General features: G+C 45.7%; 2 protein-coding genes across 6 annotated transcripts; one reads left to right on the top strand and one right to left on the bottom strand.

Moving 5' to 3' along the window:
• Window positions 1-29,630: 29,630 nt before the first annotated feature.
• TICRR (TOPBP1 interacting checkpoint and replication regulator) lies at window positions 29,631-82,729 on the top strand. Of its 2 annotated transcripts, none has more exons than XM_012507137.2 (22): window positions 29,631-30,396; window positions 36,577-36,850; window positions 38,192-38,433; window positions 39,612-39,846; window positions 45,952-46,081; window positions 48,335-48,474; window positions 49,314-49,532; window positions 53,952-54,103; window positions 55,221-55,321; window positions 55,920-56,013; window positions 56,111-56,190; window positions 56,361-56,600; window positions 57,420-57,516; window positions 61,396-61,453; window positions 63,447-63,593; window positions 71,055-71,145; window positions 72,788-72,846; window positions 74,351-74,485; window positions 76,038-76,195; window positions 78,280-80,446; window positions 80,596-80,721; window positions 81,664-82,722. In XM_012507137.2, the coding sequence occupies exons 1-22, from the start codon at window positions 29,743-29,745 to the stop codon at window positions 81,792-81,794; spliced, it is 5,730 nt and encodes a 1,909-aa protein (XP_012362591.2). In that variant the 5' UTR covers window positions 29,631-29,742; the 3' UTR covers window positions 81,795-82,722. The 2 variants fall into 2 exon arrangements, with proteins under 2 accessions (XP_012362591.2, XP_012362592.2); XM_012507138.2 differs by having other exon boundaries at window positions 29,743-30,396; window positions 38,195-38,433; window positions 81,664-82,729.
• KIF7 (kinesin family member 7) lies at window positions 82,682-103,588 on the bottom strand. 4 transcript variants are annotated; one of them, XM_030815002.1, is made up of 19 exons: window positions 103,429-103,588; window positions 100,656-101,007; window positions 97,779-97,979; window positions 97,012-97,405; window positions 96,292-96,811; window positions 95,642-95,758; window positions 94,866-95,093; window positions 93,924-94,051; window positions 93,368-93,483; window positions 93,034-93,186; window positions 90,305-90,507; window positions 88,456-88,653; window positions 87,925-88,050; window positions 87,604-87,780; window positions 86,235-86,450; window positions 85,014-85,220; window positions 84,105-84,303; window positions 83,703-83,849; window positions 82,682-83,493 (listed from the first exon to the last, which is right to left on the bottom strand). In XM_030815002.1, exons 2-19 carry the CDS (start codon window positions 100,981-100,983, stop codon window positions 83,129-83,131), a joined length of 4,023 nt encoding a protein of 1,340 aa, XP_030670862.1. In that variant the 5' UTR covers window positions 100,984-101,007; window positions 103,429-103,588; the 3' UTR covers window positions 82,682-83,128. The 4 variants fall into 4 exon arrangements, with proteins under 4 accessions (XP_030670862.1, XP_030670863.1, XP_030670860.1 ...); XM_030815003.1 differs by having other exon boundaries at window positions 93,034-93,183; window positions 93,924-94,054; XM_030815000.1 differs by having other exon boundaries at window positions 93,924-94,054.
• Between the last annotated feature and the right edge of the window lie 674 nt (window positions 103,589-104,262).

Genomic DNA, 104,262 nt, shown 5'->3' on the forward strand with positions numbered 1-104,262 from the left:
TGATTAGCAAGACTAACTCTTCCTTGTCAAGAAACATGAATCGAATGCTTAATGTCAAGGTAGACAAGACAAGGCTTTTTTTTTTTTTTTTTTTTTTTTTTTTTCCATTTGAGACAGAATATCACTTTATCGCCCAGGCTGAAGTGCAGTGGTGCTATCTTGGCTCACTGCCACCTCCAGCTCCCGGGTTCAAGTGATTCTTGTGCCTCAGCCTCCCAAGTAGCTGAGACTACAGATATGCATCACCACGCCCGGCTAATTTTTGTATTTTTTTTAGTAGAGACGGGTTTCGCTATGTTGGCCAGGCTAGTCTTGAACTCCTGACCTCAAGTGATCCACCTGCCTCGGCCACCCAAAGTGCTGGGATTACAGGCATAAGCCACCGCCCCCGGCCAAGACAAGGCTCTTTTTGGAGATTTCACTAAGATGACAACAGCTTCCTCTCTCTGCACCTTCCTTGCTGATGCCTTCCCAGCACCCTGGGGCTCCACATCTCAGTGGGGGCTGACTCTCAAAATGACCAGGTCTGGGGGAAGTAGAGAGCTTGGCTCCCAGGCTATGTTATCTCCTTCATTCTTCACAGTAAGAGGCCTAGAGAGATTAAGTGGCAAATCACTCAGAGTTTTTGGCTGCAAATAACAGAACCCACTCTGGCAAGTTAAGCAGAAAAGGCTTTTTTGTGCCTCTCAAGGAATCTCTGTGAAGGCAGAGGTCAGGCTTGACAGCTGTGACAAGGCACAGCCACTATGAGGAAACACTCTGCTGCCCATAGGCCACGGTGCCCCTCATGTAGTGGATGCAGGGCTCCACATGCCACCATGCAACCCTGCCACAGCTGCCTTCGGAGTCTGAGTGCTTCTGCCACCACCCTGTCAAAACCACTCTCACTTCCCAACTCCTAGGCTGCAAGGTTGCATCTGATTGGTGGAGAGCAGGTCACATGTCTGTGCCCTAGCTGCAAAGGAAGCTGGGAAAGTAAGTTTCCAGTTCCTACTCCTGGGAGGCACAGACTCAAAACGTGAAGGACACCCTAAAAGAAGAAGAGTGTGCATGAGCAGCCAAGAATAATGATAAATGTTCACATATATCAGCGACCTAAAATCACGTTACTGAGACACACCACAGAGCCAACCACGCTACCCTGAGAAAGGCCTCTGGGTACTGACCCGCTGCCTGGGACAGAACCCACCTGCATCCCCTCAGGTTCTCATTCAGCTGCAGGAGTCATCAGCATAAAGCTGGTCCCTCCTTCTTACCAGGGGCCTTCCTTCTCCACGTATCCTGGAAGCAATGGCTTCATTGTTGCTTTTATGTTTTATTGGGCCTTTTTAGGCAAACTGAGTGAAGTGGGCAGAGGAGAACTGCTGGGGACCAGAGGGGACCTGAAGGAGCAGCCACTGCGCAGGGCCAGATGTTTCCATTTGAAAATATGGGCCCAACAGCCAGCTACTCTGATTTTTCCAGAGAAGCCAGGCATCTGGCCAGGCATTCTCTATATGACATCTCCAGATTTTTTAATGTTTGAGCAAATTTGCCATTGAGCAAATATTATTCTTTTTAAAAATGTTTTAATATGAAAAACTTCAAACATATAGAAAAATAGAGTGAATACTATAATGAACACCCATCATCCAAATATACTCATTACTCAAATTTAACAGTTTTAACATTTTGCAATATTTTTTCATCTTTTTTTCTTCTTAAGTTTTTAAAGTGACAACATCAAAGGAGCTATTAAAATGTTTTCATCCTTAAATACTTCAGTAGGCATCTTTTCAAAGCTACTATAACACTTAAAAAATTAACATATTTCTTATTATCATCTAATACCTTGTTCTTACACAAATTTCTTTTACCACCCTAAAAATGACTTCTTTAGATGATTTATTCAAAGCAGAATCCAACTGTGGACCAAGAATTGGATTCGGTTATCATGCAACTTATGTATCTTTAATCTCAAGGAATCCCCACTGGTTTTGTTTTGTGTTGTGTGTGTGTGTGTGTGTATGTTTGTGTGTGTGTGTGTGTTTTAACATTGATTTGAAGAACCCACCTCGGTGTCTAGTTGAATTGTTCTGTCTATATATCTGACTCTTCCCTTGTGGTGTCACTTAATATGGTCCATACCCCTTGCATTTCCTACAAACTGAAAGTTAGATTTAAAGTCTTGATTGATCTCAGGTTAATATTTTGGGAAGAATATATCTCAGGTGATGTGGACTGACTGCCTAATCCATCGCCTGGGAAAGCACAGGATGTCATCCTACTAGCAGTAATGCTAAGATGGTGGACACAGTTCCCTCCAGTGTATCTGTATTTTCTTCCTCAGACCAGTCATTTTCCCCCCAAGAAACTTTTTACCTAATGGTTTTAACATTCACTGATACTCTTTGCCTGAATCAATTATTTCATTAGGATTAGGGATTGCAAGATGGTGTTTTTCTTCCTTCTCCTTCTCCTTCTCCTTCTCCTTCTTCTCCTCCTCCTCCTCCTTCTTCTTTTTTTTGAGACAGGGTCTCACTCTCGTCCAGGCTGGAGCGTGGTGGTTCAATCACAGCTCAATGCAACCTCAAACTCTTGGGCTCAAGCAATCCTCCTGCCTCAGCCTCCCAAGTAGCTGGGATTACAGGCACATACCACCATGCCTGGCTAAATGTTTAAAATTTTAGTAGAGACAGTGTCTCACTATGTTGCCCAGGCTGGTCTCAAACTCCTGGGCTCAAGCAATCCTTCTGCTTAGGCCTCCCAGAGTGCTAGAATTACAGGTGTGAGTCCCCATACCCAGCCTATAATCTATTTTTTAAATTGATATAATCTATTTTTAAAATGTTATGTAGTTCCTGACAATGTTTATTTGTGGTATGTACCCACTAGGAAATAAACATTGTCAGGAACTACATAACAGGCTTCACAGAGGTTAACTCTGGGTGATGATTTTAATTTATTCAATTTGCTTATGCATATTTTCTAAATTTTCTGTGATAAGCAAGTATTAGCTTTTAGTAAAAAATATAGGTATATGTGTAAGGTTATATGTATGTGTATATGTGTGTGTGTTTATGAATGTAATCAGGATAAACACACAAGGACACTCAATGAATAAATATAACAGATATGGAAAAAAGAACTGGGCTGCCCCAGGACCACACCCATGAGGTCAGAGATGCTCAGATGAGAGGATGCTAGGCCTGTAGGTGCCTGTGGGGACGATGTCACCTACTCAGCAACTCTGACTTGTGCAGTGTTCCCTGTCATCTTCAAATGGAATGTGTCTATGCTAAGAACAATGCTGACCACACTTCCTACACTACTCAGTTCTCACACTAATTGCACTAATTGCCCATCCCAACTGGCCCTTAGCTGAATGAATCAAATTATCTTCATATTTGACTTGAAGTCTTTCCAAGCCAAACCTATCCCCACCTCAACCCCTGCCAGTATGGCAAGAGCAGCTCAGGCTGGACCCAGGCCACTCTCAGGTTAAATGCACAGTCACCCAACTTGGCAGTAAAAGTCAATGGGCCGGGGACAGGGTGGTACAGGCAATTACCTGGGAGGGTCCCCTTGGCCTGATGCTTGGTTCCCAGCCCTGGTCTATGGACACCATCCCAGCTCTGTTCCCCCTACTTCCCCAGGGACTTGGATAAAAGGCTTCCCTCTCCCACCCTCCATCAGCTCCAAACCAAAGTCAGCGTCTGCACAGGTGCCTGCTGGGGAGAATGTGGGGCTCCTAGGCTTGAGTCTTCTTCAGCTGCCAGCACTTGGGGAATGCTGACAAATTTGTCCTCCAAAGGCCACATCTTTGGGATCCATGCCTTTCCCTTTTTCTTCTCCTTTCACAATTTTTCCTCCCCAGTGAAAACCGAAATGCAAGTCTCTCAGTTCTCTCCTCATTCAAAATCTTCTCTGGTTTCGCAGCCTGCAGAGAATAAAGATAAAGCCCAGACTCCTGAGGTAGGCAGTTACAGAACCACAACCCACCCACAGCACAGCTTCCCACCCTTATCTCCCACTCTGCCCCACGCCAATGCCTCTGCTCAACTCAGCTTCCCACCTCCTGGCTTCTGTCCACACTGCTCTTTCTGCTTGGAACACCCTCCCACAATGTGACCTACAAAAATCCCAAGTCCTGTCTATCCCTCAAAGCTCTGCTCAAACCTCACCTGTCCTTGAGGCATTGCTGCACGTTCCTTGTCCCTTCATTAAAGTGCTCACCTCTGTCTGCTTTGTGTTATGATCAGTTGTGTCTTTGTCTGTTGCCCCTACTAGACAATAAACTCTCAGAGTCATGGTTCTCCACCAAAGTTATCTTCCCCACGGATGAGTTTGAGATAATTTTTTTTTTTTTTTTGAGATGGAGTCTTACTCTGTCACCCAGGCTGGAGTGCAGTGGCACGATCTCGGCTCACTGCAAGCTCTGCCTCCCGGGTTCAAGCAATTCTTCTGCCTCAGCCTCCCGAGTAGCTGAGACTACAGGTGCCTGCCACCACGCCCAGCTAATTTTTTGTATTTTTAGTAGGGACGGGGTTTCACCGTGTTAGCCAGGACAGTCTCGATCTCCTGACCTCATGATCCACCCGCCTCAGCCTCCCAAAGTGCTGGGATTACAGGCGTGAGCCCTGCGCCCAGCCATGTTTGAGATAATTTTAAGGTGTAGCATGAGTAATTTGTTACACAAAGTTGACTTAAAATCTACCACTTAGGCTGGGTGTGGTGGCTCACGCCTGTAATCCCAGCACTTTGGGAGGCCAAGGCAGGCAGATCACCTGAGGTCGGGAGTTCAAGACCAGCCTGACCAACATGGAGAAACCCCGTCTCTACTAAAAATACAAAATTAACCGGGCATGGTGGTGCATGCCTGTAATCCCAGCTATCTGGGAGGCTGAGGCAGGAGAATTGCTTGAACCTGGGAGGCAGAGGTTGCAGTGAGCCGAGATCGTGCCATTGCACACCAGCCTGGGCAACAAGAGTGAAACTCCGTCTCAAAAAACAAACAGGCCAGGCGCAGTGGCTCACGCCTGTAATCCCAGCACTTTGGGAGGCCGAGGCGGGAGGATCACAAGGTCAGGAGATCGAGACCATCCTGGCTAATGCGGTGAAACCCTGTCTCTACTAAAAATACAAAAAATTAGCCGGGCATAGTGGCAGGCACCTGTAGTCCCAGCTACTCGGGAGGCTGAGGCAGGAGAATGGCGTGAACCCAGGAGGTGGAGCTTGCAGTGAGCCAAGATCACGCCACTGCACTCCAGAGCAAGACTCCATCTCAAAACAAACAAACAAACAATCTACCACTTACTATCAAGTGACCTTGAACAAGTTACGTGACCTCTCTGAATTTCAGTTTCTCACCTCTGAAAGGTTGTGAAGATTAAATGAGACTGAGTGTGGTGGCTCACACCTGTAATCCCAGCACTTTGGGAGGCCAAGGTGGGAGGATTGCTTCAGGCCAGGAGTTTGAGACCAGCCTGGGCAACATAGCATCTCTACAAAAAAAATACAAAAAATTAGTCAGACGTGGTGATGCACACCTGTTGTCCTGGCTACTTGGGAGCTTGGGAGGCTAAGGCAGGAGGGTCACTTGAGCCCGGGAGTTTGAGGTTGAAGTGAGCTATGATTATGCCGCTGCACTTTAGCCCAGGCAACAGAATGAGACACTGTCTCTAAACAAAAAAAATATATATATCCATTCTCTCTTGTTTCCTTACTAACAGAAGCCTGATTTTTTTTTTAAGATGACAATGTATCCAGACAAAATACTCAGTTTTCTAGACTCCTTTGCAGCTACGGGTGGCCATGTGACACAGTTCTGCTAAGTAGAAATGTTCTAGAAATTTCTGGGACGGCTTTTGCTTTCTTTTCTTTTTCTATTTATTTATTTATTTTTGAGACAGGGTCTCTCTCTCTCTCACCTAGGCTGGAGTGCCGTGGCACAAACACAGCTCACTGTAGCCTTGACCTCTTGGGCTCAAGGGATTCTCTTGCCACAGGCTCCCGGGTAGCTGAGACCACAGGTGCATGCCATAACGCCTGGCTATTTTTTTATTGTTTGTAGAGAGGGGATATCACTTTGTGCCCAGGCTGGTCTCAAACTCCTGGGCTCAAGTGATCCTTCTGCCTCAGCCTCCCAAAGGCTGGGGTTACAGGCATGAGCTACTGCACCCGGTCAGCTTTTTGGTTTCTTAATACAGGTGTCACCACTTCCTCCTTCTTCTCTCTCCTGCTTACTTTTGCCTTCTTCCTGTCTGGAGCACAGACATGAAGCTGGAGGTGAAGTAGTTACTTAGTGACCACACAGAGGGTAAAGCCAAATGGCAAGGACCCTGGAATGGAAAGACAGTGGCCTGAAACGTTCAGGGCATCGTGGAAATGCTGCTCCCGCCCTGGATCACCTTCCTTCAAACCTCTTGCTAAGCGAAAAAAAATAAACTCGGAGTTGGTAAAGCCACTGTTGATGTTTATTTACATAAAGTTGGGTGTTTTCATAAGTGTATAGAAAGTCTAGGTGAGATTCTTGGCTGATGTTGGAGTGACTGCAGAGGGGCACTAAGGCTGGTCAGGTGGGTAAGGGAGGATGAAAGGGACCAAGATGAGGCCAGAGGCAGAGGTGGAGGCAGCCCTGAGATATTGCCACCAGGTCCTGCTGCCTGGACAGGAGGATTGGGATTTTTTTTTTTGTTTTTGAGATGGAGTTTCACCCTTGTTTCCTAGGCTGGAGTGCAATGGTGCGATCTCGGCTCACTGCAACCTCCGCTCACAAGCAATTCTCCTGCCTCAGCCTCCCAAGTAGCTGGGACTACAGGCCCACACCACCACGCCCAGCTAATTTTTGTATTTTTAGTAGAGGCGGGCTTTCACCATGTTGGCCAGGATGCTCTCGAACTCCTGGCCTCAAGTGATCCACCCACCTCAGCATCCCAAAGTGCTGGGATTACAGGCGTGAGCCACCGCGCCTGGCCGAGGTTTGGGTTTTATACCTGGAGGAGTTTTTCTCCAAGCAATTCATCTTGTTGTTTAAATAGGATAATGTGGAGTTGCTCATTGGCATGTAAAGTTACTAATAATATAATTTCAAGTTTAAAAAGTCAAATTATGAAATAATAAACATACTATGCTCCCATTTTAAAAGAATAGCTACATACACAGATATATACATTGAAATGTTAATAGCAGTAGAATTCTGGGTGATATTTGTAACTGTGTCATCTGAAATTTTTAAATGATAGCATTTATTTGATTTCTTATTTTCTGACTTAAAAAAATTTCTATTTTGAAAATAATCAAGTAGACTATAAAATGCCTTTTTCCCCCACTTGAACAATTAATTCAGGCATATGGTATTCCACTGGGCAATATTAGAAACAACCTAGATTTCTGGTCTCGAGTTCCTGAGCCCAAGTGATCCTCCTGCCTCAGCCTCCCAGGGTGCTGGAATTACAGGCGTGAGCCACTGTGTCAGGCTCAACCTGAATTTCTGAATGCAAATCAAAATATTGGAATATATTCATCTTGATGCTATTTCTGAATAAAGAGGGCCTCTAACAAAATGATGATCAGGGTGCCCTCATTTCTGTATAAAATTTATTATTTTATTTTTATGTCCATAGGCAGCCCTTCTCAAACGATCCTGTCTAAATATGGCTTACGTGTGCAAGCTAGAGATGAAGGAGCTTGGGGGCACAGCCAGGGACTTGAGGGAAAGCAATTTCTACCTTTACTGAAATGAGGGCACTGTCACTAAAGGAAAAGGATGAATGCTGCACATTATGACAATAAGTGTCCACTGTGGTGACAGTGACCAAGTCATCTAATGCCTTTCTCCACCTTAGTCTCCTCAGATGTTAAAAAACAACCACAATGCACCTCATAATATTATTCTAACAATTACACGAGATAATGAATGCAATGCTCCTCAAATCTTTCTTTTCCAAAGTGCCTGTTATGGTTGAATGGTGTCCCCTGAGAAGCTCAAGTCCTAACCCCCCAGTACTCATGAATGAGACCTTATTTGGAAATAGTCTCTACCTGTAGAGATGACCTCTATAGAAGTAATCAAATTAAAATGAGGTCATCAGGGTGGGTTCTACTCCAATATGACTGGTATCCTTACGAAGAGGAGAATTTGATAAAGACACACATGCATATGTTCATTGCAGTACTATTCACAAAAGCAAAGACATGGAATCAACCCAGATGCCCATCAATGATAGATTGGATAAAGAAAATGTGGTACCTATTTACCATGGGATACTATGCAGCCATGAAAAGGAATGAGATCATATCCTTTGCAGGGACACAGATGGAGCTAGGAGCTGTTATCCTCAGCAAACTAATGCAGGAACAGAAAGCCAAACACCACATATTCACAATTCTAAGTGAGAGCTGAATGATGAGAACACATGGACACATGGGTTGCGGGGAACAACACATTCAGGCCTGTTGGTAGGGGTAGGGGGAAGGAGAGCATCAAGAAGAATAGCTAATGGATGCTCATTTAATACCTAGGTGATGAGTTGGTCTGTGCAGCAAACCACCATGGCACACGTTTACCTATGTAACAAATCTGCACATCCTGCACATGTACCCCAGAACTTAAAATAAAAGTTGAAGAGAAAAAGGGTGGGAGGCTGGGCGCCGTGGCTCACGCCTGTAATCCCAGCACTTTGGGAGGCTGAGGCAGGCAGATCACCTGAGGTCAGGAGTTCGAGACCAGCCTGACCAATATGATGAAACCCCATCTCTACTAAAAATACAAAAATTAGCCAGGCGTGGTGGCATGCGCCGTAATCGCAGCTACTCAGGGGGCTGAGACAGGAGAATCACTTGAACCCGGGAGGCAGAGGTTGTAGTGAGCCGAGATCACGCCATTGCACTCCAGCCTGGGCAACAAGAGCGAAACTCTGTCTCAAAAAAAAAAAAAAAAAAAAAAAAGGTGGGAATTTGACACAAAGACAGAAGACATGCAGAGGGAAGAGGATGTGAAGACACACAGGGAGAAGCTGGCCATGGGGCTGGAGCAATGCATCTACAAGCCAAGAAACACTAGGAGGGCCAGCATCAGAATCTAGAAGAGGCAGGGAGAGAGTCCCTCCTGTACCATGGGAGGGGCATGGCCCTGCCAACACTGATTTCACGTCTAGCCTCTAGACTTGTGAGAGGATAAATTGCTGCTGTTTTAGGCCACTTAGACTTGGGGACTTTGTTAAGGCAGTTCAGGGAAACTAATACAGTGGATCTAGGAACGAGAGAGTGAGGATAACTCTCAGGGGTCGAAGGGCATGCCCCAAGCAGTCCACAAGGAACACCGTGTTTCTTTGAAGTTCATTGTCTGAAACCCTTGTTGCATTCAATTCAGGAAGGCAGTAGTTCCATTTTTTATGGTATGAAACGATGAGTCAGAAGAGTTAGTCCACCAAGGGGCAGACTCCAGTCACAGGGGTTTTCTTTCGTTCTCTTTATCCTCTGCCTAAGACAATACTCAAGATATTCACATATTAATCACCCTGGTTTTTCAGCTTCTACGGATACAATAGTGTCTTTCAAATGTCTGAATAGTCCAGCGGGGTGTGGTGGTGTGCACCTACTTCAGAGACTGAGGCAGGATGATTGCTTGAGCCCAGGAATTTGAGACTAGCCTGGGCAATATAGCAATACCCTGTTTCTAAAAAACAAAAACAAGACAAAACAAACAACAACAACAACAACAACAAAAACTCTGAAGAGTCTAGATCTCTATTTATTTCATCTCAATCTTAGGATGTGGACACAGAATTTTGTGTGCCAACCTTCAGCCATGTCGCTCACATTAAGGCAGCTGCTTTAAAGGGGAGAGGTGACCTGACCTATTTTATTATTTTTCCTTGGGCAGAAACTATGGGCCTTAGTGACATCCAAATAACCAACCATAACTTGGTTACATCTTTCAGACAAGTGCAGTGGGCAGCCCTCTTCAGTCTGTTAAAATAGCGAACAGGTAGAATTTCTGGCCACAGAGAGAGAGAGACAAACCACACATCAGGCACAGTTTGCTAGCTCATTTGTTTCCCAAGAGAAAGAAAGGAAAAAAAAATCAGTAATGGTAGGTAAGTGTGGGGAACAGCAGGTGCTTTAGGCCAAACTTATTCAAGGGTCTGCTGAAACACTCCTGTTCTAGCATGGAAGAGTCACATAAATTTTACGTGCTACTCCATGATATAGCAATATATCTTTTCTCAATATTTTTAAATAGAAAATTTTAAACATAATGATTTTACAGTCAAAATTCCTACACCCATCACCCAGATTGTACTATTAATTTTTACTGCATTTGCTACATCTCATCTCTATCCATCCATCAATCCACTGTATTTTTTATGGATCCCAAAGTCTATTGCAGACATCAGCACCCTTTCCCCTGATTACTTCAGCATGCCTTTCATTAACTAGAGTTCAGTATTTGTTTAATTTTTTTTTTTTTTTGATACAGAGTCTTGCTCTGTCGCCCAGCCTACAGCGCAATGGCGTGATCTCAGCTCACTGCACCCTCCGCCTCTCGGGTTCAAGTGGTTCTCCTGCCTCAGCCTCTTGAGCAGCTGGGATTACAGGTGCACGCCACCACACCTGGCTAATTTTTGTATTTTCAGTAGAGATGGGGTTTCACCGTTGGCCAGGCTGGTCTCGAACTCCTGACCTCATGATCTGCCCACCTCGGCCTCCCAAAGCGCTGGGATTATAGGCATGAGCCACCTCAGCCAGCCTTGTTTAATTTTTTGAGGTGAAATTCGTAAGCAAAAAAATGCAGCATCTTAAGTGAAACTTTTCCAAATTTTGACAAATGAATAAACCGGAGCAACCCAATCCCTACCAAGATATAGAGCAGTATCTAACCCCATTACCGTTACCTCCTGCCTCTTCCTAGTCAATCCCCTGCCCCACCTGCCAGACAAAGCCACTCTAGTAATTCTTTTCCACCGTAGGTTAGATTTGCCTGTTCTGAAACTTTATATAAATTGAATTATACCGAATATATTCTTTTGTGTAAGGCTTCCTTCACTAAACGTAATGATTTTGAGAGTCACCTCTGTCACCACATGTATCTGTAGTTTGATCTTTTTTATTCTGAGGAATATTTCATTGTGTGACTCTAGCACTGTTACCCATTTTCCTATTATTGATGCATATCTAGGCTGTTTCCAGTTTGGGGCTGTTATGAATAAGGTTGCTATAAACATTCCTGTATATGAAGCATACTCCCAATGTTGTGTGGTCATCACCACCGTCCATCCCATATCATAGTTTCATCTCACAAAACACTTTTCATTTGACCCTATACTTTTAATGAATTCAAAATGGATCCTCCAGCCCTTTACTCTCCCTTTTTTTTTTTTTTTTTGGAGACGGAGTCTCGCTCTGTCACCCAGGCTGGAGCGCAGTGGCGCGATCTCGGCTCACTGCAAGCTCCACCTCCCGGGTTCACGCCATTCTCCTGCCTCAGCCTCTCCGAGTAGCTGGGACTACAGGCGCCCACCATCAAGCCCGGCTAATTTTTTGTATTTTTAGTAGAGACGGGGTTTCACTGTGGTCTCGATCTCCTGACCTCGTGATCCGCCCGCCTCGGCCTCCCAAAGTGCTGGGATTACAAGCGTGAGCCACCGTGCCCGGCCCCTTTACTCTCAAACCACTTGGCAGCCCTAGAATTCACAGTGTGATAGAAATCTTTGCTCATGCTCCCATTAGCGGGTCCAGGTCTCACTGGTTTAGCCCAGCTCAGGGTTGTGAAACTGCAGGTCACAGTCCTGAAGGGGACGGTGAGGCTTCCTAGGAGGGTGGGGCCTCAGCTGCAGCCCTCCCCTCTGCTCTGGCCTAGGCTCTATTAGGAAGGTTGCAATCCTGCTCGCTCCCCGAAACTGAAACTGAAGTCTCCATTCCTTCTCATTCCTTCACCCGGGACCTCACAGCTCCCCTGAACCTCTACAAGCCCCTCTGAGTATTGTGTTTGTAGTGAGGGGAATTTGAGCTCCTTCCTCAAAAGTGAGGCTACCCCCATTGGGTGGAGCCAGAGGCTGATGGCCATCAGGGTTTGGCCTGCTCCCACCCTGGCTGCCACACTCTGGTTCTTTGTAGCATAACTAGGATTCAGAGAAGGTGTTCCAGTTTATACAGAGTTTCAGCCTGAGTCTGTGTTAGCCCCATCTCCTGATGGGCTCCCATGAGGAGAGTGGGCGGCCTCCCCAGGGGACCTGCCTTTTGTCCTTGGGTTCCCAGATCGGTGAATGGACCCAGTGTTCCAGATCATTCTCACAGGTGAGGGGTTTCTGGGCTCTCTGCAGTCCTGATAAGACAGGCCTGGGCCACACCTCACTGGCTGTAGCCACGGCTCAGCTCCCCTGGCTAGAAAAAGGAGGGCCAGTCCCACAAAGGTCTGGGATTACACTGGCCCATAGACACTGTTTGGCCAGGGAGTACTGCTGGGGTAGGAGGGGATGGAGCTTGAGGAAGAGCATAGGGTCCCAGGCCTCAGGCTAGCAGGGGTCAGATAGAGGACAGGGCACCTCTTTGACCACTTCTGTACCCCAGTCCACCCTCCACAGCATCTCTGAACCACAGCCCTGGCCCCTGCCCTGCAGTCAGTAGAGGGACCACCTCATCAGCTGTGTGATGCCTAGCAACGTATCCTTTCTGAGCTATAGAAACGGGGACCTAAAAAAATACTCATCCAGAAGAGTTTTTGGAGGATCAAATACAAATGCTCCTCAGCACAATGCCAGGGACTCAGAAAGTGTGTGGTCAACTTTATTTTCCTGTTGCTTTCTTCTCTATAACAGCTTTTCACAAATTGCTCTGGCTTTACGAAGGAAGCTAGGCAAGCTGGAAGATCCCAGAAGAAGAAGGAACACCGCTCCTGTCTCTTCATGCCCAGAAATACTGCCACAAATGGATGGCTTCCCCCAGAGACCACCAGGTACCACTGTAGTAGACCCTGGGCAGAGTGGATGCTGTAGAGAAAAATCAGTGTCCCCAGGAGACCCACCCCTTAGCTAGACCCACCAAGGACACATATTCTTCGTGTGACTGTCAGCAAAACTTCACAGACCTGAGACCTCAAGACTCCCTGCCCAACTGCAGCAAGAGTGGTCCAGATCCCTCAGCTGCTTTTTCAAAGGAGGGGAAGGATATTTTTTTTCATCATCACCCTCAAATAGAAACTAGAGTCTTAGAACAAGGGAGCTGTTTACTCACATGCCCAGACCCCTCCCCCGGTCCAGTTTAATTAGAATTTCTGGGGATGGGGCCAGCTTTGGGTATTTTCTTAATGTCCGTAGGTACTTCTAATGTGTAACTAGAGTTAAGAACAACTGGTCTAGTCCAACCTCCTCATTGTAGGGATAAAAACACACAGGGGGAAAAACAGCCCTAGAAAGGTTAAAAGAAATAAAATATTTAAAGTGACAGACTATAGCGCAAAGTACGTGCCTAAAAGATGGACACTGTTATCATGTCATTATTAGAAATAGTGCCCCAGACACGGCTGGTTTCATGGACATGTGACATGTATCATGGCACAGGCTCGCATGCTTCGCAGGCACCTGTGCTTTGTTTCCCGCTCTGATGTTGCCATCTTGAAATTCTTAATTTTTAAACAAGGGGTCCTGCATTTTCACTTTGCACTGGCCCCAGATCACACAACTCTTAAACACAGAGTAGATCATCACTGCATTAAAGAAAGGTGGCTCAGGACCAATCCTGTCTCTTCGTGCCCAGAAATACTGCCACAAAGGGATGGCTTCCCCCAGAGACCACCAGGTACCACTGGAGCCCTGAGACCCTGGGCAGAATGGACGCTGTAGAGGAAAATCAGTGTCCCCAGGAGACTCGCCCCAGGGCTCAGAGGCTGCAGGGTGTGGGGCAGGGAGGGCCGGGATACAGCTTCCTCTGCCCATGTCCCCTAGCCTGGCTCTCTACCACCACAATGCTGGGCCCTCCATTGCCGAAGGAGCTCCCTTCTCCTGTCTACTGTATCAGGGAGGAGGCTGTCCTTGCATCTCCTGGGGGAAGCAGTGTAGACTGGTGGAAAGAGACTGGGATCAGTCAGGCCTGGGTCATGCCTTCAGCACTCCCTCTTATTGGCTATGAGAGGTCCTCTGAGCCTCAGTTCCTCATGTGTAAAAGGGAGGAAATAGCCCAGGCATGGTGGCTCATGCCTGTAATCCCAGCACTTTGGGAGGCTGAGGCGGGCAGATCACTTGAGGTCGGGAGTTCAAGACCAGCCTGACCAACATGGAGAAACCCCCATCTCTACTAAAAATACAAAATTAGCCGGGCCTGGTGGCACATGCCTGTAATCCCAGCTACTCGGGAGGCTGAGGCAGGAGAATTGCTTGAACCCCGGAGGTGGAGGTTGTGGTGAGCCGAGATCATGCCATTGCACTCCAGTCTGGGCAACAGGAGTGAAACTCCATCTCAAAAAAAAAAAAAAAAAAGGAAGAAATAATGCCTGCCATGCAGAACCACTGTGAGGAGAACCCAGCACATCATGACTGTCCCACCAGATGCTGGAAATATGTGAATTCTCTTCCCTTTACGGGGAAGAGGGAGAAGCATCTTTCTCCAAAATAATGGGGCCCCAGTGTTCCAGGTGCAGCCTGTCAGTCACCCAGGGTCCTTTGTCTCCCTGGGAGGCTCATCTACAATCAGTTCCCAGGCTTCTGCTTTTCTTATGAAAACTAAGGATAGGCAGCTCTTGGGAAAGGTTTAATTCGGGATTGACATGTAGGCTTCAGAGCCCTTTATAAAGAGTTGTTGCTGCTGCCCTCTAGTGGTAACTTGTCTGTATCTGCATAAATTCCTTACTTCCTTTGCGTAAATAATAAATACTTAATAACATACTACAACTCAATCTAAAAAATAATTTATTGAGTCCCTACTCTGTTAAGAACTAGGGATATGAAGACAAATAAAACACAGTTCTTTCCTTCTAAGAATGTACAGTTTAGAAAATGCGGCAAAGAGATTGCTTGAATATAACCCAATATGATAAGGTTTTTTCTTTTTTTTGCCCAAAGGAGATAAGTTTTGTGTTTTTTAATTTTTTTTTAGTCTGTAAGACACACTCTTTATTTTTTTATTATTATATTTTAAGTTCTAGGGTACATGTGCACAACGTGCAGCTTTGTTACATATGTATACATGTGCCATGTTGGTTTGCTGCACCCACTAACTGGTCATTTACATTAGGTATATCTCCTAATGCTATCCCTCCCCCCTCCCCCCACCCCACAACAGGCCCTGGTGTGTAATGTTCCCCATCCTGTGTCCAAGTGTTCTTATTGTTCAATTCCCACCTATGAGTGAGAACACGCGGTGTTTGGTTTTCTGTCCTTGCGATAGTTTGCTCAGAATGATGGTTTCCGGCTTCATCTATGTCCCTACAAAGGACATGAACTCATCATTTTTTATGGCTGCATAATATTCCATGGTGTATATGTGCCACATTTTCTTAATCCAGTCTATCATTGATGGACATTTGGGTTGATTCCAGGTCTTTGCTATTGTGAATAGTGCCACAATAAACATACGTGTGCATGTGTCTTTATAGCAGCATGATTTATAGTCCTTTGGGTATATACCCAGTAATGGGATGGTTGGGTCAAATGGTATTTCTAGTTCTAGATCCCTGAGGAATCACCATACTGTCTTCCAAATTGGTTGAACTAGTTTACAGTCCCACCAACAGTGTAAAAGTGTTCCTATTTATCCATATCCTCTCCGGCACCTGTTGTTTCCTGACTTTTTAATGATTGCCATCCTAACTGGTGTGAGATGGTATCTCATTGTGGTTTTGATTTGCATTTCTCTGATGGCCAGCGATGATGAGCATTTTTTCATGTGTCTGTTGGCTGCATAAATGTCTTCTTTTGAGAAGTGTCTGTTCATATCCTTCGCCCACTTTTTGATGGGGTTGTTTGATTTTTTTCTTGTAAATTTGTTTAAGTTCTTTGTAGATTCTGGATATTAGCCCTTTGTCATATGGGTAGATTGTAAAAATTTTCTCCCATTCTGTAGGTTGCCTGTTCACTCTGATGGTAGTTTCTTTTGCTGTGCAGAAGTTCTTTAGTTTAATTAGATCCTATTTGTCAATTTTGGCTTTCATTGCCATGGCTTTTGGTGTTTTAGTCATGAAGTCCTTGCCCATGCCTGTGTCCTGAATGGTATTGCCTAGGTTTCCTTCTAGAGATTTTATGGTTTTAGGTCTAACATTTAAGTGTTTAATCCATCTTGAATTAATTTTTGTATAAGGTGTAAGGAAGGGATCCAGTTTCAGCTTTCTACATATGGCTAGCCAATTTTCCCAGCAACATTTATTAAATAGGGAATCCTTTCCCCATTTCTTGTTTTTGTCAGGTTTGTCAAAGATCAGATGGTTGTAGATGTGTGGTATTATTTCTGAGGGCTCTGTTCTTTCCATTGGTCTGTATCTCTGTTTTGGTACCAGTACCATGCTGTTTTGGTTACTGTAGCCTTGTAATATAGTTTGAAGTCAGGTAGCATGATGCCTCCAGCTTTGTTCTTTTGGCTTAGGATTGTCTTGGCAATGCGGGCTCTTTTTTGGTTCCATATGAACCTTAAAGTAGTTTTTTCCAATTCTGTGAAGAAAGTCATTGGTAGCTTGATGGGGGTGGCATTGAATCTATAAATTACCTTGGGCAGTATAGTAATTTTCACAATATTGATTCTTCCTATCCATGAGCATGGAATGTTCTTCCAGGAGATAAGTTTTAATAAAAACAATGATTCCCACAACTTCTGGTTCCACACAAAATGGAGTAGACACATTTATTCCTATTATTCCCATTATGTAAAGCTGAAAACTCTTGAATACCATATATAATAAAAGTAAGAAGACTCTGAAAGGTTGAGGGGAAAGGAGACTGGCTGGGGAACTTGGGACCCAGGGAAAGACACAGCAGCAAGTTCTCTGAGTTTTCTTTTTCTTTTCTTTTTTTGAGGCGGGGTCTCATTCTTTTGCCCAGTCTGGAGTGCAGTGGTGTAATCATGGCTCACTACAGCCTCAACTTTCTAGACTCAAGCAATTCTCCCACCTCAGCCTCCCCAGGAGCTGGAACCACAGGCATGTGCCACCACAACCAGCTAATATATTTTATTTTTTAATTTATTTATGTATTTATCTATTTTTTGAGATAGAGTTTAGCTCTTGTTGCCCAGGCTAGAGTGCAATGGCACACGATCTCGGCTCATTGCAACCTCTGCCTCTTGGGTTCAAGCAATTATCCTGCCTTAGCCTCCTGAGTGGCTGAGATTACAGGTGCCTGCCACCATGCCTGGCTAATTTTTTGTATATTTTTTTAGTAGATACAAGGTTTCACCATGTTGGCCAGGCTGGTCTCAAACTCTTGACCTCAGGTGATCCACCTGCCTCAGCCTCCCAAAGTGCTGGGACTACAGGTGTGAGCCACGGTGCCCATATTTTTTTGTAGTGATGAGGTCTCACTATGTTGCTTAGGCTGGTCTTGAACTTCTGGGCTCAAGTGTTCCTCCCACCTCAGCCTCCCAAAGTGCTGAGATTCAGGTGTGAGCCATGACACCCGGCCGCTGGGTTTTAATTTGGCCTTAATTATATCTTAACTGGATCCTGGAGAAGCCGACAACTTAATACAACAATGGGCACAGACAAGAGAAACCCCAAGAAGGGCTGCTCTCTAGTCAAGCAACCAGGAAAGGAGCAGCCTAGCAAGACAGAAACTTTTAGACAATAATCACTCTAGTGCAGCCAAACTCCACAGAGTAAACAAATGGTGGAAAAGCTGAGTGGGAGCCTGGACTACCACCCTCGCACAGCTGTAATGAGGCGGCCCCTTTTGCTGCCAAGGGTGGTGTCAGAGAAGGCTAAGTGGAAGGCTGGGACTTTTATCTCCATCCAGTGGCAATGAGGCCCAGCCCCTGCAAAGTCAGTGGAGGCCACTCGGGGAACCTGGACTTCCACATCCATCCGAAGGTTAAGATGCTCTCTCTCCCTCCCTGCTGGGGCGGTGGCAGAGGAGGCCTGGTGGAGAGCCAGGACTTTCACCACAACCAAGTGAGAATGAGGCACCCCTCTTCCTCCCTGCCTGGAGGTGGTCAGAGAAGGCCGAGTGGGAAGCTGGAACTCCCTCCATCTCTCTGTGGTAAGGAGGTTCCCCTACCCATGGTGTCAGTGGAGGCCCCATGGGGCCAGGCAGAAGTGGCACAATATTTTCAAATATTGTTTTGAGAACTGTTTTGTGTCTAGAAGTTTTATGTGGAAAATTCTACATCCAGTGAAAATATCCTTCAGGAATAAAGGAAAAATTAAGGCATTCTCAAGTGAAGGAAAACTAAGAGGGTTCATCACCCCCAGATACCTTCTTCCTAAAAGAATGGTTAAAAGGGCCGGGTGCGGTGCCTCACGCCTGTAATCCCAGCACTTTGGGAGGCAGAGGCGGGTGGATCACTTGAGGTTAGGAGTTCAAAAACAGCCTGACCAACATTGTGAAACCCCGTCTTTACTAAAAATACAAAAATAAGCTTGGCTTGGTGGCTCACGCCTGTAATCCCAGCTACTCGGGAGGCTGAGGCAGGAGAATCGCTTGAACGTGGGAAGCGGAGGTTATGGTGAGCCCAGATTGCGCCATTGCTCTCTAGCCTGGGCAACAAGAGCGAAACTCCATCTCAAAAGAAAAGAAAAGAAAAGAAACAGAAAAAGAATGGTTAAAAGAAGACTTTACAACAGAAAGGAAATAATGAAAGAAGGAATCTTAGAATATCAGGAAAGAAGAAAGAACAATGGGGAGAGTAAAAATATGGTCAATACAATAAGCTTTCATTCTCTTCTTGAGTATTCTAAATTATGTTTGATGGTTGAAGCAAAAATCGTAATATTGCCTAATGTGGTTATCAATATTTGTAAAGGAATTATTTAAGACAATTATAAGTGGGAGAGGATAAAGAGACTGTTTTTTTTTTTTTTTCGAGACGGAGTCTCGCTCTGTCACCCAGGCTGGAGTGCAGTGGCGCGATCTCGGCTCACTGCAAGCTCTGCCTCCCGGGTTCACGCCATTCTCCTGCCTCAGCCTCTCCGAGTAGCTGGGACTACAGGCGCCCGCCACCACGTCCTGCTAATTTTTTTTGTATTTTTAGTAGAGACGGGGTTTCACCGTGGTCTCGATCTCCTGATCTCGTGATCCGCCCGCCTCGGCCTCCCAAAGTGCTGGGGTTACAAGCGTTAGCCACCGCGCCCGGCCGGATAAAGAGACTTAAAAGGAGGCAAGCTTTTTTTTTTTTTTTTGAGGCATAGTCTTGCTCTGTCGCCCAGGCTGGAGTGCAATGGCGCTATCTTGGCTCACTGCAAGCTCTGCCTCCCGGGTTCACGCCATTCTTCTGCCTCAGCCTCCCGAGTAGCTGGGACTACAGGCACCCGCCACCACGCCCAGCTAATTTTTTTTGTATTTTTAGTAGAGACGGGGTTTCACCGTGTTAGCCAGGATGGTCTCGATCTCCTGACCTCGTGATCCGCCCGACTCAGCCTCCCAAAGTGCTGGGATTACAGGCGTGAGCCACCGCACCCAGCATTTTTTTTTTTCTTGAGACAAAGTCTTGTTCTGTTGCCCAGGCTGAAGTACAGTGGTGTGATCTCAGTTCACTGCAAGCTCCGCCTCCCGGGCTCAAGTGATTCTCCTGTCTCAGCCTACTGAGTAGCTGAGACTACAGGCATGCACCACCACATCCGGTTAATTTTTGTATTTTTAGTAAAGATGGGGGTTTCACCATGTTGGCCAAGCTGGTTTCCAACTCCTGACATCAAGTGCTCCACCTGCCTCAGCCTCCCAAAGTGCTAGGATTACAGACATGAGCCACCGCACCTGGCCAAAAGGAGGCGCGCTTTCTATACTTTGCTATACTTCACCAGGAGACCATGGTAAGTTATATGTACATAATGAATACTTAGATCAAATACTAAAAGAAAACTATACAAAAGAAATACGTTTAAAAACACAATCAATACATCAAAATGGATTTTTTTTTTTAAAGTTCAAGCACTCCCCAAGTGCTGGGATTACAGGCGTCAGCCACCACACCTAGTCTGATTTTTTTTTTTTTTTTTTTTGAGACGGAGTTTCGCTCTTGTTGCCCAGTTTGGAGTGCAATGGCACGATCTCGGGTCACTACAACCTCCACTTCCTGGGTTCAAGTGATTATCCTGCCTCAGCCTCCCTAGTAGCTGGGATTACAGGCATGTGCCACCACCCCTAGCTAATTATGTATTTTTAGTAGAGACAGGGTTTCTCCATGTTGGTCAGGCTGGTCTTGAACTCCCTACCTCAGGTGATCCGCCTGCCTTGGCCTCCCAAAGTGCTGGGATTACAGGCATGAGCCACTGCACCCGGTCTGATTTTTTAATAAAAGTACAGAAGCAATTCATGGAAGGAAGGATGGATAATCTTTGCATTTAGCTCCAAGCGTAATTAAACCTCTCCTCAACTCATTCTGGCTATTCTTTCTTTTTCTCATCTTAATTAAAATATCTTGAGTTTATTCGTTGGCTGGGACAAAACACACGCCACCTCGCCATACTTTCTCTTTTTTTTTTCCTGGAGCAGTTTAGCCAACTGAAAACAATTTCAATCCAATCACTGATGTAAACCAAAGGTATAAGAGCCATAACCCAGGTTCGATTTTTGCTTTTTTACAAATATGCTTTTCAGGGGTAGAAATTTCATGCTATTAGACTGTTCTTAAATTTTTCCATTAGAAAAATGCCATAGGAATGCAGAAAAGGGTGTGGTAATTCCGCCTGGGGAATTCAGGAAGAGCGAGAGGGAAGCTACAGCCAGGCCCCTCAACACAGCCAGGGCCTTTCTCATGGCTGCCTGGCCAACTCACCCTCCACTTTGGAGAAGCTGCTTTAACCTTCTCCTCTTCCCCTCAGCTCCCACTCCTCCAACTCCCCGCTCACTCAGTCTTGCCTCCTTCCTCAGAGAAAGTTAAAACTATCAGATGGGACACCCTCAAGCTCAGGTCATCCTCCTCATGTAGATTTTTAACCCCTTACAGCTCTGCATAGCCATAAGCTGACCCCATCTCCCACCCTTCCTCAGCCTCCCTAGGGTGTCTTCTGGAATTTGCAGTGCACCCCTACACAAACCCCTGTGCCCTGGGACTTCACTCTGAATATTCCCTTCACCTTCTTGCCCTGTAGGAAAACTGGCTGATGCCTGCAAGCAACACTTCCCCTATGGCCTCCTCAAATGAGGGCTATTTTCCCTCTCATGTTCCTCATTCCAGTTGGCCTGAGATAGGGGTAGCTGTCCTCCCTTCCAGTCCTCCATAAACCCCCAGCCTTTTTGAAACAACTGACATTAGGCCACACCCTGCCTCTTTGTCACAGTCCTCTTCAGGTCTCTTCCTCATTCACTGAGTATTCTGGTCACAGCTGTGTCTCTCGGCCACTGCCCCATCATCATTCTTCATGCCTTCCTAGCCCCTGGGATCTGTGCAAATCATCCATCCAACATCTCAACTCCCAGCATGACAATCTCCACCAATGCCCCAGCCTCCCTTGCAGCTAGGAGTAGCCATGTGACCCATTTCAGTCAAATGGGATGGAAGTCAAAATCTGAAAGGAGGGGTGGTTTCTGTAAAAGCATTGCCTTCCAGGGTGTATGCAGCCTCCGTGGGTTAATGAGCGTGTGTAAACGGGAGGAAGATGGCACAGTCATTGGCCCTGACATGACTGAACGAATGACCCTACACCAGCAGCCACCTATCTCCAATCTACTTCAGCCACTCTGGTCCAATTTCCTGCCTTCACAGCTGAAACAATTCCTAATAATTTCTCATCAATACTGCCTCTCCCTGGGTCCCATCCTCAAGCCACTCACCCTCCTCTTTCACCTACTGTTCTTGCCCAAATCCTAGTGTGTCTAAGGCTGCTAGTTATTCCTCAATATCCATTCTCCCCTTCTCTCTTTTGTAACAGAACCCTAAAATTGTCACAGAGCCCACCCCGGACCCAGCTACTGCACTGCCACAGTCCTCTTTCTCCCCAACGCTGTTTTTCTATCAGCAGCTTTTCCTTGAATCTCTGTCATTTCCAACCAAGTACAAACACACTGCAACATCTCCTGCAATATTCTGATGTTAACAAAACATCAAAAACCCTTTCCTAAACTCCTCATGTCCCCTAGCTACCACCTCATTTCTCAGCTCTCCTTTTTATATTAAAAAAAAAAAAAAAAAAAAAGCTCTGCTCAAGAGAGTGGCCTGTCCTCATTGCCTTCCTCTCCTCACACCCCCTCTGCCAGTGCCCTGATCCTTGGATGCCCGCCATTCCAGCAGAACTCCTCTTGTCAAAGCAATCTAGTGCCCATCACCTTGCCCAACCCAACAGTCCATTCTCAGCCTTCATTGTACCCCACCTCGCAGCAGCCTGTGGCAGAGGGAATCATGACCTATGTTCCTCCACTGCTGCCTCCTTTAATCATGGGGAATTTTGAACATGTACAGAAGGAGAGAGCATGAGGTTGGGCGCGGTGGCTCACGCCTGTAATCCCAGCACCTTGGGAGGCAGAGACGGGTGGATCATGAAGTCAGGAGGTCAAGACGAGCCTTGCTAACATGGTGAAACCCCTTCTCTACTAAAAATACAAAAAAATTCGCCAGGCATGGTGGCACGCACCTGTAATCCCAGCTACTCGGGAGGCTGAGGCAGGACAATCACTTGAATCTGGGAGGCAGAGGTTGCAGTGAGCCGAGATCGCACCAGTGCACTCCAGCCTGATACATGAGGAAGACTCTGTCTCAAAAAAAAAAAAAAAAAAAAAAAGGAAGAAGAGAGCATGAAACAATGAGACTCACATACACACCACTCAGCCCAACCACCTCCAACCCACGGCCAGGGAAGTCCTGCCCAGATTCACCTCTGCATCTTCCCCTCCCTATTATTTGGAAGCAAATCCTACACATTATATCATTTTGTCGGTAAAATATTTCAGCATCTCTAAAAGATAACTTTTAAAAATGTAAACAACTCTCTCATTCTTTTTTCCCAGCTTCATTTTTAATTTTTTCTATTATTTATTTATAATTTCAACTTTTATTTTAGATTCACAGGGTACATGTGCAGGTTTGTTACCTGACTATATTGTGTGATGCTGACGTTTGGGGTACAATTGATCCCATCACCCAGATCGCGAGCATAGTACCCAATAGTTTTTCAGCCCTTGCTCCCCTCATTCCTTCCCCCCCTTTAGTAGTTCCCACTGTCTGGTATTGCCATCTTTATGTCCATGAGTATCCAGTGTTTAGCTTCACTTATAAGCGAGAGCCTGCGGCATTTGAGTTTCTGTTCCTGCATTAATTGGCTTAAGATAATGGCCTCCAGCTGCACCCATGTTGCTGTAAAGGACGTGATTTCATGGTTTTTATGGCTGCATAGTATTCCACTCCCTCATTCTTGAAACCCATTTTTCACTGGATTTACATTCACCAAATTCTCCTGATTTTACTATTTTAGTCCTTTTGGGCTGTTATAACAAGATACCATAAACTGAGTGGCTTATCAACAACGTTTCTTTTTTCTCACAATCCGGAAGCTAGAAGTCCAGGATCAAGGCACCAGCAGACTTGTTGTTTGGGGAGGGCCCATTTTCCGGTTCATAGACAGAGGTTTCTAGCTGTGTCCTTACAGAGTGGGTAGAGCAAGCGAGCTCCCTTAGGTCTATTTTTTTTTTTTTTGAGGCAGGGTCTTGCTCTGTTGCCCAGGCTGGAATGAGGTGGTGCAATCATGACTTACTGCCACGACTTCCCATGCTCAAGTGATCCATTTACCTCAGCCTCCAAAGTAGCTGGGACCACAGGCATGTGCCACCACTCCCAGCTAGTTTTTTTTTTTTTAATTTTTGCATAAATAGGATCTTGCTCTGTTGTCTAGGCTGGCCTCCAAGTCCTAGGCTCAAGCAATCCTCCCACTTTGGCCTCCCAAAGTGCTAGGATTACAGGTGTGAGCCACCACACCTAGGGCCTATTGTAAGGGTACTAGTCCCATTCATGAGGGCTCTGCCCTTCAGACCTAATCACCTCCCACCTCCTAATACCATCACCTTGGTGATTAGGTTTCAACATATGAATCCTAGGGGACTACAAACATTCAGACCATAGCATCCTCCTATCCAAGTGGCCACTCCTCTTTCCAACCTCTCATCCAGGCTTTCAATGACAGCTAAGTACTCGTCCCTTTCAAATTACCTCTGTGCCTCAATTTCTCCATTTCTCCCCAGAGCTCCAGGTTCATTTTTTTTTTTTTTTTTTTTTTTTTTTTTTTTTTTTTTTTTTTTTTTTTTTAGATGGAGTCTTGCTCTGTCACCCAGGCTGGTGTACAGTGGTGCAATCTCGGCTCACTGCAACATCCACTGCCCAGGTTCAAGCGATTCTCATGCCTCAGCCACCCAAGCAGCTGGGATTACACGCATGAGCCACCATGTCTGGCTAATTTTTATACTTTTAGTAAAGACAGGGTTTCACCATGCTGGCCAGGCTGGTCTCAAACTCCTGGCCTCAAGTGATCCACTGGCCTCAGCCTCCCAAAGTGTTGGGATTACAGGCATGAGCCACTGTGCCTGGCCCAGTTCATATATCTAACTGCATACACACCTGGCATCTCCACTTGGAGGTCCATTAGGTATCTTCAAGCTAACACGGGTTAACTAGAACCTTTGATATTCTGCACCCTCCTTCCCATCACTTCCTCACTGAGTATTCTCCACCCTTCCTTCCATTTTCAGCCCCAAGCCTAGAATTCATTATTCTGTTCCGCAATCTGTTTGCAAGTTGTCACCTCCACATTCAAAATATTATATATCCAGAATTCAACCATGGTTCACCATATCCATCACTTTTACCAAAGCCACCATCATAAGCAGACCAGTGGTTTCCACATTTATTTGGTATTTTCCCTGATGAAGATAGAATTATACTTTATGTAATTTGAAATATATAGAAATAGAAGCTGACCCTGCACCCCTAATATATATTTACTAACTGGCAAATTATATGCAGATACCTACTAATATGTATTATAAAACATAAAATAGAAATTTATAAAGGATGACATAAAGAGAAAATAGGCAGTTTTTAAATGTCTTGCTAATTGTGATAGCTTCATATGACCATTTTACCTAACATCTCAAGGCACAATATACACTTAGGTAAGGTTTGTGATTAACTAATAAAAATACTCATTTCAAATAGCCTTTTTATTAATTCCACATTTCACTTGGACACAAGTGTAAGATTTGATCAAATTGTCTTTTTTAATCTCAAAGTGTGGCTAAAAAAGATCTCATACTAGGAAAACAAGAATGTCAGATCCACCATTTTCATGTGATTTTCTTGTGATTGTATTGTTAATATTAATAATATGACTTCCAACATACGACTTCTTAGCAGGAATCTTGTAAAGCCACTTGTTCTTCTTCTTCTTCTTCTTCTTCTTCTTCTTTTTTTTTTTTTTTTTTTTTTGAGATGGAGTTTTGCTCTTCTTGCCCAGGCTGGAGTGTAATGGTGCGATTTTGGCTCACCACAACCTCCGCTTCCTGGGTTCAAGCGATTCTCCTGCCTCAGTCTCCCGAGTAGCTGGGATTACAGGCATGCGCCACCATGCCCAGCTAATTTTGTATTTTTAGTAGAGATGGAGTTTCTCCATGTTGGTCAGGCTGGTCTCGAACTCCCGACCTCAGATGATCCGCCTGCCTCAGCCTCCTAAAGTAGTGGAATTACAGGCGTGAGCCACCGCGCCCGGCCACACTTATGCATTTTTTGAGACTCGTTTTAGTTAAAACTCGATTGGATAATCCTCCAATCCATTTAATCAGATTCATGAAAAATGCAGTAGTCACAAAACACTGGTATCCAATGAATGAGTGCATTATCAGATAAAAAATAAGAGAAACGGAAGTTCAGTATTTTCTTCCTGCACCCAGTGGGTTGATTGCCTTGGGCACTTCCTTGTGTGTTAGCTCCTCCCTTTGGAAAACAGTCCCCAACATGGTCTGCAGCATCTCCTCACAGGTTTCACTGCTTCATTCTTGCCCCTACATATTCAATTGTCCACCTAGTAGCCAGAGCGCTCTTCTCAAAACACAAATCGTATCAAGTCCCTCCCATCCTCAAAACCTTCCCCTGGCTTCCTATCATTCTCAGTAGAATATCCAAGCTACTTCTGTGGTCTCCAGAGCCTCTCACTGGCCCCACTGCCTCCCTGGCCCCTCTCTCATCCCACCCCCTGCTCACCACCACCCAGCCCCACTGCCCCACTGCTCTCCTTCCATTCCTCAAACTCTCTATGTTCCTTCCTATCTGGGTCTTTCAAAGATGCCCCAATCACTTTTCCTCCCTGCCCTTTCCTGTCCCTGTCTCACCCACCATTGTTAAACTCCTACTTACCCCTAAAATCTCAGTTTAAATCTCACTGCGTTAGGTTGTTTCTTATCCCTTAACACCTCAAGGCACAATATACACTTTGCTAAGGTTTGTGATGCAATATGTCACAAAATGCAATATGTGAATACGTTAAAGTTTAAACAAAAATCTTAACCAGCTCATCCATTGTAGTCCCTTATCCTATGCTTCACTTTGCCCTTAAAATTCTTTTCAGGCTGGGTGGTGGCTCATGCCTGTAATCCCAGCACTTTGGGAGGCTGAGGTGGTTGGATCACCTGAGGCCAGGAGTTCCAGACCAGCCTGGCCAACATGCCGAAACCCCATCTCTACCAGAAGTACAAAAAATTAGCGGGGTATGGTGGTGGGCACCTGTATTCCAGCCACCCGGGAGACTGAGGCAAGAGAATTGCTTGAACCTGGGAGGTGGAGGCTGCAGTGAGCCGAGATCACGCCGTTGCACTCTAGCCTGGGCAACAAGAGCAAAACTCCGTCTCAAAAAACAAAACGAAACAAAAAAAAAAACCTTTTTTCGAAAAAAAAATTTTTTTCATATTATGTTCATCTGTATTATTATCTGTCTAATGTCTGATCCCCTACCTATTAGACTGGAAATTCCATTAGGGCAGGAATGGTGCCTGGTATGTAGTAAGTATTGTTGGATGAGTGAAATGAATGACTGGCATAAGGATGAAAGGTGTTATGAGCTGAGCTGTGTCCTCCCGAAAAGATACGTTGAGGTCCTGGCTGGGTGCAGTGGCTCACTTCTGTAATCCCAGCACTTTGGGAGGCAGAGGCAGGCGGATCACGAGGTCAGGAGATCGAGACCATCCTGACTAACACGGTGAAACCCTGTCTCTACTAAAAATACAAAAAAAAAAAAAAAAAATAGCCAGGTGTGGTGGCTGGCGCCTGTAGTCGCAGCTACTTGGGAGGCTGAGGCAGGAGAATGGTGGGAACCCAGGAAGCGGAGCTTGCAGTGAGCCAAGATAGCGCCACCGCACTCCAGCCTGGGCGACAGAGGGAGACTCCATCTCAAAAAAAAAAAAAAAAAATATGTTAAGGTCCTATCCCCCAACATCCTCCAGAATGTGATCTTATTTGAAAATAGGGTCTTGTACAAGTAAGCAAGTTAAAATAAAGTCATTAGGGTGGGCCCTAATCCAACATGACTGGTGTCCTTATAAAAGGGAAGTTTGGGCACAGAGACAGCCATGCACAGAGGGAAGATGACAGGAAGAACACCAAGAATTGCCAGCAAACATCAGAAGCTAGAAGAGTCAAGGGATGATTCTCCCCTACAGCCATGGGGGCTGGAGGGGAGCAAGTGCATGCCAACACTTTGATTTTGGACATCAAGCCTTCAGAACTGTGAGACAATTTTTGGGTTTGATCCTTTGTTATGGCAGGCAGCCCTAGAAAACTCAACCAAAAGAGAAAATTGTTGTACATGAGGCAGTAATTGCTGAGGACTTTGAATGGAGAAGCCAAGGCACATAAAGGAAGTTGTAGCCAAAGCATATAAAGGAAGTTGTTCTGTTTCCAGTTGGAAATAGAATTACTTAGCAAGCAGAATTCAATGGTGTGGAGTATTGGATCAGTCTCCCTAAACACACATTCAGGTAACCGACCTTCATTCTTGGTCTCCTTCTTCTTTCCAAATACCATATTCCATTGATCCTAGAGGCACATCTCACATCTCTGAAATCAGCCTGTTCACTGTTGGCCAGCGAGAGGAAGTATAAAAAAGTTTCAAAAAAAATCACATGGAGAGACAATCACAGACAACTTCCGGTATACAATATTATATTAACAGTTTAAAAATATGCATATAAATGCATTTCTATCTATATATAACTTCTGTCTATGATTATCTATCTATATATAATTCCTTTTTTTTTGTATTTTTTTTTAGTAGAGACAGGGTTTCACCATGTTAGCCAGGGTGGTCTCGATCTCCTGACCTGGTGATTCGCCCGCCTCAGCCTCCCAAAGTGCTGGGATTACAGGCATGAGCCACCGTGCCCGGCCTATCTATATATAATTCTATGTATTCTATCTATATAGTGATATATAATTTCTATCTGTAATGCAAATCTACATGTGATTTCTATCTATATATACATGTAGATAGGAAATTTAGGGAATTCACTGCAAGTGCTGCTTGCAGTCCACTTTTTAAACCTAACATTACATAATAAAACACTATTTTAAGAAGCTGCACTAGGCCGGGCATGGTGGCTCACGCCTGTAATCCCAGCACTTTGGGAGGCCAAGTCGGGTGGATCACAAGGTCAGGAGTTTGAGACCAGCCTGGCCAACATGGTGAAACTCCGTCTTTACTAACAATACAAAAATTAGTCTGGGGTGGTGACGTGCGCCTGTAGTCCTAGCTATTCAGGAGGCTGAGGCAGGAGGATCGCTTGAACCCGGGAGGTGGAGGTTGCAGTGAGCCAAGATCGCGTCACTGCACTCCAGCCTGGGCGACAGAGCGAGACTCCGTCTCAAAAAAAAAAAAAAAAAAAAAAAAAAAAAAGCTGCACGATGCTCCCCTTGGGCGTGTACCATACTTTAACCATTCCCAAACTGTTTCCATTTTTTCTGATGTTAAATAAACTCTAAGATGTACAGACGTCTTTTATCTGGCTCTCCAATTACCTTCTGCAGATAAACTCCTAGAAGTTACTGGGGCAAAGGGAGTGAACCTTTAATTTTTAATAAAATTTTTTAAATTACAGAAAATTAAAACCGTAGTCGTCAGATTCTACTTCATAGACGGTCCACAGAGATTTCAACAAGTTCGATTCAAATCATCCCAAATTCCCTCCCAGCACTAAGTTTTCCTCGGTCTTGGAAACGTGGCCCCGCAGTCCGCACTCACGACTGCGCACAAACGCGGACCTCCTTCCAATGGCGAAACTTCTTGACACGCCCCCGAGGCACCACCTCTTTAAAATTTAAAACGAAGGCCCAGGCCAATGAATGCTAAGCTTGTTTCGGAACACAGAGACCCGCCCACCGTCACTCCCTCCACCAACAGACTGAAGTTTTCTCCACTGCCCCTCCAATCACCGCCAAAAATGGAAGTTGCTCTCGTAACTTACGTAAGGCAAGCAGCCAATAGGAGCTAACCTTGGAAACTACCTCCCCCAATAGCAGCAGCTCCTGGAGAGCGCGGGAGCCTTTCGACCAGGGTCCCTAAGGAAAGCAGTGAATGGCGCTGGTTCCCTGAAGGAAGGGACTAAGGGACGGTGGCGCGGGCCCGGACTGGGGCCCCGGGGCCGCGGCACGGCCGATATGGCATGCTGTCACAAAGTAATGCTGCTGCTGGACACCGCGGGCGGCGCCGCTCGCCACAGCCGGGTCCGGCGGGCCGCCCTGCGCCTCCTCACCTACCTGAGTTGCCGATTCGGCCTGGCCAGGGTCCACTGGGCCTTCAAGTTCTTTGACTCGCAGGGGGCGCGGAGCCGGCCGTCCCGCGTGTCTGACTTCCGCGAGCTGGGGTCCCGCTCGTGGGAGGACTTTGAGGAGGAGCTGGAGGCCAGGCTCGAGGATCGCGCCCACCTGCCCGGCCCGGCGCCCAGGGCCACCCACACGCACGGCGCCCTGATGGAGACGCTGCTAGACTACCAGTGGGACCGGCCCGAGATCACGTCGCCCGCGAAGCCGATCCTGCGGAGCAGCGGGAGGAGACTGCTGGACGTGGAGAGCGAGGCCAAGGAGGCCGAGGCCGCCCTCGGGGGCTTGGTGAACGCCGTCTTCCTCCTGGCCCCCTGTCCGCACTCGCAGAGGGAGCTGCTGCAGTTCGTGTCTGGGTGCGAGGCCCAGGCCCAGCGCCTGCCGCCCACCCCTAAGCAGGTGATGGAGAAGTTGTTGCCCAAGAGAGTCCAGGAAGTCATGGTCGCCCGAAAAATCACCTTCTACTGGGTGGATACCACCGAATGGTCTAAGGTAAGGAAGGTTTACAGTCGTCTCAGATAGCGTGCACGGTGCTTTCCTTGCTAACCAGAACTTGGCAGCGTCCTTAGAACAGCCACAGACCCCGAATGAGACTAACATGACTCTGCGTCCCTTCGGAAGGAAACAAATAAATAGGGACAGTTTTCACAACGAAATGGGTAGTTCCTCACTACCTACTGTTTAAGACCCCTCACAATTTGGGCCCTACCTGCCTTCCCAGACTTGGTTTTCCTACACACTACATCTACTCTAGCATATTGAAGTCCAGTCTAGAAAATCAACAGGTCTGGACTATTTGTTTTGTGTTATGTGTGTTGTTCAATCTGCCTGGAATGCCAGTTCTCACTCTTCCAGGCCAGTCCTAACTTCACTTACCCTTTAAGGCTCCCCCCAGTGACAACTGCTCAGTCCAGCGTCTAAATTGCCATACACATTTTGTGTGGCTCTTAACCCTTTCTCCATATGTTTTGATTGTGCACATCTCTCCCTCCATCTAGTCTAAAAATACCTCAGAGGCCGGCAGCAGGTTTTAACACAATAACCAGGGGTGTGTGTGTGTGTGTGTATATGTGTGTGTGTATATATATGTATGTATATATATATATATATATATATATATATAATTTTTTTTGAGACAGTGTATGTCGCCCAGGCTGGAATGCAGTGACACAATCTCTGCTCACTGCAACCTCCACCTCCCGGGTTCAAGCGATTCTCATGCCTCAGCCTCCCAAGTAGCTGAGGCTACAGGCCCACGCCACTACGCCTGGCTAATTTTTTTGTATTTTTAGTAGAGGCCAGGTTCCATGCTGCCCAAGCTGGTCTTGAACTCCTGGCCTCAGGCAATCCACCTGCCTTGGCCTCCCGAAGTGCCAGGATTATAGGTGTGAGCCACCACGCCCAGCCACCCAGATGTGTATTAAACATTGTAGGTGTTCAGTCAGTATTTGCTGACTAAATGAGTAAATTCTTGCAAACTTAAAGTCTTAAATGGCTAATTTGGATTTTTATTGAGGAGGTGAGGCCCCGTGCTCCTGTTAAGTGCTAGCATAAGTATATATTTTTGCCTTCATCCTTCTCATTGCACTTCATTTAGTCAACAAATGTTCATTGAGAAGCCAGTTACGTTGAGTGCCTACCACACTGTTTGAGCTGCTGGGGACATGGTAGCCAAAGCAGGGAACAGATTAAACAGATAAGCAAGTGACAATTTCAAATCATGCTCTGGAGAAAATAAAACGGGGTCATAGGATGGGAGTAGAAGGAGGTGGTTATTGTATATAGAGTGTTAGTCAGGGAAGGCCTTTTTTTTTTTTTTTTGAAACAGAGTCTCGCTTTGTCACCCAGGCTGGAGTGCAGTGGCGCGATCTCGGCTCACTGCAACCTCCACCTCCTGGGTTCAAGCAATTCTCCTGCCTCAGCCTCCCAAGTAGCTGGGATTACAAGCGGGCGCCACCAGGCCTGGCTAATTATTTTGTATTTTTAGTAGAGATGGGGTTTCACCATGCTGCCCACCCTGGTCTCAAACTCCTGAGCTCAGGCAAGGGGAGCAGTGTGAGAGAAAGTCGGGGAGCAGTGTGAGAGAAAGTCAGAAAGCAGGAGAGGCCGACCTGTAGGGCCAAGGTCGAAAATGTGGATTTTGTTCTAATTAATTAATGGGAAGGCTTTGGAATGTGGTTTAACCAGGTGAAAGATGCGATTCCACTTAATGGAAATACACGTCACTAACCCAGGAGTGAGTTAAATTGCAAGATTACAGATGGAAAATGAGCAAGCATTTAAATAATGATATGGTGTGTTAGAATTTTCAAAGTGCCTTCACGTACAAAGCCCAAAAAAGGCGTGGCAAATGCAAAATAAGGCAGCAATGGTTTGCCAAGAAAAGGAAAGGACAAAAAGTATTTAAGGGGATGGTAAACATTTGATGGGGAAAATGGAATCCTAGAAATATTAAAATTTAAGGCAGCCAGTCAAGCCTTAGACACAGTATACAACACATTTCTCAGTTTGAAACAATTGATATCACATCAAAGACTTTCTTCTGGAATTGTATTATGTTAAATACTGGCTAGAAATAAGTTAGATGGGGCCTGATGGGTCTTGGAGATTCTTTGTCTCTCTTTTCTTCTCTTTAATCTCTCTCTTTTTTTTTTTTTTTTTTTTTTTTTTTGAGTAGCATCGAAATAAGTGGGTTGACTGGATCTTTTTAAAGAACGATTTCAGGTCTGACGTACCGTCGACTGAGGGGATGGGTCTTCTCTGAGGCTTCCCTTCTTACATCTGCTGTTTCAGATGTAAGATACTCAAGCTTTTCTGGAATTTTCTTCTGCTGAAGATCTATCATCTCCTATTCAAAAACCTGCCCAGCCATGCTGGGCAAAAGGAAGGTTTAGGCTGTGTCCTTGGGGAGTGCTCTGTCCAGGAGTGGGGAGAAGGGAAGAAGAGAAAATCTAGGTCCTGCCTTGGGGAGCGCGCAGTCTGGGAAGTAGAACTGGGAGAAACAGAACCTGCACTTACATTGGAGGCAGAGGGATCCAGGCGCGTAAAACAGGATATCATATTTGCAAAGATATAGGATAGAATGGAGGATAAGAGACCTCTGACACATTTTCAACTTTATGCCTTAGATTTATTCAATACATATTTGTTCCATACCTGCCAGGTATGCTAAGGAATCAAATAGATGTGGTCCCTGCTCTCTTGGAGCTTATAGTCTAGTGGACATTTACAGATCCCCAAATTTGAAACTACTACTAGGACATGTCTGTCACTTATCCTATAATATGCATACGAATGAAAAATGTGACCATACTCTATAGTATACTGTTTGTATTTTTGTTTTTGTTTTGTTTGAGACAGAGTCTTGCTCTGCCGCCCAGGCTGGAGTGCAATGGTGCAATCTCGCTTACTGCAACCTCTGCCTCCCGGGTTCAAGTGATTCTCCTGCCTCAGCCTCCCGAATAGCTGGGATTACAGGCGTGTGCCACCACGCCCGGCTAATTTTTGTATTTTTAGTAGAGACGGTTTCACCATGTTTGCTAGGCTGGTCTCAAACTCCTGACCTCAGGTGATCCACCCGCCTCAGCCTCCCAAAGTGCTGGGATTACAGGCTGTTATTTTTTTTTAATCACATGTTTTGCTATGGTTTGAATATTTGTCCCCTCTAAAACTCATGGAGTAATGGGTGTCATGGGAGTGGGATTGGTGGCTTTATAAAAAGAGGACGAAAGCGTTGAGCTCACTTGCTCAGCCCCCTCACCATGCTTTGCCCTGTGCTGCCGTGGGATTCTGCAGAGTCCCCATCAGCAAGAAGGCCTTCTGGAAGTGCAGCCCCCTGGCCTTGGACTTCTCAGCATCCATAACTGTAAGAAATAGATTCCTTTTATTTACAAATTATCCAGTTTCAGCTATTCTGTTGTAAGCAACATTAAACAGACTAAGCCATGCACACATTACCTTTAATAGAAACTTAATGTCCCTTTCAACACTTATTAAAGTTACATCTTCCCCCCCTATCTCCCGAGACAGAGTTTCACTCTTGTGACTTACGCTGGAGTGCAGTGGTGCAATCTGGGCTCAATGCAACCTCCGCCTCCCAGGTTCAAGTGATTCTCCTGCATCAGCCTCCCCGGTAGCTGGGATTACAGGCACCCACCACCACACCCAGCTAATTTTTGTATTTTTAGTAGAGATGGGTTTTCACCATGTTGGCCAAGCTGGTCTTGAACTCCTGACCTCAGGCGATCCACCTGCCTTGTGGATCAAAGTGAGGGGTGTTGGGATTACAGGCGTGGGCCACCACAACTGGCCATAAAGTTACATCTTAACCTTTCATTTTATTAACAGGGTTTTTTGTTTGTTTTCCTGGCTGGTCTTCTGGCTGAAACAATTTCAACAAAATTTTTATGTCCACTTGGCAGAAAATCCTAATCAGGATCTATGGCCTCTGAACTAGGTTACCATTCTCTCCATAGCAGTGAACACAGATATAGATACATGGGTGGTAACAGCACATACTAATTAATTGGTTAATCTAATACAGCATTTTCCAGATCGATATGCATAACTGAAAAGTTTAGATAGATTAGAAGATAATGTGCTCCAATACATTGTTTATCTTCATTACATGGGATCTTTTGTTTTTTTGTTTTTAATGCTGATCATAAACCACTCAATTAATCCATCAGATAATCTATCAAAGTCCATCAGATGGTCATGATCCGAATTTTAAAAGCAGTCTAGGCCAGGCCTAGTGGTTCATACCTGTAACCCCAGCTTTGGAAGGCTGAGACAGGAGGATCTCTTGCACCCAGGAGTTTGAGACCAACCTGGGCAACATGGTGAGACCCCATCTCTACAAAAAATACAAAAGTTAGCCAGGTGTGGTGGCACATGCCTGTACTCCCAGCTACTTACTCAGGAGGCTGGGGCGAGAGGATTGCTTGAGTCCAGAAAGTTAAGGCTGCAGTGAGCCATGTTCATACCACTACACTCCAGCCTGAGCAACAGAGCAAGACCCTGTCTCAAAAAATAAAAATAAATGAAAGCAGTCTATTCAGAACAGTCCTGGGTTCTGTTCACAGCCTTGCTGTGACCATGGATGATTCCCTGCTTGTCTTTGAACATGACTATAATTGGAAGTTTGGGAATGACCTAGTTGACTTTTAAGACCCTTCTAGTTCTGATTCCTCACATTCACATAGCAATTTATAATTTATAATTGTTAACCAGCATGATGAGCATATTCTAAGGGGTGTGCTCCTCCTTCATATTCCCATAGTAGCTGAGTATTGTTGTTACACTGTGATGCCATGTTAAACATTTTATGTTGGTACTGTTTTATTCACACCACCCCCCCGCCCCCACTTCAAGATCCTAGACATGGCACGTAGAAGTTGCTCAATAAAAGTTTGTTGAAAGAAGGTTGACTGAAGAGTCAGCTGTGTGTGAAGGAGTGAAGCAAGGCTTTTACAAAGAAAGCAGGATTTGAGCCAGATACATAAGTGTAATAACCATTCAGTTGATGAAAAAGGAAGGGGAGGCACAGGAAATAGAAATCAGCAAAAACAGGGAAGCCTTAAAATATGGCATGTTCAGGAAATAGCAAATGGTTCAATATGCCTAGAAGGAGTGGGAATGGATGAGGGGTAGAAGACAATGTGTTCCAAAAGGTGGCTTAGGGTTGGGTTGTGAAGTGCTTTGTGATTATGCTGAAGAGTTACTTTATTCTGGAGGCAGTGGCAAGCCTTTCAGAATTTCAGAGAAGTAGCATGATCAGAGAAGTGATTTGGAAGAATACTTAGAGCACCATGGAGGAACGATTAGAGGCAGAGCACAGACTTTACAGGCTATGGCAAGCGTTAGGGCAAAAGATGCGACGAGGCCTCGGTTTGTCTGGTCTCTGCACAGGCCTGTGGGTGGGCAAGTCAGAGTGATGGTCACCATCTGGGGGAGGTGCTCCTGCCTCACTCCCATGACACCTGGCCATTATTGTGTTGTGCTGTATAGGACATAATTATTTTTATTAATAGGCCGGGCACAGTGGCTCACACCTGTAGTCCTAGGACTTTGGGAGGCTGAGGCAGGCAGATCACTTGAGGTCAGCAGTTTGAGACCAGCCTGGCCAACATGGTGAAACCCCGTCTCTACTAAAAATACAACAATTAGGTGGGCACGGTGGCGCATTTCTGTAATCCCAGCTACTTGGGAGGCTGAGGCAAGATAATCGCTTGAACCTGAGAGGTGGAGGTTCCAGTGAGCCGAGATCATGCCACTGCACTCCAGCCTGGGTGACAGATCAAGACTCTGACTCAAAAAAAAAAAAAAAGGTTATTTTTATTAATGTATAATGATTCTATGTTCCTTCTAACATTTTATGATCTATACCCAGTGATTTGTGTCACTTCTTTCTGTTCCTTGACAAAAATATAAATAAGGTACTATTTTTACTAAATGAATGCTTTCTCAAAGACATATTAGGTAGTAATTTGTTCTGGGGCTGCACAATAGCTTGATGCTGACCGTTATTTCTATTTAGTTCAGCAAATACATTGGTTGTGTAATTCGATCCTTTAATATTGGTATCAACTTTACTTTCTCCTGATTTCCTTTACTTTTATTTATGAATGCCTAATTTATAGTAACCTAAGGTTGTTTGTCATTCTATTTTAGTTGTGGGAATCCCCAGACCACCTTGGATACTGGACTGTTTGTGAACTGCTCCACCATGGAGGTGGCACTGTCTTGCCATCTTTCAGCTGGGATTTTGCTCAAGCTGGGGAAATGCTGCTCAGGAGTGAAATAAAGCTGTCAAGTGAACCTCATCTCTCTCCGTGGATTTCAATGCTGCCAACTGATGCCACTTTAAACCGTTTGCTCTGTAATTCTCCTGAGTATGAGGCCTCATTTCCACGAATGGAAGGAATGTTATTTCTCCCTGTTGAAGGTAAGCAAATAATATTTTAAGGTTTTTTTTTTGTAAATCTCAGTTACATTAATTTCTTCAAAGAAGGTTTTAACTTCTTTGGCATTTCTCAGAGCCCAGGCACTCAATGAATGCTTGTTATGAAAGAATTAAAAGACATCAAGGCAAAATCAGAGATATTGTAGGAAAGATTTGAACTCTAATTCAGTACAACTGCCAGCCTGTGTACAAAAAAACAAGTGAATGATTGATTTTAAAGTTTACCAGCTATTCCCAAAGAAGGGTAATATTATTCAGGTGCCCAAGCACATGGGTATACGATTTCATTGCCTCACAGAGGAGATTGATAAATTGAAGACCATAGAGAAACAATGGTCGACTGAAAGAAGAAGTAAATTAGTCTACAGAAACCCAGAATGATGCTTGTTACCAGGAAAAGCAAACATGTTGGAATCTTCATTACATTAGTTTCACCATATGATTTGCTATATGGTAAATCTCATTTCTGAGTACATTGTATATTCACAGAAATAATACCATATAGAGATACATAAATAAAACTGTGTTGTACATTATGTGCAGTTTAAGGAATTTTCAAGAGTAGTTTTGTTTATTTAATTTCATTACATAGTGTTTAGAATTTAACCTCCTCATAAGATATGATGCACTGTACTTTATGGATTTAAGAAGTGGTGTCTTCTTTCTTATAAGTAGTAAACATTGCTTGAATACTTATTTCTTTTTTTCTTTTTTTTTTTTTTTTTTTTTTTTTTTGAGACAAGGTCTCGCTTTGTCACCCAGGCTGGAGTGCAATGGTACGATCATAGCTCAGATCGCAGCTCACTGCAGCCTTGACCTCCTGGGCTCAAGGGATCCTCCCACCTCAGTCTCCCAAGTAGCTGGGACTACAGGCATGAGCCACCACACCTGGCTCATTTTTGTATTTTTTATAGAGATGGGGTTTTGCCGTGATGCCCAGGCTGGTCTTCAACTCATGGACCTCAAGTGATCCTCTGGCCTTAGCCTCCCAAAGTGCTGAGATTGCAGGCATGAGCCACCATGCCTGGCCTTCAATACTTATACTTATTTCTAAGTCATAATTTCTAAGAAGTTCTGCCATCACACATTGCCTTTGTAATTCCGTTTGTTTATAACTTTTTCTATAGAGCTAAATGAACTTGCTATGATGGCTTGGCAGTAGAATAAGAGTTGAAGTGTTCAACTAAGTGACAGTATCTCAATTGACAACTTGATTTTTTTCTTATTGTTATTAAATCTCTTTTTAGTATCTATTCCTTATATTGGAATTTTAATTTTTTCATTTTAATTTGGCATTCTGGTCTAATTAATCTTTATTTCTAGCAGGCAAAGAGATTCAAGAAACATGGACAGTCACCCTAGAGCCCTTGGCCATGCATCAGAGACATTTTCAGAAACCAGTCAGAATTTTTCTAAAAGGCTCAGTGACCCAGTGGTCTCTCCCAACGAGCAGCACTTTGGGCACTGACAGCTGGATGCTACAAAGTCCAGAGGAGAGCACAGCAACTCAAAGGCTGTTATTTCAGCAGTTGGTAAGCAGGCTGACTGCTGAAGAGTTACACCTGGTAGGTATCCTCCACACGGGAAGTTATTCTTGTCTAAGAACACACTGGTAAAGTGAAATAAGTGTGTTTATAAATGCCCTACACAATATAGTCTTAGTAAAACTGATTATGCTTTTGCAAATAATATTGTCGACATTATAGTATCATGACAGCAATGCTCATTAGAGAAGAAATCACTCATTAAATTGCATGTACCAAGAATCCAATTAAGTTAAATTATATTCACATAGGGAAGAAGGCAGTTGGCCAGATGGAGTGCTTATGTTAGGGTAGTAATGTGATGAGTGATTTCTCATTATTTTTAAAATATTCTGTTATATATTTACTACTTTTATATAAGTATTTAAGAAAAAGCTGCTACACAGTAAAATTAGATATAATAGTATAATAGTTGTGTAACTATATACAATGTAATATAATTGTCTGTGTAACTCAGCAGTTGGACAGTAGTTACACAAATGTAGAAATGTCTTCTGAAAAGGAACATATACATACCCAGATTTGATTTAACGGTGATAATTATTTTTAAACTACCAGCAAATTCCTTACCTTACTTTGTCTTTTGCCTTCATACTCTTAGGAGGGGTCTCTATTCTGGTTCCCATTGTAAAATATTATAGAGAAAAATAGGGTAGTCATTGGACAGATGCTGTTCTGAGAGTTGTGTGCTCTGAGGAAAAGAGCACTGGGTTTGGGAGTCAGTGATCTGGATTAGGTCTCAGCTCTGCTGCCTACTGTATGTTCTGGATAAATCTCTCAAATGGTATTTCTGCCTCATGGTTAAGTACATGGGTTTCAAAGTCACATATGCTTGGCATCTTCTCTTACTAAGTAGGTGGCTTTAACAGGTTACTTCTGCCTCAGCCTCAATCCCTCATTTATAAAATGGGGATAATAATTATTTTTACCTCAGGGTGATTGTGAGGATTCAGTGAGCACATAGTAAATACCTAGTAAATATTCCTGGTAATGTCAGGTTTTACTTATTTCTAAGTAGAAATATTAGGACTCTGATTAATAAATTCCCTTCTACCTCTAATAATTATCAAATCTATCTTTTTCATAGTTTTCACATTAATAATAATTGGGAAAATGGTTATTCTGTCTTTTAGTACACTACATTCTTCTTGAGGCATATTGACAATAATATTCCCAACTAATTAGAACTTCTCATGTAGGTTGCTGATGTGGACCCTGGTGAAGGCTGGCCCCCCGTCACTGGAGTTATTTCCCCACTCTCTGCCAATGCTACGATCCTCACTGTGTTCCGCACCAAGGAGGCTGAATTTCAACGACATGTTCTCCAAACAGTTGCGGGTGACAGCCCCCGGGACACAGCTTCCCTTTTCTCAGATGTTGTGGATAGTATATTGAATCAGACTCATGATTCACTTGCAGATACTGCTTCTGCTGGTAAGCTCCTAAACCAGTAACTAACAGAATCTAGGGTGGTTTGCAGTCTTTTCCAGCATCGGGACTTTTTCACTGTGCAGTTAGTAGAACTCCAATATGTTATAACACAGATAAAAGAAAGCTACAATACTTCAGGCAGTGTAAATCATTATTATTTATAGAATTCCTTAAGTACTTCTGAGGAGGCTGCAGTTTCCATGAAACCAGTCTGAAATCGAAGTCATGGTTTTTAATATATTTAATAAATACTGCATATAAAACTGTAGTGATTCTATCTACCCTGCATTGCATTGTTACTATTAGCATTTGCAACTAAATGCATTGTTACTACTAAATCTACCTAGCATAAATAAGGTTTGTATCACATTAGTATTACAAACCTTATTTATGCTAGGTAGATTTAAATATACATATATATGTGTATATATATATATATATATATATATATATATATATATAATCAACTTGATATCTCTTTAATTCGTTCATTTATTCAACAGATTTGAGTACCTGCTCTATGTCAGGCACTGTTCGAGGTACTGGGACTATATTAGAGAACAAAATGGACAAAGATGTCTTCCCATGGAGCTGACTATCTAGTCGGGGGAGACAAAACAATAAGTCAGGAAAATTACGGTTTAGTCTAAAGAGACAAAAGTTATAGTAGTAAAGCAGGAACAAAGGAATGGGGTGTGTTAGGGTAGGGAGGGTTGCAATTTTAAGTAGGGTGGTCAGGGAAGGCCTTGCTGAAAAAATGATATTTGAGCAAAGCCATGAAGGAAGTGATGGCAGGGAGTTGCTGGTAGAGGCAACAGCGAGTGCCAAGGCTCAGAAGGGTGTTAGAGGAATGGCAGGAAAGCCTGTGGCTGCGGTGAAAGGAGCAAGGAGAGAGTAGGAGGGGATGAGGTCAGAGAGCGAGCAGCAGACCAAACTGGGCAGGGCTTTACAGGCACTGAAAAGACTTTGGCTTTTACTATGAGTGAGAGAGGAAGCCTTTGGGGGATTTTCTGCAGTGACACGATCTGACTTAGTTTTAACAGCATTACTCTGGCTTCCATATTGAGAATCGACTATAGACAGGCAAGGATAGAACCAGTCAGAAATATTGCAACAATCAGGCAAGAGATGGTGGGAAATGCAGGGAGTTGGAAGTAGTTGGAGCTCTTGGATATATTTTAAAGGTAAAGCCAACTAAATTTGCTGTTAGATTAAATGTGTAGAGTGAGCTATAGGGAAATTGAAAATGACTGCAGAGACTTTTGGCCTAAGCTACTGGTAGAAAGCAGTTTCCTTCTGAGATAGGGAAGGCTGTGGGAGAACCAGGGACTGGGGTGGTGAGGACCGGAGGGTTTGTTTTGGGCATGGTAAGTCTGAGTTGTTCATCAGACATCCACACATGGTATTGAGTAGGCATCAACTATGCATGTTTGGGTTTTGGAGATTTGTCTGGACTAGAGATGATGGGAGTCATAAGTGATGTTTAAAGCCATGAGATGGGTTAAGATCACCATGAGGGTGGGTGTAGATGGGAGAGAGAAGGGGACTAAGGACTAACCCCTGCACCCCAATGTTAAGCGGTCTGGGGGATGAGGAGAGAGAAACCAGCAAAGGAGACAAAAGGGGGACAGTCACTGAGTTAAAGAAAACCCAGATTGTGGTACCCTGGAAGCCAAGTGAAGACAGGAAGTGCTTGGCTGGGTTATTTACTACTGACAGGCCAAGGAAGATGAAGGCTGCGAGCTGACATTGAACTGGGCAATGTGGATGCTCGTGATACCATCACAACATGATGGTTGTGATACCAGTTTTGGTGGAATTGTGAGGGTAGAAATGTGAGTGGGAATAGGTTCAGGAGAGACTGTGAAAAGAGGAAAACAGTAAGTGCAGACAATTTTTTGGAGTAGTTTTGATCTAAAAGATATTAGAGTAATGAAAACAATGGCTAAAGAGGGAAGAAGGGTCAGGGTTTTTGGTTTTGATTTTTAGAAATAATAATAGCCTGCTTGCATGCTGATGCGATAATATGGTAAAAATTAATGCAGGGGATGGAGAGAATTGTTGGTTAGAGAGCTGTGAGGAAGTGCAAGTGGAGGGGTTGGTCTTGGGAACAAGCACAGTTCATCTGTGACAACTGGGGGAAGGCAAAAATATAAAAGCTGGGATGCCAAGGTGAGTGATGTTGGTGTGAGTGTATGGGGTTCTCTTCCGATTGCTTCAGTTTTTTTAGTGACTTAGGAAGTGACGTCATCAGCTGAAAATGAAGACTTAAGGAGATGCTGGAGGCTGAGGACAGAGGGAAGGAGTAAGTGGCTCTTGAGAGTGTGAAGATAGCATGAAGGTGGAGGAAGGTTGCCGGGATAGTCGTGAAGGTAAAGTGAGATCCCTCTGTGGGCTTGCCTGCCTCCAGCCACATTCACCAGCTGGCACAGCTGCAGAGTAGGCAGGGAGCTGGATTAACCAGGGTTGGGATTTTCCCAAATGAGGGTGGTAAAGCTAGAGAGAGGGGTCAGGGATTCAAAAGTGTGAACAGGAAGAGATTACAGGATTTGTCCATGGAACGAGGCAGGGTAAGGAGGGAAGTGAGGACAACAGAAGGACAGGCAATCAGATCAATGGGTTATAGGGGTCTCAGGATTTCTGGAGCCAATGTGCTCAAAGGAGAGAGCTAAAAAATAGGTGGAGGTGGTCAGAGTGGGGTGCTTGAGATCATAGAGGGTGGTGACCAGGGGGAGAGAGTGACTGAAGGAGGGCAACGCACCAGGGCACCAGAGGTGAGGAATTCAAGGGAACAAAGGCCAGAGTGTTGGTGCATCAAATGTGTGTATGGAAATTATCCAGAGTTAAGACTGAGTAGTACTGGAGAGACTGACGGTGGTGAGTCGGGAGCTAACAGTCTTTGAGGAGTAAGGTGGAATGATCCAGGCTTGTTAGATGACTATGAGAGTGTAGGCTTTGATGTGAGACTCAAAGCTGGATTTTTGTCGTCATTTTCAGCAGGTAGAGGGAAAATGATCTGGAAGAGGCAAGGAGGATACCAGCTCACCTCAGGGCCAAGTGGAAAAAGAGCATGGCGGGGGAGCAGCCAGCTCTCTCCAGTGCTGCAGGGGAAGCAGTGTGTTCAGGGCAGGAGGAGATGGAATTGAGGACATAGGAGATTTTACAGATGAGGGTCAGTGAGTTCCAGAGGGCAGAGTGGGAGGATTTTACGTGTGGAAGGGCTGGGCCGTGGTGACAGGATGGGAGACGGAAGGAGCAGTGAGGAGATTCGAGTGGGCAGACTGGAGTGACCTGGGGGTCTAGGGCTTTGCCTGACGGGAAAAAGCAGCTATCAAGGGGAGCATGAGTTGATTCCTGGTGGTTTCAATGCAGCTAGTGGTGCTGAACCTGTGAGTCTGGGGGGTAAGAAGGGTGGGTGTTTGGCCCACCCCCACTCCTGCCCATGTAGGCGTGGAGACTAGAAGGAGGGCATCTAACTCCGAGGGCCTAGGGCTCCCTCCAAAGCCCTGCCCAGGAGGCCAGTGGAGGGTGGCCTTGTTTTTAGCATGGGGCTCCTGCTTGACATTTGCTGGAAGAGGTGCAGGTAAGTCTATGAGGGGCACTCTCTTTCCATGCAGAGGGAGGCCTGAGGCAGGTATTTCTGGCCTTTCTCCCCTAATCCAGCATACAACGACTTAAGAAGAAATCATGTCATGTTTATTCTCATAGACCTTTACTGCCCTTGTCTGAATTTTGTAATATAACAGCAAATGCAATTATAGGCATTTATGCTGTCATGTGATGTGAAGTTTCTTTTGCTTGTTTAAAAAATTCTACAAAATCTTACACTAAATAATAGCTTTGGGAAAACTACAGTTGGGGCAGACTTCTCAAAATCTTTGGTAGTGATAAAAACTAAGGCAATCCTGGGCGTGGGGACACATGCCTGTAATCCCAGCTCCTCAGGACGCTGAGGCAGGAAGATCGCTTGAGCCCAGGAGTCCAAGACCAACATAGCAAGACCCTGTCTCAATTAAAAACAACAAAAAAAGTGCAATCCTAATAAAAATTCTAGTTTGATGAAAAGACACATTAAACTCATAATAAGTAAACTCCATAATAAATATACCTTATCCTTTAAAAGAAAGGTGAAGATGGCATGATGACGAAGATGTTTGAGGCTGTGGTATTATGGAGACAGGGGCCAATGACAAAGATAGGGAACTACATCATAAGCACTTTCAAGAAAGTGCACGTGGCCAAACAGCCAAGGAGAAGAAAAGGAGAAAAATACGGGTTGAAAGGGCGTAGTATACAGCACTGTGCTCCTCTGGCTTGTTGTATTTAGTTATGTTTGTGCTGCACTTTGAATTCAGCTGCTGCTACTTGGTGGTATAAAATATTAGCACATTAGGAATGATCACATAACCAAAGCAACGTAATATTTTGTACTACTGTCACTACCTGACTTACCAATTGTGTGTAGGCTATTTGTAGAAAAGTTTGTATTGTAGAACAGACTGTATCTTAACTATCTATAGTCGTGGAAGCAGCTCAGAAAAATGTATTTTGGAATCTGGTAAAGGAAGAACTGCAGTATTTTACCAGTACTCTCTGCTGTAGCATGGCCCACAGTTTCTTCCAGGTTATAAATCAGTGTGCCGGCTTATTGTCCAGTCTCCCCACCGTGCTCCATCTGGATGAGGTCCTATTCATGCATTAGTACCTAGCCCAAATACTGCATTCTCCATGAGACCTTCCTTACCCATCTAGACAGAGTTAGCACGTGCTAACATTTATGCGTATCTCCATGACTTCACAAGAGTGGATCTACTCTTCCTATACTGGGAGCTCCTTTAGAAGTAGGCATTGTGTTTATCTCTGAATTCTCTCACTGATAGAAGGCCTAAAACTTGGTTGTCTCAATAAGTTTGAATACATTTTAAGTATTTGGGTTTTTTTCCCCAAGACTTCATTAATGTCTAACGTTTCATTTGTCTGGAGTCTTAGATGGATCTTTCAGAATTACAGAGTTCACTGAAATTTCTGTTACTGTTCCCCCAACCGCCTCCTCCATCAGGCTTATTTTAAGAGATCCTTCTACCCTTACATTCCCCAACACAGAGCCACATCTTCCTATTTCCAATTTACCTACTCAGTGCAGCAGAATTGTGATGTTCTGTAGTTTTGTTACTGTTTATTTATTCTTGTACAAAGCCTTTTTTTTTTGGAGACGGAGTCTCACCCTTGTCACCCAGGTTGGAGTGCAGTGGCGTGATCTCGGCTCACTGCAACCTCCACCTCCCGGGTTCAAGCTTCTCCTGTCTCAGCCTCCCAAATAGCTGGGAACACAGGCACCTGCCACCACGCCTGGCTAATTTTTGTACTTTTAGTAGAGATGGGGTTTTGCCACGTTGGCCAGGCTGGTCTCAAACTCCTGACCTCAGGTGATCCACCCACCTTGGCCTCCCAAAATGCTGGGATTACAGGCGTGAGCCACCGTGCCCAACCATACAAAGCCATTTTTAAGAACAGGACCAGGCGTAGTGGCTCACGCCTGTAATTCCAGCACTTCGGGAGGCCAAGGCAGGCGGATCACCTGAAGTCAGGAGTTCGAGACAGCCTGACCAACGTGGAGAAACCCCGTCTTTACTAAAAATACAAAATTAGCTGGGCGTGGTGGCACGTGTTTGTAATCCCAGCTACTCAGGAGACTGAGGCCGGAGAATTGCTTGAACCCGGGAGGCGGAGGTTGTGGCTCATGAGCCGAGATCGTGCCATTGCACTCCAGCCTGGGCAAGAAGAGTGAAACTCTGTTTCAAAAAAATAATAAAAAGAAGAACAATATATATTTTTAACCTGTTCAGGAACATTTCAGAAATGAGAGGATTTATAGCCAGTAATAAGAACAAAAGACTTTAAATTGTGCCTGTACATTTTTCAGTAGCATTTTTTATTTACCACATAGGCCTGTAGCAGTTTGTGGTGCTGGAGAACAAATGTTAACTATGCACTTTGTATGTCCTTTGGAGGGATGCAGTCAGTCCAGGGGAGGAGCAAGTGCTTAGAATTCTCTGCTTTGGTTCTCATGCCGTTTCCTCTCCTGCCTCTGTTCCTTTGCTCCAATAGCTTCTCCTGTTCCAGAGTGGGCCCAGCAGGAGCTTGGCCACACCACTCCCTGGAGTCCAGCTGTTGTGGAAAAGTGGTTTCCTTTCTGTAACATCAGTGGTGCCAGTTCCGATTTGATGGAGTCATTTGGGTAAAACTTTTTTATATTTCTGAGTACTGATTATTAAAATCAATGTTCAGTTATCTGCATTTTTTTCTTAATAGACCACATTCTCTGAGTATTGTCTAATATTATTAAAAACTAGTTACAAAAATAAGATACTCTCATCTTAGTATATATTGTGAGAGTATGTTAGCTAGATAATATGTTAACAATATATAAATATATACCTGCCAAAAAATTCTTTAAAATTTACCAAAGTAATTCGTCAAGTTAAATATAAATAAATACTTCCTTAAAGTGAGAAAATATTTATAACTAAGTATCAATGCAAATAGAAAACAGCAAACTTGATTAATGTGGCTGAATTTATACTTAAAGAAGTATTTGCAGACTATTTTTGTAAAGAAAAAAGTTAACAACCAATTACTAAGAATCCAACATGAGAAGTAAATAAGAGAGTAACCTCCACCCTACAAAAGAAGGAAAGCAATAAAGATAAGAACAGAAATAAATAGAAAACAAATAAATATAAGTGATCAAGGGAAACAAAAGATGGTTCTTTGAAAAGCCAAGTAAAATAATCTATAGCAAGATCAAGCAATTAAAAGACAATATTAGAAATGTAAACGATATGGCAGAAATTCAAACTATTATTAAGAGGTATAGTTGACGTTTATTTTCTCCACACATATATCCATTCAATTATTCCAACACCATTTGCTAAAAGACTATCTTTTCCCACTAATTACTGCGGCACCTTGTCAAAAATCAACTGGCCACCTTTGTGCAGATGATTTCTAGACAGAATACAGTCCAAAAACTATGTTAATACCACATTATCTTCAATATTGCATTATAGCAATACCGTATACTGTAGCTTTATAGCACCAGTCACTAAATCAGGTAGTGTAAGTCCTCTAAACTTTGGTTTTGTTTTTTTAGAATTTTTTTGGTTATTTTAGATACTTCGTATTTTCATATAAACTTCAGAACCGGCTTGTCAGTTTCCACACACACAAACGTTTGTTGAAACTCTAGGAGTGCATTGAATCATAGATAAATTTGGGAAGAACTGACATCTTAACAATGTTGAGTCATCCGATCCATGAACATGGTGCAGCCATCCATTTATTTAGGTCTCTCTTTAATCTCTCTCAGTGTTTTGTAGTTTTTAATGTACAAATGTGGCCCATGTTATTTTTTTAAATTATCTCTAAGTATTTTTATGAGGTGCAAATATTGAAGTGTTTGAAGACAGTATGATTGTCTTTATAGAAAATCCAGGCCCGGCATGGTGGCTCACACCTGTAACCCCAGTACTTTGGGAAGCAAAGGCCAGTGGATCACTTGAGGCCTGGGGTTCAAGACCAGCCTGACCAACATGGTGAAACCCCGTCTCTACTAAAAATACAAAAAAATTAGCCTGGCGTGGTGGCACATGTCTGCAATCCCAGCTACTTGGGAGGCTGAGGCACAAGATTCACTTGAATCCAGGACACGGAGATTGCAGCGAGCCAAGATCGCACCACTGCACTTCAGGATGGGCGACAGAGCACCAGCACACTTAGGGAGGATTAATCTGCTTCATATTGGCTATATGGATGAAGCCGATAGACCCAACACATATTCCACCCTGTGATATCTGTTCAACTAATGTCACCGTAACTTTCTTCCACTTTTTAATCAGTTATATCAGATAATGGAAAATATTAAAATACAAATAACACATTTTGAATGTTGTGCCATTTTCATAATTTCCTTAATGACAGATATTTAGCTTTAGGTGGAAAAGCATTTAATAACTAATCACCCCTCCTGCCTGCCCTACTTCCTCCTCTTCTCATCAATCCCAAATGAGTTTATTACAATGTGAAAGAATTATTCGAAGTCATTGCAATACTTACTACAATGTATTAACATCATTTTGTACTTTGATATATGGAAACTGAGTAAAAAATAACTATGGAAGCCTGAAGTGAAATATCTGCCATAATTAGACTTGTACCCTAATTCATGAAGAATCCTATTAATAAAAGTCAATATTATATGTAATGGTTAATGGTTTTGTGAACAAGACAGCTTTGGTTCCTGAATTCGTTCAAATCAAAAATGAGAGGAGGGACATTTTCTCTCCTAAGAAAATATATTTTTGAAGGCATCTTGTGGGGACATCTTTTGATTAGCTTTTTAGAGGATAGTGGGTATTTTGGTGTTGTTTATTTCTAAAGCATTTTGCAAAATTAGAATTTTGGTTTTATTCTAGACATCTTGACTTCACAGGTTACTACAGGCTGCCTCAGCTAATAAGGAAGAGTCTTCCAAAACTGAAGGCGAATTAATACATTGCCTTGCCGAGCTCTACCAGAGAAAATCTCGTGAAGAATCCACTATAGCTCATCAAGAAGACAGCAAAAAGAAACGTATGTACCTAGAAAGGCTGTTTCTTAAGGCATTCTTTTTTGAGACTGTACGTTTTAAAAGATGGGCATTTCCTGAAATGAGGTTGAAATGGTAACTAAATAAAGAAGGGCAAATTTTTATATTTAAATTTTAAAATAATTACATTAGTTCAATAGTGATTTTTAAAAAATCACCTAGTCTTATCTGTCTAATGAATAAGCCATTTTCATTTTTAATTATGATAGAAATTCAAATACAACTTTGTGTTCTGCTTATAAGTATTTTTTCTTTTGCTACCTTGCCTTTTTAGATATTATTCCACCTCACTGCTTAACTAAATTTACAAAATTCTCATGTTGTTGAACATTTAGATTGCTTTCAGTTTTCATCATTATAAATAATACTGTAGTATACATTATGCATATAATTTGTTTTTTAAGTAATTACCTTAGCAGAAGTTTCCAGGAACCAGTTACTGTGTCAGAGTATGAAAATTGGCTCTTTATGTAGATTGCTAAACTGTCATTCAGAAAAATTTCATCACCATTTTTGGTGGCCATTGGGTAACACCAAAATAAGTCTGTTTGGCATTTGCCTGATGGGAAAACCATCCATTGAGATGTTTAGTTCCAATCCAATCACATTGAGATGTTTAGTTCCTAAACTTCGGTTAAAAGAAAGGTTCTCTTTCTACCCTGTGTGTGGGCAGAAAGAGATGCAAGAACTTCCTAATTCAAATCATTCTGGAGGGATATGCTTCGTTTTGATATTCTTTCACAGTAATCTGAATTAAAGTATTTCTTGATCCCACAGAAGTGGAAGGCAATTTACTTTCCCTCCTCTGATGTTGTTTTGGTAGGAGGTGTCCCTCGTACTCCAGTGAGACAGAAGATGAATACCATGTGCCGTTCCTTAAAGATGTTGAATGTTGCAAGGCTGAATGTGAAGGCCCAGAAGTTACATCCAGATGGCAGTCCGGATGTGGCTGGGGAGAAAGGAATCCAAAAGATACCCTGTGGGAGAACAGTAGATAAATTGGAAGACAGAGGAAGAACACTAAGAAGTTCTAAACCTAAAGGTATTCCTCTTAGTCTGTAATTTACTCTTTTATACCCCTCTTTTTTAGAAATAAAATTTAATCATACTCTTAGTTTATTGACTATCTGCTACATGCCCAAAAAGGTGTTATGGTGAATAAGTAAATAAGATAATGTCCTATTCTTAGATTTATAATCTAGCTGCAAAGATAAAACAAATGAACTAATAAACAAATACATATACATATATATGTATGTATATATATAAAATGAAATACTAGGACTAGTAAGAGAGCCAAAAGTCTAAAACAGAAAATGCAAGCCCATTTAGGAAGTAAAGACTAGACTAGGAGTTCAGAAAGGGAAGATAAGGGCTGGATAAGCTGTGGAAGCTTCTAGGAACCGCTGGAGTCCAAGCCAGACTTCCAAGAATGGGCAGAGTTAGACAACAGAAAGATAAAGGAGCATTCCAGGTGGAGAATTAGCATAAGCAAAGTCACAAGGCCCATGGCTTGGGCGTAGAACAAATGGTTAAAGAAGTTTTACATTTGTGAATAAAGGGAGAAGAAAATGGGTTTATGAGTAATCTAGGGCTAGGTTATTGACATCTTTCAAAGGTGGGAATAATTTAATCCAGCAGCTTCTGTTTTCCTATTTTTTTCTTTTTTTAAAAAAAAAAAAATGAATTGTGCTGTGTTTTGATGTCATCTCTGAGTTCTGAAAATTCTGGAGTGGGCCGGGTGTGGTGGCTCACACCTGTAATCCCAGCACTTTGGGAGGCCGAGGTGGGCAGATCATGAGGTCAGGAGTTTGAGACCAGCCTGGCCAATATGGTGAAACCCTGTCTCTACTGAAAATACAAAAATTAGCTTGGCATGGTGGCGTGCACCTATAGTCCCAGCTACTCGGAAGGCTGAGGCAAGCAAATCGCTTGAACCTGGGAGGCGGAGGTTGTGGTGAGCCGAGATTGCGCCACTGCACTCCAGCCTGGGAGACAGAGCGAGACTCTGTCTCAAAAGAAAAAAAAAAAAGGAAAGAAAATTCTGAAGTGTGAATTTTATGCTCCTTTACAATTTTTTTTTTTTCCTGTGGAATGTGAGAGCCATATATGATAATCAGTTTGAATGGGACAGAACACCTTTAGTGGGCTAGTAAAGGTGTGTGAAATGTGCTTGATACACGCAAGGGAAGGCCAAAACAACAGTACTGAAGACAGTGTGGCAGGAACATAATTTCTGGACTAGATTCTGTCCAGAAATAGACCTGCACAATAGTGGGCAATTGATTTTTGACAAAGATGCCCCAATAATTCCGTGAGAGATAATCTTTTCAATAAATGATGCTGGAACAACTAGATACCTTTATGGAAACAAAATTAGACCTTACTTTTAATAGTATTTTGAATTCCTGCTATTTTTAATATTTATGCCTTCTCTCTCTCTCTTTAACTGCTCAATCTTGCTATAGAGTTTTCTGTTTTATTTCTCTTTTCTTTTTTTGTTGTTTTTTGTTTGTTTGTTTGTTTTTTGAGACTGAGTTTTGCTCTTTTTGCCCAGGCTGGAGTACAATGGCATGATCTTGGCTCACTGCAACCTCTGCCTCCCGGGTTCAAGCGATTCTTCTGTCTCAGCCTCCCAAGTAGCTGGGATTACAGGCGCATGCCACCACACCCAGCTAATTTTTGTATTTTTTAGTAGAGACGGGGTTTTATCATATTGGTCAGACTGATTTCGAACTCCTAACCTCAGGTGATCAGCCTGCCTCGGTCTCCTAAAGTGCTAGGATTACAAGTGTGAGCCACTGCGCCCAGCCTTATTTGGCTTTTCAAAGAACTGTCTTTTGTTTCTGTTGATTGCTGTTGTTGCTTTGTTTTCTGTTCATTTCTGTTCTTTATGATTACCTTCCTACCTTTATTTTTGGGGTTTACTCTCTCATATTACTTCACATATTGGACCCTTAGCTAGTTAATTGTTTTTAATTTATCTGCTTTACAAAAATAATCACTTAAGTCTAAAGTCTGTACATTTTCTCTTTAAGTATAACTAACTGCATTATATATTTACTGTTTTCTATTTTCATTGATATTTATAAATATTTTCTGACATCCATAATATAAGGGAGTGTTTTATAATTAGCTTTTAATATTTTTGGACTGTGCTCAATGTGGTCTGTAAGATTGATTCTTTAATATTTGCTGAAACTGACCTAATGTGTGGTCAAGTTTTGTTAATGTTCTATGTGCACTTGAAAATAATGTGTATTCTCTAATTGTTGAATATCTGATTTTATACACGTCTGTACATCAAGTTTATTAATGTTTGAATATTCAACATTTTTAGTAATTTTTTTCTGCTGCTTTTATCTATTACTAAGATGATTATATTAGTCTTCCACTATTATATCATCTTTGCTCCTTTGTCAAAGATCAGTTGAGGCCAAGTGCTGTGACTCATGCCTGTAATCCTAGCACTTTGGGAGGCTGAGGCGGGCAGATCACCTGAGGTCAGAAGTTTGAGATCAGCCTGGCCAACACGGTGAAACCCCGTCTCTACTAAAAATACAAAAATTAGCCAGGCGTGATGGCAGGCGCCTATAGTCCCAGCTACTTGGGGTTACTGAGGCATGATCCCAGGAGACAGAGGTTGCAGTGAGCCGAGATCGCACCCCTGCACTCCAGCCTGGGTGACGGAGCAAGACTCCGTCTCAAAAAAAAAAAAAAATATCTGTTTACTATATTTATGTAGGTCTATTTCCAGGCTCTTCTGTTACATTGATCTCTCTATTGCTAATACCACACAAACTGTCTTGATTACTGTAGCTTTACAGTAAGTCTTAAAGTTTGGTACTATCAGTCCTCAAACTTTGTTTTTCTCCTTCAATATTGAGTTAGTTATTCTGGGTCTTTTGCCTCTTCATATAAACTTTAGAATCAGTTTGTCAATATGCAGAAAATAACTTACTTGATAGGGATTGCCTAGAATCTATAGATCAAATTGGGAATCTGAAGTCTTGACAGTATTGAGTCTTTCTTGCTGTGAACATGGAATATCTCTCCGCTTACTTAGTTCTTTGATTTCGTTCACAGAATTTTGTAGCTTCCCCATATAGATCTTATACAAATTGTGTTAGATTTAATACCTGGGTATTTCATATTTAGGGGGGTGCTAATTTAAATGATAATGTGTTTTTAATTTTAAATTTTGCTTGTACATTGCTGGTATACGGGAAAGCAATGGACTTTTATGTATTAATCTTGTATCCTGCAAATTTGCTATAATCACTTGTTAGTTCCAGGAGTTTTTTTGTTTGTTTGTTTGTTTGTTTAGCCAAATGGTCTCCATCTCCTGACCTCATGATCCGCCCACCTCGGCCTCCCAAAGTGCTGGGATTACAGGCGTGAGCCACCACGCCCAGCCCAGTTCCAGGAGTTTTGTTGTTTGTTCTTTCAGATTTTCTAATCATGTCATATCACCAAAGACGGTTTTATTTCTTCCTACCTTTAAATTTTTTGTTTGTTTGTTTGTTTTGATACGGAGTTTCACTCTTGTTGCCCAGACTGGAGTGCAATGGTGCGATCTCGGCTCACTGCAACCTCTGCCTCGCGGGTTCAAGCAATTCTCCTGTCTCAGCCTCCTGAGTAGCTGGGATTACAGGCGCCCGCCACTACGCCCGGGTAATTTTTGTATTTTTAGTAGAGAAGGGGTTCACCATGTTGGCCAGGCTGGTCTTGAACTCCTGACCTCAGCCACCCACCTTGGCCTCCCAAACTGCTGGGATTACAGGCGTGAGCCACCACGCCTGGCCTCCTACCTTTAAATTTTTAACACTTACACTTGGTATATAGAGCCTTAAAATTAATCACTTGACTGGGCATGGTGGCTCATGCCAGTAATCCCAGCACTTTGGGAGGCCAAGGCAGATAGATGGCTTGAGTTCAGGAGTTCAAGACCAGCCTGGGCAACATGGTGAAACCCTGTCTCTACCAAAAATACAGAAAATTAGCTAGGTGTGGTGGCACATGCTTGTGGTCCCAGCTACTCCAGAGGCTGAGGTGGGAAGATCACTTGAGCCTGCCTGGGAGGTGGAGGTTGTGATGAGCCGAGATTGTGCCACTGCACTCCAGCCTGAATGTCAGAGTGAGACCTTGTCTCAAATAAAATAAAATTAAATTAATCACTTATCTCTGTACTTTCTCAATCTCTGGACTATTGACATTTTAGAACAGATAATTCTTTGTTGTAGGGCTGTCCTATGCATTGTAGGATGTTTAACAGCATCCCTGGCTTCTATATACTAGATGCCAGCAGCCACCCCCGCCCCCACCACCATCAGTCATGACAATCCAGACAGAGCCAAATGTTCCCTGCAAGGAAATATTTTCCGCAGTGGACAACAACTGGCCTAAATAATACAAGGACTTGAGCAAGATATGATTAATCCATTTTACTTTTTTTTCACAGATTTTAAAACTGAGGAAGAGCTGCTATCATATATACGTGAAAATTACCAAAAGACTGTGGCCACAGGAGAAATCATGTTGTATGCATGTGCTCGAAACATGATCTCAACTGTTAAAATGTTCCTAAAATCAAAAGGCACCAAGGAATTAGAAGTAAGAGGGTCCGGATATTGTTGTTTGTCATGGATGTAGTGGTTGGTTGGTTGGTGGTGGATTTGGTTAATGTCTTGGAAAATGTCTGTTATGCCATACGTGATTCAAAAATGGTAAAATGAGTAAGGGAGTAAGTACAATTCCAGATCTCAGAAGGTGCATATGGTGAACTGGTAAGGCAGAAATCAAAGAGATGGGGTGAGTGAGGATAATTATGTATAATTCTCTCCTAATGAAAAGCCTTTCCTCATGTGAGCTATATGTTAGCTGCGTGATTAAGCCAGTGGTTTTTAACCTTGGCTATACTTTAGAATCACCTACAACATTTAAAAAATATATATATGCCGACTGGCCGTGGTGGCTCACGCCTGTAATCCCAGCACTTTGGGAGGTCAGGGCAGGTGGATCACGAGGTCGAGAGTTTGAGACCAGCCTGGCCAACATGGTGAAACCCAGTCTCTACTAAAAATACAAAAATTAGCTGGATATGGTGGTAGGCGCCTGTAATCCCAGCTACTCGGGAGTCTGAGGCAGGAGAATCATTTTAACCTGGGAGGTGGAAGTTGCAATGAGGCAAAATCATGCCATTGCACTCCAGCCTGGGCAACAGGGCGAGACTCCATCTCAAAAGAATATATATAGATGCCTTGCTCTCTCCAGATGAACTGAAACAGATCTCTCAGGTTGGTGCTTTTAAAAAGCCCCCTGGATAATTCTTATGCACTGGGAGTGTTGCAAACCACTGTTTTAGACCATGTTGTTGTTTTATTCATGTTCAGTGGCCATCACGGAGCTCCTTCTCTAAAGCAAACAGGAGGATTTGTTTATAATACTTAGGTTTCTTAATCACTGCTTTGTGGAACATTTCTTTTAAGACACTTTATTTTGGGCAGGCTTGTTTTATCCATGCCCGCTTGCTCTCAAAGTAACTTTTTTACCATGTTCTTTTTGAAGATATAAAAGAAGAATATTCACGTCACTTTTTCATTCAAACGAAAGAATAGAGAAGTTTGTAAGGGAATATATTTCCCTTCTTAGGGCTTTAGTCAACTATGAAAGAAATTAGAAATAATGACAACTAACACTATTCTCCTATGTAATAATTTTGTATTTTTAGGTGAACTGCCTGAATCAAGTAAAAAGTAATCTCTTAAAAACGAGTAAAAGTCTTCGACAGAATCTAGGAGAAAAACTGGATAAGGAAGACAAAGTTAGAGAGTAAGTAACTACCATTTTTTAAAAATCATCACTCCAAAACAAAGCTGTGAGATTAGCTTGTATCAGTTTAAAATAGATTGTTTGTGACATGGTGGTTCATGCCTGTAATCCTAGTACCTTGGGAAGCCAAAGCAGGATTGCTTGAAGCCAGGAATTTGAGGCCATCCTGGGCAATATAGTGAGACCATGTCTCTACCAAAAAAATTTTTTTTAATTAGGTGAGCATGGTGGTGTACACCTGTAGCCCTAGCTACTTGGGATGCTGAAGCTGGAGGATTGTTTGAGCCCAGGAGCTCAAGACTACGGTGAGCTATGATCCCAGTACTGCACTCTAGCCTGGGCAACAGAGCAAGACCCTGTCTCAGAAAAAAAATAAAAAAAGATTACCAACTGCATGAAGATGCTTTTGTAGCCAATTCTTTTGAAATTGGCTTGAATCACCTATTTATCTAATAACTATATCAGTTTTTAGAAAAGGCACTGGCTCTTCTCCTTTTTGGTTGTTGTTTCTTATATAAATAGATCTATGCTTATAGAAGGAGCTTTTTGTTTAGTGACATCCAGAGTAGATATGACCAAGTATTTTTTTTCTCTCAAGGTGCCAGCTTCAGGTATTTCTTCGTTTGGAGATGTGTCTGCAATGTCCTTCAATAAATGAAAGTACAGATGATATGGAACAAGTAGTGGAGGAGGCAAGTATATAGTTTCGTGCCATTGAAATAAGGCCTAGATGCTTTCAGCTTCCCTGCAGAGGGCATCTCTCTAATAATGTTCTAAAATCTCCTTCAGGTGACAGATTTGCTGCGCATGGTGTGTTTAACTGAGGATTCAGCGTACCTAGCAGAGTTTCTGGAGGAAATTTTGAGATTGTAAGTTTCATGGTTACTAACTTAACTTTAAAATTGTTTTGTCAAAACCTACATATGGTGTTGTCTCTGACTTTTGGAGTTGTAAGAACTACTTCTTAGGCTGGGTGAGGGAGGGAATAGAGAGGGTAAGATGGTAACTCTGTTCCATATTTGATCAATCTATTCCACAGGTATATTGACTCTATCCCAAAGACACTTGGAAATCTTTACAACAGCCTAGGGTTTGTGATTCCTCAGAAGCTGGCTGGTGTCCTTCCTACGGATTTTTTCAGTGATGACTCCATGACACAAGAGAACAAATCACCACTTCTTTCTGTGCCTTTTTTGTCAAGCGCTCGTAGATCAGTGTCAGGCAGCCCTGAATCTGATGAACTGCAGGAACTTCGTACCAGATCAGCCAAGAAAAGAAGGTAAGAGCTCAAAGAATGAAAGGAATTATTTGCACTGTTATAGTTCTGATAAAAGATGTGTTTAAACCACAGTCCGGTCATCTTTGTCCATATAATTTGTTGAACTAATAGCTGCCCTTATGTCTGAATCAGAGAAGCCAACTATTAGAGCTCCTAATAGGAGCATCTGACAATCTTTATATTATCTAGGAAATATATAGTCATGTTTTGCTTAACAACAGGGATACATCCTGAGAAATGCATTGTTAGACAATTTTTGTTGTACTAACATCAGAGTGTGCCTACCAAAACCTAGATAGTGTGTATTTTTTCATTTATGTATATTTTTTCATATGGAAGAGCTAATGTTCCAGCATTGTTACTGAATAGCAGTCATTTCCCCTACTTGATCTGTAATGCCAATATCAAGTGTCATTTATTAGGTTTCTATATAGGCTCCATTATAACCTATGGGACCATTGTCATATATGCAGTTTGTCATTGAAGGAAACATTGCGTGACTGTATAGTGTTTATTTCCTATTTCACAAAGCCTTCTTTACTGTCCACATGAGGTCTCCAGGAACTAGGCCTTCTATGAAATAAGCTGAGAGTTTCAGCTTTTTAAATTTCCCTTGATGCTTTTCATTGTTCATAACTGGTTGAATTTGTTACTTTTGAAAATTCTGGGGTGACTTGTTTTATTATAAACCCAGAACAACCTTAAGGTAACTGGCTTTTATTTAAATCATATTTTATTTTACTTAGACTCTAGTTCCATTTGAATTTAACTATATATAACCTCTATCTAGTATGTATTAACTATTTCTATTTTTAAAAGGAAAAATGCATTAATAAGACATAAAAGCATTGCTGAAGTTTCACAGAATCTTCGACAAATTGAAATTCCTAAAGTGTCAAAGAGAGCTATGAAAAAAGTAAGTAAACCTTCCAGCTTGAGATGACACAGTAAATAAGAACAAAAAGGCAGTGTCCCTACTTTTAGGAAAATGAACTTTGGAGGATACAGAAATAATATTAAATATTTTTATGAATGTGTATAAAACTATAATCCAAGGAATAAAGAAATATAAACTTGTTAGATTAACAATTTTACTCAAGAGTGTGATAGAGGTAATGTGAAGAAAAACAGCGAGTAAAAGTTAGGAATGAATTAATTCAAAATCTTTAATGTAGATAAGAAAACTCATAAAACAATAACTAAAATAAGCAAAGCAGTCACTGGAAGAGAATATACAATTGTAATAGGACTTTGGTTGCATACCAGAAGGTGCTTTTCAATATATTTTACTTCAATAACAAATTTAGACCAGGCACAGGGGCTCACACCTATAATCCCAGCACTTTGGGAGTCAGAGGAGGGAGGATAGTTTGACACCAACAGTTTGAGACCAGCCTGGACAACATAGCGAGACCGTGTCTCTACAAAAAATAAAATTAAAAAAAAATTAGCCAGGCATAGTGGCACATGCCTGTAGGCCCAGCTATTCAGGAGTCTAAGGCAAGGAGATTGCTTGAGCCCAGTAGGTCAAAGCTGCAATGAGCTATGATCGTGCCACTGCACTCCAGCCTAGGTGACAAAGCAAGACTTCATCTCTTAAGTGAAGTAATGAATGAATAAATGAATGAATAACAAGTTTTTTTGAAAAAGAAGATGATGACCATCATGGAGCCAGGAGGTAGAGTAGTCCCCCCTTATCTGCAGAAGACATGTTCCAAGACCCCCAGTGGATGCCTGAAACCACAGATAGTACTGAACCCTATATATAGTACTGCTTTTTCCTATGCATGCATAAGTTCAATTTGTAAATTAGGCACAGTAAGAGATTAACAACAACAATAGTAAAATAGAACAATTACAGCAATATAATATAATAAAAGTTATGTGAATGTGGTCTCCCTCTCAAAATATCTTATTGTACTATATTCACCCATTTTGGGGCCATGGTTGACTATGGGAAACTGAAACCGTGGAAAGTGAAATCACAGATAATGGGGTACTATTGTCTTTTCATGGCAGTTGATATAAGGACTTGGGGTTTTTATTGGTTGAAAAAAAATAAACCTAACTGGAATCTGTTTACTAAATAGAATTAATATCTCGCTAAGGAAAAAAGGGAGACTAAAAACACAATGAAACTTTTCAACTGCATGAACTATCTGAGAAGAGTTAAAATTCAATGAGAACTATCTTTAGAAGCATTAATTATTATAATAGTGGTTTGTTCTGTTTCTAGATATTTGTAGCAATCCTTTGGAATTGGAGGTGGGATTTCTTTTAAAGGGTTAATGGTGTTCACTTTCTTATACTTTGTGAATAAAATGCAAATCTTACATATCTCACAATCCTGATTGAAGATTGGAAAATCCAAAAGTGAATGGCCAAAAGTTGCCAGGCCTTTATTCTCACTAGATTTTACAATGATTTGCAGATCTTTCTAGCACACTTTGAAACTTCTGTTTTAGATTGGACAAGACAGTTTTCTTCTCTAAGATCAGAATTACGACTGGGCGCAGTGGTTCATGCCTATAATGCCAGAACTTTGGGAGGCCAAGGCAGGAGGAATCACTTGAGCCCAGGAGTTGGAGACCAGCCTAAGCAACATAGTGAGACCTTGTCTCTACAAAAAATTTAAAAATTAGGTATGGTGGTGCACTTCTGTAGTCCCAGCTACTCGGGAGGCTGAGGTAGGAGGATTGCTTGAGCCTGGGAGTTTGAGGCTGCAGTGAACTATGATGAAGCCACTGTACTTCAGCCTGGGTTACAGAGACTCTGTCAAAAAAAAAAAAAAAAAATTGAGGTCAGGATTCGATTGTGGTTAGTAATGTTTTTTCATGTCAAAGTTGGTACCATAGATAAGTGACAGTTGTTTAACTGAAAGGACCAGATGTTACATTTTTAAAAGAATAAATCTCAGTTCTCTGAAGGATCAATATAGTATCAATATAGTTAACTCGGGAAGCAGTGAACTTGTAACTTAAGTGTAGACATATAGTATTAATTACATTAATGTATATTAATTTCTTTTACGTGTCTTAACTCCAGAAGAGCACAATGATTAAAAAAAAAAAAAAGGTTTGATCCTGCCTTAATACCTCCAGGACATACTCTCCTAGTTTTTCATTCAATTACATGGATTAACAAGGGTTGACAAACTTTTTCTGTAAAGGGCCAGATAGTAGATGTTTTTAGCCTTTGCAGGCCATACGTCTCTGCAACATCTATTCAGTTCTACTGCTATAGTGGGAAAGCAGCTACAGGCATTATGGAAAGAAACGAGCATGACTGTGTTTCAGTAAAAACTTTATTTTCAAAAACAAGAGGTGGCCCAGATTTGGTCTGTACACTGTAGTTTACTGACCCCTGGATAGGAAATTGGATGTATGACTTTTATTTTTATTTTTATTTTTATTTTTTGAGATGGAGTCTCCCTCTGTCGCCCAGGCTGGAGTGCAGTGGCACGATCTCGACTCACTGCAAGCTTCACCTCCCAGGTTCACGCCATTCTCCTGCCTCAGCCTCCCAAGTAGCTGGCGTGTGCCACCACGCCTGGCTACTTTTTGTATTTTTTAGTAGAGATGGAGTTTCACCATGTTAGCCAGAACGGTCTCGATCTCCTGACCTCGTGATCCGCCCACTCGACCTCCCAAAGTGCTAGGATTACAGGCGTGAGCCACTGCGCCCGGCCGGATGTATGACATATTTTTACAATTGTAGTTTATCTCTTTAAAAGAGTTATTAATCAATATAAATAAGAATGATCACATCTCATGTCTTATCAGCAAGACCTTGGTTATATCACTGAGACCATTTGTTAAGTTTCTGCCCATATGTGGTGGCTTCTTCAATTATTACGATGAATTGAAAAAACAAAAAATCTTTAAAAAACAATTTCCTTGTTTTGATGCATCTGGGGTTTAGACTCTTGAATCTTCTATTGTAATAGCAAGGAAATAGCAGTGTGATAAAGAAATGTTTCTGAGAGTATAGCCTCCCTCTAATTAATGTATATGGCTTTTCCCTAATTAGGTATAAAAGGTATGCATGATTATCATTAAAAAGTTAAAACATATAAAGTTAAAAGTTAGGGTGTTCCTTCTCCATCCATTCATCAGAAGTAATCACTGATGATAGTTTGTTGTGTGTATTTCCAGGCCCTTTTCTATATGCACCAATAACACCAAAGATTTGTGCAGATCCGTTATATACATATATATAAATGATATAACAGAATACTTAATATTTTCCTTTTTCCTCCCTATCACAGATCTCTATGTTAGTACAGGTTGAGTATCTCTTACCCAAAATGCTTAGGAGCAGAAGTGTTTCCAATCTCAGATGTTTTTGGATTTTGGAACATTTGTATTACATGTACTTACTGGTTAGCATCCCACATCCAGAAGTCCAAAATGCTCCAATGAGTGTTTCCTTTGAGTGTCGTGTTGGCACTCATGAAGTTTTGGATTTTGGAGCATATTGGATTTTCAGATTACGGATGCTCAACCATCTATAGAGAGGTCTTCCTTCCTTATTCTTGTAATGTCTGCATTGGATGGGTATGTAATTTATTTAACTGTTTCACTCTTTATGGGCATTTATAGTGTTTTTTATTTTGTATTATTACTATAGTGCAGCATTGAGTGTTTTTGGAACATTTCTGTTGTACATTTTATTATTGCTATTATGGATCCCTGTAAATGAATTGCAAGAGTCAAAGAGTTCATGTGAAATCTTTATTCTTTTGTTTCAATGAATGCCTATTTAAATTTTCTTTCTGGATTTTCTCATGTTTCAGGAGAACTCTCACCCTGCTCCTCAGCAGCCTTCCCAGCCAGTGAAAGATACAGTGCAAGGTATACTGTTTTCTCAGTGTATATATTTATTCACTAGAATGACAACTTTATTTTTATTGTATGTATTTAAGCAGCTGCTTATAGGTGTAAATTAAGGCTTTGTATGATTGTTGGCTAATATGTCCAAATACCATGGACATAGTCCCCTAGGAATAGTCTCAAAATATTGTATTTTACAAAATAACTGGTCTGAAATCTTTAAAAACAAAAAACAAACAAACAAAAAAACATTATCATGAAAGCTGGAAGAAAGGAAAAAGAAAAGAGGCAGTGGGACTGTTTCAGATGAATGGAGTTTAAGCATGACCGCTAAATGTATTCCATGATCCCTGCTTGGATCTTAAATTTAGGGGAAAAAAATACTAGAAAGGATATTATTGAGACAACTAGAGAAATTTGAAGAAGTGGCGTATGCTAGATAATATTGTATCAATGCTAAAGATATTTTGAGTGTAATAATGGCATTGGGGTTACGGAGGAGAATGTCCTTGTTTTCAGGAGATACATGCTGGCCTTTAGGAAGTGAACAGTTGTTTGCAATTTACTCTCCAGTGTTAGGGGAATAATGTACATACACAGAGAAGGAAGGAGAAAACAAATATCGTCAGTTGGTGAACTTTAGTGATGGGCATATGTTTAATTTTATTATTATTTGAAACTTTCTATAGATATTAAACTTTTCAAAACATTGGGAAAATAGAGAATAACAAACCAAATTTGGCTTTCAGGTCATAAATCAATTTCACCAACAGCCTAAGTTAGGTAACAGGAACTTTTATAATGGAGATAGGGAAAAAAATTTTTAAAACTTTGTTGTGTGTTATTGATGTCCTTAATAACCTTAATATGAACCTTTATGTCATTGATGGGTAAACACAAGGGTTGCTCCCAGTTTGTGGATCCTAGATTATTTGGTTTGGGTTTAAATGATTAATCTTTGAAGAATTCACCCTTGGTGAATTTTTGAATCACTTCCACCGGGCTATCTTAAGATTAAGGTATTGTCTTGCTGGCTTTGCCAAGTACTTCTTGACTTTTCAGCTATTTTTTTCTAACTTTGAGTCTAGATGATGAGAATTTTCATGCTTTGGAGTCAAGAATAAAATTTAAAATGTCCCAGCAGCTTAGTAAAGTAGTCAGAAGAAGAAGAAAGAGGTCTGTAGAATTGAAAAGAACAATTCTCTGCTCAATGCTGAGCTGAATAGACAGCAGCAAAAAGGTCCAAAATGAGAAAAATAATCATAATATGGGATATATTAAAAGGACCATGACCTATGTTAGCCATCCTCTTACTTAAGAATTACGTCCACCTTACAATGAGTAGCTTCTAACTCAGTAAGTGGTGGGGGCCTTCCTCGTGTTCCTGAAAAGTTAGATTTAAATTGAATTCGTAATGGAATACTACAAACCACTGTATACCAACAAATTGGATAACCTAGATGAAATGGACAAACTCCTAGAAAGATACAAACTACTAAAAACAGACTCAAGAAGAAACAGAAAATCAGAATAGATCTATAACAAGTAAAAAGTTTAAATTAGTTATCAAAAAACTACTCAAAAAGAAATGCCCAGAACTAGAAGTTTTCACTGCTGAATTCTATCTAGCCTTTAAAAAAGAAATTAGCACTAGCATTTATTATGGTCAACTGATATTCAGGGTACCAAGCCAATTTGATGGAGAATGAATAGTCTTTTGCACAAATGATGCTGAGACAACTGGATGTCCACATGCAAAAGGATGGCATTGGACCCCTACCTCATGCAAAATAACATATAAAATTTTTTTTAATTTGCAAAAGTAAATATTTTTAATGCATTATGGGAATATACTATTTAAGGAGACCTTATTAGCATATGTGATAATAGCAATCTGTAGAGTAGTTTCCTCAAGGAGCTTCTCAGTTTTGGTTATCTTTTCTCAGATACGGCATTTATTGATGATAATCTTTGGCTTTTTCTTTTTCTTTCTTTTATTTTTTGATGCTTTCAGAAGTGACCAAAGTTCGAAGAAATCTTTTCAACCAGGAATTGCTTTCCCCTTCAAAGAGATCACTAAAGCGGGGGTTGCCTAGAAGCCATTCTGTGTCAGCTGTGGAAGGTCTAGAGGATAAACTTGACAACTTCAAGAAGAACAAAGGTACCACATTTCAGAATAGCTAGGAAAAAGGAAAGGGAGATTCTGTAAGATTAGTAGTAATGTACCATCTTTCTTTCCTGTTTTAGTAATTTGAGTCTTCTTCCCTCTTTTTTCTTTCAGTCTAGCTAAAGGTTTGTCAATTTTGTTAATCTTTTTTTTTTTTTTTTGAGACAGGTTCTTGCTCTATCACCCAGGTTGGAGTGCAGTGGCACAATCTCAGCTCACTGCAGCCTCCACCTCCCAGGCTCAAGTGATTCTCCCACCTCAGCCTCCTGAGTAGCTGGGACTACAGGTATACACCACCACACCCAGCTAATTTTTTGTATTTTTTTGTAGACACAGGGTCTTATCATGTTGCCCAGGCTAGTCTCAAACTCCTGAGCTCAAGCGACCTGCCTTCCTCGGCCTCCCACAGTTGCTGGGATTATAGGCATGAGCCACCACACCCAGTCAACTTTGTTAATCTTTTCAAAGAATTTACTTTGGTTTATTGATTTTTCTCTATTGGTTTTCTTTGTCTTTTTTTTTTTTGAGACAGAGTCTCACTTTGTCTCCTGGGCTGGAGTGCAGTGGCGTGATCTTGGCTCACTGCAACCTCTGCCTCCCAGGTTCAAGCGCTTCTCCTGCCTCAGCCTCCCTAGTAGCTGGGATTATAGGTGTGCACCACCACACCCGGCTAATTTTTGTGTTTTTAGTAAAGACGGGGTTTCACCATGTTGGCCAGGCTGGTCTCCAACTCCTGACCTCAAGTGATCTGCCCACCTCAGCCTCCCAAAGGGCTGAGATAGGTGTGAGCTACCGCGTCTGGCCTCTATTGGTTTTCTAATCTCAGTTTCATTTTTTTTTCCCCTCTATTGGCTTTGGTTTTTGTTTGCTCGTTTTCTACTTTTTTAAGGTGAAGTTTAAGCTATTGATTTGAGATCTTTTTTAATAAAGCACTGCTTTAGGCATATCCTATAAATTTTGATATGGTTTGTTTTTGTTTTCATCATCTCAAAATATTTTCTGATTTCCCTTGTGATTTCTTCTTCGATCCATTGCTTATTTCAGAGCGCATTAATTTCCACATATGTGTATTTCCTAAATTCTCTTCTCTATTTATTCTAGTTTCATTCTATTGTTGTAAAACATACGTTGTATGATTTCAGTCTTTTGAAACTTGAGACTTATTTTATGGCTTAACATTTGGTCTACCCTGGAGAATGTTTAATGTGTGCTTGAGAAGAATGTGAAGGATTCTATAGACGTGTGTTGGGTCTAGTTGATTTATGGTATTATTCAAGTCTTCTGTTTCCTCGTTGAGCTTCTGTTTTATTGTTTATTCATTATTCAAAGTGGCATATTAACGTCTCCAGCTATTATTGTTGAATTATTTATTTCTCCCTTCAGTTCTGTCAATTTCTGCTTCATGTATTTTGAGACTCTGTACTTAAGTATATATGTCAATAATTGGCCGGGCGCGGTGGCTCACGCTTGTAATCCCAGCACTTTGGGAGGCCGAGGCGGGCGGATCACGAGGTCAGGAGATCGAAACCACGGTGAAACCCCGTCTCTACTAAAAATACAAAAAATTAGCCGGGCGTGGTGGTGGGCGCCTGTAGTCCCAGCTACTCGGAGAGGCTGAGGCAGGAGAATGGCGTGAACCCGGGAGGCAGAGCTTGCAGTGAGCCGAGATTGCGCCACTGCACTCCAGCCTGGGCGACAGAGCGAGACTCCGTCTCAAAAAAAAAAAAAAAAAAAAAGTATATATGTCAATAATTATTATGTCTTATTGATCAATTAAACTTCTTACCAATAGGTAATGTACTTTGTCTTTTGTAACCTTTCTTGGCTTACAGTCTGTTTTGTCTGACAATAATACAGCTCCCCACCCACCAGCTCTTTTGCATAGGATATCTTTCATTGTCCTTTTACTTTTAACCTTAGTGTCTTTGTGTCTAAATTAAATATCTTATAGACCTCATAGATTTGGATCACTTTCTTTAATTCGTTCTGCTTATCTCTGCTTTTCAATTGCAGTGCTTAATCCACTTCTATGAATGTAATTACTAATAAGGAACAGCTGTCATTTTCTATGTTTTATGCTTTTTTGTTTCTCAATTCCTCAATTCCTGTTTTTTGTATTTAGCTGATTTTTTGTAGTGTACTAGTTTAATTCCATTCTTTCTTTTTCTTTGTATTTTTAAGTTGTTTTCTCAGTGGTTACCTTGGTTAACCCAGCTACTGGTTACCTCAGTTAGCATCTTAAGCTTAAAAGAACCTGGCTTTATGAATAAAGCCAACCTGTTTTCAATAATATACACTCTGCTACTATATATTTCTGTCTCCTCTTCTCTATATTGTTGTAGACTGCATCTTTACACATTGTGTACCTGTTAATACAGACTTAAATTATATAGGATTAAAAAAAACAAAATTACCATAATGCTGGCTTTTATATTTATCTATATAGTTACCTTTACCATTGTTTTTTATTTCTTCTCGTGGCTTTGAGTTATTGTCTAGTACCTTTCATTTTAGCTTTTCTTATAGGGTAAGTCTACTGATTATGAACTCCCTCAGCTTTTATCTATTTGGAAATGTCTTACTTTCTACTTTATGAAGGACATAGAATTTTTTGGTTGACAGTTTTTTTTTTTCCCCTTCAGGACTTCAAATGTGACATCCACTGCCTTCTGGTCTCCCAAATTTCTGATGAGAAATCAACTATTAATCTTATTAAGCTGCTTCTCTATTGCTGCTTTCCAGATGCTCTCTTTGTCCTTGGGTTTCAACACTTTGACTACAACGTGTCTCAGTGTGAATCTCTGAGTTTATTCAGCTTGGAGTTCGTGGAACTTCTTGGATGTATATGTTCATGTCTTTCATTAGATTTTTGGAAGGTTTTCACCATTATTTCTTCAAAAAATTTTCGGCCGCTTTTGGTCTCATTTCCTCCTTAGACTCCCATGATATTTGTGTTGGTACACTTGATGGTGTCCTACATGTCCCTCAGACTTTGTTCATTTTTTTTTAAATTATTTTTTCTTTCTGCTCAGGCTGGATAATTTCAATTACCTTATCTTCAAGTTCACTGATTCTTCTGCCAGCTCAAATCTGTGGTTGACCCTTCTAGTTAATTTTTTCATTTCAGCTCCGGAATTTCTACTGGATTCTCTTTTATCATTTCTATTGCTTTATTGATATTCTCATTTTGTTCATACGTTATTTTCCTGATTTCCATTAGTTTCTTATATATGGTTTAAGTGAGCTCATTGTGCATATTTAGAGAAGTTGATTTAACATCTTTGACTAGTAATTCCGATGTCTTGGCTTCCTTAGTGATGGTTTTTGCCAAATTCTCTTTTCTGATAAATAGGCCATACTTTCCTGTTTCTTTGTATTTTTACAAAGAAAATTTTTTTGTTGAGTACTAGTTATTAGGGATATTATAATGTGGTAACTGCATGGAGGTCAGATTCTGTCACCCCTCAGGGATTCCTGTTCTTTGCTTATTAAGGACTTCAGCTATTCATTTGTGCCTTTTCTGAACTATTTGTGTAAAGTATGTATACCTTGTTATGTGTGGTCACTGAAGTTTCTATCTATTATCTCTGTGGTCAGCCAATGACCTAAGAAGGATTTCCTTAAATGTCTGATTCAAGAAACAAGGGGGAAGGTGAGTTTGTCCCTTAATCTTCTGATAACTGGGAGAAACCCACTGTAGCCTAAGAGAGCTGAAACCAAGGCAGTGTCTGCACTGCTCCTACAGGAATCTGCCTGATTGACCAACGCATGCAACCCCCAATTTTTGGAGGACAAGGTCTTCACTGTCTGCCCTAGCACCAGCCAGCTGCTCCTGGAATGTGGGCTGCTATCCCAATAGCTACAGCAGGGATGAGAAAAGGGAAATGGTAGCTAGTTCATGCACATCATTCCCTTCCTAAAGATCAGCAGCCTCTCCCATCATCAAACACCTCCCAGGTTATTACAGGTGTTCAGTCAAGTTCCCAGGTTCCAAAATAGTGAATTCTGATCTTTTTTTCTAGTTTACTAGTTATTTGGGTTGAGGGACTGACCCCTAAAGCTTTCTTCTCCATCATGTTGCATAACCTCACTCCCCCTGGAGATTATAATTAAGATATTGACTTATAACAGCCTAGTTCTCATTGATACCAATTTAACTTTGATAGTTTTATAAAAACTTTGCTATTGTATAGTTCTACTGACTATCCCTTCTTAGTTCTATATTGTCGTGCAAATTACATCTATACATTGTATGCCCATCAATACTGATTTATAATCATTACTTTGTATTTTAAATAACGGGGGAACAGTTACAAATAAAAAACTCTTTTATAATGTTTTTCTTATATAGTTACCTTTACCAATGCTGTTTAACTCTTTATGTGGATTTGAGTTACCCTAGTGCCCTTTCCTTTCAGCCCACAGGACTCCTTTTAGTATTATTTATAGTGTAGGTCTGCTAATGACAAATTCTGTTTTATTTTGTTTCAATCTGAGAATGTGCTGATTTCTCCTCATTTTTGAAGAATACTTTTATTGGGTATAGAATTCCTGGTTGACAGTCTTTTTTCTCTCAGCACTTCGAATATGTCATCACACTGCCTTTTGTCCTTTGTTTCTGACGAGAAAGCGGCTACTAATCTCATCGAGGATCTATACACGATGAATAGCTGCTCTCTGGCTTCTTTCAAGATCTTTTTTTCACTTTTGATAGTTTGATTATGATTTGTCTGGGTTTGGATCTCTTTCACTTTATTCTACTTGTATTGAGTTTCTTAGATGTGTAGTGTCTTTCATCAAATATGGGTCATTTTTAGCCAATAGTTATTCAAATATTCTTTTTGCCTCTTCCTCTGTATCCTTTCCTTCTGGACTTCCGGTATGTGTGTGTTGTTGTGCTTGATGGTGTCACAAGTATCTGAAGCTCTGTTCATTTTTCTTCATTCTTTTGTCTTTATCTTCCTTAGACTGGATCATCTCAATTAACCTGTCTTCAAATTTGTTGACTCTTTCTTCTGCCACCTCAAATTTACTTTTCATTTTTGTTATACTTTTTAACTCTAGAATTTCTATTCGCTTTTTTTTTTTTAATTTCCATCTGTTGATATTCTCTGGCAAGTCATTGGACTCATGTTTTAGATCTTTAGGTGTGATTTTCTTTAGTTCTTTGAACATATTTAAAACAGCTGATTTAAAGTCTTGTTCTAGTAAGTCCAATGTCTGGACTTTCTCAGGGACAGGTTCTATTGGCTGATTTTTTTTCCCCTGTGTATGGGCCATACTTTTTTGTTTTGTTTCTTTGCATGACTCATAATTTTGTTGACAACTGGATTTTTTTTTTTTTTTTTTTTTTTTTTTTTTTGAGATGGAGTCTTGCTCTGTCACTCGGGCTGGAGTGCAGTGGTATGATCTTGGCTCACTGTAGCCTCAAACTCCCTGACTTCCTGGCTTAAGCAATCCTCCCACCCACCTCGGCCTCCCAAGTAGCTAGCTGGACTACAGGCATGTACCACCACTCCTGGCTAATTTTTGTATATTTTGTAAAGATGTGGTTTTACTACATTGGCCAGGCTTGTCTTGAACTTCTGGACTCAAGCAATCCGCCTGCCTCAGCCTCCCAAAGTGCTGGGATTACAGGCATGAGCCACTGCACCCAGCATGGATATTTTAAACAATGTAATGAGGCAGCTGTGACAATCAGACCCACCCCACCCCTGCCAGGATTTGTTACTGTTTTGTTTAGTGACTTTTCTGAACTATTTGTTTAAATTTTGTATTCTTTGTCATGTGTGGCCACTAAAGCCTCTGCTTAGTGGTCTTAGTGGTCAGCTAATTATTGGACAGAGATTTCCTTAAATGCCTGGAACCCATAAGTTTCACAGCCCCTACTGAGGGGCTCTGTGTGTGTTGGGTCATACCTTCAACACTCAGCCAGACAGTTTAGAATTCCACTTCACTTTCTGTTTTGCCAGAGCCTCAAGGTTAGCTATAGGTGGCAGCTTACAGGCTTCTCAAGTCTATCCTTGGCACATGCACAGTGCTACACGTGTGTGGACTTTTGGATGCCTAAGAATGTTGTCAGAGATTTGCAAAGTCCCCTGTGATGTCTCATTCCCCAATTTTCCCAGTTAAACTTTTGGCCAGCTTGTTATTGCACCAAATGTTACCACCACCTCAGGTAGCTGTGTGACATTTAACAATTGCTGCTGATTGTTTTCAGTAAATGCTGTCAGGGAAAAAGGTGGTTTACACTGCATGAGTTCTGAGTCAGGTCAAATCAAGACAAGCCTTTATTTGAGTAGGATTCTCCAGGGAACTGCCAGACAGGTTAATGGATGACAGTTATCTGAGAATGGAGTTTTGGAGGAGCTCCAGCCCCATTCTGCCCTGTCCAGAGGCTGCTGGGCTGTTGGTTTTCACTGTGATTGTGGGAAATTGATTTTTAAAGCTACCGTAGGGCTAGGGGGAAGGGGCGGGGACTAAGGCAAGTTAAAGCTTCCTGAGATTCAACCATTTTTCTTGAACAAATACTCCCTAGATTGTTGCAAACCTTTAGTTAATGTTCAGAGTTCTGGAAAAGTTGAATTTTGACCATTTTTCCCAGTGATCTCAGTTCCTTTATGGAGGAGAGTGTTCAGAGGTCCTTACCTCACCATTCTTACTGGCATCACTCCTCTTTACTAGTCATTTTAAGCTCACTTTAAATCAGTCCTCTCATAAGTAGCTTGGCTGCCTACTCTACTGAGAAATTTTATGCCACCTAGGTTTATCTTAATTAACATTTATGTGGCATATCAGCATTTTCACATATTTCATTTAATCATAAACACTAGAACCACCAACTAGGTGTTAGTCTTCACAAGTGAGCAGTTTTCATTTTTTCAGGATTGCTTATTAGATAAAATTTTATATTTATGTTGTCTTTCTTTTCTTTTCTTTCTTTTTTTTTTTTTGAGATGGAGTCTCCCTCTGTTGCCCAGGCTGGAGTGCAGCAGCATGATCTTGGCACACTGCAACCTCTGCTTCCTGGTTTCAAGTGATTCTCCTGCCTCAGCCTCCCAAGTAGCTGGGCTTACAGGCACGCACCACCTCGCCAAGTTAATTTTTGTATATTTAGTAGAGATAGGCTTTCACCATGTTGGCCAGGCTGGTCTTGAACTCCTGACCTCAAGTGATCCGCCCTCATTAGCCTCCCAAAGTTCTGGGATTACAGGCATGAGCCATTGTGCTCAGCCTATATTTACATTGTCTTATGTCATTTTTTAATCTCTAATAGTGCTGACAAACTTCTATCATGTTGAGTCCTGTAACCACAGAACTTAGACCAAAGACCATTAAGATCCTCTCCAGCTAGGTAATAAGCCATACAGAAGTTCAAACTGCTCCCTTGGCCTTACTGCTGCTTCTTGATGAGGTTAAATGAAATTTATTATTTAAGCTGTGTTTACATTTTAGGTTATCACAAACTGCTGACTAAGAGTGTGGCCGAGACTCCAGTGCATAAGCAGATCTCCAAAAGGCTGCTGCACAGACAAATCAAGGGCAGGTGAGTGACATCCCCATCCAGGCTTCTTCATACACCCACACCATCTCAAAGCGGCCTTATGGGCCACTACTTGGCTTCTCTTGACCTTCATGACTTAAATCTTAACTATGTTGCTTAAAACCAAAGAGCATTCTATAAGCTCTCCATGGGAGGAGGAGAACCATATAAAATGTACACTTGTCTGGCCTCAATTATTTTGAGATTTATCCATGTTGTTGCATGCAAGAGTTCATCCTGTTTTATTGCTGAGAAGTATTCCGTGGAATAGATACTCCACGGTTTTTAAATCCATTCATCTGTGAACACAGGGAAGGTGGAAGTCTGGGATCCCAACTCGGCCTTTGCTGACAGAGGTGTGGGTGGGGCTGCAGTTTTTTCTGCAGCGATTGGTTGGAGTAGAGCTGTTATTGTCTGAAAGTTTTCTGTCTTGCTTGGCTGACTCTTTCCTAGTTCTTTGGCTTGAGAGCTCTCCTTCCTTGGGGCATCTGTAGTTTGCTCCTGGTATACTTGTGTTGTCAGCTTTTCTGGCACCCAATCTAGGGGTGTAGTCAGCAAACAGAAAACCCAGGGAGCTAGCTCACTGCCCTCCTCAGGTCCCAAAGTCCCCAGCCAGGCTGCCTTCTCTCTGCCTTTCAGAATTGTCTCCTGCTCATTGTATAGATAATGTCATGGGTTTTTAGCTTGATTTCAAGGGTAATAGAAGCACACCTACTTCATTTTGTCAGGAACCCATCTTGACATTATTTGTATATGGATTTTACACACTTGTGAAGTTTATAGGTTAAATTGCAAAAGGTGAAATTGGTGGGTCAGAGGCATATATATTTTTAATTAAATTTTTTATAAAGTCCTTGACACATTGGCAGAAATTAAGGCTCTTAAACAGAAACTTGAATGTTGCTGCTCATTACTGTGATAGTCTGATAGTTTGGTATAATTTTTTAATACATTAATGGGGTTTATAATTCTGATGTAAAATTGCTTTCCAAAAAAAAAAGCAAAACAAAACCACATTCTAACCATCTCACTCTTTTTTTGAGTCAGAATTTCACTCTGTCACTCTGGCTGGAGTGCAGTGGCACAATCCCAGCTCACTGCAACCTCTGCCTCCCGGGTTCAATTGATTCTCCTACCTCAGCCTCCAGAGTAGCTGGGACTACATGTGTGTGCCACTGCACCCAGCTATCTTTTTTTTTTTTTTGAGACAGAGTCTAGCTCTGCCGCCAGGCTGGAGTGCAGTGGCGTGATCCTAGCTCACTGCAACCTCTGCCTCCCAGATTCAAGCGATTCTCCTGCCTTAGCCTCCCAAGTAGCTGGGACTACAGATGCATGCCACCACGCCCAGCTAATTTTTGTATTTTTAGTAGAGACAGGGTTTCACCATGTTGGTCAGGCTGGTCTCGAACTCCTGACCTCAAGTGATCTGCCCGCCTCAGCCTCCTAAGGTGCTGGGATTACAGGCGTGAGACACTGTGGCCAGCCTAACCTCTCAACAATAATCACGTATGAGAGCCCTTTACCAGCACTGGTGTTATCAGACCCTGTGATCTTTGTGATCTTGTTAAGTGAGAAGCCGCCTGTCTCCTTAATAAGTGTTAATTACAAGTGGTATGGAATAATCCTTGTGCTGTGGTTCCTCGAGGTCCTCTGATCCTGGTCCTGATATTGGTGTTGTTGAAGAGTCCCCTGAAAAAGGAGATGGTGAGTGTTATCTCTTTTTGTTTTTAATGCAATCTACCCAGTTTCTATGAAAACCTTTCTGCATGTATTGCTACTTGGCATATCCTAAGATATTTTACAGAAATTGTGATGGCTCTGAGTCCACAATGCAGCTCAGTAAATATTTATAAGTGAATGTTCTTTTACACAGAAGGTACTGAGAGAATTCTGGAAAAGAAATATTTTTGCACAACAGATATGAAATTCAGGATGAGGGCTAAACTGTGTTATACAAAGTGCTATGACTTATTTTAAAAGTATAACTTTGTTGGAGCTTTTCAGTACATATTTTGCAAGAAGGCAGGGAAATTTTTTATTGGGAAGTGTCTTTTCTGAGACATTATCTTTGCTGCTGCACCTTATGTATCTGTGTATTCCATGCCCCCAACACACAGTGCCTGGCACACAGCAGGTGATCAGTAAGCACATGTTGAATGAGGGTGAGCAGCAGGTGTGGTGGTTCACACCTGTAATCCCAGCACTTTGGGAAGCCAAGTGGGGAGGATCACTGGCCAGGAGTTTGAGACCATCTTAGGCAACAAAGTGCGATGCTGTGTCTATAAAAAATTTTAAAAAATCAGCTGGTCATGCTGGCATACTCCTGTGATCCCAGCTACTCGGGAGGCTGAGGTGAGAGGATCTCTTGAGCCCTGGAGTTCAAGGCTGCAGTGAGCTATGATCGTGCCTCTGTACTCCAGCCTAGCGACAGAGCAAGACCATGTCTCTAAAAAATAAAATAATAAAAGTATACATGATGAAGGAGGGGTTTTAAAAAACCAACTTCTAAGTTGCTCAAGTAATTCACATTTATTGTGGAAAAAACAGGAAATATAAAGAAGCCAAAAATTTTAAAGCACTCGGTAATTCCACAACTCAGAAATACTCTAACATTTTAGCATATACTCTTACTGCTATTATTTCTATATAAATGCATGTAACATACATACGAAACCTAACATAAATACTTGTTTTCACCCTACACCATTCTTTTTTTTTTTTTTTTTTTTTTTTTTTTTTTTGGTGAGACAGACTCTTGCTCTGTCACCCAGGCTGGAGTGCGGTGGCATGATCTCCGCTCACTGCAACCTCCACCTCCCAGGTTCAAGCAATTCTCCTGCCACAGCCTCCCAAGTAGCTGGGGTTATAGGCACCCACCACCATACCTGGCTAATTTTTGTATTTTTAGTAGAGACAGGGTTTCACCATGTTGGTCAGGCTGCCTACACCATTCTTAAGGTGGCAGTAAATAAGACTTCTGAAGGTAATAGTCTAGTGGGTCAGTGTTTTTTTAATACCTTGTTGGGACCATGTATCAAACCCCTCTTAGTTTTTTAAGGGACACTTCAGAAGTCTCTTAAAGCTAATAGCTTGTTGAATTTCCATCTTATATGTGGTACTATGTAAATTTTGCCCGTTTTTGGACAACATGAGAAAATGTCAAGCTTGCAGTTGTCTTTGGTTACTTACTGTGGTTCTGATTTTACAGAAATAAGTTTGAGACGAAGTCCTCGAATCAAGCAGTTGTCATTTAGCAGGACACATTCTGCCTCCTTCTATTCTGTGTCTCAGCCGAAGTCTCGAAGTGTGCAAAGAGTCCACTCTTTCCAGCAAGATAAGTCAGGTAACATACAGGCGCCTCTGCCTTCACAAGTCCGTGCTGACTTGGTGAGAAGTGTTTTTGGGAAAAGAAGCAAGAAATTTGACATTTTCTTTCTTGACATTGGAGAAGTAGAATAGGTATGTCTAGTTGAGGTTCAGGGTGATGGCTAGATGAACAGTCCATGACTTTGTAATCAGTCATCCCTAGGACTCCTACAGCTGGTCATCCATGCTATCATTATAGGTAGCTCATTCATTCAAGAGGAAGCTACCCATAATTTCCCATATGGACAGATCCTACACATCAGTATCTTAGGTGGAAGGTGATATCTGTGTTTATGTTCTTCATTCTTCTATCCATGGTTAGCTTGCTAATAGATGTGTGTTTCTTATTTTATCTTTTTTTGAGACAAGGTCTCACTCTGTCACCCAGGCTGGAGTGCAGTGGCACGAACATAGCTCACTGTAGCCTCAACCTCCCAGGCTCAGGTAATCCTCCCACCTTAGCCTCCCAGGGAGCTGGGACTACAGGCATGCACCACCACGCCCAGCTAATTTTTTGTGTTTTTAGTAAAGACTGGGTTTCACCATGTTGCCCAGGCTGGTCTTGAACTGCTGGGCTCAAGTGATCCATCTGCCTCGGCCTCCCAAAGTGCTGGGATTACAAGTGTGAGCCACCACACCCAGCCAGATATGTGTTTTTATATTTACAAATTAAATTAGTTCAGTTGTCTACATTTTCTAACATAGGAACTGGGGTTAATATGCAGTCTTACTAAAATTCAAAAAGGCAGCAGTTATTGCAGTTGCTGACATAAATAGGTGGGATTTTCCCCTGAGTTGCTCTCAAAAATTGTTGCCTTCTTTCTTTTATGAACTGGCTGGGTTTTTCTTATGTTTTGTTTGTTTGTTTGTTTGTTTTTTGAGATGGAGTCTCACTCTGTTGCCCAGGCTGGAGTGCAGTGGCGCGATCTTGGCTCACTGCAAGCTCTGCCTCCCGGGTTCGTGCCATTCTCCTGCCTCAGCCTCTTGAGTAGCTGGGACTACAGGTGCCTGCCACCACACCCAGCTAAATTTTTTATATTTTTAGTAGAGACAGGGTTTCACTGTGTTAGCCAGGATGGTCTCGATCTCCTGACCTAATGATCTACCCGCCTCAGCCTCCCAAAGTGCTGGGATTACAGGCGTGAGCCACTGCGCCCGGCCTTGTTTGTTTTTGAGATGGAGTTTTGCTCTTGTTGCCCAGGCTGGAGTGCAATGGCACAATGTCGTCTCACTGCAACCTCCACCTCCTGGGTTCAAGCAATTCTCCTGCCTCAGCCTCCTGAGTAGCTGGGATTACAGGCCCCTGCCACCATGCCCAGCTAATTTTTTGTATTTTTAGTAGAGATGGGGTTTCGCTATGTTGGCCAGGCTGGTCTCGAACTCCTGACCTCAGGCCATCCACCTGCCTTGGCCTCCCAAAGTGCTGGGATTACAGGTGTGAGCCACCGCGCCTGGCTGGCTGTTTTTATAGTATTGGAAGAACAGGAATTGAGAAAGAATTAAATGTTGTTGCTGTTTTTGACTTGCAGACCAAAGAAAAAATTCTCCAGCCCAAAGTATTCGGTCTCCCAAGAGTCTTCTTTTTGGGGCAATGTCTGAGATGATCAGCCCCTCAGAAAAGGGTTCAGCTCGAATGAAAAAGCGTTCAAGAAACACTTTGGATTCGGAGGTACCTGCAGCTTACCAGGTATAATGTTTTTGTAACGTTTGAAATAATATAATCTCCTGGAACACAGAGACATGGCCAAGGAACTCAGAGTCCATTAGGGAAGAGAAAGCGGGTGATCTCTAGATAATACTAGAGATGGGAGGTGATTGGGTGGAGCCACATGAATGATTATTAGACATGTGGGAACTTCAAGCAGCAGGTTTGACTGAAGCCACGGTGGGGGTGGTGGAGGAGGAGATAGAGAGGATCTCATCTGTTCTCTTGGCTTTGTCTACCGTTTATATTATATACTGCACAGATATCTTTCTGGAGTGTGTGACACTCATCTTTTCCATTTGATTGCCCATGCCATCCAGTCACCAACATTAGAAATCTGGGAGTCATCCTTTTCCCTCTCCCCAGGCATAGCCAATCAGTCAAGTCCTGCCCATTTTATTTACAAACTGACTCTTTTTTGTTTGTTTGTTTTTTTGTTTTTGTTTTTTTGAGACAGAGTCTCACTCTTTTGCACAGGCTGGAGTGCAGTGGCACGATCTCAGCTCACTGCAACCTCTACCTCCCAGTTCAAGCGATTATCCTGCCTCAGCCTCCTAAGTAGCTGGGATTACAGGCGCCCACCACAACGCCCAACTAATTTTTGTGCTTTTAGTAGAGGTGGGGTTTCACCATGTTGGCCAGGCTGGTCTCAAACTCCTGACCTCAAGTGATCCACCTGCCTCGGCCTCCCAAAGTGCTGGGATTACAGGTGTGAGCCACTGCACCCGGCCTACAAACTGACTCTTGTACCCACCCCCTCTTCTCCCCTACTGCAATTCCTACCCTAGTTGGGTTCTACCTGGAACACTTCAACAGGCTTTTCCCTCTCAAAGGGAAATCCTCCACCCAGAGGTCAGAGTGATTTCTGAAACATTCCTCTCAGTTTGCTTAAAATGTTCACTTTGCTTAAAGCTCGATAGACTCCCCGTCCGCTAAAGCAAGGTTTTAAGTTTTCCTAAGTGGAACTCTTGGGTTGAAAAATAATCACCTTTGTTTGGAAACTCAATAAATTGCTTGGAGGTTGGGAAAGACATAGAGCTCTGGAGAAGGGTTTGAAAACTATAGATCTACACAACCAAGATCAGTCTCCTCCCCAGGCAGGCAGGGTCTTCTGTGGTCTGTTCCCTCTGGCCTCACCCCTCCCCGCTCCACCTTCCCAGCAACATCAGACTGGGTGCCATCCCGCACAGCCGCTGCTTTTCACTTCCAGGCCTTTGCTGGTATTGTTTTCTATGCCTACAGGTCTCCACCACCCCACCCACTTTTCCTGCATTTGCCTTCCCCTGCCGACACCCATGCTTGAAGACCTGATCCAGGCCGGGTTAGGCAGCCCTTCTTTGTGTTCTGTGATGCCCCTTGCATGTCCCTGTCACTGCGCCAGTCACATTGTATTTTCACCTGCGGATGCCCCACTGAACAGGAAATGCCAACTAGACTGAAAGCCCCCTGACAGGATGAAGGAAGGTTATAGGAAAGATAAGCATTGATTTCCTTACCTGTTGGAGCTTTTCACTACATATTTTTGCAAGAAGGCACGGAAATTTTTTATTGGGGAGTGTCTTTTCTGAGACATTATCTTTGCTGCTGCACCTTATATATCTGTGTATTCCATGCCCCCAACACACAGTGCCTGGCACATAGCAGGTGATCAGTAAGCACATGTTGAATGAGGGTGAGCAGCAGATGAGGTGGCTCCTGGAGGCTGCTTTAGGCAAAGATCAGAAATAGCTGCCTCATCTGAAAAGAAGGAAGAGCTAGAGAGTAGCTGCAGTGGTAGAATGATTCCATTAGAGGCAAAAAGCATGGTTTAGCAATATGTAGATTATTAAAATTATTTGTTCTTAGGACAAACTAAACTTGGATAGTGTTTGGTCCTAGAAAAAGTGGACAAGTAAAATCTGAGTCATGTTTTGGAGAGGGAAACGGGTCACTATTTGAGATTTCCATCTTTAGATCATTCCTTTGGCTGACTATAAATCTCCCATTTGGTCTTAGAGATTACTAAAACACTTCAGAGATTATGAGTTATAATATTCAAGGACTGAAATAAGCATTTCTCTTTTCAGACTCCCAAGAAGAGTCACCAGAAATCTCTGAGCTTTTCTAAAACTACACCAAGAAGGATCTCTCATACACCACAAACTCCGTCGTATACTCCAGAAAGGCTGCAGAAATCCCCTGCAAAAATGACCCCTACAAAGCAGGCAACTTTTAAGGAGTCCTTAAAAGACTCCTCCTCACCCGGCCATGACTCACCATTGGATTCAAAAATCACTCCTCAAAAACAATGTACCCAGGCAGGAGAAGGTACCTCTCTTGAAACGAAGACACCAAGAACTCCTAAGAGGCAGGGTACTCAGCCGCCTGGGTTTTTGCCAAATTGTACTTGGCCACATTCAGTGAATTCCAGTCCAGAAAGCCCCTCCTGTCCAGCCCCTCCAACTTCATCGACTGCCCAACCCAGGAGAGAGTGTCTCACTCCCATCAGAGACCCTCTCAGAACACCTCCGAGAGCAGCAGCCTTCATGGGCACGCCTCAGAATCAAACACACCAACAGCCCCATGTCCTCAGAGCTGCTCGGGCAGAGGAACCAGCCCAGAAACTAAAGGATAAAGCTATCAAAACCCCAAAAAGACCAGGGAATTCAACTGTGACTTCTTCCCCACCTGTTACGCCAAAGAAACTATTTACCTCTCCTTTATGTGATGTCTCCAAGAAGAGTCCATTTAGGAAACCTAAAATAGAGTCTCCTTCCCCAGGAGAACTGGATTGGAAAGAGCCCCAGATGTCACCCAGTGTAGCTGCATCTCTCTCCTGCCCTGTTCCCTCAACTCCCCCTAAACTCTCACAGAGAGCTACGTTGGACACTGTCCCTCCTCTGCCCCCTTCTAAAGTTGGGAAACGGTGTAGAAAGACCTCTGATCCCAGAAGGAGCATCCTGGAGTGTCAGCCTGATGCCTCCACTACTCCTGGGGTTGGTACAGCTGACAGCCCAGCTGCCCCCACAGACTCTAGAGATGACCAGAAGGGACTGAGCCTCTCTCCTCAGTCTCCTCCTGAAAGACGGGGCTACCCAGGCCCTGGTCTCAGGAGTGATTGGCATGCATCCTCTCCTTTGCTCATTACAAGTGACACAGAGCATCTCACTCTCCTTAGTGAAGCCGAACACCATGGCATTGGTAACTTGAAAAGTAACATCTTATTAGTGGAAGAGGGTGAGGGGCTAAGGACAGCAGATGCTGAGGAGAAGTCTTCTCTGTCTCACCCTGGGATTCCCCCATCTCCTCCTTCCTGTGGGCCTGGCTCTCCTCTGATGCCTTCCTGTGACGTGCACTGTACCACAGACGGGAGATGGTGCCAGGCTTCGGCACAACTAGACAACCTGCCAGCATCAGCTTGGCATTCCACAGACTCTGCCAGCCCACAGACCTATGAGGTTGAGCTGGAGATGCAAGCTTCTGGCCTTCCCAAACTTCGAATTAAAAAGATAGACCCCAGCTCTTCGTTAGAGGCTGAGCCCCTCAGCAAGGAGGAGAGCTCTCTGGGAGAGGAGAGCTTCCTCCCTGCTGTCAGCATGCCCAGGGCCAGCAGGTCCTTAAGCAAACCTGAACCCACCTATGTGTCACCCCCCTGCCCCTGCCTCTCCCACAGCACTCCTGGCAAGAGTGGGGGGCAAACCTACATCTGCCAGGCCTGTACCCCCACCCACGGCCCTTCTAGTACCCCCTCTCCATTTCAAACAGATGGGGTTCCTTGGACACCATCCCCCAAGCACAGTGGGAAGACAACTCCAGACATAATTAAAGACTGGCCCAGGAGGAAGAGGGCGGTGGGCTGCGGCGCCGGCTCCTCTTCTGGGAGGGGCGAGGTCGGTGCAGACTTTCCTGGGAGCCTGTCACTGCTTGAGTCAGAGGGCAAGGACCACGGCCTTGAACTCAGCATCCACAAGACACCCATCTTGGAGGATTTTGAGCTCGAGGGAGTGTGCCAGCTCCCAGACCAGTCGCCTCCCAGGAACGGCATGCCTAAGGCCGAGGAAGCCTCCTCCTGGGGACAGTTTGGGTTGAGTTCCAGGAAGAGGGTCCTGTTGGCCAAGGAAGAAGCTGACTGTGGAGCCAAAAGGATCTGTGACCTGAGAGAAGATTCAGAAGTTAGTAAGAGTAAAGAGGGGTCTCCAAGTTGGAGTGCATGGCAGCTCCCCTCCACAGGAGATGATGAGGTGTTTGTTTCCGGTGAGTTTGTTTTTGAAACCCACTTGCCTCATGGTTTCTTTTGGTCAGAGTGCTTACCAAGGAGGCACTTCGGAGTTGCTTCTTGGGAGGCCTGGGCTTCCCGGTTGGGGGTCTGGGGACGCTGCTCTTACCCTGTGGGATCTCTTTAGGCTCCACCCCACCTCCCAGCTGTGCCGTGCGGAGCTGCCTCTCTGCCAGTGCCCTCCAGGCTCTGACCCAGTCTCCGCTGCTGTTCCAGGGGAAAACACCTTCCTCTCAGAGCAAAGACCCCAGAGGTAATGTTTGTTGAAGGTCAAGGACCCTTTCCTGTGGGAGACTCTCTGAATTCACCAGGGTTGCCAGGCAGCTTGATTCTAGAGGAGCCCTGGGGAGTGCCAAGTGTGGGATAGGTGACTTGGTGCCTACAGCGTCATGTGTGCCCTTCCCAGAGAAACTCCACATTAGAACTTGTGTGCATGTGAACAGAAGCCCCCTCAAAATCCTACTAAAATTCCTCGGTCCTCCTGAAAATGTTGACAGTCGTGGGCTTGCCGCAACATGCTGCTTATCTGCAGTCTAAGAATCTGAACAGGAAGGTGTTCTGAGCAGCACGAGTGATAGGCCTGTTTAGAGCTAGTTCCCCACAGCGGGTTTATCCCCATGTTCTGTACATTCGGTGGGACACAGTACTGACTCTAGTTATAATCAGCCTTCAGGCTTTAGGATTCCCCTTCCCCTTCCAAATCCTATTCCCAAAAGACAAGGATTTGGCCTGTTAACTGCCCTGGTTAGCAATGTTGCTTTCTGCTGCTAGAATTAAAGGGGGAGTGTGGGAGGCGAGGGCCTTTGGTGGTTCAGTTCCCTCAAGACCATGATATAAATCATGCAAAACAGCATAACCCCAGAGATCTGAGACCTAGAAGGAATACAGGATATTAACCTGAGGGAATTCAAACCACAGGTACTTTGCATTTTCAGAGCTGCTTCTTGCTGCCAGCACAATGCATAGCTGTTAAGGGCAGGGTCCTTCTAAAAAGTGTAGGTACCATTTCTGCAGGATGAGCGAACCTCCAAGCAGTGCTGATTTTCTTAAAGTCTGTTTAAGAAAATCGACAGTCGTGGGCTTGCCGCAACTTAATTATCTGCAGTCTAAGTGTAACCCTCTGCAATTTAAGCCCATTTTTTTCAGTTCGGTCCTCTGTGACTCCTGCATGCTAAGCCTTTCTACCTTCTTCTAGATGAGGATGTGGATGTACTTCCCTCCACTGTAGAAGACTCTCCTTTCAGTCGCGCATTCTCCAGGAGGCGCCCCATCAGCAGAACTTATACACGGAAGAAGCTCATGGGAACCTGGCTGGAGGACTTATAGCCACAAACACTACTGAGCCCAAAAGATGGAGTCAGCCAGGACTATGGGTGACTATGACCCTATGGGCATAAAGAAGTTGGAGGCCTGGTCCCAAGCCTCTTTTGCCATGGTCAGTGTTCAGACTGCCATTAGAATGCCTTAGGGTTTTCTAATTCCCCTCATGGATCCAATCCATCTCCTGGCCCTGCCCCTTGTTGGGGAAGTTGCAGGAGGAGAGGTGGATGGCAATGTAGTTGGTGCTATAACTCAGGCAGCCTGGGAGTCAGGAAGCCAGACAAGGAATCCCATTCCAGCCTCACCCCAACCATGGCCTTGGCAAGTCAGGGGGCCACTCTGCCTCATTTATGCAAATGGAGAAAGGACCTCCCTGGGGTCCCTTCAGCTGCTGTAAGGCCGGGCTGCTGTGACACAGGCAGCGCTTTGTAAACTGTGAAGCCATATATGTGAAACTGAAGAGTGCATTGGGCAGCGGAAGCTATTTTTTGCCTTCCCTGTGTAACGATAAAATCATCTCTAGTGACTGAGCACTCAGTACGTTTTTGTTTAATGTTGGGCCTGAGGTTAACTGTGACCATGGTCCAGCTCGAGTGGCTTCTGGAGCAGCCACATTTCAAGGACTGTCCAAGAGTCAGCCAGTTCATGGCACAGGCCTCGCCCATTGCCCACTCGTGGGGAGACCATCACCTGGCTCATCGTTTCCACCAAGAGTGCCCCACAGACCCGCTGGACCAGCCTGCTGCGGGTCCTGGCCAGGGGTCTGGCTAACGGTGAGGGCTGACTCTGAACTGTCTCTCAGTCTCCAGACAGTGTTCAAGCCTGTTGTGTTCCCAAATCTGATTCCTCCTATTGTCTTGTAAATCAAACTCTAAGTGAAAACTTCCCATTTCTCCCTTCAAAGATTTTTTTTATTAAATGGTTTTTTAAGATCCTAAAAATGTGCTAAGTCTCCCCAGTTTCCCCTATATACATAAGACCATTTAAACCACAACCTGGTTGCCACCGACCCTTTCGTGATGATTCTTGGCCAAACCGCAGAACTACAAGTACATCCATTTATGCCTGAAACCAGAATTGTCCTGAGACTCGAGCAAGACACAAGGCGGCAATTTGGGTACCACAGCTTCAAGGAAGTAAGTGGTGGGAATCTGCATATTATTTTGTTAAATGAGGGTCCAGTTCTTTTGGGCTGTGGCCCAAATTTGTTGATCCCAATGAGTGTAGAGATGAGGGCCTGGATTTAGGGTGTGCGGTAAGGACTGCCCTTCACAGAAGCAAAACAGGCAGCTGCCCCTTTCAGCAGAGTCTCCCTCCAAGGCAGAGTCTGCCCTGAGGGCTTACAGGGGGTTTTTCCGGACATCAATCATCCCCGGGCTGGCTCGTCGCAGTTCCCGCCGGGGCTTGGACAAAGGCCCAAAGTTCCAGGGCAGGCCTGCCTCACCCACAGGAAGCACCCGCCCCACCAGGGGCTCGGCCGCCTCCCGCTGCCTCAGTTCCCCTGGGGACCCCTGCTCCTCGCCACACATGCTCGAGCGTTTCCAGGTCAAGGGTAACGGAGCGTGGACCAAGTCCCGCTCCTCCCGGGTGCGGGGGGCCCCCTCAGTGAGGGGGGACAGCCAGAGAAGCTCGGGTGCTGGCTGGAGCTCATCTTCATTTCCAGGAGCCTGTCTGCCCTCCGAGCACAGGCTCCTCTTCTCCCCGCCTGTCATGGAGAATAACGTGTCCTCATCAGAAACAGAGGTGGCAACACCTTCCCGAAGCCCTAGCTCCCCAGTGCCCCAGCACAATAAGCAACCTGTGAATTCAGCCAATAAAGGCTCGAGGGAGAGTGGTCTCTAAGCTTTCCCCAAAGAAAGGGAACAGGCCTGACTTTAGAGCGTGGCAGGCTCAGTGACGGCGACGAGGAGTTACCCCTGCTGTGGCCTACAGCATTCACACCGCCGAGCTTCTGTTTCAGTTCCTGGTTTATCCACATGTAGCGGCCCAGTTCCTTCTCCAGAGCTTGAATCCGGGCCTCATACTGCCTCCTGCTGTCTGCTAACCCTTCACCGAGGTGGTCTAGAGTGGAAGGGCCGAGGAGAGGGTGATGAGGGCCTGCAGGCAGGGCAGGCGGCCAGGGCTGTGGGCTGGGTGGGGGCCAGGGTTGTGAGCGGTGGGCCAGGCTGCCAGGGCTGTAGGGGCAGGGGCTGTGAGTGGCAGGGGCGGTGGGGGGAGGAGGGGGGTGCGGGGGGGATGAAGGGAGGTGGGGGGATGAAGGGGGGCGGGGGGGATGGAGGGGGCCGGGGTTGTGAGCCATGAGCCGGGGCTGCTCACCTCGACTCTGCTGCAGGAGCAGCTGCATGTTCTGCTCGTGCTCCTTCTGCTGCAGGGTCAGCTGGCGGTCCATCTCCAGGCGCTGCCGCTCCAGGGCCACCTCCAGCCAGTACACCAGCCTCTGCTGCTCCTCCAGCTGCATCTCCAGTTCCGAGAAGGCAATCTGCTGCTGGTGCTGCTCCTCTCGGAGCGTCACCACCTGTCCCAAGACCCAGCCAGGCTCAGCCCTCATCATGACCCCTCTTCATCCGGCTAATCCTCAACCACAGACACAGTATTGGCACACTTGCCACCAAGGCACTAAGAAATCACCAGGGTCTTCCCTGCTGAGCCAAGACTTAGCCTCAGACACCTCAGCAGCGCTCTAGTTATCTTCCAACGATCAGAACTGGCTCTCACCTTATCTGCTGTCTCTGCCACAAACCCTTTCCTAGCCACACACTATGGAGCTGGGCAGAGCCTCAAGTTGTGGGATTTCATCTAGACCAACCTCAGCACTATGGACATCTGGGACCAGATAATTCTTGGTTGTGGGGGCCTGTCCTGTGTGTTATAGGATGTTTAGTAACATCCCTGGCCTCCACCCCCACCACTGTGACAACCAAAAGTATCTCCAGCCATGGCCAAATGTCACAAAAGGGAAAAAACTTCCCCTACTGAGAGCTACTATTGTGGCCATGGACCACCCTGAGGTTAGCCAATCAGAGCAGAAGTTGGGGGCTAGGAAACTGGGTCTTAGTTTCACAAGTAAAATAGGCTTTAAGGTCAGGCGGCCCTGGAGATGAGTTGGTCCTGATTCTGTCCCCCAGTCTGGGAGGAAATGGGATATCAGCTGGAGCAGCTGCCATGAGACACCTCCCCGCACATACCACAGAGGAGGAGGTGGGGGGCCATGGGCTGGTGGCCCACCTTGTCAAAATACTTGCAGAGGAGGGCTCTGGTCTCTGAGGATGAGAGGTAGCTGAGCTTGGCCATGAGGTTCATCTCACACTGGGACAGCAACGAGGCTGAGGCCCGAAGCACCCGCTGGCGGCATGTGATGGCCTCATTCTTATACTCAATGGCGGCATCCAGGGCCTCGATGGCCTCATCCAACTGGAACAGTGTCCGTTCCTCCTGCAGGGACAGGGGCATATGTGGAGGAACAGCACCCACTGCCTGAACACCGAAGTCCTGGGCAGACACGCAACAGCCAACACGTGGCCACAACTGGGCATTAAGGGTCCCCTCATCCCAAGGGCAGAGTCAGCGCATCGAGAGAGGTGCCCCCTGCTCACTGTCACAGCCCCAACCCCGGGGTGAGCTGGGGACACTGCTCAGAGGTGGCCTGCTCAACTGCAAGCCCCTGTGAATGATGTACATTCAGGAAGCTCAGAGCACCCTAACCAAACAAAAGGCATGTTTGGGGCAGCCACGGAGGCACCACCGTGTCTGCGGGGTAAGCTACAGATGGGGATACGTTCTGAGAAATGCATCATTAGGCGTTTTCGACATCGTGCAAACATCAGAATGTATTCACACAAACCTAGATGGTATAGCCCACCACACACCTAGGCCACAAGCCTGGACAGCACGTGACTGTACTGAATACTGTAGGCAGTTAACCATGGTGAGTGTGTATCTAAACATAGAAAATGCACAGTAAAAATGCAGTATTATAATTTTCTGGGAGCACCATTGTATGAGCTGTTATTCACTGGAATGTCACACAGCACATGACTGTAGTCACATAGGCTTTCTCTCTGCTCAGGGAACACAGATGTGTGGGCATGAGGTGCACTGAGTATGCACCTGACACTCCATCCACACACGGAGCCGAGATGTGCGGGCAGGTACTCGAATGCAGCACAGAACAGGAGTCCAGGCTCCAGCCAGAAGGGAGCTGAGAGGTCAGCACGGCCTGGCCCCTGTGTCCCAGCCAATGAGGCCAAAGCAGGGGCAGAAGGGCCAGGCCAGCCCTCCCTAGCCCTCCCCAGCCCCCACCTCCACCTAACAGTACAAACTTGGGTCTGCTGACAGCAACGCCCAGCACCTGCAGAGAGCTGGAGCAAGGGCTGAGGAAAGCAGACAGGCAGACGATGGCAGCCAGGGGCGGAGGCTGAGGGGCTGAGCCAGGGGGCCGCAGGGTACCTCGGGGGACAGCAGGCTCCCCTGCCGCAGCTTGCTGTCGATCTCCAGGCGCTGCTTGAGCAGCGAGTCCTTCTCCTGGCGCAGGCTGTCGATCTCCCTGCGGATCTGCTGCTGGCTCTGGGCGCTGCCCTGCCGCAGCTGCCCGCTCTTCTCGGACAGCTCCTTCTCCAGGTGCTCCAGCCGGCTGGACACTCGCACGATGTCCTCGTTGAGGGCCTGGGGGCAGAATCGCCAGGGATTAGAGAAGGAACAGGCACTGTCCTCACAGGGGTGACAGAAAGGGCCGGATGCTAAGAAGGACTTGGGTCCTTCCCTCAAGAAACCAACACTCCAAATGTCCTGCTCAGCAGGGAGACCAGACTTAGTTCACAGAAACTCCAGGAGGTGGGTCTAACGAGACCAGAGCATTTGCAGAGGGGCACTCAGAGATGGCTGGAGAAGGATAAGGACCAGAGCGATGTGGCCCTCCTGGCAAGAACAGGCAATGGGTAGGGGTGGGAGGAATGATCTGTCACTGAGATGACCGGACTGGACAGTGATAGGAATTGGCCAAGCCCCAAAGGCCTTTCTGGGAGCCAGATGCAGGAGTAAGTGAGGGCTCTCCTGGACGAGGGAAGTTACGGATCATCCAGTAGCACCCTGGATCCTCCTGGACATCAGAGTGATGCATGCTGGCAGGAGCAAGGCTCCTGGCCTCTGCAGGCCTGGGACACTGGGTGTCTGGCCCAAGCCCCTGTACTGGAACAGGCCCTGCATCAGTGACTGCCATGCCCCTCCAGCCATCATGGTAACATTATGATCCCATCTGACAGAAGACGACGCTGTGGCTCAGAAGCTGACCTTGCTATTCTACATGGAATAATGATGCCAGGAGGAGAAGTCTCTTTCTATTTGGCTATACCACCTTCCTATACCTGCGCCTCCTCATTCTTCCTGCATAGGCCCTGAGTAGGGGGTTAATGAGTGAAATGAATTGGAGGATGGACACTTAAGAGAGGTTCTTCTATGCATACATCTGTAACCGTGTCATAAATATCCTGAAGCCCTACAGCTCATGGGGATGCACAGGATAGAACCCAGTAGGACAGAGCTTCCTCTGTCTGGAACTTACCTGGCAGAGATACCACCTAGAAGACCCTCTCCTGTCTAGACCTCGCCTGGCAGGGACATCACCTGGCAGGACTTCACCTGGCAGGTTTATCACTTGGAGGGACCTCACTTTGCTAGACCTCACCTGGCAGAAACTTACTTGGCAGGAACTCACCTGGCAAGATCTGTCCTGGCTGGACCTCACTTCACTGGACCTCACCTGGCAGGATCTCTCCTGGCTGGGTCTCTCCTGGCTGGGTCTCACCTGGCAGGGCCTCACCTGGCTGGACCTCAGGCGCTTGCTCTCCAGCCCCGTCTTCTCCTGCATCAGGGCCTCCTTCTTGGCCAGGATGGCCTCCCGCTTGTGGAGCTCCTCCCCCAGCTCCTCCAGCGCCCGCCGCTGCTGTAGCACCTTCTCCATCTCCTGGTCCAGCCACTTCTTCTGCTCCTCAATCTTCTAAGGAAAAGCAGGGAGGGAGGGAGGGAACTCAGGGCCCACCTCTGGCTGTGTCAGCCGCCACTCAAGGTTCACTGGGGAGAAAGGTGCACCCACCAGCCAGCCCCCGGGGGAGCCCTGGGTGCGGACACAGCCTGGCCCCACCTGCTGCTGTTCCAGGCTGACCACAGAGCCGTTGCTGCCACTGCGCCTCTTCCTCTGGAAGGCCGCGATCTCTTCCGTCTTAATCTTCAGGATCTTCTGCTGCTGCTCGTGCTTCAGCTCCAGCTCCTGGGTGAGGAGCTCAGTGGGCAGGGCTGTTTATGGTGCCAGCATCTTACCAGAGCCCGCCACCGATCCCAAAGCCCCCAGGAGTGCCTGCCCACTCCCAAGAGGGCCCTGCGAAGTGTCCCCCAGACCCATCCCACACAAATCTCCCTGGAGACCAGCAAATAGACGCAAACACTTAGAAATAAGCCCCACGAGATGCCAGTCACCTCATATACCTCATCTCACTGAAGTCTCACCCTGGCCTTGAGTTTCCTATAACATTCCACATTTTCAGATGAAAAAACAGACTCAGGCTAAGTGACCTGCTTTCTAAGGTCACGTGGCTGTGGGTGGCAAACCCTGCCTGGGCCGCCAGCTCAGCCTACTGGCCTGGACAGAGGGTCCCCACCCTGCCGTGAGCCTGACCTTGACACGGTGCTGCCGCTTGCTCATCTCTGCCTCCAGGCGCCGCTTCTGCTCCGTCTCCTCGCGAAGCCGCCTCTGCAGCTGTCCCTGCTGCTGCCGCATGAGCTGCACGTTCCGCTCAAGCTCCTGCAGTCGCTTCTCACTCTGGGCTGACAGTGACACCAGCCGCTCCGTGGCCTGCTTCTTCTCCTTCAGCACCTGAGACCCACACAGTCTTCACTGGGCCATGCATGGGGCTACTGCGAGCCTGCCATAGTGCTGGGCACTCAACAAGGGCAGGCAGGACCAAAGGACTCATAAATGGACAGTGACAGATAGAGGGCAAACAGGTAGATGGGTGATAGACCAATAATAATAACAGAGGCCGGGGGTGGTGGCTCATGTCTGTCATCCCAGCACTTTGGGAGGCCGAGGCAGGCGCATCAATTGTGGTCAGGAGTTTGAGACCAACCTGGCCAACATAGTGAAACCCCGTCTCTACTAAAAATACAAAAATTAGCTGGGCGTGGTGGCACGTGCCTCTAATCCCAGCTACTCAGGAGGCTGAGGCAGGAGAATCACTTGAACCTGGGAGGCAGAGGTTGCAGTGAGCTGAGATCGTGCCACTGTACTCCGGCCTGGGCAATAGAGTAAGACTCCCTCTCAAAAAATAAAAAATAAAAACAATAGGATGGCGACCATTATGGGCTGAATTGTGTTTCCTCAAAATTCCTATATGAAAGCCCTAACCCCCAGCACCTCAGAATATGACTGCGTTTGGTAAGAAGGTCTTTAGAGAGGCGATTAGTTTAAATGAGGACATTAGGGTGGGCCCTAATCCAATATGACCAAGGTCCTCATGGCAAGAGGAAGAGATACCAGGGCTGCAAGCAGACAGGGGAAAGGCCGTGTAAAGACACAGCCAGGAGGTGGCCGTCTGCACGCTAAGGAGTGAGGCCTCGGGGGAAACCAGACCTGTGGACACCTTGACCTGGGACTGACAGCCTCCAGAACTGGGAGAAACTAAACTTCTGTCGTTTAAATCCCCCTAGTCTATGGAAGTTTGCTATGGCAGCTGTAGCAAACTAAAACAGACAGAGAATGTTTGAATTAACAAAAGGGGATGGAAGGCGTGGATGCACCTGTGGATAAATGGACAGGTGGTCAATCCACTGATGAAAGGCTAAACCAGCTAGGCCTGGTGGCTCACACCTATAATCCCAGCACTTTGGGAGGCCCAGGTGGGTGGATCACCTGAGGTCAGGAGTTCAAGACCAGCATGGCTACCATGGTGAAACCCTGTCTCTACTAAAAATACAAAATCAGCTGGGCGTGCTGGCGCATGCCTGTAATCCCAGCTACTCAGGAGGCTGAGACAGGAGAATCACTTGAACCCAGGAGGCAGAGGTTGCAGTGAGCCAGGATGGTGGCACTGTACTCCAGCCTGGGCAACAGAGTGAGACTGTCTCAAAGAGTAAACTGATGCATGGGTTTGACGGACACATGGACCAACGGGTGACAGACAAGGGAAGATGGGATGGAGGGGTAAGCGAATGGAGAGCTGAAAGGGGGACCGGGGTACAGAGGACTGCACACTGCAGGGTAGGTTTCTTTAGACACCCACCCTTCACCCTCTCGTTGCTCTCCCAGGTGGTCTTCAAGCAGGACCTGCCCCCTGCCTCTACTGTGTGTAAAGCTGGGTGGTGCCCCGGCTTCTATACAACACCAGCCTCACCCTGGGGGGCCAGGGCTGGAGCACAAGGTTCCACAGTGAACTTGGGCCTCAGAGCCCACATGTCCTGGTCCCAAGGATGGCAGCCTAGGAGGCAGGAGTCACCCCAGCACCCTACCCTGAGGCCCCGAGACTAACCTGCACCTGGCTCTGGGCCGCAGCGACCCTCCTGCGGAACTCCTGGAGCCGAGACCGCTCGCCAGCGTCCTGGGGCTCCTTGCCCTCGAGCTCCCGCAGCTGCCTCTGGCCTTCACTCAGCTCGGCCCGCACCCGCTCTGCCTCCTGCTCCAGCTCCCGGATACGCTGGCTGTGCTGGCGGTTCAGGGCCTGAGCTGCCTTTCCTGGAAGAAAGTGGGAATGTGTCAGCACAGACAGCCCTGCTCCACCGAGAGGGCCGGCTGTTTGTCCTCCTGGGAGGTTTCCCAGACCTTGGACACCTGTGTGGGTTTCACCAAGCCTTTGCACCACCAGTACCACAGTTTACTTAATATTTTTCTTCAAATCAACTCTTTATTTATTTATTTATTGAGACGGAGTTTTGCTCTTTTTGCCCATGCTGGAGTGCAATGGCGCAATCTTGGCTTACTGCAACCTCCGCCTCCCGGATTCAAGTGATTCTGCTGCCTCAGCCTCCCAAGTAGCTGGGATTATAGGCACGTGCCACCACACCTGGGATTACAGGCGTGAGCCACCACACCCAGCCTCAACTCATCTTTTAAATGAGCCTCATCCACTGCGGCGACCCAAGGAAATTACAAATTAGTTTTATTGTTACCAAATGCATTCTAAAATAAATATATAACCTGAACCTGTATATAATTAAGCCTTTAGAACTAACTTTCATTTCCAGGAAATCTGGAGGACAAAAGAATGAGCTAAATGACACCATAAAAAAGCAAACAGACAAACCCCAAACATGTGGGGTTTGGGACATTCTGCAGGATGACTGAGAGAAGGAAGACAGAGACCTCAGAAACAAATACAGTCGGCCCTCTGCATCTGTGGGTTCCACACCCACGGGCTCAACCAACCATGGATGGAAATTATATTTTTCTAAATGAATGGCTGCATCTGTACTGACCATGTACAGATTTTTCTTGTCATCATTCCCTAAACAATACAGTATAACAACTATTTACCCAGCTTTTACATTGTATTAGGTATTATAAGAAATCTAGAAATGATTTAAAGTGATTTAAAGGAAGATGTGGGTCAGTTACTGCAAATACTATACCACATTATTTACTAAACCTTTTTTGAGCATCCACAGATTTTGGCATTCATGGGGTCCTGGAACCAATCCCACATAGATATCAAGTGATGACTGTATGATGTGTGTGTGGGACAAGTTTGGAGCCTGATTCAAGCAATCCAGCTATAAACAGACACTGCTGATAATGGAGAGAATGTGCTTATGCTCTGGTCATTAAGAGGACATTAAGAGGTCATTAAGAGAACTGTGCCGGGCGCGGTGGCTCACGCCTGTAATCCCAGTACTTTGGGAGGCTGAGGTGGGCGGATCACGAGGTCAAGAGATCGAGACCGTCCTGGCCAACATGGTGAAACCCCGTCTCTACTAAAAATACAAAAATTAGCTGGTTGTGTTGGCATGCGCCTGTAGTCCCAGCTACTCGGGAGGCTGAAGCAGGAGAATCACTTGAACTCGGGAGGCAGAGGTTGCAGTGAGCCAAGATCGTGCCACTCCACTCCAGCTTGGTGACAGAGTGAGACTCTGTCTCAGAAAAAAAAAAAAAAAAAGAAGACATTAGTTTCGTTAGGTGTGCTGATGGTATTACAGTTAGGTTAAAAAAAAAAGTTCATATTTTTAAAGCAGCACACTGGGAGGTATAGGGAAGAAAGGACATGAAGTCTGGCATGTCCTTCAAAATATTCAGCAAAGAAAAAAGGGAGAGGTAAAACAATTGTGGAAAAATCTTGGTAACTACTAAGTCTGGAGGATGGGTATACGGGAGCCATGGTACTCATCTCATGTCTGGTTGAAAATATTTATGATGAATTTGGTAACAAATTCATTAACTATTAAAATAAAAACGCTCCACTGGCCACCACCTAAAATTACCCCCTGTCCCCTCCTTCACTCATATCACCAGTCATAGACATAACACAATTTGGAGACACTCAGTCCTCCATGACACTCACTGTGTGCTCCCCAGGACTGAGAGATACTTTGCCCAGCACAATGGCTGAAACATTGCAGGCACTTGATAAAGAAGAAGAAGTGCTGGGCGTAGTGGCTCATGCCTGTAATCCCAGCACTTTTGGAGGCCGAGGCGGGTGGATCACCTGAGGTCAGGAGTTCAACACCAGCCTGGCCAACATGGTGAAACCCCAACTCAACTAAAAATACCAAAAAAAAAAAAAAAAATTAGCTGGGTGTGGTCGTGGGCGCCTATAATCCCAGCTACTCGGGAGGCTGAGGCAGGAGAATCGCTTGAACCCGGGAGGCAGAGGTTGCAGTGAGCCAAGATTGCACCATTGCACTCCAGCCTGGGCGACAAGAGTGAAACTCTGTCTCAAAAATAGAAAAAAAAGAAAAAGAAGAAAAAAGAAGTACTGCTTACTAAGAGCTATTCTAAGCACTTCACCTGAATTAACTCACTTCACCCTCACAATACCCCTATTCAGTAGGTACAACGACTATCCCCATTTTAGAGATAACAGGCACGGAGGGGTTATGCTACTTGCTCAGGGTCACACAGCTGGAAGAGGCTGGGCTGAGTATCAAACCTAGGCCATCCGGCCCCTGCTCCTAACCACCTCATTGTTGAAATCCCTCTAGAACAGTGCAGAAGTAACGATGAGCAGTCCCCCTCGGGTGAGAGGCCCACCTGATGCCCACCCCTCACCTGTGCGGACCAGCTCGCCAATGAGCTCCTCCTTCATGCGGATGTTAATAGCCAGCTCCCGGATCTTCTGCTGGGCCTGGGCCAGCCGCCGCTCCGAGGCCGTGGCAGAGGGGACCTGGCGGGCCTGAACCCGGGCCTTGCTCCCACCAACTGCTGCAACAGGCAGCCTGTCAAGGTTGCTGCCCCAACTGACAGTGGGGGAGACAGAGGAGTGGAGGGCAGGGGCTGCCAGGGGATGCCAGGGGCTGACAGGTGGGACTGTCCCAAGGTGGCTGGCCCAGGACCGTGGAGGGGCAATGGGGAGGAGGCCCTCTCTGCACCCCACCCAGCTTACCTCTGGACCCTGGAACGGCTGCATCCAACTCTTCAAGGCAAAGCTCTGGGCCCTTCCTCTCTGGCAGACTCCCTGGGCGGGCCCCCACCCTCTGACTGCAGTTGCTGATCCCATTTCTGGAGGACAGAAGCAGGAGGCCATGCTCCTCCCCAGCCCCTGCCCCAGCCTAGCCACCCCCAGGCCTGGAGTGGGGAAGAGAGGCCACCGGGTCTTCCACCTCCCAGGGTCAGTATAAACCCGGGATGTGAGTCTGGCAGAATCAGGAGTCCAGGGGCAGAGTTTTAGGAGGTATAGGGCAGCTGGGGGCATAGAGGGCACCCTGCAGGCTGAAGTCAGGAGGCCTGGGCCCACCCTGTATCACACTCGCTCCGGTGAGACCTTTCGGCTCAGAGCCCCACAGCTCTCCCCTAAGGGCTGGCCAGGGCAACATGAGGGCATCCTAGGACCCAGAGGCTTCCCCACTGCTGTCAGGAGAGGAGACAGTGGGATCCCCAGCCTGCCTAGCCCTGGGCCCTGAGCAGGCCCTTGTCAGGTGGGGGCAATGGGTCCCGCTCACCTGCGCAGGTGTAAGGTCCGCCTGGGCAGCTCCTCCTCCTCTTCCTCCTCTGAAGCAGCTGAAGAGCCACTTCCCAGCCTGTTCACCTCAGTCAGCAACTCAGCTCCAGCCTCCCTGCCATTTGTCACCTGCTAGGGGAGCGAGCCATTTCCCATCCCAAGTCATCGTCCCTGCGGTATACCCCATCTTGCCTGCCCTCCTCATATCTCTGCCTCCTCAAGCCCTGCCTTACCTTCACGATCCAGCTCAAATGACCCCTCTGGCAGCCTTTTGAATCTCAAGCTGGGGTGACAGCTTCCTCCCTTCCCTCCCCTCCCGCCTGCTTTGGCTCCCATGATACCTGGTACTCCTCAGGTGACAATCTGCCCTTTCTACCTTGTGTACAGGTCGTCTGCACCCAAGTCCTATCTCACCAACAATTCCCTGCCAGAGTGATGGGTGAACACGAGACTTCTGCCAACCCCTAGCTTTGAGAGCTGAGATGACCCAGGCCTAAAAGCCCCAGAGGACCCAGAACTTTCAGGCAGAGCAGGAGTAACCTTTGTCCAAACAAGGTTCCCCACGTGGAAAAGTGAACTTGCAAAGAAAGCCATCCAAAGACAGAGGGGGTGGTCTGAAAGGTGATGAGCTCTCCATCTGCAGAAGTCTGCAAGGTCTCCACCTGGTGCCGGAATCCAGAACCCCCTCTGTAACCTCCTCATTCCAAGCGATCTAATTTAGCTACCCCAGGGATGCCCGATGGCACTGGACGCTTCTGAGAGGCCCAGAGTCATTCAAATCTTGGCTCTTCCTCTGGGGACAGCTGAAAGCAGCCTCTCGCATCTCACAGCCAGTCCCATGAAAGCATGAGTGGGGGACACGTGCCCCAGTGCCCCCTTCCCCTGCCCCGAGCTTGACCAGTCCAGCAGGGCCCACAGACACCCAGCCTTGCCCTCTTCTCACCTCTCCCCTCTGCTCAGAGCCAACTTCATCTCCAGGGAGGCAGGCAGGGGGCACCATGCTCAGCACATGGGCGTGGGCACCCCCGAGGGGAGCTGTATGAGGTCGAGGCACAAAGGACCCGGGAGGCAGGCCATTCAGGAACCCCGGGCCCCCCCAGCCAGGCCGCACCAGCTCTAACCGCAGCCGCAGTTCCACCATCTCCTCCTGCTGCTCACGCAGCCGGTCGCTCTGCAAGACATGGTCCAGGTGCCGAGGGGGCATGAATGCCCCGACAGGCAGGAGTGTAGGAAACTGAGGAACAGGTCTGAGGCCACTCCACTGTCTCTGGGCTGAAACTGAGGAGTGTCAGATACTCCTCTCCTCCTCTGCCGACCCCAACAACTCTGCAGGAGTTCAGACTCAAACTCACCCCACAGCTCCCATCACACTCCTATCCTGCCAGACCGCCACCTCCAACCGCCGCCACCAGAGGGCGCCAGGAGCAATGCTGACCTGGTTACGCCCGGCTCCAAGGTCCCCCGCTGCTGCCCCTCCAGTCCCCTCTCCCGTCCAAGCTCACACCACCCAGCAAAGCTGCCCTGCCTGGCGGTCCTGCACACCCACCTGCGCTGTTGTGATGCTCACCTCCACACTTCCGCTCATGTGCACCTCCTGACTCTACACCCCTACCCCGCAGTACCCTACCCTAACTCCCTCCCATCCTGAGAAACTCAACTCTGCCTTCCCTCCGTCCTCCTCTGGGAAGCCTTCCCCGCACTGTGAAGCGGGCGCCGCACCTGCAGTTTGTACTGCTCCATGGCGTCCTCCAGCGCAGCCAGAAAGTCTCGGTTCTCCTCCTCCAGCCGCGCCACCTGGTTCTGCAGGGTCAGCAGCTGCTGCGCCCCCTCATCCTCCTATAGGGCAGGGAGAGGGGCTTCAGGGGCGGGGGTTGACAGGGCGAGCTGGACACCCGACCTCTTGTCTAGCCCTGCTTTCTACCTACTCTTCCAAGCCCTGCCTGCAGTGGGAACTCCAGACCCACTGGTGGGAGGGCACCCCAGACCCCAGCTGGCCTGGGTGGCCTCTGCAAGCCATTTGGGTCATCTCTTGTAATTATCCATCGTATTTGTATTAATAATATCACCACTATTATTAGGAACAATTTACTGCGTCTTCACCGGCATGCTAGGCACATGTGACACCCTCAGCCCTTACAACACCCCCACTAAGAGATGGGGTAAGTCCTACGGTTATCCCTATTTTACAGCTGGAGACCTGAGGCTCGGTGAAGTTAAGGAAGTGACCACGGTAATCAGCAGAAGTGACCGAATCCCGAATATGCCCTGCTAACGGGCAGGAGGCAGGGGCACAGCTGCTGTCTGAAGACCCTCTTCCTTCCTCTCCACCACTCCCCACTGCCCACAACCACAACCTGTCCCTTGGCTACCTTTCGCCCGCCGGCCCCCTGCGCCGCCTGGTCCTCGACGGAGGCGCTCTCGATGCCGCTGTCGGGCCCGGAGGCGGAGCTCAGGGCGCTGCGCTCGCCCTCGACGGCGCACAGCCAGTCGCGCACCTTGCGGGCGGCGGCGCCGGGCAGCCCGGGCTCGGCCTGCAGCTCGCGCAGGAGGCTGTAGGCGGCGTCGGTGCAGGCGCGGTAGCGGGCGCACTCGGCGCCCAGGCGCATGGCGGCCGCCGCGGAGGCGGTGGCTGGGCCCGGGGCGCCCCGGCCGCGGTGGATGATGCGGGTCTCGGAGCGGTGCCGTGGCGGACCCCGCGCGCCGCTCGCCGCCTCTTCGGGTGGCCGCTCGGCCTCGGGCCGCCAGTTGATCGTGGCGCGGTTGCGGATGTTCTGGGCGCGGCTGGCGTAGTTGAGGGTGTTGAGGGTCTCGTCGAAGTCGGAGGAGGAAGGGCTGACGCAGGCGATCATCACCGTCTTGGCGTTCCCGCCCAGCGAGTCTTTGAGGATCCTGAGGGCGCGAGGGGGAGACTCTCAGGGGCCCCGAAGCTCCAGGCCCAGGGCCAGCGGGCCAGACCCGGGACCGGCTCCTGGCGGGGTTCCCCGTGGGCTGGAGACCTCGGAGTGCCTGGGCTTCCACCCCCACTGGCGTGCTGGACACTCCCCGCCCCCCCGGCCCCCAGGCCACACAGGAGCCAGTGGGCAGCTCACCGGGTGATCTTGGAGTCGCGGTAGGGGATGTGGCTGCCCCGGCGCTGAGGGTCCCCCAGGGCGCTGATGACGTTGCCCAGTGCCAGGAGGCTGCTGTTGATCTGGATGCTCTCCTTGAGCCGCTCGCCGGTGCTGCCCGTCTTGAGCACCCTCTCTGAGCCCGCCAGGTCCACGAAGTGGAACTTGGAGACGAGCAGCTGGCCCGGGGCGGGGCGGGGCAGGCGGCTGGGGGCGCGCCCCCGCTGCTCCAGGGTCACGGTGAAGACCGTGTGTGAGCGGCTAGACAGGTGGTTGAGGTGCGTGGCTCCCGTGTGCCGCGCCGCGTTGCCCATCTCCAGGAGGCTCAGCACCTCATCCAGGCCCTCCACGTCCACCTCCTTCACCCCGCACAGCACTGCGGGCACAGAAGGCCGTGAGCCCCAGGGCAGGGGCCGCCAGACTGACCAGCCAGGAAGGCAGGTAGAGCAGAACTAGCCCCAAACCTGCCCTTCCTGACCCACTGCTCCCTCCCCATGCCCACGGGGTACTGCCCTTCCTAGTTCGGGCTTGAGGGGCTCCAGCTTCCCACTGGCCCACCTCAGTGCCTCTCATTCTGGGTATAGAAACATGTACTGAACTCAGTGGAGGCAGGAAGCTAAAGCAAAACCTCCCAGGGCTTGGGTTTTCCATGAGGAGTTGCCATTCCCAGACAGGTAAGCACCCCACTCCAAGCAGGTGAAGCCTCCCTAAGCCCCTCTCCGTCAGTGGAGGACCCCAGAGTTCCTCACCAACATTCCCGCGCTCATCTTCCCGGAGCTGAATGTCACGGCTGGCAGTGCCCACCTCGAGCAGGTCTCGGAACTCCTCCTTGTACACTTCCAGGTAAGACACATGTACCAGACAGTCAAGCAGGTCGTTCTCATCGATGAGCTTGAAGGCCTCGGCCATGGCCCTCGGGACAATGCCCTGCTCATCCTCAAGGAGGGAGGCTGGGGAGACACCGCAGGGCCTCCTGCCACTTCAGCCGGACATGGCCCATGGCCCCCAGGCCCGCAAGCTCATAGGCCCCTGCCAGAGGTGGAGGATGGTGCTCTAGGATGGAGAAAGCAGTGGCCAAGGCCAGGATGGGACAGGTGGCCTGAGCTAGGCCATGCTCCAGCGTGGTCAGGCAGAATTATAAAATTTAAGAGCTGGAAGCAACCTCTCCTGATTCAATAAACCCCTTTCATGATGTAAGCATCCCCTTCACTGCATCCTCAACAGATTATCAAATAACCTTGCCTTGATTACTCCTAATCCATGCTTAGTTATCTAAAGGGCCTCCTAAATTTATCCCAAGGAAATAATCAGAGGAAGTTCAGAACAGCACTCTTCCTCATGACTTCAAAAAATGCAAACATCCTAAGTGTCCATCCGAAGATCCAATAGGAGATCTGGCCAAATCAACTTTTTTTTTTTTTGAGACGGAGTTTTGCTCTTGTTGCCCAAGCTGGAGTGCAGTGGTGTGATCTCGGCTCACTGCAACCTCCACCTTCCTGTTTCAAGTGATTCTCCTGCCTCAGCCTCCGGAGTAGCTGGGATTACAGGCATCTGCCACCATGCCCAGCTAATTTTTGTATTTTTAGTAGAGATGGTGTTTCACCATGGTGGCCAGGCTGGTCTCGAACTCCTGACCTCGTGATCTGCCAGCCTCGGCCACCCAAAGTGCTGGGATGACAGGCATGAGCCACTGCACCTGACCAACTATTTTATATTCACAATGGAATGCCAGGTAGCCATTAAAAAGTTAGATTTTTTTTTTGGTAGAGACAGGGTCTTGCTGTGTTGCCCAGGCTGGTCTCCCAACTCCTGTGCCCAAGCAGTCCTCCCAGCTCAGCCTCCCGAAGTGATGGGATTACATGTGTGAGCCCCTGTGCCTGGCCTAAAAAGTTAGATTGAAGAATATTTAATGATACAGAGAAATGTTCAAAAAAAACATTGTTTTTTTCTTGTTGTGTTTTTGAAATGGAGTCTTGCTCTGTTGCCCAGGCTGGAATGCAGTGAAGCAATCTGGGCTCACTGCAACTTCTGCCTCCTGGGTTCAAGGAATCCTCCTGCCTCAGCCTCCTGAGTAGCTGGGATTACAGAACCCCACCACCATGCATGGTCATTTTTTTTGGTTTGTTTTTTGTTTTTGAGACGGAATCTTGCTCTGTCACCAGGCTGGAGTGCGGTGGCAAGATCTCAGCTCACTGTAACCTCCGCCTCCCAGGGTCAAGCAATTCCCCTGCCTCAGCCTCCCAAGTAGCTGGGACTACAGGCATGCACCACTATGCCCAGCTAATTTTTTGTATTTTAGTAGAGACGGGGTTTCACCATGTTGGCCAGGATGGTCTCGATCTCCTGACCTCATGATCCGCCCACCTTGGCCTCCCAAAGTGCTGGGATTACAGGCATGAGCCACCGTTCCCGGCTCAGTTTTTGTATTTTTAGTAGAGATGGGGTTTTGCCATGGTGGCTAGGCTGGTCTCGAACTCCTGACCTCAGGTGATCCACCCGCCTCCGCCTCCCAAAGTGCTGGGATGACAGGAGTGAGCCACTGTGCCTGGCCAATGATACATTGTTAAGAAAATCAAACAGGACACAAAAGAATGTGTATAATATAATCCCATTTTTGAAAAGTAAAATAATTTTCCCAGAGAAAGAAACTGGAAGGCTAATAGGACAGGGGATTTCTGAAAGGCAATTATCAAGTACATTTTATTTCGTGCATGTGTTTTGCTGTATTTTCCTAATTTTTTTTTTACAACAAAGTATGTTTCTGTAACTGCTATGGTCTGAATTTGTTTATGCTCCCCAAAATTCACATGTAGAAATCCTCACCCCCAATATGATGGAAGTGAGGGCTTTGGGAAGTGGATGGGGGGAGCCTGCATAAATGGGATTAGTTCCCTTATAAAAGAGAGCTGAGAGAGACCCCTTCGGTGTTCTACCATGTGAGTTTAGAGAGAGAAAGCGGCTGTCTGTGAGGAAGAAGACCCTTCAATCTGCTGGTGCCTTCATCTTAAACTTCCCAGCCTCCAGAACTGTGAGGAATAAATATCTGTTGAAGAGCCACCCAGTCTATGGTAGTCTGTTATAGTGAAGGGAGCAGAGCAAGGCAGTAACCCGAGAGAAAGCAGCTTGTGTTACTTAAAAGGGGACACTTCCTTCAGTTGGCCCAAAGGATCTTTCTCGAAACTGCTCCAGAGTCTGGCTGAAGCACCTTGCAGCCCTGCTGTACAGCATCCAAAGCAGCCTCTTCCAGGACACACGGCCCCCGTTCCCAACTGCTCCAGCTAGAACACAGATTCCTGACCTTCCCTAGCCAGTCTGACAACCTCTAGAGACACGCCACCTTCCCGTGCCCATCCTCTGCTAAGGTCCCCAGAGCCAGGCAGCATGGCACCATCTCTATGGAGGTGAGAAGGCCACTCACCTCCAATGACCCTTCCTTCCTGCCCTGCCTAGCCCACAGACATGGCTGGTCCCAGCCTGGGCCACAGATCTCTGTCTAGGAAATCGACTCTTCCTCCCCCAGCATCCCCACATTCCACAGGGACAAGCAGCAAGAGGACGGGGCAGAAATCCAGGAAGGAACTAAGGCTCCTTGAAGTGGGCACAGGGCCACGAGCAGGGTCACTCACCCACACTGGCCTCCCCCATGGTGTACGTCTTCCCTGAGCCCGTCTGACCATAGGCAAAGACAGTGGCATTGAAGCCCTCGAAGAAGGCCTCAAGGAGGGGCTGAACGCAGGCCTGGTACACGGCCTCCTGCCCGGCATCCTCGGCCAGCACCACGTGGAAGCCAAAATGTCGGTCACGGCCCAGGGTGACACGGCCAAGCCCTGGCTCCACCTGCAGGCAGCTCTGATGCCCGTGCAGCAGCTCCTTGGGCAGCAGTGGTCGAACTCGCAGGGCAACCCGCACTGGGGCCTCCTCAGCCCCTGGCAGCCTCTGAGCCTCCAGCCCCATGCTGAGGGAGAACTGCTCTGGGCCCTGTGGAGAGAGAGAGAAGCCCTGGCCATCAGCACTTGTACTCCAGGAGCTGTACTCACCCTGCAGGGGACTCGAGCCAGATCCTGCAGCTCCTGACCTTAGAGGGATTGGGGGAGGGTGGTCAAAGTTCAGAACATCCCCGTGTCCAACCTCGTGCTCAAAAATTGCAAGGGCCGTGACATATATAGTCCCCCACAGTAACATGTCATGGCTTTCAGCACTGGCGAAATAAGGCCCTAACTCCTGAACTCCAGTGTTTCAGCTGCACTCTTCCCTATGGCCCCTATGGCCCCATCTCCTAGAAGAACGCACACACACAGCACCACACCACACCAGGGAACTCCTGTCCCTAACACCCACTGGGTTTACCACAGTCTCTGTGTCAAGTCACTCACATCCCCTGCCCCACCTTCTTCAAAAAAGTCAACAGTTCCTTCAAGACCAAGCCCTCACCACCAAATTCTGCCAATTTCTTCTCCCAAATATCTCTCAAGTTCATCTGCTGCTTCCCATTCTGTTGCTAAAGCCCTGGTCCTGGCCACTGACATCGTGCCAGGATGACTTTGAGCAGCTTTCCCCCTGGTCTCAGTCTCCCTGTCCCCTCCTGCAGGGTAGCCAGGAACATCTTTCTTTTTCTTCTTGAGACAGGGTCTCTCTCTTTCACCCAGACTGGAGTACAGTGGCATGATCACTGCTTACTGTAGCCAAGACTTCCCAGGTTCAAGTGATCCTCCCACCTCAGCTTTCAGAGTAGCTGGGACCACAGACATGTACCTGGCTAATTTTATTATTATTATTATTATTTTGTAGAGACAGTCTAGCTATGTTGCCCAGGCTGGTCTTGAACTCCTGGACTCAAGGGATCCTCCCAAAGTGCGGAGACTACAGGCATCAGCCACTGCGCCTCAGGGGCATCTCTCAAAATGCAAATGTAATTCTTTCACTTCCTGCCTTACCCCAACTCCCCCCAAAAAAGGCTCTCCACTGCCCTTGGGATTCAAAATATTTTTGTTTTTGTTTTGTTTTATTTTTATTTGAGACGGAGTCTTGCTCTGTCGCCCAGGCTGGAGTGCAGTGGCGCGATCTCAGCTCAGTGCAAGCTCCGCCTCCCGGGTTCACGCCATTCTCCTGCCTCAGCCTCCCAGGTAGCAGGGACTACAGGCGCCCGCCACGACGCCAGGCTAATTTTTTTTTTTTTTTTTTTTTTGTACTTTTAGTAGAGACGGGGTTTCACTGTGTTAGCCAGGATGGTCTCGATCTCCTGACCTCGTGATCTGCCCGCCTCGGCCTCCCAAAGTGCTGGGATTACAGGCGTGAGCCACCGGGACCGGCCTGGGATTCAAAATATTAAGGAAAAAAAAAAAAAAAAAGACAAGCCTTAATTCAGGCCCTGCCTCCCTGGACTGCTCACTTCCCACACCCCAGGCCTTTCCTCGCCTTCTCTCTCTGCCTGCAACGGCTAGGTGTTACCCAAGCCTCCTCATCCCTCCCGGCTCAGGCTGCAGCCACCTTCTTCAGGGAGCCACGGAAGCTCCCCTCCTCTGTGACCCCACCACGACACGCACACAACCCCCAGTGCTGTTCCACTCGCCCGTGACCACTCTAGTGCAACTGCAGGTTACTACCCGCTTCTCTCCCCGACCTCCCAGACCAAGAGCTGGAAGGCAGGGACCCTCTGGGTCCACTTCGCACTTTATCACCAGCGCCCATCACAAGGTCCCACGCTGCCCAACAAATAGTGATGGATAATGTTCATCCAGGGAACTTTCCCTGCCCTCCCTCCTCCTACCCCCTTCCTCACCCCCACCGCCACCCCGGCACTTCATTCTTTACCCTTTCACCTCTCTCTCAGCACAGTAACCTTTCGTTAATTCAATCACCCAGCCCCTACTGGGCTCCCGACCCTGGGCACACAGCGGTAAACTCTGCCTCGCAATACCGTGTGGGCCTTCGCGCACCCCTCCTCCGCGTGAGCGTTCCGAGCCCGGTGCAGTCCCGGCTTCCGCGCGCCCCTGCTCTCCGCACAGTGCTCCCGCTCCGAAGGCGCTCTGACAACCCCGCAGGCGCTATCCGGAGCCGGGATAGGGCAGCTGGGGCTGGAGGCGGGGGGGACGGGACGGAGCTCCCGGAAAGTTGGAAGAAGTGATTACAAATCAGGACCCGACTCTCAGCCTTGGCGCTCGCCCCTCCATGCAGGCCCAGGATGCCGGCCTCATCCCCCAGATGTCGGGAAGAGGGCACCGGCCAGTCCAAGGAAGAGCTTCCAGGAGGCTGGGGAGCAAGGGTGCCGGGCTCCTCATGCCAGGTCAGGTCTCCCAGGAGTGCCCAGGGCCACCAGGCCCAGGCCTGCGCGAGGAGGGAGCGCGCCTCCCTCCACCCACCCGGTCCTCTCCCCTAACCCGCTCTCGGGCCCACACTCACCTGCTTGGGTGCGAGCGCCGTCCCGGGCCAGGCAGTCAGGCTTCGATCCCCAGTGCGGCGCGCTCCGATGCCGTCATCGGGACCCCCGCCCCGCAAACCAGCCCTCCCCTCACCCGCAACTCCGCCCGCCGGGGCTCTCGGGGGCGGAGGCGCTAGCCGGTCGGCGTCGCGGAGTCGGCCCGCAGACAGGGTGGGCGGGGCCTGTGCGGAAGGGCCGGGCCTGGGGAGTGTGCAGCATCCTCATGATGGCATCGCCTTATTTTCTAGAATTTGTCGCCAAACTGGACTCCAGACCATCCTGTCCTCAGCCCGGAGTCACCTTCGTCCCCGGTCTCTGTTTTCCACTCCCAGTCCCAAACCACGCCCCCTGCACGCCACTCACAAAGCCAGCAGAAACTTTCATCTCCCCACGTTTAAAAAAGTTTTCTGAATTATAAGACTCTCATTTTCTCACATTTTAGCATTTCTAAAATTGAGTTCTATCTTACAGTCATTGTCAAGAGAAACTTGGCACCAGGAGAGGCAGGAGAGGTGATCTGGGGGTGTCCACGGCAGCCTCAAAGAGATGGTTGGTGTCTTCACTTCTGAGACCTCTGATCCATTGTTTGCACTGGAAGCACCATGAATGGGTGAATTTTAAAATCTGAAAACATATTTGTCACTTAAAACGCCATTAGAAAAAGTAAACTCCGGTGTAGTTTCTAGTGAAATTTTATTATGTATATAGAAGATTACCTGTCATAGACAGGCAACATAATTAAAGGCCATAGAAATTGCCAGGCTCATCAGATAGATCTATATTAGGAAACCCTCAGCCTCCAGTAACAGAAACCA

The sequence above is a fragment of the Nomascus leucogenys genome, chromosome 6 (assembly GCF_006542625.1).
Source record: "Nomascus leucogenys isolate Asia chromosome 6, Asia_NLE_v1, whole genome shotgun sequence".
In the NCBI taxonomy this organism is placed as follows: Eukaryota; Metazoa; Chordata; class Mammalia; order Primates; family Hylobatidae; genus Nomascus; species Nomascus leucogenys.

Coding starts and splice junctions, on each gene's coding strand:
- KIF7 (XM_030815000.1), bottom strand. CDS start 100,983: ATGGGGCTGGAGGCTCAGAGGCTGCCAGGGGCTGAGGAGGCCCCAGTG. Junction 97,406..97,778: donor AGATGAGCGCGGGAATGTTG/GTGAGGAACTCT, acceptor CTGTGCCCGCAG/TGCTGTGCGGGGTGAAGGAG. Junction 88,654..90,304: donor CGGCCCAGAGCCAGGTGCAG/GTTAGTCTCGGG, acceptor TGTGGGTCTCAG/GTGCTGAAGGAGAAGAAGCA.
- TICRR (XM_012507137.2), top strand. CDS start 29,743: ATGGCATGCTGTCACAAAGTAATGCTGCTGCTGGACACCGCGGGCGGC. Junction 54,104..55,220: donor AAGGCACCAAGGAATTAGAA/GTAAGAGGGTCC, acceptor TTGTATTTTTAG/GTGAACTGCCTGAATCAAGT. Junction 80,722..81,663: donor TCAGAGCAAAGACCCCAGAG/GTAATGTTTGTT, acceptor ACCTTCTTCTAG/ATGAGGATGTGGATGTACTT.